Genomic DNA, 144,179 nt, shown 5'->3' with positions numbered 1-144,179 from the left:
ACCCCTCCAATTGAGGTTTTCAATATTCTCTGAGACAGAGGGACCAGGACAGTGTCTCAGGTTCCTGTCAGCCCACTGCCCTCCCTGTTCAGACCCCAGTCTGTCGGAGCCCCATGGAAGAAGGGCTGTGTGATTTCACCCTAGAACTGCAGAACAAAGGCATCTGGGAAACCATAGTGGAGGTAACCAACTTTGCACTCCAGCAATCTCCATCCTTCCCTTGAGAACACAGAACTACCTCAGGGATGAATCTTTCTTCTGATGCCTTTTTACCTAATCTTTCCATCCCAAAGGTCAACTACTGCCACTCACACCTGGTTTGTCAATATCCCCTCACTGAAAACATTTACAAGGTTTAAAGGAAAAGTCTCAAAAACAACCTGGGGAGAGGAAAATTGCTGTTTAAGATAAAGGTCAAGTCTACAGGAATCGGTTTTTCAGTGTCTGCAGCACTTAGAAGGGGGAGGGGGGTACAGCTAGAGCTAGCTTGGCAGGTATAGTGGGAGAAGTGTATCTGGGGTCTGAGAACTGGAGGGTTTCAAAGCCCAATTCATCCATTTACTGGGAGTAAGGCCTTCCCCGATCCTCTTCTGTGAAGGGGCTAGATTGGAAATCTCAAGTCCCTTCTAGTTCTAAATGTATGACAGGGTGAGTATCCAGCTAAGGTAGAAGAAACTGCTTGGCAATTCAACAAACATTTGACTGAATGAATGAAAAAATATTTATGGAGCATATTCCATATTCAAAGCACTATGCTCAGTCCCTGCACTCAAGGAATGGGAAGACTGGAAAGACTTCACATAGGAGGTTCACTTTAGTTTAAATGAAGGTCATAGAATCATCAACCTTGATGGGGAAGAAACCTCAGGGGCCACCTGTAGTTTAAACCTCTTCATTTTATAAATGAGGAAAATGGGTCCAGATTGGTTTATGGGCTCACAAGAGCACAGGTATGGGGTTAAAAGGAATCTTAGAGGTCATCTCATCCAATTACTTTATATTACAGATGAGCTCCAGAGAGGTTCAGTAATGTGCCCCAAGTCACACTGGTAATCTGTGTCGGAGGTGGGATTTGAACCCAGGTGCTTTGACTCCAGAGGCAGAATGTGGAAGGTGGAGTGATCTTTGAGCAGGGGTTCATGATATGGCCAAATCTATTCCTTCAGGGAGATTATCGCTATAATTACGCAGAGGAAAGGAGAGAGACTAGAAAGGAGACCAATTAAGAGACTGTTTCAGTGGTCCAGGTATGAGAGAATAAGAGCCTGAAATAAAGGAGTATGATCCTATGAGTTAAAAGACAGGGATGGTTGCAAGAGATTGTGAAATGAAGAAGATAGCTACTATCCACCTTTGTAGATTTATCTGACACTGTCCTCCTGGGGTGCTCTTGTATATGTGACTTCCATGATCTACTTTGTAAAATGGTGCCCAAATCTGTAACTCTAGTCTTGATCTGTCATTTAAGCTTAGGACTCATATCTCCCACTGCTTACAGGTCATCTCTACCTGGCTATCACACTAGCCCCTCAAACTTATCACGTCTTATCCTCTTCCTGAGTAAAGCTGCTCTTGATCCATTATCATCATTTCTGTGTGTGGCACTGACATCTACTCAGTCTCCCATGTTTTTAACCTTGGTGGTACTTTTGGCCCTTCCTTTCCCTCATTGCTTGTATCCAATCAGCTGCAAATCTCTGCTGTTTCCATCTCCATGACCTCTCCCAGCATACCTCTCCCTATCCATCCTCTCCTCCCTATTCCCACCATTACTGCCCTAATACAATTGCTCATTCGCACTGCATGGACTATTGAAAGAATTTTCTAATAGGTTTTCCTGTTATCCTATATCCTCCTATATCCCATATCCTCCCCTTTCAATTCTCTATGTGCCTATCAGAATCATTTTTTAAAAATCTAGTCATGACATTCTTCTGCTCAATAAAAGGAAAAAACCCTATATGTTCTAAAATATTTATAGCTGCCATCTTTGAGGTGGCAAAGAACTTGAAAATGTGGGGATGCCCATCAATTAGGGAATGCTTGAACAAGTTGTGGCATGTGATTGTGATGGAGTTCTATTGTGATGTAAGAAAGGATGAGCTCAATGATCTTAGAAAAACATGGACAGACCTGCATGAAATAATGAAGAGTGAAATGAGAAGAGCCAAGAGAACACTGCATACAGTAACAGCAATGTTGTTTTCAGAACAACTTTGAGTAACCAAGTCATTTTGACTATTATAAATACTACAATTAACTAGAATGGACACATGAAGAAAGATGCTATCCGCATCTAGAGAAAGAAATGATACATAGAAGTATATATAGAATGGTTTTACATAGATATTTTTAGAGACATAGACAGGTATATATGTCTAATGGTAGTTATCTCTAGGATAGGGGGAAGGAAGAAAAAAGGGAAAAAATTTACATGATAACTTATTATATATTTTAAAAGAACAGCAACTTGTAAATAATAGATTTGCAGTTTCAGGTGCAATCATCCTTTTTTCTATTCTATTATGTTATGGAAAGGCTTTTTTATTCCTTAAGTTCAGAATAAAATAAAGAAAATTAAAAAAAAAATCTTCAGTTACTCTCTATTGCGTGTGAGGATAGAGGAGAAGAAGTAGAACTCTGATATAATGAACTCTAGGGTGAAGAAACTCCCTGCACCAGTGTAGACCAGCACTATCTTCACAATTTAGAGTCTTAGAGTATTGTCTAGACACTTTCTCAGTCACACAAGTAAGATGTGTAGGAGGTAGGTCAGGTCTTCCAAGCTTTAAGGGCAACTCTCTCCCTTCCAAGGACCCCATGCTTCCTCCAACATAAAGCTCTTTTGTTTTACATTCAAGGCCCTATACAACCTGATGCTTTCCTCTCTTCCCTGTCTTCACTCTAACTAGATTAAGCTTCTGAACTCTGAAAGCACCATGCACTTTCTAACCTTTGTACTTTTGTTCAAACTGTATCCTATATCAAGAATGTCTCAGTAGCAAGACAGAATCTCAGTTGGAAATTACCTTGGAGAGCATTGAGTTCATTCTATACCTAAGTGGGAATTGTTCCCTCTGCCACATGCTTGGCAAATTGTCCAAGTCTTTGTTTGAAGAGGTCCGGTGAAGGAGAACCCCTTACCTTCTGTGCCCACCTTTTCCATTTTAGGACATTTCTAATTGTTAGGAATTTTCCCCTCATATCACACCTAAATTTCCCTTTACTCAACTTGTACCCATTGATCCTACCTCTGCCTTCTGGGGGCAAAAAAATAAGGAAAAAATCTAAGTCAAATCTGCCTTCCACATGGCAGCCTTTAAAATACTTAAATATAACTATATTCTCTCTAAATCTTCTATTTGTCAGATTAATCATTCTCAACTCATTCTCATTTAACATTATCTCAAATCCCCTCACCATTATGATTGTTTTGTACCCAACTCTATCAATTATCAACATCTTCCCTAAACTGGGATGCCTAGAAGTGAAAATAACACTCTAGAGATGATTAAGAATGAAGGACAAACACAACCTGTGAGTGAGTAGCAGCTCCTCTCCTCTCTTGTCCTCTCCTGTCTTCTCCTCTCCTCTCCTCTCCTCTCCTCTCCTCTCCTCTCTTCTTCTCTCCCCTCCTGTCCTCTTCTCTCCTCTCCTGATTAGAGCAAGACTGAGTATGGAGGAACTATCATCTCAGTCCTGGATACCATGCTATTCTTACTGCAGCTTGATATTTAATTAATTTCTTTGCTTGCCCTATCACACTATTGACTCGTTTTGGGCTTGGGGTCCACTGAACCACACATATCTTCTTCAAACAAACCATTGCCTAGCTATGTGCCCCATATTTGACATGTAAAGTTGACTTTTTGAGCCTGTGTGGGATTTTACATTTATCTCTTTTCAATTTCATCTGATTAAATTCAGCCCAGCCTTCTAGGGGATTGAGATATTTCTGAGTCCTGACTATCATCCAATATGTTAGCAATTCCTACTAACTTCGCTTAGTCTGATAACTTATAAAAATTCCATCTATACCTTTATCCATATTAATAATGAAAATGTTAAAAACTACAGGGTCAAGCACAGATATCTAGGAGACACCATTGGAGACCTCCATCAAAGCTGACTTTAAACCATTTAATTTCTCTGTGTTGAGTAAAACCATTCACCCAGTAACGTACTATCTTCTAACCTGTACCTCTCCATCTGGTCCACGAGACTAGCACGAGCAACTTGGTCAAATATTTGCTAAAATCCAAGTAAACTCTATCTACTGTCTGCGACTAATCTACCAGTCTACTAACTCTATCAAAAAAGAAAATGAGGTTAATTTGGCATAACATGTTCTTGATGAAGCCATGCTAAGTCTTTGGAATAACCACTTCCTTTTCTTGATGTTCTCTTACCACTTTTTAATAATGTGCTTTAGAATTTTGTCAGGAATTGAAATCAAACATATTGCCCTCTGGTTAACAGACTGTTCTTTTCCTTTTTTTTTTTTTGAAAATCAGAATCCTTTGCCTTCTTTGGTCTTCTAGTAGTTTCCTCTTCTCCCCACAGCCTCTCAAAGATAGCTAACAGAAGCTTGGCAATCACATGTGCCAGCTCTTGAAGTAACCAAGGATGCAGCTCACCTAGCTACCCTGAACTTGTCAAGAGAAGGGAGCTGCTCACTTACTGTATCCCTACTTATCTTGGGTATCATCTTCCTGTTAATCATCTTTTGCTCTTTACAGTCCCAAAGTAATTCTTCTTGGGAAAATAAACAGAAACCACAACAGTCAAATGGTTCAGTCTTGTTTCCATCATCTGGCATCATTGTCTCATCTATCCTCAGAAATGGTCATAACCTTTCACTGATCCTCTTCCTTAACAGAGTGAAAAAAAACTCAACCTTTTCAGTGGTCCTTAGTTTTCCTTGCAACCTCACCTAATTGAATTTTAGCAATTGTGTTATTTAAACAAAACAACACCAAAAACCCCACATATTGTATTGATACCCTTTCCCTCCTAATGTCATAGTTACTTCCTCAGTATACCACTCCTCACTCCTTTTATTGGAGACCTCCCATGTAGCTAAGAAAAACACAAATGACATGGTAACCACATCTAGAACCTTACACTATATTCCATACCTGTAGTGTACCTTCCCACAAAGAAGAAGAAAATGTGCTTCATCATCATCCTCCAGGACCAAGACTGATCCTGACCCTATTCTTATAAGACTATGCTTATATTTTGTATTAAACCTCTATTACCTTACTTTACCTCCATCTTTTTAATATTAAAGTTAGTCCCCATACTTCCACTTCCGGATCTCTGGAATCAAGAGCTTTCCATTTCTCCTGGGTTTAATTCCCCTCTAGAGTTTTAGATCATGGTAACCTGCCTATTCTTCTCTGAACCATCTCAAATTTATTCTCCTAAAACCTATGGTGCATGTCAGAGTATGCTCACATTTCCTCTCTCAGTCATAAATTCTAAAATGGAATGTCTATTTTTCTCCACCTTCCCCTGCCACCAAGATTTCATTAATTTTTATCCTAGCAATGAGTTCTACTCTGTTGATAAGAATCAGATCCAGAACAGAAGATATTCTCGCTGGTTCCTCCATTTTTCAAAGGATGAAATTATCGCGGCTCTCCTTGGAGGTAGAGAGAGTTCCAGCAGATGTCCTGGTGACTGGGATGCCAATTGATGACTCATCCTTTAAAGTCTAAGTCACACTCTCTGTCTTCTATGAAGCCTTCCCTGAATCCTCTAGGCTTTCCTCCTGGGGCAGTGCAGTGGTGCAGTGGATAGAGCACCAGTGCAGGAGTCAGGAGGACCTGAGTTCAAATCTCACCTCAGATGCTTGACACTCACTAGCTGTGTGACCTTGGGCAAGTCACTTAACCCCAACTGCCTCATCCTGGGTCATTTCCAGTCATCCTGATGAATATCTAGTCACTGGATTCAGATGGCTCTGGAAGAGAAGTGAGGCTGGTCACTTGTACAGCCCTCCCTCACTCAAAACAAAGTCAAGTGCAAGTCATGTCTCTGATGGCATGGTCTTCTTCAGCAATGAAGGACAAACACACAGGTTTTCCTCCTAGAACCTAGCTTAGCAATTTGCATATCACTAATGCATTCTCTAATCATGTAATGAGAGGCAATATTCATCTTCACTTGTATAATCTGTCTCCTTGACTAGACAGTAAACTCCCTGAGGGCAATGATCAGGCATAACCTTCAGTCCCCAGGCTCCATGTCTTTGATCTTGTGGTCCTACATAACCTGAGAAAGCTTCTCTCTTTATTTTAGTCTCTCAAAATTCTCCAAGGCTGAGTTTGGAGATCACTTTCTACAAGGAGTCTTCTGATTCTCTCAGTTGTTAAAAGAACTCCCTGCTCTCTACTATCACCAACAACTAACAATTCATAAATGACATGAAGTAGTGAATATGTTCCACAACTCAAACATGATCCCCTCACTGTCCCCCTCAAAGAAACAAGACCTGTGTTCTCCAATCTTCCCTCTTTTGCTTAGTTTCCTGTTTCTGGAATTATAACCTACTAGTATTCTACCCACCCCTTTCCGCCATCTTCTTGAGCTGGATATGATCTGAACCCTCAGATGATCTCAAAGCGCTTTCTATTGCTTTTAGGCAGACATCCATGGGAAATTATATTTTTCCTATGTGTATGTTTTTTATCATTTTAGTACTCATAATAAATTTTAAGTTCCTCATGGACCATTAATTGCCTCAAGAAGAGGCTAAATAAATGCTTGCTTAATTAATTAATCAATTAATATGCTCTCCCACGTGCGAGGCCAGAGTACCAAAGGTGGTCTATTAACCCCAGGTCTAAACAGAAATGGCAATGTTCTGAATGGGGTGGGGAATGGGTTCAGTAGCTGTGTTGGGACTTAGAGTTCAGTTTCAAAGGCAACAATGATGGCTGAGCTCCACAGGAGGAAAAAGGCTAGGCATTCCTTTAGAAAGCTTTGATGATCTGTAATCATGCATCATGGATGAGAGAGACAGACAGAGAGAGAGAGAAGGTGGGGGACAGAAAAGAAAGACAGAAAGAGAGAGGGAGAGAGAGAGAAAGAGAGAGACAGAGACAGAGGGACAGAAAAGAAAGACATAAAGGGAGAGGGAGAAAGAAAAAGAGAGAGAGAAAGAGAGAAAGAGAGAGAGAGAGAAGGGGGGACAGAAAAGAAAGAAAGAGAGAGGGAGAGAGAGAGAAAGAGAGAGAGAGACAGAAGGACAGAAAAGAAAGACATAAAGGGAGAGGGAGAAAGAGAAAGAGAGACAGAAAGAGAGAGAGAAGACACTATCACACTGTTTTGAACTCTGTTAATTTGTAAAACACATGTTTCTTATGCTTTTTAGAGAAAAAGAATCCGTGGGATAGTAGGCCACACTTTCCTTCCCATCGATTTCCTAAGCAGGGTATTACACTCACTTTTAAGAAACGATTTAACTTATAACAATGGAAAAAAATCCTTGAATGAAGAAGCCATCCATCAAAGGAAAAAAAAGAAAGACAGGGCTTGTCACAAGGGAAGAAGAGACAGGCACAATCACAATAGAATTCACTTAACCCTTCCTGATGAGGAAACTAAGCTTAGCAACAACAACCGCTAACCTTTCTGCAAAGGAAGGCATCATGTTTTGGTGCCCTGGCGGGGTGTCCGGACGCTTGGATTCCAGCCTTGCTTTCTAGGAACTTACTTTTTTTTAGACCTGGTCAAACCACTTCCCTTTTCTGGGTCTGAGCTTCCTCTTTTGTAAAGTCAATCAATCAGCAAGGATTTACTAAGGACTTTCTTTGTGCCAAGTACTGTGCTTGGTGCAAGGTGAAGAATGAAACAAAGCGAGAGAGTGGCCCAGCTGTATGTCTATATGATTCATGGGCCAGACCTTAGCTGGGAAAGCACACCCATTTTGCTAACTTTGCTGGAAAGTTATAATAGGACTTAGGCAGGCATGCGCAGATTGCCTAACTTACAAGTTCTCTCTGTCCCCTCCAAAGAAAGCCCAACGCACCCGGCATTAACCAGTCTTGCTGTGATCGTATCTAAACATGAAAACAGCCTGTCCTGGGAAAGTGATGAGGTACCAGAGAAGAGTTTAAGGGACACTGACAACATTTTCTTTTTTCTGACCATGGCATTTTGAAAGTTAAAAACTCAAGAAACATTTATTAAGTGCCTGTTATGTTCCAGATGTGGTACTGAGGGTTAGGGATAAAAATAGGAAAAAGCAAAGCTTCCAACCTAATGAAGGAAGACAAATGCACAAAAGGAAGCTGCAAAGTAGGGGGAGAGGGAAAGGTACCTGTCACATGTAAGGGGGAGGACAAGTTGAAGAAGTTCAGGAGGAGTGCAGCCAGATGGAACATGAGGAGATGTCTTTGTAAGGCTGACTGGTTATATGACTTAACCCTTAACATTTCATGACTTAAATTCCAGGACCTCACCATCCAGGCTCTACTTCTGGCCTTTTCCAGCTTCTTCTCTGTTTTTATCTTGTCAAGTTATAAATGAAATGAGAATCCCTTTTATGTAATCTAGAAAAAAAGTGGTCAGATAGCCACTATTTGAAGAACTCATGTACTGGGTGAATCTTCAACCAGCTGTTGACTTAAGTAGCCCATTCCCTTTTTCTAATAGTTTTCCCTTAATAAATCCCTGCCCAAGCACCACTTAATGGCTATTTGGGGGGCCCTCCGGCTCAGAGTGAATGTAAATACTGTTTGTCTTTGGGCCAGCAACCCTGAGGGTCTTCCCCTCCCAGTTTGATTTTTTTTTTTTTTTAATTAAAGGGGCCATCCTTTGACTCACTTCTTAAAGAGGCCTATTCACGGAATGGTCATTACCTCACTCAGAGTGAGAACCTGCACAGCCCTCCCTCAATTCAAATCAAAGTCAACTGTAAGTCATGTCATCATTACCTGATGTTATGGTCCTCTTTGGGATCGAAGGACAAACACCACAACAACTTCCACAGCACAGTGGGTGGGGGTAGCCTCCTTTGATTGGCTGTCTGGCCAGAAAGGCCACAGTTTTTAAAACTGGCTAGTCTAGGACAACCTCTCTCTTTTCCCCATGTTCCTTGCTGCACCTAGAGGGTGAAGAGCCCACTTTAGCCACAGCATGGGCATCATGAACTGATCTGTGGTAAGGGGAAGGACTTTCCCTGCTCCTTAGTTCTGAGAAACAGACATAGAGGAGAATCAGGCCCAGGATTGTTTGTTCTGTCATTTTTCCTTCTCTGTTCCAAGTGCCAGCAGTGATCCTCCCTAGACACAGGGTTGGAGTCATGGTGACCTTCGAGCCACAATTCCAGGTGACCTGGGCTGAGAGGAGAGAGACCCTGAAAATAGCCAAGAACCCTGTGACTTGAGCCCAAAGGGAGTTCTGAACTTGAAACGGGGACTCTGCTGTATAGGAACCAAGCTTAGTGGTGGACCTAATCTTTCTCACTCCAGTGGTAAAAGAGGGAAGAGGGATTATGCCACTCACATACTAGGAGACTATGTTTGTATATTTGTGACTCTACTTTTTGAAATAAATATTCCTTTATAAAAACTAATTCAGCAGTTGGTGATTAAATGGAACTGGAGGGCAGGAAATTCCCCACCTCATGCTTGGGAGAATACAATATTTGGGGGCTAGGGCCATTTGCAGACAGCCTAGACCCTCCCCCCACACCCTTAAAGGATACCTGAGAACCCTGGGAGAGGGGTGAAATTTAACCTACCTGGGCTTCCAGGCAGTGAGTGCCAGAAGAGTCAGTGTTACATTGAGATTAGCTCTTTCTCCTCAGCTTCTGTGGACTCTGTTTACACAGGTGCCCAGAAATGGGTAGGGAAATGAGAGGCAAGAAATGACTTTCCTTTGAGCTTGCCCAACGTGACCACCTGGAAATAACCAAGATCCAGTCAACCGTTGGTGTTCTCCAGCTCCTTCTCTCCCCTCTCAATCAATCAATCAAACTGAAAAGACTCTATTAAGCATAAGAACAGGCACTAGGTACAAAGAATCAATCTCTGCTCTCAAGAAGATTATATTCTAATGCCAGAGACAATCTACAAGCATGTACAGAATAAACTTAAAGAGAATAAATACACATGTTAAAAGCAATGGTACTTGGGAAGATGGCAGTAGCAGTTGGGGGACTGGGATGGGCTTCATGATGTTTGAGCTGTGTCTTAGAGAGTAATGTGGTAGAGGGAGGAAGGGATGCATTTTAGGCTTGGGAGGCAGCCAGTACAAAGACGTGGAGACAAGAGATGAGAGGCTGTGTAGGAGAAACTGAGAGAAGGACAGTTTGCTCTAGTACAGAAATTTGGAAGTGGGATAATAACACAAGGAGCCTAAAGATAGGTTGGAGATAGGATAGTGAAGCACCTTTCAAAACCTATCTTTTCAGTATTATTGTACTTCTGCCTCCCATGTTCTATGCTCTAATAGGGAACCATCAGAATTTTTTTGAGTAGGGGAGTGACATGATCTTTTGGGTGCTTAAAAAAAATTACTTTGGCAACCATTTGGGGGATGGACTGGAGTGGGGAGAAACTTGTGGCAGGAAGACCAATGAGGAGTCTGTTGCAATAAGCTAGGTGAGAGAGATGACTAGACGCTGGTGTGACTATGCAAGTGGAGAGGAGAAACTGGATGTGAGCGATAAGGGAGAGGTAAAATGGACAAGATGTGGTGAGTGGCTGATTGGGAGGGACAAGTCAAGGATGACAGTGAGGTTATGAACTTGGGAGACCGGACAAGCAGTGCTGCCTTTGACAGAAATCGGGACCTTTGAGAGAGGGATAAGTTTGGGGGGAAAAGATCATAAACTATGCATTAAGAAACTCTCTCTGGAGCTCAGGGATCAGGGCACTTATCACACGTGGTACAGCTGTTCTTTCTGTCCTGAAAATTATACACGCAGAGACACTACAAATGCCTATTGAGCTGGAAAGATGTTCATCCCACAGCAATGCTCCCAACGGAGGGATTTCTCGACGTTGCCACTGTCTGCTTCAATAATAAGAGCATGTGCCCTTGGAAGAGATAAGCTTCTCTGAGCTTAATTTTGCTGGACTGACTCATGAGCTGCAAGAGGGTTTGGAGGGAGAAGCCTCAGGCAGAGAAGGTAGCACATGCCAAAAGCTGGCCCCCAGTGACACTTTGAATGCACAAGAAACAAAAACAACAGGCTGAGCCACTGACAGAGTGCCCAGTGCCCCCGATGCCCACCTGATTTCAAGGTTGTAGGAACTTTAATTAAAGAGGCCACACTCAGAAACATTCAAAAGTTTGGAAATTGGAAAACTTTTTTTTCCAAAGTAGAATAGAAGTGGGTTGATTGAAGAGCTGTAATGAGCCTTTTCCCCCTGGGACAAACCACAGAATTTGCTTATGGTGAGCACCACACAATACATTTTCAACGTAGTTCAGAGGAGAGCCTGAGACTGACTACCATGGTGGTGAGGGGGATGGGAGAGGATGAAGACTAGGGGATAGCCAAGCTGGAGAGATACTCACTGGAGGGGTGTCTTTCAGAGGGAGCAAGCCACCATCTGGTGGGTTACTGTTTTAACTAATTATTCTTGCTAGAGAGATGCTAAACTTAATTGTTTCCATCTACTGAAGGACAGACCTGCTGTTTGGGTCCTCTAAATTTTAAATCCCCTGACCAAAGCTCAGCTCACTCCACCATATCCATCTCTCTGACTGGGTACATATTTGGGGGGCATAGGGTGAGAAGAGAAAAACAGAAGCAAAAGCTAGTCAGAAGAAACTGTTCCTAAAGCCTACTAATGCATGTAACCAAGAATCACCTCCCTGTGCTCCAGGGGGGAATGAATGATTTCTTTTAAAAAGGAAACCCAGTCAAGTGGTCTTGGTGGTATATGTGATGTTTAGACTCTTAGGAAGATCTCTGAAAGAAACTTTCATTTGTCTCTTACTGTATGTCTTGAGAGGAAGTGAGATATTGTGGACAAAACACTGCACTTGGAGTTTGCATATCGTTTCTGTCACATATTGGTTTATGTGACCTTGGTAAGTCACTCTTTGAGCCTCAGTTCATTTATTTATAAAATGGGAATATTTTGGACTATTGACTTTGGACCCCTAAGGTTAGGTCAGTGCTTTGTAAGCCTTAAAGTACTCTGCAAATTTGAGCTACTACTATATTTCCTTGCTTTGTCCAGGGTTTTTCTTTTTCAAAAAGTTTTTTTTAATCAATATCCTCATTTTACATTACCTACATTTCCTCGTATATCCATCTCCCCCACCCTTCCAGAGAGATGACCTATATAACAATTTAAAAAAAAAAACAATGGAAAGAGGAAGATAAATCAGTTTAACAAAAATATGCAATAAGTAGGGGGAAAAAAATCTGACATTATCGGCAATGTTCCACACCTGGAGAACCCCAACCCAACTTCTGCAGAGGAGTAGGGACAGGTATCTTCTCCGATGGCTCCTCAGGAACCACGTTTACTCTTTGTAATTTTGCAACATTCACTTTCAATTCTTTTATTGTTGTTCTTTCTATTTACAATGTTGCAGTCACTGTGCACATGGTTTACTTTGCTCACTTCACTTTGCATTAATTCCTGTTTTTCTATGTGTTTTTCCAGAATTTATTTTTAGTCAACAAGTATTTACTTGCAGTCTACTAGCAGCTGCTGAAATTTGAACTTGGCTCATCATGGAACATTAGCAAAGTATAAGGCATGATTTCCATCTTCAGCTTCATTTCTCTAAACCAACACTCATTGCCTTGATCTCTCATAAGGGACTTGCCTAATAATTATAATGATAATCAGAGTAACAGCTGGCATTTCTGTAGCACTTTAAGGTTTGCAAAGCTCTTCATAAACATCTCTTGATCTTCGTAACCCCACTGTGAGGTAGGTGGTGGAGGTACAGAAGCTATGTCATGATCTCATAGCTATTAAGTGTTAGTAGAATTTGAATCCACATCTTTCTAATGCATAGTCTAGAGCTCTATTTACTTTGCCATGAAGTACTTCCTTGTTTCACAGACAACTGTCCCTGTCTTATCTTCTTCAAGAAATGTTGAGTTCCTCAAGGATGTGGCCAGTCTTTTCTAGCCACAGCACTTGTTGTTCACAGTGGTGATCTTGGTTCTATGAAGACTTGAATCAAGCTGGTCACACAGACTCTTGGAATTCCCTAGTGGCTGATCTGAGGTTTGGGTCAATAACTACAAATTGTTTTAGGATAGGCTATGGTGGCCATTAGTCATTGCTGTTAACTAAACTAGACTGACTTGATTAACAGTGTCTTGTGTGGGTCTTTGAAGGAGTTCCAACACAAAGGAACTCATGGGTTGTGGGGTTCCTTGGTTCCTTTCATTTTGCATAAGATCTCTGTGACTCCCTTGTAGCACCTTCTTTTCTGCAGAAGACGCCCATTGAGTGTGCCCTACATCTATTTTCATGGAATCATCATGGAAGCAGCATTTTTCATAGCTGTCTGTAGCAACATAAGGAGTGGCAAATAGATTCAGGCAGAGTAGATGTGAAGGAGGAATTAGCCAATAACAGCTTAGATGGTACAGTGGATGGAGGGCTGGGCCTGGAGTCAGGAAGACCTGAGTTCAAATCCAGCTTCAGATACTTGCTAGCTGGGTGACCCTAGGCAAGTGACCTAACTGCCTCAGTTTCCTCACCTGTCAAATGAGCTGGAGAAGGAAATGGCAAAAACATTCCAGTATCTTTACTAAGAAAACCCCAAACAAGACTAGACTGAACAAGAAGAATGACCATATGTTGCATGTCTGAAGCTTGCTGATGAGAACTTTTCTCTCTTCCTAGGGGTGTTAGGGGTATTTCTTTGCTGTTGATCTCTAAAACAACTATAATGCCTTGACCCAAGGACATCCAGCTTCTTCTCAACTGGCCATTGCCACTGCTACGACTTTAGGTGTTCTTTCCTCTTACCTGGACTGAGGCTCACAACCTAAATGATAAAAAAGCATCCTGATTGGTCGTTCAACCTTTGTTGTCCCCTCCCTCCAAGCTAGTCTATCTTCAACAGATTAATAACTAGCATTTATATACAGCTTTAAGTTTTGCAAAGAACTTTACCGATATTATCTCATTTGAGCCTCACAACAATTCTCTGTATTAAGTGGTATTACTGTCCTCATTTTACAGATGAGGAAACTGAGGCAAATAGGGTTTGTGACTTGCCCAGGGTCACACAGCCAGGAAGTTTCTGAGGCTGGATTTAAACTCAGCAAGATGAGTCTTCCTGACTCCAGATTTGGCACTCTGTCCACTACACCACCTAGCTGCTCTATTTTACAGTTGAGGAAATCAGGCCAACAGAGATTAAGTGTTTTGGCTAGGGTCACACACTCATTTTCCTGACTTCAGGTGCTCAACTTTATCCACTGTACCACCTAGCTGACAAACAGCTATTACTGTTATTATCCATTTGGGTTAAAAAATCAGTTTCCTAAGTCAAATATGGAAGAAGCAAAGCTGCTGTTCATTTACAAAGTATCTGTGGGTTTTAGCGGATTGCATGCTCAATGAGTCAATAGCAGAGATGGGGAACCTGTGGCCTCTAGGTCCCCAAGTATTGCCCATTGACTGAATCCAAACTTCACAGAACAAATCCATGTGGCCCTCTAGGTCCTCAAGTGTGGCCCTTTGACCTAATCTAAACTTCACAGTACAGATCTATGTGTCCTCGAGGTCACAGGTTCCCCACCTCTGATCAAAGCTCTATTTTACTCTACCTCCATCAGGTCACACAGGAACCACTGGGATCTGTTCTGGATGCCTGACTTCAGGGAGAACATTGATGAGTAGGTCAACCTAGATAAAGGAGCAACCAGGCTGGTGAAGGACTTTGAGATCATGTAGTATGAGTGCTACATGAAGCATTTGGCAATATTTAGCCTGAGCGAGCTCTGAAACCCTGGTGGGGGTATGATAGCTACTCTGACTAATTTGAAAACTTGTCCTGTAGGGAGAGAATCAGGTTTATTCTGCTTAGTGAATTAAAGTAGCAAAGAAGAATATTTAGGCTTTATGTATAGAGAAAATGAACAAAGAGCTCTCTAACAGAGCTATCCCAAAGCCACATTGATTGCTTTGGGCCACAATATCAGATGTCTTCAGGCAAAGATCACTTTTTTTGTACTTGGAGAGAAGATTCTTGTTCAAATACTAGCTGGACTAAATGGCCTAGGAGGAGCCTTTTTACCCTGGGAGTTCATTATTGGACACACCTTTTATATTCCCCTGTAATGTTAATTAGAGTTAAAGATCTTCCCCACCCTCACCAGAAGCCCATTAAGGGAAGCTTGACTAGGGGAGCCTTGTTCTGTAGAAAGGCCCACACCTTCTGTTAATTAATGAGGTAGTAGGTCACAAGGGTTGTGAGGCCCTCAGGCTCTGAAAAGTGTGTGTGTGTGTGTGTGTGTGTGTGTGTGTGTGTGTGTGTGTGTGTGTGTGTGTGTGTGTGTGTGTGTGTATGTGTGTTGGAAGAAGGTTCATGTGCCAGATGAGACTCTGGGTAGCCTTTAAGGAGTCCCCCCCACCCCCAGATGTTGGTGCTCCTCTCTCTGGTAATTAGGCATGCATGTATGTAATGATCAGACAGTTGGACCTGTCTGTTGATATGTGATATATGTATTGCTTATGGTTAAACAGTTAGAAGCCCTGTCTGTTGGTCTTTATTTCTCTGCTTGTATTTTCTCTGTTGGTATTTGTGATTAAAGAAGATTGTTGACCCCTCAAAAGTTGCTTTCCTTTTAGAAAAGCAGATCTAAGAATCTGTGCCAATAGGCCATTCTGGATGTGCCAGGGTGCTTGCTGCTATACCGCCTCAGTAGAACATAAGCTCCCTGAGGATAAGAAGTGTTCCAGTTTTGTCTGGAAACTTTGCAAAACTGTCTCCATGTTTTATCTTTATACCCCTAGCACCTATCATAGTGCCTGGTACGTAGTATCTGTTTTAAAAAATTCTTGTTAAATTGAATTGTAGGATTGAATAACCCCAGAGTGCTTAACATAGTGATGGCAACCTAGATACTGAGTTAATTTATAAACTGACTGGTACAAAGAGCCAAATCAAGTTTTGCCAACTCTGCGTATGCTATGCAAGGTCAGAGACTTGGGAAATCCTTAAGGGCTGGGTATGATCATAGCTATCACTAAGCTCAGGAAAGATCCACTTAGTAGCCTCAGGACTCTCTTCTACACTTGATGGACAGAAATCACAGAAGACCTATATAAGAACTCTTACTAGAGACTCAAATCAGACCAGAGGTTCTGGCCCAAGCCAATGGAACCCAGTCAATAAATACATAAAGACCATTATGAACCCTTCACTCATTCTTCTGAAAGGGAAGCTTGAGATTCCTTGGAAGGTTGTCAAAGCAGACTTTCAGGCACTTGTATGCCAAAAGATCCCAGAAAGCCTGGGACAGAGGAACAGCATGAGGGTAAAGAAGCCAAAAATAATAAAAATTTTTAAAAAGGACTAAGGAATGTCAAAGGAGATTGGAAGAAATGCTGGGGGCAACCAAGGGGGCTCCAAGACCCAGGAATGGTGGTGAGAGAGCTCAATGGGAAGTTGTGGCATCAGGAAATACCAAGCCAAATCAAAAATAAGAAAAGTCAGTAGAGACCTCCCCTCCTCCCTCTCTCTCTCTCTCTCTCTCTCTCTCCCTCTCTCCCCTCCCTCTCTCTCTCCCTCTCTCTTCCTTCTCTCTCTCTCTCTCTCTCTCTCTCTCTCTCTCTCTCTCTCTCTCTCTCTCCTCTCTCCTCTCTCTCTCTCTCTCTCTCTCTCTCTCTCTCTCTCTCTCTCTCTCTCTCTCTCTCTCCCTCTCTCCCCTCTCTCTCTCTCTCCCTCTCTCCCCTCTCTCTCTCTCTCCCTCTCTCCCCTCTCTCTCTCTCTCCCTCTCTCTTCCTTCTCTCTCTCTTGGTTGCTGGGGGCAACCAAGGGGGCTCCAAGACCCAGGAATGGTGGTGAGAGAGCTCAATGGGCAGTTGTGGCATCAGGAAATACCAAGCCAAATCAAAAATAAGAAAAGTCAGTAGAGACCTCCCCTCCTCCCTCTCCCTCTCTCTCTCTCTCCCCTCTCTCTCTCTCTCCCTCTCTCCTCTCTCTCTCTCTCTCTCTCTCTCCTTTCTCTCTCTCTCTTTCCCTCCCTCTTCCCCTCCTTCTTTGAATCCTTTCTTGTCTCTGTGCCTTGTAGAAAACAGAAACATCGACTCTGCTGGAGACCATTAGTGTGGTTTATGCCCTTCCTATACTGCTCAGGGCACGTGCATGACATTTGTCCTGATTCCGGCTGGAATCCATCCTTTATGATGCAGTTTATTCCTTGATGTGATTGTCTGCTCAGGGATAGCCTGAATACCGAAAGTTTGCAAGCAATACTTTTCAATTACTGTACATACATTTTGACACACTATGTGGCCTTCACCAATTTGCCATACAATCTGTCTTGATAGTACCTACAAAGTCAGTTTTCTTGATAGAACGGACAAAGTCATTACTTCTCTTTTGTTGCCTGGAAATCTTTTTTTTCCTTAAAGACTCCATTGTGGAAACCATTTATGTAAATCTGCATGAGGAAGGGCTTAAAGTAACTCTTTCTAGGCTGATGTTTACATAATCCCTTAGCCAGTTCATAAAAGAGGGAAGATATGGCACTGGGAAATGGAACAAGACCAACACTAAGGGAAGTTTTCATGAGTTGGACCAAAACTGTGTGGGCCAGGCTGGAAGAATTCCAGAATTTTATAGCTGAAAAGAATCTCAGGGAGGAACTCATCAAAAGCTCTTGTTTTACAGATAAAGAAACTGACTTTCCCAAAGTCAAGCAATCCAGTATGTTTCAGTGGCAGGCCTGGAACACAAGTCTTGTGAGTCTAATATATTTAGCAAGTTGAATTGGACCAAATCAAACTGAATTCCCAATCTGATACTTTCTTACTCTTTTCCATAGGTAAAGTTATTCAACATAGATTTACAGTCATATAATCACAGAATGTAAGAGCTACAATGGCTATTTTAGGTCATCTACTCCAATTTTCTCATTTTACAGATAAACTGAGGCTCAGAGAGATTAAAGTATCTGCCTCAGACCACACAGATAATAGGTAGAAGAATCAAGATTTGAATTGAGATCCTCCAATTTCCAATCTTATGTGGCTCCAGGATAGGGCAGATACAAGCTCTCTGATGGTCCCTGTATCCAAATCAGGATCTTAGCCATTGGCTCCTATTCTATATAGCATAGTAGGTGGACCACCAGACTTGGAGTTAAGAAGACTTAGGTTTAGATCATACCACTGATACCAGTTGTATAACTTTTTCTGAATCTTAGCTTCTCCATCTATAAAATGGGGCTAATAGTACCTATAACCAGGTACTTCTTGGAGTTGTTATGAGGTTCAAATGGACAGCCAGTGGACATAAAACTTCAAAGCACTATATTAATAGCCGTTATTATGATACTGCTAAAGATCAGTGTTTTCTTCAATGGAGCTCTTTTTCCCTTTACCTGCACAGATGACAATATACTGTTCCCTCTCACCCTCACCCCAGTTTCTTCTCTCTCTTCTCCCAAATCTTCATAAATTTCCATGGCCAAAAAGTATTTTATCACTCAATGGCCCAAGTTCTGGTGATTCAACTAAGGCTGGTCCTTGGAAGTTAGCTATTGTTGGGTTTCACTTCAAGGCTTTTTCAGCCTTGTGGAATCTGCCAGGCCTTGATACTGAACTCTGTTCATACTGTTTTCAATAGCCATGGGTCAAGTCGATGCCACAAGGAAGCAACCACAAATTTCAGACCTGTTTACTTGAGCAAATCACTTCCCCTTTTTGCATTTCTATAGCTTTCTGGAAGGGGTGGGTGGGGAGGTGTTAAACTGTTTGCTTTTAAAAATCTCTAGAATTTTAGGTTGTAGAGTTGGAACATGCATTTGGGCTGGACCTGTAATTCCACTACCAAAGGAAAGCTGCTTTTACCAATGCAGGTCAGTATCTGCTCTACGACGTAAAAGTTTTAGAAAACTTTAAAAAATCAAATAATTTTATCTTTCTCTCCCCCAAAAGGCTAAATAAACACAAGATATGATGACGGTGGTAGTAATGATGATGATTTAATTTTTCTTTCTCCTTTTTTTTGAAAGGGTTCAGATAGAAATGATTCTGGGACAAATCACGTCCTGCTATTATTATTCCTAAAGATTCAATATTGTATTATCAATTTCATGGGTAAATAAGAAAACTGCTTATTGTAGTTGAATACAAGTTAGGATACAAGTTCATGCTTTGTAGGTTTGCTGAAAGCATCCTTGGTACAACTCTAGCATCAAACAAAATGATAGGGATGTTTGACAAAACTAGGTGGAACCATGCATAAAATGAATTGGAATTGGAACCAGGAAGACATGTGAGGACATGGATACTTTCTAGCTGTGTGACTCTGAGCAAGTCACTTAACCTTCTCTTGCCTCAGTTCCATCATTTGTAAACTGCAGATAATAAAAACACTTACCTCCCAGGGTTGTTGTGAAGATCAAATGTTTATTGTTATTCAGTCATGTCTGACTCTTCATGAGTCATTTGGAGTTTTCTTGGTAGAGATTCTGGAGTGGTTTGCCATTTCTTTCTCCAGCTCATTTTATGGGTGAGGAACCAAGGCAAACAGGGTGAAGTGACTTGTCCAGGGTCACACAGTTAGTAAGTGTCCGCAGCTGGATTTGATCTCCAGAGGATGTCTTCTTGATTTCAAGTCCTGTGCTCTATCCATTTTGTCACCTGGCTGCCCATGAAGATCAAATGAGATAGCATGTAATGTGGTTTGCAAACCTTAAATTTCTATGTAAATGCTAGATATTATTATCCTATTCCCACATGATCTTGATCTCATCTGCCAGATCTCTCCATCACACAAGTCTTTTGTTTAAGGTAAGTTGGAGATTAAGAGTATTGGGGATGGCAACATCTATTAAAAACATTGCTCTTAAGCTTTTCTGAATCACTTGTTTTGTCTGGGCAAGTGTGGGCAACAGTTCAGTCTGAGATAATAGTTCAGTTAAAGTTCAGCTGATCACCAATGTTCTCCAGGATATTTTGAGCTCTTTATTTGTACTATGGGCATTTGTCATCTCTTAGTCTATTAAAAGGGCAGCTAGGTGGTACTCTAGTGGATAGAATGCTCAACACAGATTCAGAAGACTCATCTCATTCAAATCTGGCTTCAGACACTTGCTAGCTGTGTGACCCTGGGTGTAACCCTGTGTGACTCTGTTTATCTTAGTTTCCTCATCTGTAAAATGAACTGGAGAAGGAAATGGCAAACCACTCCAGTATCTCTGCCAAGAAAATCCCATATGAGGTAATGAGTCAGAAATGATTGAAAAATGACCGAATGATAAAAGTCTATAAAAGACAGCAACCTTCTGATCTCTTGAGGTCATATCTTACTAGATATGGATTCACAGAGTGCTCAGTGTTTTGGGGCTTATAATTTACATTTATCAAAGAATTCATCCTCCTTAAGGATGACACTTTTTTGATTTCTGGTGGCAATGATCTATTCATGAATTGCCATCAAAAAGCCCTCCATTTCAGCAAACAGATTCACATTTATTTGACATTCTTTTGTTGACCTGTTGTTGCTTGAGTTTGTGGAGATGTCACCCACTGAGGACCTTTTGATTCCACTCTTAATCCTTGAATAAGCTCCATTCAGAGATCAAGCAATCTGGGTTATTTTTGCTGTATTGAAGATTTGTTGCTCTCACTCCCAAACCATCATATGCTTAAGTACTTTATACACACTTACACTTATTTATTTAGAATGTAAGCTTCTTGTGAGCTGCACTTGTGGTCCCAGTGTCTAGCAAATGTACCTAGCCTGTTGTTCAGTCATTTTTCAGTTGTGTTTGACTCTTCATGACCCCATTTAGGGTTTTCTTGACAGAGATACTAAAATGCTTTGCCATTTCTTTCTCCAGCTCATTTTACAGATGAGGAAACTGAGGCAAACAGGGTGAAATGGCTTGCCTAGGGCCACACAGAGAGTAAGTGTTTGAAGCCACATTTGAATTCAGGAAGATGAGTCTTCCTGATTCCAGGCCCAGCACTCGATCCACTAAGGCACTTGGCTGTACTAATACCTGTTAATTAACTGTCATTGTCATTTTCCAAAAAATTACCCTCCTTCCTCAACTGATATTTATCAGTATTTTTTATTTGTATAAATTTTTATTACATGCTGTACTCCATCTAAATGATTTTAATTCGAAATCAGACTTTGTTGAGATGAGGTAGCACAGCAGAAGCAGCAGTTTGGATTTAGCAACTTACCTTTATATTCCTCCTTTAACACTTAATAGATGTGTATATTGGAGCAGATTGTTTAATCTCCCTGAGCCTCAGTTTTTTCATCTGTAAAAACAGGTAACAATAGCACATACCACACAGGGTTATTATGCCAAATGAGATGGTGACTCTTCTGAAGCTCTCTGCAAAATCTAAACACCATCAAAATGTTTTTCCTCCTCCACAGAGGGAGAAGCCCACAGATCCAGATGACGATGCATGCAGCACATGATAAAGCCCAGGGGTCCACCATTTTACCAGAAAGGTTATGGTAACGTAGAAAAAGAGGACCTGCTCTGGAATAGAGAGACTTGATTTAGAATCTTGATTCTCATACTAACTAGCTGTGGACTCGGAGAAAATCACTTAACTGCTCTGAGGATAAGACTGATGAGAGGGTCAAATTGGATAATGTTTATATGGGGCTTTGAAAACCTTAAAGCACTCTAAAATGGAACTTGTTATAACTACTATCGTCATCCTCCTCCACATATCAGGAGTTCTGTCACAGTGTGAACACTGGATTTGAATTTGGATGTAGCTTTGAGTCCCAACTCTGTCACATTTACCATCTGTGTAATCCCAGAAATTTTGTTAAAAAGGCCATCTTCATGTCAAACACTTTCTGCTGAGAGTTCTGTGGATGGCTCTATGTGTGTATGAGATATCTAAAGAAGGATAGATAGAAAGACTGACAGATAGACAGATGGATGGATGAATAGATAGGTTGATGGATAGATAGGTGGATGGATGGATGGGTAGATAGATCAGACAGACAGACAGACAGACAGACAGATAGATAGATAGATAGATAGAGAGATAGAGAGATAGATAGACAGACAGACACATAGACAGATGGATGAATGAATAGATAAGTAGGTGCATAAATAGATTAATGGTTGGATACATAAAGCATTTATTCAGTACCTACTATGTGTGCCAGGCAGCGTGCCAAATGCTAGAGACAGAAATATAAGCAATTAAAATAGTCCCTATCCTCAAGGAGCTTACATTCTGATAGGGAAGGCAGCAATAAAAGGGCACTAGATAGGATCCAAGTGGTAGAATGGTCTGGGGATGTCTGCCTGGAACTGAGCAGGGTAATGTCAGGCGCAGAGGACAGAGGTCTTGCGGGATGGAGATGAAGATAATGACTCAAATGGAAACCGCACAGCACAGAGATGACTGGAAAGAAAGAAGAGAAAAGGCCTTTCCTAATGACAGGCTTTGGTTATTACAGTTGACTCTTACATGGCCCTCCCACCATGCCCATTTATTCAGTAGAGTGGTGTGCTCTGTATCTGATGAGGGATCAATAAATATGAGCTGAGCTGAATGCCTTTCATTTGATCTGAACAGTGAAGGGTTGTTTCTGGGAGGCCCCCTCTGGAGACTCTTGGCTCCGGATAGAATTTTAAAGCAAAGGGCTGACGAGATGAACAACCAGCTTCTATGTGAAGCCCTGGGAGACCAGGATATGTGAGGAAAGGGGAAAAATGACTTTGGCTGAGTTGACAAGATTTGTAGATGATGGGGCTGAAGGCCCATGATTTCCAAGGTTTTCAGTCTGTCTTCTAAATGCTCTCATGTCTGCCTTTGCCTGGTCTAGACTGGGGCTGTCAAATCCAAATGCACCAAAGAGCCCAGTGTCAGCTTATGAAAATACTGTTGGGCAGGACTAATGTTATTTCACAAAACACACAGCCATTGAATGAAAGCTGTTTGTAATAGAGATGAGGGTGGCTTAAGGGGGAAAACATGCTCTGAGGGCCAAATGATTATAACGTAGGCAGGATATGCCCCTGGGCTAGGAGTTTGATATGCCTGTAACAGACCATAGGCTCCATGCCACCGGCATAGAAGGGACAATCAACCCATACCAGGCTCCTCCATCTAAATGTGTTCCATTTCTTAGATGATAAAGAATAATTATAACTCACTTTCATAGATGGAAGAACAAACTTTACTCGAAACCATCTATGAAATAGGAGTGTCATAAAGAGATTGTTATCTATACTTACCTATTGATGTCTATCCACATTTGTGACTTTATTAAGGTTTAGAGAAACTCTCGGTGACAAAATTCCCTCCACAAATACTGCTCTGCCACTTAGAGCTTTAGTGAGTTGCCTGGGGATCCTGAGAGCGTAGGTGATTTGTCCAGCATCTCACACGTTTAAAAGATGCATCTTCCTAAATCTGACGTATCTCTATCCACTGCAGCATGCTATGTCTCCTACCCATTTTATAGATGAGTAAACTGAAGTTCAGAGGGTTGAAATTATGTGCCCAGGACCATCATGCTAATGACAGCTTTGGCTCTAGGATGAAGGGTCACCTAATGCTCTTGACTATGAGTCCACCTTTGTTTTCCTAGGTAGACACCTCAGACACCACTCACCAGTAATTTCTGCTTGTTTAAACTTGTCAGCATTCTCTTTACATGCATCCCCTTCTACACAGAGATGGAGTGTTAGATCAGGGCTCTGTGGATTTTCAGACCACATTTGTATACACCTTAGTAGATGAGGCTTAGACTTGTCTGAGACTCAGAGAAAATGAAGTAATTTGCCCAGGATCATACAGCAAGGGTCAGAGAGGGGATCTGAACTCAGTACTTCCTGATTCAAAGTCCAACATACTTCCAAGTCCAACAGACCTCCCAGGGGCCCAAATCCAGCCCATAACCTGTTTTTGTAGTCCCCTCAAGCTATTTTTTTTTTTTATTTTTAAATGCAATATACCACACTGCCTCAAAGGAATCCTAGGTATGGGAAAAAGAGATATGATTCAATTCTGTGGACCAACAGTAATGTTTTGGGAAATTGATGAAATGCATTGAGGACATAACTCTGTCACCAGAAAGGGCTATGTCACCCAATGGGAAGCCTTCATACCAGTTGTGTACAACTTGTGTATAACTTTCCAGAATATTTCTAAAACACAGAGGTTGATTCATCTCTAATGCAGTTAGCATAGATGCTGATTTTTGTGGGTTAAGACGCCACCTAGTGATTCTGGTTAAACACAGGAAGTAAATAATCCTTTAAATCAGAGAGGTCTTTGAAGGAATAAGCATTCGTTCTCTCGTTCACATGGAAGTGGAACAGATTCAGCCCCCTTAGCTCCATAAATCACTGAATTAAACAACAAGATAAAGACAGATTTATGCAACTAGCACAAAAAAAGCGTGAAAGGGAAACTGAGGTTGGGGCTCAAAGTGGCAGTTCCAGGTCCTTTAACACTCAAAGGAGGGTCAGAAGGATGTAACTGAAAAATATTGACATTAAAGGCATTAGTCTTGAGTTGCTAGGAATGAAGGAGAAACTGATTTTTAAAATGTTGATTTTGCATTGGAAATAGTTAATTATGCTCATATGCAAATAGAATTGCAACATTTCAAAGTTAAAAAGAGAAATGACTTTTAAAAGCAACCTTACAACCCCAAGATTCTCCAAGGATTATACACTTAATGTAATTCATAACAGCATAGTTTAGAGCTGGGAGGGACCTTGAATACAATTTAATCTTGCTCATTCATTTTACCGATAAGGAAATGAGATTCAGAGATATTAGGTCACTTGGCCAGCATCAAACAGGCAGCAAATGGCAGAGTCAGAATTGCGATCCAGATCCTTTCATTCCAAATCTTCCCAACGCACCAAGTTTGCTTCTGGTTTCTTCTGTCCTTGGCCAAATCATTGCCTTTCTTTGGGCTTTATTTTCTTCACCTGTAAAATGAGGTGAGCTGATTGGATCATCTCTAAGGTTCCTCCCAATTCCAACACCCTATGTCCTAAGGTTCTAACACCCTATGTCCTAAGGCTCCAACACCCTATGTCCTAAGGTTCTAACACCCTATATCCTAAGGTTCTAACACCCTATTTCCTAACATTCCATTCTAGCTCTAACTATTCTGTTCTAGAATTTTCTGGGTTTTCTCATCTGGTTTGGCCATTTACATTATGTGGCTATTTGCATGTAAGAAACAGGAGTGTTAGAGCCTGTCTAGTTTAGTCTCATTTAACAGGTAAATAAATAGATCTGGAGAAGCGTCCTGAGGTCATATTGCTGAGCTATAGGCAAAGCCAGAACTTGACCTTGGGTCTCCTGACACTAAATCCTGGATGATTTCCACTTCACTATGTTACTTCTTTATTTTGGAAGAAAATTAATCTTCTTCCACTAAAATCCAAAGACAGAGCCTAACTTGAGGCCTCCAGGTATGACTTTGGGCAAGTCACTTTACATCAATGGGTGCAGCATTGGACTAAACATACTTTAGTGGCCCTTTCAATCCCAAGTCTATGAATCCATTGTCTCTAAAGTTAAACCAAGTAGAAAAGCATTTTTAAGTGCCTTCTATGTGCCAGGTACTGTATGTTAGATTGTCTATTAGATTGTAAGTTCTTCTAATAGAGTAGAAGCTGCTTGAGAACAGGGCTGTATTCCCAGCACTTAGCAAAATGCCTAGCACAGAGTAGGTGTTTAACAACTGTTTATTGATGAATTCTAAATACTGGTCTAAAGTCCAATCTATCTCTAAATCTTATGAGCCAGTGATCCCAGAATGAGCACATTTGGTATATCCTTGAAATTCTGTGTTTTAGTGGGTGTGATCTTTATGTGAAACTAGGAGTCAAAGTATCTACAGCATTGCCCCTGTGAGATTTCAGGATTCTTTCACTTAAAACTTTACTGGAGTCAGAGTTGACTGACTTCCAGAGCACAGAACAAATCAATTCCCATGAGCTTAGGTCACTTGGCAATATCCTCCCTGGAAAACTATAGTGCAGAGACCCCTGGGAAATACTCATTTGTCCCCCAGGGCAGCTTGGTCCTTCCCTGACTCAATAGGTTAAATCTCATTTTGCTGAGTCTCATGAGAAAGAGGGATCAGGCTCACAGAGCTAGTTCCATGGCCCAGCTCAGCGACAGGGCTCTCTTGATCTGGTTTCAACAAATTATCTGGAGGAAAAAAAGCATCATCTAGATGCCTTCTTGTGACCCCTAAGTCAAAATATTTACAGCAAAGGGTGGCATCGTGGGAGATAAAGAGCGAGGTATAGAGCCAGGAAGGCCTGAGTCCACGGCCTGACTCTGGTACTTACTAAGTGACCCTGTGGGTCACTCCATCTCTGATCCTCAGTTTCCTTCTTTCTGAAAAGAGGATAAGAGTGACTAATTCTGGGGAGATTTGTGAGAATCAAATAAGATAATATATGCAAAGCACTCTGGAAACCTTAAAATGCTATCAAAATGTCAGTTATGATTATTTCCTGGGTGATGGGGAGGGGAGTGAGAAAACCACACTTTTTACAATTCTTCTCTTTTCCCACGAAGCAGTAATTTTCCCTGTAACTGACTCCCTTACCTTGCCCTTTAATGACCCAATCACTGCCTCCAGAAAAAGTCATCAAATTTCTAAGCCATCTACTCAAAACAAACACCATCCTTCCAAAGGGTGACCTGAGATGGTAGAAACCTATTTTTAGAGTTGGGAGAGATCTCAGGGGTCATTTAGTCCAAGCTACTCAATTTACAGATGATGAATTTTGAGGAGGACAGGCTGATAAAGGCATGTGTAGGTCACTGCTCAAGTACCAGATAAAATCCCACCTTCTCAAAGAAGTCTTTCGTGGTCCCCCTTCATGCTAGTGAGTGCCTTCCCTCTGAATCCAAACTTCACAGAACAAATCCTGTTAAAGGCTGCAGTTGAGGAACCAGAGGGTCACATGTGGCCTCGAGGCTGCAGGTTCCCCACTTCTGGTCTATGCTAACCCAATTCTCTAAGGAAAACCTATTAACAATGAAGAAAAACACCACATGATACTCTTAAATCTCCTCAAGGAGAATACTGTCAAGATCCTCCTTCCCAAAAAAGAGAACAAGGAGATGAGCCCAGAAAAAAGGGCCATTCCAGGGGTAGAGACCTCATCAAAAAACAGACCAAAGGCAGTATACCCAGTGACCTGGTAATGGCTTTTTAGAGAAAATTCTAAAGCTAGCACCATCTCCTGTGGATCAGTGGTGAAACTTGGGCTTAGAGACATTGACCTCAGGGTAGGTTACCACACACTAGTGCACAAGAGAGGGGTGGAGCTTGGAGGCTAAAAGCCTGGTATGAAATCAGCCTGATCGACTCCTGGCCTGCTAGTGTGTGCTAGTAAGTGTTTAATGACTGGCTCTCCTAACATATGTGAGTATGTGTGTATGTGTGCACATGCGTGTGCACGCACATATATCACTTTTAAGTTTAATTTTCTTTATTAACATTTTCGCCATCACTGTCTTAAGTCTAGACAATCCAACAAAACCATAAATAAAGCACTAATATGTAGCTTGCTGGTTTTTAAGTTATAAATGCTTACACTGAAAATTTAACAATTGGCTCAGAGTCAGTTTGAGCTAGTGCATCAGTAAGCATCCCAACTTACACAGGTGGGTCTGCTACTACAGGTTCTTTGATCTGCTTCTCTAAAAGGAAAGGCAGCCTTTGAGGGACTGACAATCATTTTAATCAAGCACATGTATCATTCAGTTAGTTCAAGGGAAAAACAACTTCAAGAAAATACAGAGAAATCAAATCAACAGATATGCTTTCAAAATGTCTGACCATTAACATACATACATCTTTACCAGAGAGGGAACATCTGGATTTTTCAAGGCTGAGAGGCTTCTTGTTGGCTTCTCAGAGTCCTCATCTGGCCAAACAAACACTTCTAGTCAGTGAGCTCCAAAGTAAAACCTCACCCTCAGAGTATTTATACTCTTTTCAGAGCGAGGCATAATCCTGTGACCAAGGGCCTCAATAGAAAAAACAAAAAATACTTGGGACTCTCCTACAAAACAACTTCCCTAATCAAGCTTCCCTCAAAGGGCAGGCCCATCAATGGGTGGGGAAGATCCTCCTTAATCACATTCAGACAGAGGTATTATACTTCTCATATAAATGAAAACAAAAACCCATGAAAGATCCTATTCTGATGGCCATCACAGCTGGCTCAGAAATACTCCTGGAAATGTCTGAAGCCATGAACTTTATGTAGCTGACTTTAAAATAAAGAGATAAGCAGGTGAAGACAGGAAGAAGGGAAATTAGGTTTAAGAGAAAGGCTGGAATTAAGGATGGGCAGTCACAAGCAAAACATGCTTCAACTATGAAGCATGGGTTATAAAGGAGGATTTAAAATAAGAGAAGGAAAACTGAAGACCTAGTCACTTAGGTCTGGTTCAAGTGATGATAGGAAGTAAAAACATCAGACACCACTTCTATTGTAGATAAGGAGCATTAATCCCACTTCCTTTTCTTTTTTCTAACACCCTTCTTTGTAAAAGAAATGGGATTGGATGATGGAGGGGTAAAGAAAAACAATATTATATAATGGAGTAAAAAAACACAACTAACAATGGTAACCATGAATTCATCCTTAAAACAGGAATGGGTAGCCCAATGGCTTGGAAAAAAGAATCTAACAATATATTGTCAAGAAAAAAACACATTTATAACATAAAGATTTACATAGAGTTAAGATAAAGGGATCCTACACAATTTATTATGCTTCAAGTGAACCCCCAAAATCAGGAGTAGTGATCACTATCTCAGTCAAGGCAACAGCGAATATAAATACAATTAAAACAGAGAAGTAGATAAAGTACATTATATTTTAAGTCACCTTGGCCAATAAAATATTATCATATATACAGACATACCATGGACAATAAAATATTATCATATATATTATCATACATACAGACATAAATATCATATATATAGACATATATATGGGGAAACTAGGAGGTGCAGTAGAAAGAGGGTCGGGTCTGGAGTCTGGAAGACTCACCTTCATGAGTTCAAATCTGGCCTCAGATACTTACTAGCTGTGTGACCTGGGACAAATCACTTAACTCTGTATGTCTTAGGTCCTCATCTGTAAAATGAGCTAGAGAATGAAATGACAAACCACTCCAATCAAGAAGGATCAGTCATGACTGAAATGACTCAACAACAACAGAAATGTATGTATATGTTTCAACAAATTGCATCCAAATATTTTAAAGAAAAGCTAGTTGAATGACAGGGAGAAATAGAAACAAAACAATAATTGCTAATGACCTTAATGTGTCCCTTTTAGACTTAGGCGAATCTAGCAAGAGATAAATAAGAAAAATTGCAGATCAGAAGAGAATTTAGAAAAATTAAAATATGAAAGGCACGCTACCTCCCCTGTGACTACTGAACGGGAATCACAAGGAGGATACAGACTTCTCAGTTTTGCATGCACTTTTAGAAAAATTGACTTTGTTAGAACAAAAGTGTCAATCTTGAGTTCTCTGGCCCTAACAGATCACCTTAAAACTTCGATGTAACCAGGACCAGTTTAAAATATAATTGAAAATGTTTAAGAAAATAAATAAAACTAAATACAACATAAAGAATGATAATTTGTGGTTTTTCTCAGTCAATAGATAGCCCATAGGGATCTGTTTCTATTTGAGTGTGACTCTACTGTACTAAGACCTTAAAAAAACTCATTAAACAAGTGCAGAAAGGCAGAGATACAAAATATATCACTTACTGACTATAGTCTAATAAATTATAATCAATAAGGATATTATGAAGAAAGAACTTCAAGGAAAATAATGAAAAAGAAGGCATGAAGGCAAACTTAGCAGTAACACTTCTCACAATATACCACCAAGCAATAATTATCAAAATAATTTGATGCTGGTTAAGAAACAGAAAAGCCAATCAGTGGAATAGATGAGGTAATGAGACTCAGAAACAAACATAGCAGTATAGTTTTCAATAAACCCCAAAGATACCAATTATTGAAATAATTACTCCCAATTTGACAAAAACTTATGGGAAAATCAAAAAGCACTCAGGAAAAAAATAGATTTAGATCAACACCTTATGATGTGTTCCCTAGTAAACTCCAAATGAACATATGAATATACTTTTTTAGAAGAGGATTAGGAATAAGGTAGCTGTTGAGAAGAAGAAATCCAGAGAATGAGTTAAGGTGTAGACTGCTGGAGCAGTCTCTAGAGGGGCATAGTTAAAAGTTCAGTGAAGGCATTTATATTGTAATAATCTGTAAACTCTCAAATCAGGGTTTGATTAACTATTTTGTTGATGGTCTAGAATTAAGAAAATTGTGGGGAAAATGTTAATAGTACAGATAATAAATTATAATAATTAAATTTATAAGTGTGTTTTCAGAAAGCCCGCTGTTAAATATTTACCAACACATTCCTGGGTGTAAGAGAGACATGAAGCCCAGCTGAGACCCTTCCTGAAGTAGTGATCCAAGGGAGTCACGGATCAAGAGAATGAAGCTTCTAGGGAGAGATCCTCCAATGTAGAAAGGAGAAAGTGAGAAAAGTCATTTGTAAAAATGTGTTCGACTAATCAAAGGAAAATTTCTTTAAAAATAAACAATATATATTTGCAAGTATTACTCACAGAGTAGTTTCATTTTTCTAGTGCATGATTTTCTACATAAAGATATCTTCATGAATATAAAACAACCCCTTAGAGTTCAGTATTCTAAAGGGTCCAAGGTCTCCCAGTTCACCCTGGGTCATCTCCAGTCATCCTGAGGAATATCAGGTCACTGGATTCAGATGGCTCTGGAGGAGAAGTGAGGCTGGTGACCTGCACAGCCCTCCCTCACTCAAAGTCAAGTGCAAGTCATGTCACCATTTCTCTGATGCCATGGTCTTCTTCAGTAACAAAGGACGAACACTATTCTGATAGCATCTTTGCCTTTTCCATTTGCAGTTTGCTGAAGAGTAAGAAGGGGGTGTAGTAAATTTTCTTCACCTCATAGGGATCTGAAAATTGTTTCCTAAAAGCAATCTAGAAATCTATGATGTTCACCCAGAGAATACAAAGTCTTGTGTCTGACTTGGTTCCAAATGAATTGGCCAGAAGAGTTATCAGCAAGAACAGCAACAAAGGACTGAAAATGCTGCTTTTGGAAAGTATGGAGAGCAGGGGGAATCTAATAGACAATGTCTGTTTTCCTGCCACATATAAGTAATTGCTATCTATGCTTAAAGTATTTAGGTGTATTAGTATTAGTGTAGAAGAAAAGATAAATGGACTTGAAGAATATCTCTCCACTCTTTACACGATCAGGAAAATGAAGTATTCTTTTAAAATGGATGCAAGACAGAGGTAAAAAAGAGGACATTCTGAAAGGGCAGAGGAAAATCCTAATCTGTGTCAGTTGGATGATGAAATAATGGACTGCAGAAGGGAAGGGAAAATAGGGAGATCATGGACGACTTGGAGCTAGCTGTGGGACACCTATATAAACCTCCACTTGATCTGTTCATCCCCACCATCATCCTATATCCACCTTTCCTTTTATGACCAAACTCCATGAGAAAGCCATCAATTCTTAGCATACTGCCTTGCACCTAGTAAGAACCTAATAAATGCTTGTTGATTGACAATGTGGATGAAGATAGAAAACCTTCTGAAAAGAAAGTAATTGCTTATTCTCAAAGGAATGATGACTCTTAGGTGACACAAGAAATCATCATTTAATGGTCAAAGAAAGAAGGCAAAAGACAGAGAAGGATAAAAGAGATAAGTAGCAACCTCATAAGGGGTTCTGAAGCAGCTAGTTTTTGACCTGATTAAAAAATAGAAGAATATATCCAGGGTATGAGAAAGAACTTCCCAAGACTGATCCAATCTGAGGACTACCACTCACTTCTGGTAAATCACTTGGCTACAGATGATGCTTCCAGGAAAATCCTAGAAAGGATTGCTAAAGGTTATGAATATCTTTGAGGGCAAAAGCAATGTTTTCATCACAGGTGCCAAGTGAAAGTTAGGACTTTAGGAGAAAAAGAAAGATTTGGGAAGCAAAGAGCTGGCTCAGAAGATGGTATCTGAGAATGAGATTTGAATTTCTGAACTACAGCCTATAGTAGTAGTGTCAAGCTCCTAGTCAGATATGGTGCACATTTAACAAGAGCTAGTGAGACTGTATCACACAAATATAATCAAAATGGTTTAAAAATGAGGGGGGGAAAGAAGGAAATATATACACATGTATAACCACCAAATTAGATATTACAGGTATAGTCTGAGGACCCTAGATTTGGGGATAACATTGTAAAAGTTTTAGAGAAAATTAAATAGGATCTGAGGGATAAAAATCCTATAGGGAAAGTCACCCCAAGAAGTATCAGAAATTCCTAAGAAAGAAATTCTGAAGCCATAAACGATTCCAGTAAGAAGGAAAATAAGAATTTGTCTAAAACAATGAGATGGATAAATAAGGAAATCATCAGCCAGCTTATATTTGAGAACATTATGTCCAGAAGATGAAAGCATGGAAAGCTAATAGTTGATGAATATGTAAATTTGCTCAGCTGAAGTATTATATTAGATTCTGAGAACCATATTTTAAGGTAAGTGGATAGACTACTGGTCCTGGAGTAAGGAAGACTCATCTTCTTGGGTTCAAGTCTGGCCTCAGACACTTCTTAGCTGTGTGACGCTGAGCAAGTAACTCATCCCTGTCTGCCTCAGTTTCTCTGAGCAGGAGAAGGGCATGTCAAACCCCTGCAGTATCTTTGCAAAGAAAATTCCAGATGGGGTCATGAAGAGTTGGACACAATTGAAATGACTGATGAACAATTGGTAGGTTGGGGAATGTCTTGAGAAGGGTGAAAGGTCTATTAGTCAAGGGCTCTGATGGGACTGGATTTGTCCCTTTTGTTCTGATTTGCCAAGGCCAGGATCTGGTTTCATGCTCCTAGTAACTGGAGCTTACATTGCCTTGTGAATCCATCTTTGAAGTGCTGGTTGGCTTTCAGCACAATTTTGGGAATTTATTCTGTATCTCAGATTTCCTTAGTTTTAGCCCATTTTTGTGATTCATCCTGGATTTTCTGGTGTGGTCGCTGTTTCACACTATTGAGTCCAGCCATGTCTGGGTACAGTTCAGTACTAGATAGATGAACTTACCTCTATTCCTTGTGGGTTTGTCTTTATGATGGTTCTATACAGGTTCTTATAAGGCAGGGATGATATAATGGATAGAGTGCTGACCTTGGAACCAGAAGAACTGGATTCAAATCATATCTCACATACTAACTACATGATCATTTGCACATCTTCTCACTTCTTCAGACCCTCAGTTTCCTCATTTATAACATGGGCATCATACTTTTATTACCTACCTCCTCTTGGGTTGTTGTAAGGATAAAATTAGATAATTTTTATAAAGTCCTTTGCTGACGTGGAAATGGAATATAAACACTAGCTATTATGATCATATTTATCAACAATATGTTTGTAATTCTTTATAAGAACAAGTCTTTTGGGACTAAGGTAATTCTGTATTTGCATTTAAGGAGCATCATTAAAATGGAAGTAGCATTGAACTGCGACTCTAAGGTTCAAATCCCAGTAGGGTTCACTTACTCTGCTTGGGGTTCTGGGCTATTCATTTCTTGGATTTCAGTGTTTTCATCTATAAAATGGAGACAATAATGCTTGTCCTGATTCTTCCCTTCCAGGACTGCTGTGAGAAAAAGGATTTTAAAACTATAACTATGTGTGTAAATATATATGTACGTATACATATAAATTATATATTAGACTATAAATATATAAATCATATATAAAATATATATAAACAGATATTTGAGCTAATATTTTATCTTTTGGGGAGTTATTTTGTCATTGGGTGAGAAACTGACATCATTTCACATATTCAATGAAAGAAACATTAAATCCATCAAGTCTATAGTTTTCAGTGCTTCAGTGAAGACATTCTTCATAAAAGATTAATCTGATTCTTTTCAATAAAAGTGATTTATCAAATATAAAAAATAATTTGACTCCATTTCTAATCACTTGTAAAAAAAAATTCGCTTAGGCCAAGATGGTGGAGAGAAACCAGGAAGTTTCTTGAGCCCTCTCCAGTTTCCCTTGGAAACAACATTAAATCAAGCCTCTGAAAGAATTCTGGAGTAACAGAATCCACAAAATGGAATGAAACAATTTTCTAGCCCAAGATAATTTAGGAGGACTTCAGGAAAAGTCCATCTCATTTGGGTAAAGGGGGAGCACAGCCTAGTGGAGATGGTGTCCAGATAATTAAGCAAGACGTTCTTACCTTAGCCACAGTATAGATCAGCAACTGACGCCATGCTGTTCTGGCTCAGCAGTTCAGTAGCACAGCAAGCCTGCTGTGAGGCCCTCAACCCCAGCACAGCAGGCAAACTGCCAGTCCTGGAACACAAGGCATAACAAATACAACTAAGCTAGGACACCCTATTGAAGTGGTTAAACTGTTAGCCTCAGAGGCCCAGTGTAGAAAGCCAAAGATCAGGCCCCTGGCCCCCAGTGCAAGAAGCTTGGGAAAGTGTCCACCATACCCCAGGAAGATAACTCAATTTTTAAAAAGGAGCAAAAACTGAAAAAGAGCACTGACCATAGAAAGCTATGGTGATAAAGAAGATCAAAACACAGACTCAGAAGAGGACAATCATGTCAAAATGCCTACATGTGCAGCCTCAAAGGGGAATGTAAATTGGTCTCAAGCCCAAAAAGTTCTTTTGGAAAAGCTCAAAAAGAGTTTTAAAAATCAAGAGAAGTTGGGAAAAGAAATGAGAATTATGCAAGAGAATTATGAAAAAAGAGTAAAACATCATGGAAAAGAAAGTACAAAAATTGACTGAAGAAAAAATTCCTTAAAAAATAACATTGGCCAAATTGGAAAATAAAATCTTCTGAAGGAAATAACTCCCTTAAGAGTAAAATTGGTCAAATGCAAAAGTAGGTACAAAACTTCACTCAAGAAAATTGTTCCTTAAAAATCAGAATTGGACAAATGGAAGCTAATGACTCCAGGAGACATCAAGAATCAGTCAAACAAAATCAAAAGAATGGAAAAAATAGAAGAAAATGTAATATGCCTCATTGGAAAAAAGAACTGATTTGGAAAATAGATCCAGTAGAGATAATTTAAGAATTGTTGAACAAACTGAAAGCCATAATCAAAAAAAGACCCTGGACAGCATCTTTTATGAAATTATCAAGAAAAACTGCCTTGATATCACAGAACCAGAGGGCAAAATATTCATTGAAAGAATTCATTGATCACCTCCTGAAAGAGATCCCCCAAGGGAAAACCCCAAGGAACACTGTATCATATACTAGTGGGATACTTCAGCTTCCCCATTCTCAGAATTAGATAAATCTAACTACAAAATAAGCAAGAAAGAAGTTAAGGAGGGGAATAGAATTTTAGAAAAGTTAGATATGATAGAACTCTGGAGAAAGTTGAATGGGAACAGAAAGGGACAGATGTTTTTTCTCAGAGATATATTGCACAAAAATTAACCATGTACTAGGACATCAGAACCTCACAAATGCAGAAAGACAGTAAATATATCATTTTCAGATCACAATTTGATAAAAATTACATGTAATAAAGGGCCATGGATAGATTAAAAATCAATTGGAAACTAATCTAATCTTAAAGAACCAGTGGGTCAAACAACAAACCATGGAAACAATCGATATTTTCATCAAAGAGAATGACAATAATGATACAACATACCAAAATTTATGGAATGCAGCCAAAGTAATGCTTAGGGGAAATTTGAAATTTGAAAATTTCTTTAACTACTTACATGAATAAAATAGAGAAAGAGCAGTTCAATGAATTTGGCACACAACTAAAAAAGCTAGAAAAAGAATAAATTAAAAATCCCCAATTGAATATCAAATTAGAAATTCTGAAAATCAAAGATGAGATTAATAAAAATGAAAGTAGAAAAACTAACTAATAAATATAAACAGGAGCTGGTTTTATGGGGAATAACAATAAAAACGGATAAACATTTGGTTAATTTGATTTTTAAAAAGAGAGAAGAAAACCAAATTACCAGTATCAAAAATGAAAAGGGTAAATTCACCACCAATGAAAATGAAATTAAAGCAATAATTAGGAGCTATTTTGCCCAATAGTATGCCAATAAATCTGACAATCTAAGTGAAATGGATGAATATTTACAAAAGTATAAATTGCCCAGATTAACAGAGGAAGAAATAAAATATTTAAATAATCCCATTTTAGAAAAAGAAATTAAACAAGTCATTGCCAAGCCTAGAGGCCTGTATTGGGCTACCCGAGTCTTTCCTGCCTGTCCCAGGTCTTCGGCTGGCCACGCCGGATGCACATATGAGAGAAAGGACGTTCCAGAGTCGAACAGGGGTTGAGCTTTATTCCAGGGAATCGGTTACAAGTGCAGGGGGGTCTTCCTTAGGAGGAAGAGGGGGAGATTTCCTAAGGAGGCTAAGCTTAAGGGATTGGAAGTAGAAGTACAAGCGGGGAGAGAGGGGGAGGGGAGAGAGGAAAGAAAAGAAGCGGAGCCCTACTTTTCTCTTTGGCTCCACACGTGCTAAGAGAGAGCTTTCTGGCTTCCTCAGTCCTACTTAATCTTCAGCCACACAGTTTGCATCTCAATACCGTGCTGTTAGGTAACTAGGTGTGCTCCAATCCGGGATGACCTCAAGGGCAGGGAGACTCCACCCATCAGGTATCTCCGGGGGAGAGGCGGAAATACCCGAGCTAGCCGAGCTAGCTCAGTCTGACCTTCTCGAACCCCCGCTGTTCATGGAGGGCCTCGTAAGACTCTAAGATTTAGAAGTCCCACTTTTACCTGCCTGAGACTGTCCACACGGAATTGAGCTTCCAGTCCCAACAAGTCATCAATGAACTCCCTAAGAAAAAATCTCCAGGGTCAGATGGATTTACAAGTGAATTCTACCAATCATTTAAATAACAATTAATTCCAATTCTACAAAAACTATTTGGAAAAATAGGCAAAGAAGGAGTTTTATCAAATTCTTTTTATGACACAAATATAGTGCTGATACCTAAACCAGGTGAAGAAAATTCTAGAAAAAGAAAATTCTAGTCCAATTTCCCTAATGAATATTGATGCAAACATTTTAGATAAAATACTAGCAAAGAGATTACAGCAACTTATCATGAGGATAATACACTATGACCAAATGGGATTTATACCAGGAATGCAGGGCTAGTTCAATATTAGGAAAACTATTAGCATAATTGACCATATCAATAATAAAACTAACAGAAATAATATGATTATCTCAATAGATGCAGGAAAAGCTTTTGACAAAAGATAGCATCCATTCCTATTAAAAACACTAGAGAGCATAGGATTAAATGAAGCTTTCCTTAAAATGATAAGTAGTATCTATCTAAAACCATCAGAAAGCATTATCTGTAATGGGGATAAACTAGAAGCCTTCCCAATAAGATCAGGGATAATCATCATCACTATTATTTCTAATTTACTCAACAGGTTAACTTTAGCAATGAGAAGAGAAACAAATTGAAGGAATTAGACTAGACAATGAGGAAAGAAAACCATCACTCTGCAGATCATCTAACTATGGTATAGTTAGATAACTCTAGGCCATCAACTAAAAACATATTTGAAATAATTAACAACTTTAGCAAAGTTGCAGGATATAAAATAAGTCCACATAAATCATCATCATTTCTATATGTAACCAGCAAAGTCCAACAGCAAGAGATAGAAAGAGAAATTCCATTTAAAATGACTACAGACAGTATAAAATGTTTGGGACTCTACTTGCTAAGACAAACCCAGGAACTATATGAAGACAATTACAAAACACTTTTCACACCAATAAAGTCAGATCTAAACAATTGGGAAAACATCAATTGCTCATGGGTAGGCTATGCTAATATAATAAAAATGATAATTCTATCTAAATTAATTTAATTATTCAGTGGCATATCATTCAAACTATCAAAAAAAATTTATAGAGCTAGGAAAAAATAACAACAAATTTCATCTGGAAGAACAAAAGATCAAGAATATCAAGGGAATTTATGGGAAAAAATGTAAAGGAAGTTGCCCTAGACATACCAGATCTAAAATTGTATTGTACAGCAATCATCAACACTATTGGGTACTGTCTAAGAAAGAGAGCGGTGGATCAGTGGAATAGATTAGGCACAGGAGACACAGTAGTCAATGACTACAGTAATTTACTGTTTGATAAACCCAAAGACTCCAGCTTCTGGGATAAGAACTTATTATTTGACCAAATCCGCTGGAAAAACTGGAAAATAGTATGGTAGGATCTAGGCATAAACCTCATACCATATGGCAAGATAAGGTCAAAGTGAGTAGTGATTAAGACATAAAAGGTAATACCATAAGCAAATTAGGAGAGCAAGGAATACTTTACCTGTCCTATCTATGGAGAAGGGAAAAGTTTGTGACTAAAGAAGAGATAGAGAACATTATGATATGCAACATGGATAATTTTGATCATTTTAAATTAAAACATTTTTTGTACAAACAAAACTAATGCAACTAAGATTAGAAAGAAAACAGAAATATGGGAAACAAATTTACTGCCAGTGTGTCTGAAAAAGGCCTCATTTCTCAAACATACAGAGAACTGAGTTAAATTTATAAGAATACAAGTTATTCCCCAACTGATAAATGGTCAAAGGATATGAATAGGCAGTTTTCAGAAGAAGAAATTAAAGCTATGTATACCCACATGAAAAGATGCTCTAAATCAATATTGATTAGAGAAATGCAAATCGCAACAACTCTTAAGTACTACATTACACCTATCAGATTGACTAACATAACAAAACAGGTAAATTATAAATGCTGGAGAAGATGTGGGAAAATTGGAAGACTAATGCATTGTTGGTGGAGTTGTGAACTGATCCAAACATTCTGGTGAGTAATTTGGAACTATATACAAAGGGCTATAAAACTGTTCATACTCTTTGACCCAGCAATAAGACTATGAGATCTGTATCCCAAAGAAATCATAAAAAAAGAAAAAGGACCTATGTGTACAAAAATACTTATAGCAACTTTTTCTGTGGTGGCAAAGAACTGGAAACTGAGGGAATGAATGCCCATCAATTGGGGAATGGCTGAACAAGTTGTGGTATATGAATTTAATGGAATACTATTGTGCTATAAGAAATGATGAGCAGGTGGATTTGAGAAAAACCTGGAAAGACTTACACTAACTGATGTTGAATGAAGTGAGCAGAACCAGGAGAATATTATACATAGTAACAGCAACATTGTGCAATGATCAAATTGACCTAGCTCTTCTCAGTAATACAATAAGATAATTCCAAAAAACTTATGATGGAAAATGCTATCCACCTCCAGAAAAAGAATTACGGAGTCCAAAAGCAGATGAAAGCATACTATTCTCACTTTTTTTGTGTGGTTTTTCCCACGAAAGTTTTTCTGTTTCTTCTTTCACAACATGACTAATGTGAAAATAAGCTTACATGATTATACATGCATAACCTATATGAGATTGCTGCCATCTTGGGGAGGGAGGATACGAGGGAGAAAAAAATTTGAAACTCACAATATTGTAAAAAATTAATGTTGAAAACTTACCTTTACTTTTAATTGGAAAAATAGAATACTACTTATTAAAAAAAATCTGTGATATTTGCTGTGAGTTAGAAAATAAACAAAAACATTTCATATAAATACAATCTGAAATCGGAGGGAAAAAATGCCTTTGTTAAATACTAAGTTATGTTTTTGTTTGTTCATTGGTTCAAACAAACAAGTCATTGTACCTAAAGGTGATCAACATTAGGTGATAAGAAATATGCTAACTGACCTAGAATAAGACAGGGAAAACAGTCTAGGGGCACTGGCCTAAGCAGGCTCTATTATAGATTATAGATAGATGTAGAGATTATAGAAGTAGCTAATTCTGAACCAGAAGGCCAATAAGAGGAAACTGGGACTCAGATCAAACCCAACTGCTTCAAGGTTAGTTATCTATATCACTCAAACTTATCCCCAAAATGGAAGCTTGACAGTTCCCAGCCAGGTTTCTAAACATCACTTTATTTTTTTATTATTATTAAATTTATTTATTTAACTTTTAACATTCATTTTCACAAAATTTGGGGTTACAAATTTTCTCCCCTTTTATCCCCCCGCCCCCAACACCAAGCATTCTGATTGCCCCTATGACCAATCTGCTCTCTCTTCTATCATCCCTCTCTGCCCTTGTCTCCGTCTTCTCTTTTGTCCTGTAGGGCCAGATAGCTTTCTATACCCCTTTACCTGTATTTCTTATTTCCTAGTGGCAAGAACATTACTCGACAGTTGATCCTAACACTTTGAGTTCCATCTTCTTTACCTCCCTCCCTCTCCACCTCTTCCGTTTGGAAGGCAAGCAATTCAATATAGGCCAAATATGTGTAGTTTTGCAAATGAATTCCATAATAGTTTAAACATCACTTTAAAAGAAATTGGAAGAAACTCCACAAATGATCTTTGAATGATGGTCCAATAAATATTAGCTAAATGAATAGACATTGTGGCTGTATGACTTGGAATGAAATACATCCCGAAGCCATCTGAGGGGAAGAATGCAAGCTTTCCTCTTTTATATAAAGACTAAAAGTGGCAGAATTTTCATTTAAGAAAGTAAGGATTCCCTCCCCATGAAGCCCCATATAAGAAGGGCTGGGATAGCCAATCACTGAACAAGATCCAGGTCTTCTCTGTCTAGCTTTAGTGGCTGACTGCCAAATTCATCCCACCCCACCCCCCCACTCCCACCCTAGCCTCCTGCCACATTATACCCTTAACAGATAAAAAAAGGAAAGGAAACAGAGCTGTTTTCAGCCCTGCCTGAAATAACGTGTCAAGCTAAATGACTTTGTGATTATAAGAAATGCCAAGCTAATTTGCTTTCCTCCCAAGGTTGTAGCAGTTTTCTCCAAGAATGTCTAATGCTAAAACACTATTTTGAGAAGTTTATATATTTTCTCTGCTTCTACTTAGGAAAGATGCCCTTGAATCCAATCTTACCCTCAAATGCCAATGAATCCACATCATTTAGTAAAGGCTAAACTACTGCAATTGTAAAATTGAAATGAGCCTATGAATTTGAATTATTTCATTCAGGATCTATTCAGGTCAGAAAACATTTATTAAGCACTTACTGTATGCAGAATGGTGCTGAGCCCTGGAAGATTTAAAGATGAATAAGACATTGTCACTCCTCATAAGGAATATGCAATATTTGTGTTTCTAAAGTCCTTAAGATGCTAGAAAACAGAGATCTTTTCCTTTGTCCTATTCAAGGTAAAGTTTGGATGTTAACAATATAAAAAAATGTAACATGAAAAAATGTTTCCTTAAAATCTTAATTATTGAAAACCATCTATAAACAATAAAAAAAGAAATAATTGATGATTACAAAATTTAAATGATACAAAATTTAAATTGTCTCATTAAGCTATCTTAAAGATCATCTCCATCAAGCCCATCATTTTTAGATGGAAAAACAAAAACAAAACAAACAAAAAGGTTTATATAATATCAGACACATAGGTAATATCAGATGCAGAATTAGAATAGAGATCTCTAAATTCCCATCGATATTCATTCCCAGTCTAATATGTGAGTGTACATGTGCATATATATGTATGTTGATAGGTATCTATGTGTGTATATATTTGTGTATATACATGTATATGTATTTTTATATATACATCTACATAAGTTTAAAATAAAAAAAATTACAAAAAAATCAGTATTCATTCCACTATACCAATTTGCTTCTCACGTAATGAGACTTACTTCACTGTGTCCATTCGTTATTCAGTTGTCTCTCATTCTGACTCCATTTGGGGTTTTCTTGGCACAGATACTGGAGTGGTTTGCCATTTCCTTCTCCAGTTCATTTTACAGATGAGGGAACTGAGGCAAACAAGGTTAATTGACTTGCCCAAGGTCACACAGTTAGCAAGTATCTAAGGCTGGATTTGAACTGAGGTCTTCCTGACTTCAGACTTGGAGCTCTCTCCACTGTATACCATTTGAAGTGGATTGTCAACCTTCTTCTACTAAAGTTCTATTGTTGACTTATCTCATGGTGGGGAGGTAACTCTGCATTCTTCAAGTATAGTCCACAAAGCATTAAATCTGTCAGGTTCTCTCACACTGAAGAAGCTTTGAGTTGGACCCCTGGATAGACAGCTTTACTACCACATGAAGATCAAATCCATTGCATTCAGAGAGGTTTACCATCAGAGAGTTAACCATCAGGTGATGAATTATTTGGCCACAACAAGTCGTGAAGACCATCAACTGATGCGTGGGTGGAATTGTCATCTGCATTAGTGTAAGGAATAACTACAGCATTGAAATTACAGGTCCCCCAAGTGTGCAGATTAACTTCCTCTCATAAAAATGTGCAAATGAAAACACGTATCCAAGAGCAACTTTATTCTTCACTCCATATACTTGCAGAAAAGCTAACTAAAATTGATGTCCTATCCTTCCATTGACTCTTGTTAAAATTTTTATTCAGAGCAGACCTCCTGTACTGAGATCCCCTAAATTTTCTATCATTGGCATAAGCCACACAAAGGAAGAGAGTGAAGATTTGACTGCTCATTCATGCTACCTAATTATTTTTTTAGAGATGTGCACAGACAAATCTTCTAAGTGTTATGACTAGAAGAAAAGGAGAAGGGAAGGGAAATAAAGGAAGGAAAGAGAAAGAAAGGGAAAAGAAGGAAAGAGTAGGAGAGTTGTGTTTCTCTATAATCTTCATGCTGCCATCTTAATTAGAGATATTTTGACCTAGGTTTTGAAAGATGGATAGGATATCAATAAGTAGAGATGAACAGGTAACAGTGGAGGTATGGGGGCCTTTTTAAACACAAGAAAGCTTTTCTTGGTACAGGAGTTGGTGAATAGGCCTGTTTGCAGGAGTGTGTGTGTGTGTGTGTGTGTGTGTGTGTGTGTGTGTGTGTGTGTGTGTGTGTGTTAAAGGAAGGGAAGGGAAGGGAAGGGAAGGGAAGGGAAGGGAAGGGAAGGGAAGGGAAGGGAAGGGAAGGGAAGGGAAGGGAAGAAAAAAGAGGAGGGGAAAAGAAAGAAGAGAAAAGAGAGGAAGTCAACAATGACTTGAAATGAAAGTGATATTTCATGGATTTTTGAGGGAGAAGGGATTGTATAAAGGTTGCTAATATATTTGACTGACCATGTCCTCCTTTAATTACTTCCCTGGAATGTCAAGAAACAAAGTGGAATGAACTGGAGTCCACCAAATTTTCTTCCCCTACAAGTTAGATCAAGGTGGAGATCAAGGACTGGGGGTGGGGGTGAGTGGGTAGGAGGTGGTTAATCTAAAAATAACAAAGACAAACCATAGATGTCATGTGACTACTTTAAGAAGATCCCTGCTTTGCAGGAACATAGCTGAAGATACCTAAGAGGAAATCAGGTGTACCTACCATGAAGTCAAACATGGTCATTTGAAACCTGTGGCTCCTTGACCTTACAGTCAAAATTTCCACAATGTTCCATGAGCTCAGGAAAGCTGGTTTCTATCTCATGACATTTCCTTGATTGCTGGAAGACACTTCTTTGTTTTGTGGTTTAGGCTAGCTTTCAAAAGCTAGCTAAGTCAGACCAGCAAGTATATGATGAAAAAAGGGAAAAAGAGACAACCCACCCCAAACCTGAGTTTTAAGCTGGCCAGTGGACATTATTGAGATTGAAGAGGGTTAACAGCAAGAGTCATTCTCCTGCTTAGCCCTTCCAGCCCCTCTGGGGGATTGATCCTTCATATCAGCTCTTGCAGATTGGCAAACCAGAACCAGCGTATGTCTTCATCTTTCTCCACAAGGAGTACCTCCTTGGCCAAGCCTATCTCCTCTTTTCTATGGGATATACTTCACCACCAAATGACAGATGGTTTACAGACATTTTATTAAACAAAAGAGGCAATTTTCCCAAACTTGAGGAAAAACACATTGTACTATTGAGCTTAATTTGAACTTTCTTTAAATGTCCAGATTTGGTTAGGAGAATTGTATTCATCTGAATTCAGGTTGTCTTCATTCATTTTTTTTTTAATGTGGCTTCTCTACTGTAATCATTTGTTTAGAAGCAGATGAACGAGGCCTTTCCCTGTGAAGGGGAAAAAAATACTAAACTCAGTAATAGTCACTATTAAATTAAAAAACAAATTCATCAGAATTGATGCATTAAGCTTGATAAGATTTGTAAAATTTATTGAGACAGCTCCTTCAAGGTCTGGTGTGAGTTATGAAATCTAATTTTGTTTTCATAGCTCTGTGATAAAATTTTATCAATGTTATAAAAGGGGTCTTTACCAAGACTGACCGGAAATCTGAACTATCTGGCCAAGCAATAAAAACACATTCCTCAACTGCAAAGTGTCAGACAAGCAAGGTTTAACGGAAAATTGATCGATAAGTCTTCCTTTTACACTTGAGTGCATTCACTTTTCCCTCATAGGATAATAGCTTTTTTTTAATGGGTTTTCCATTAATATTGGACTTTAGTGTTAGCAGGAAAAAGAAAGACATAAAAAGAGAGAGAGAGAGAGAGAGGGAGGGAAAGTTGTTATCTCCTAATTGTACAGTAGCTCTACTTGGGATTTCCATTAGAGTGTATATGTGCTGGTAGGTTTCTGACTTTTGTAAGAAAACCATCTTGTCATATTCTCCTTCTGGTAGAAGGAAGAGTCTGAAGATACACAGAAGCTGTTTTCATGTGCTTGGTCACGTGTGAGTTTATGGGTGTGTGTGTTTGTGTGTGTGTGTCTCAGTTTCCTCATCTGTGAAATTGGCAGGATTATATTGATGATCTCTAAGGGACTAGTGATATAATTCTGTGATTCTGTAAAAATAAGGAGGACTGACTTACATCCAAAGGGTCAGATGTGGTAACAATAACTGATTTCTACTAGTGGGCTTCTTACTACCCTACCAAGTTGGGAGTGCTAGCTATCACAACGAATGCCAGAGTTAGGTTCCCAAAGGAACTCAACAACCTAGAATAATCAACGGAATGGAATCAAAGGAATGATCAATGAAATCTAATGAGATGAATTTTAATGAGAATAAATTTAAAGTCCTATTTATGCTTTAATGCATTGTGATGCAGTGGAAAGACCACAGGATTTGGAGCCAGAGGACCTGGGTTCAAATTCCAACTCTTTCCATTTTTAGCCACATGACTTTGGGAAACTTGATTAATTTGAGTCTCAGTTTCCTCATCCATAAAATGAAAGGGTTAAACAAGATGGTGTCAGATTTATTCCTATTGTACAACTGTGATTACAGAAAGGCATTTTTAGCATATCTTAATTTTTATTGATGTTCTTGTCAAAACTGACAATTCCAACCCATTATTGGTGTATCATTTCTGAAACTCTTGTCCAGAACCTTCTGTAAATCATCCTTAGGGGGTCCACTCAATATGATGGGGGCATTCTTCTAGATCTCTTCACTTGGATACAAAGAAAATCAACCTGACAAGTACAGGATAGGAGAGGCACCAACAGTCTTGGGGGGTTTTGCTAGACAGAAAGCACAATATGAGTTATAAGTATGACATAGGCAGCCCCAGAAGCTACCAGAATCTTAGGTTATACTGAGAAGTAGGGAGTGGTGTATTGAATGATGAGGACAATAATCCTACTATGGAAGATCATGTTTAATGTTGGGAATTCCATGTTTGAAAGAGCATTAATGAGTTTGAGTATCTTCAAAGACAAGAATGGTGAAGGAATTAGAAGTTGTGGCATGTAAGGTTGGATCACTTCAAAAACCTGGTGATGAAAAAAAACATGGTGGTGGTGGAGATAGTGGGGGAGGGAATGACTTGTTGTTCAGGCTTTTTTCGGTCATGTCTGACTGTGACCCCATTTGGGGTTTTCTTGGCAAAGATCCTGGAGTGGTTTGCCATTTCCTTCTCCAACTCATTTTATAGTTGAAGAAACTGAGGCAAACAAGGTTAAATGACTTGTCTAGGGTCACACAGTTACTATTTGAGACCAGATTTCAACTCAGGTCCTCTTGACTTCAGTTTCAGTTCTCTATCCACTGCACTATCTACCTGCTTGATATAAGTACATGGGAGGCCATGTGCTTACAGTCAAATAATTCATCTTTCTGAGTCTTAGATACACATGTATATACATACACATATATGCACACACATATACATATACAGTTACCAAGAATGATATACAGTTCATTCCTGTCCAAATTACATCTGCTGATTTCCATAGTCCTTCAGTGAAGTCTAGGATTCAGGGAGATGTACATGTCACTACAAGGCTCTTCTCTAGATTCCCAAAGTTTAACTTGTCAAAGGGGTGAGACTTCCAGCCCTCTATCTGTGCTATGTTAGGCTATGTCTACCTAATATAGTGTGCTGATACTAAAATTGCCTGTGTGGTTATAGGAATCTTCCAGAATCTCCCCCCATAGGGGATGTGAAGGTTTGTTGCCTTTAAAGGAATTAAAACTGTCCTCAACACTAATTGTTTCAGAGGATGAAGGTTCAGTCTGTTGGTATGACTTCTTGATAACCAGAACACAAAAATTCATGAGATTATTGGTCTTTTTTAACCTCCATATGAATTTCATTTTTTTTATTTCTATAAAGCAATCTTGTGGTAGTTTGATTTTGGTATGGCATTGAATCAGTAAATTAATTTAGGCAGTGTTGTCACTTTGATTATACTGACTCATCCCATCCACAAACAATTAATATTTTCCCAACTATTTGGGCTTATCTTTATTTATGCAAACAAAGGTATGGAGTTGTATTCATATGATTCTTGTGTGCCTCTTGGTAGGTAGATTCACTAGAGTCATACATTCTATAATTATTTTAAATGGAATTCCTCTCTCATTCCCTTCCTGATGGATTTTATTGGTATTGGATTTTATTTTTTTTTATAGAAAAATGACAAATATTGGAAAGCTATGAGAAATCACTAACATTGATGGGCTGTTCTAAGACTTGTAAACAGCCATTCTGGCAAGCAATTTGGAATTATGTAGAAAAAGTTACTCAACAAAGCATGCCCTTTGATCCAGCTATGCTACTGATAAACCCAAACCCAAAAAGATCAAGAAAAGAAGAAAAGATCCTCTATTACAAAAATATCTAAGCCATTCTTTTTTGTGGTGGTAACTCCCTAAGGTGTTACCCGCCAACTGGGGAATGGCTGAACAAGTTGTTGTATATGAATGTGAGGGAATACTACTGTGCTTTAAGAGATAAGGAGATAGATGATTTCAAAAGATATGAAAGATCTGTATGAACCGATGCAATGTGAAGTGAGAAGAGCCAAAAGAACAAATCATATTTAAAATTCAAATTATAAAATCAGTTTTGAAGACTCATAAACTGATAAAGGCTGAAATGAACAAAACAAGGAGAACAATTTATACATTAACAAAATATCATAATGGCAAACAACTTTGAAAGGTATAAGAACTTTGATCAATACAATGTGACCATTTATGATTCCAAAGAGTTTATGATGATGTTACTCTCCATCTCTGAGAAGTGATGGACTAAAGAATTAGATTTTTTTTTAACATAGACAATGTTTCGAGTAACTATGCATATTTGTTACAAGGAATTTTTTTTCTTTTTCCAGTGGGATAGAGGGTTCAAGGGAGCTAAAACAGATTTTTGTTGATCAAATAAATAATACTTTAATAATACTTAAAAATTTCATGAGGAGATTGAGCTGGACCCTGAGGTTTGTCTGGCAGACCTCTGTGGATAACATAGAGGCAGGGAGGCTATAGTCAATGAAATTAACCTTGTGTCCTAAACTGATCATCCTTTGCCTGCTCTGAATGACCTCCTCTGCTATTGCTAAGTAAACCTGCTATGTTAGAGAGATTATTGAGTGTTTCATTTCATGCCAGGCTCAAACCTAAGTACCAAGCTGGCCTGATGAGCCCTGGTCTAATATTACACACTACCTTGGTCAACCTTAGAAGTGTCACAACCATATCCCAAGGTCCTGCATGCTTCTGCAATGGAGCATATACAATGACTCCTATTTGGAAATCACCTACATTGGCTGAACTCCAGTCACATGCACTTTTTGGCAGCGATGCTACACCATAGAATCCTGATGCCAAAAAGTGATGACTGTTTTGGAAAAATGTTTGAATATTTTCAGATTATGTATGACACCACATGCCAGAGTCACAGAGAATATAGCCTGTGAGGGAGTGGATTTTACTTTGTGATTTATGGAATGAAGAAACTGGGGATGCTGTGGGATTACTTTAACATGAAAAATTCAGATGGCCCCATATGAGGCAATTTCTCTTTCCCTAATTTGACAGTACCAGGGGGCATGCAGTTCATGGAGGGGGACCCTCTCTTCTCAGACATATATCCTCTCACTTCTGAAGAGGGGTGACAATTGTCTTCCTTCCAAGTCAGGCTGTATATATGTGGGTCAAGTGGAGGCCAAGGCAGAGGCACAGTTATACATTGTCTTTAACATGAAAAGCATTTACTTTATCCTGAAATGAGAAATGTTCAAGAAACTCTACAGTTATAGTCTCTTTGGTTTTAGTGTTGGGTTTTGTAGAGGGGGAGGGAAGATCTGAGATTTCATAGGTATTGCCAACTCCTTAATGGAAACTCCCTCCACTGATACGCAGATCCAAAACTCATCCTAGAGAGTGGGTACTACTAATTTTTTTTTTGTCTTTATATCACCAGTGCCTAGCACATAGTAGGTCCTCTAATAAATGGCTGCTGAGTGATTAATAGAATTACCTTGAAACTTAGGAGGCTGTCTCTTGCCAATAGTTATAGTCAATAGATGAGAGATAGACCTTGACTGCAGGTCTTTCCGATTCCAAGGCAAGACATCTCTCCATTATACCAGGCTCTCTCTTGTTACTGTATGTCTAGAAATATTGCTACACTAAAATGAGCCCAGTTCACTAACCAAGGAGTTCTTAGCATTTTTTTTACATCATGAACTCTTTTGGTGATCTGGTGAAGTCTATGAATCTCTTCTCAGGATAATGTTTGTAAGTGTATAAAATAAAATATACAGCATTACAAAGGAAATCAATTATATTGAAATACAGTTATTCAAAATATTTTTTAAAATTAGCTTACAGACTCAAGATTAAAAACTCCTTCATTGGACTGACACTAATAAATAAAAGATACATTAGTAGAAGGCATAATAGCATTCCATCAATATATAAATAGCAACAAGAATAGAACAAGAATATTCCATTTCTAAAATGGAAGAGAGATTTTGGTACACAGAACATAGACTGTCAATGCTAGAAAGAAACTTAGAGATCATTGGGTGCAGCCCCATAATTTTAAAGATGAGGAAACTGAGGCCCAGAGAGGGGAATTAACAGGTTCAAGGTGACAGGCATCTATTTCAATATCCAGATGAGCTTATTTCAAATGAGAATGAACAGTTTCTACCTGTAGGCACATCACAGATTTCCCAAACTAGACTAACTCATTTTATAAGGCAAAGTGGAGGTGGGAGGGGAAATAACCTGAAAACTCATTTTTTCCAAGAGCCGCTGTGATTTAAAGACTTCACGTCTTTCAGTCATTTGTGATAGCAAAAGCCAGTATTCATGTGAAAAGTAATCTGCACACATAGAAGATCACCTCGATAAGGCATGCCTCCTCAGCACACCAGGCTTATATATTAACTATGTGGGGAGCATATACAGTGAGGACAAACAAGACAGTTTCATAAGCTAAGAAGAAATTAACTCCCCAAGTGGAGGAAGAGTCACTATCATTGACTTTGGGTAGAAAAAACACACAAATCAAGCTGGTTGTTTTCCTCACCCTCCAAATTATTATCCTTCTTAATGGAAATTAATTCTGCAGGTAGCACTGTGCTGGCATTATATAGTTTTTATGACCTTTAAAAGGAAAGACTATATCACCATCAGAAGGAAGTTTCATTATCATAGGAAGCTTTATCACTTCTAACCCAGAAGCCTTTATCTTCTACTGCTCAGGACCCTGAGGCAAACTTTGGCTGGTTATCCCTAAACCCAAACATTATTTTCGTTGCTCATTTTGGTAACTGTGTTATGACCCTAGCTCTTGGCATCAGTTTTGCTCCCTATCCAACAAAGAACCTTGTGATGAGAGAGTAGTCTCCAAAAGATCACAGGATCAGAGATTTAAGGTAGAAGGAACTTTGAAGGCCACTGAGTCCAACCACCTCTTTGAAGCCAAGAGAGCTGAAGTGATTTGTCCAGATAGCTAATAGATGTCTAAGGAAGGGTTTAGACTCAGGTCTTCCTGACCTTAACTCTGTCCTTCTCAAGTACTATCCAGAGCACTACTTCACATGACCTTGGAACACAAGTCCATCCCAGACCTACTCACTAGGGATCTGGTTTAAGAGATCTCAGGTTAGCTTGACTCCATGTGTTCAAGCACGTAAAGGTGAAGATCCTTGGGGAAATACACAGTATATGCCTTCCTGGTCACCTTTCCAGAAAAAGAGATGTGCCAACAGGGCTCATTAGTATACATGTAGGAAGACACGCACCTTGACTGCCCAACAGCACTGCCTCCCTAAAGTCAAGCTCTCATTTGACCCTTTTCCTCTTTCCTTACATATGATTGCTTTGTGTTAGCAGAACTGAGAGAGTTAAGTTTTAAAACACCAGTGATGGTTGTTTTGCTTGCTCCTGCTTAAATATATTGACTATATCCAGTCTACTGTGATTGGAATCACTAATGAATTTCTCTGGGGAAAAAAGATGGCTACACCCAACTCCAGATCCTTTCCTGCCTCCTGACCCCCACCTACTCACTTTGGCAGTACTGCCTTACTGGCTGGGCTAACACATTGGATTATGGTCACTCTTTAGTGAGTCTCTTAAAGAGATTGTACCTAAATTTTTTTTCCCCAAAAAACAACCCTATTGCCTTGAATATGTTTAAAAGATCTCCTTTTAGGGAGAAAAGGTAGCAAATGGCCTGAGCTTTCCCTCAAACTTCTCTGAACACTTTTTAAAAATGCCATAAAATGATTCCTGTAGCAGCAGAACCCACAAAAAGATGAAGTGAAATGATTTTCCAGCCAAAGACAACTTAGAAAGTCAGCAGGAAAGGTCTGTCACATCTGGTGAGAGTGGAGCATAGTCCAATGTAGCCTGAGCCAGCACAGCCCCAGTCCCAGCAAATCAGGACTAAACCTTGGGAGCCACTGAATCAGCAGTGGAAGTAGCTGCTTCTGGTGCTTTCAGCCCATAAATTGTATGTGTGTTCGTCCTTCATTGCCAAAGAAGAGCATGCCATCAGAGAAATAATGACATGACTTGCACTTGATTTTGTTTTGAGTGAGGGAGGGCTGTGCAGGTGACCAGCCTCACTTCTCCTCCAGACCATCTGAATCCAGTGACCAGATATTCATCAGGATAACTAGAGATGACCCCAGATGAGGCAACTGGGATTAAGTGACTTGCCCAAGGTGACGCAGCTAGTGAGTATCAAATGTCTGAGGTGAGATTTGAACTCAGGTCCTCCTGACTCCTGCACTGGTGGTCTACCCACTGCACCACCTAGCTGCCCCCCACAAATTGTAAAGGGTTGAATAAATGGTCAGAAGGAGATTTCAGAGGTCTCTTTGTTAGCACCAAGGGAAGAATGTTGCTTTGCCCATACTCAGATCTGGGTTGCAGTCTTGGGTGGCAGTCCCAGGGCAATGAAGAACACTAGCACAGCAGAGTGTGTAGCTACAGTGGAGGGGGGGACACTCCCCACAGTTCCAGGGCAGAAAAGAGTGTCTGTGCTCACTCACACACCAGAACACAGACCAGAAGAATAGTAAACAGACCTCTCTTTAGATCATGCCACCTTAGAAGAATTGAAAACTTACAGGTTCCTAGAAGTATCTCTGAAATCAGCTGCACAAAACCCCCTGAAGCCTGGGACAGTGTGCCCTCCACCCTGGAAGCAGAGAATTACTTCAACAGAGTTAAAAGTCAATAAACAGGCTAGAAAAATGAGCAAACAGCAGAAAAAATTCTGATCATAGAAAGTTACTGTGGTGACAATGAAGATCAAAACACACACTGAGAAGATAACAAAGTCAAAGTTCTTGCATCCAAAGCCTCCAGGAAAAATATGAATTGGTCTCAGTCCATGGAAGAGCTCAAAAAAGATTTTGAAAATCAAGTAAGAGAATTAAAGGAAAAATTGAGAAGAGAAATGAGAGTGATGCAAGAAAATCATGAAAAACAAGTCAACAACTTGGTACAGGAGACACAAAAATACACTGAAAAAAAGTCATCTTAAAAATAGACTAACCCAAGTGGAAAAAGAGGTCCAAAAAGCCTTGCCTTAAAAAGCATAATTGATCAAATGGGAAAAGAGGCACAAAATGTCACTGAATTTAAAAAAAAATCAAGTTCCCTATAAAGTAGAATTAGACAAATGGAAAAGAAGGTACAAAAACTCACTGAAGAAAGTAATTTTTTTAAAAATTAGGATTGAGCAAATGGAAACTAATTATTTTATGAGAAATCAAGAAACAATAAAACAAAAACAAAAGAATGAAAAAAATAGAAGACACTGGAAAAGCAAATGATCTGGAAAATAGATGCAGCAGAGAAAATTTAAAAATGAATGGACTACCTGAAAGTCATAAGAAAAAAAATCCTTCACCTCATCTTTCAAGAAATTATAAAGAAAAACTTTCCTGATATTCTAGAACCAGAGGTAAAATAGAAAATTAAAGAATCCATTGATCACCTTCTCAAAAAAAAAACCCAAAATGAAAACTCCCAGAAATACCATAATCAAATTCCAGAGCTCCCAGGTCAAGGAGAAAATATGGCTGGCAGACAGAAAGAAGTAATTCAAGTATGGGGGAGCCATAGCCAGGATAACACAAGATTTAGCAACTTCTACATTAAAAGATTGAAGAGTTTGGAATATGATATTCTAGAGGGCAAAGGAGATAAGATTACAACAAAGAATCACCTACCCAGCAAATCTCAGTATAATCCTTCAGGAGAAAAATGGACATTCAATGAAATAGAGGATTTTCAAGCAGTTTTGATAAAAAGAACAGAACTGAATAGAAAATTTGACTTTCAAATACAAGACTCAAGAGAAGCATAAAAAGATAAACAGGAAAGGAAAATTATAAGGGACTTAATAAAGCTAAACTGTTTACATTCACACACGGGAAGATGATATTTGTAACTCATAAGACCTTTCTCATTATTAGGGTAGTTAGGAGGAGTATATATAAATAGAGGGCACAGATGTGAGTTGAATATGAAAGAATATCTAAAAACATCAAATTAAGGGGTAAGAGGAGAATGTACTGGGAGAAAGGGAAAGAAGTAGAATGGGGTAAATTATCTCATGTAAAAGAGGAAAGAAAAAGCTTTTTACAGTGGAGGGGAAGAGTGGGGAAATGAGGGGGAGTGAGTGAACCTTACTCTCATCAGAATTGGCTCAAAGAGGGATAACATGCAGATTTAATTGGGTATAAAAATCTTTATTATCTTACAGGAAAGTGGGGGAGGGGTGAGATGACAAAGCGAGGAGGAGTGATACAAGAGAGGGCAGATTGAGGGAGGGTAGTCAGAAGCAAAACACTTTTGAGGAAGGACAGAGTGAAAGGAGAGAGACAATAGAATAAATGGGCAGGGTATAGGATGGAGAGAAATACAGTTAGCAGTATAAAAATATTTGAAGCAAGTTTCTCTGATAAAGGCCTCATTTCTTAAGCATATAGAGAGCTGGGTCAATAAAAATAAGAACCATTTCCCAATTGATAAATGATGAAATGATATGAACAGTTTTCAGATGAAGTAATCAAATTTATCTATAGCCACATGAAAATATGCAAATTAAAACAATTCTGAGGTACTACCTCATACCTATTAGATTGGCTAATAGGAAAGAAAAGAAAAATGACAAACGTTGGAGGGGATATGGGAAAAATGAGATATTAATGCACTGTTGATGGAGTTGTGAACTGATTCAACCATTCTGTAGAGCAATTTGGAACTGTGCGCAAAGGGCTATAAAACCATGCATACATAGCCTTAGATCTAGAAATACCACTACTAGGTCTATATCCCAAACAAAAAGGAAAAAAACAAAAAGGAAAAGGACTTTTATACACAAAAATATGTATAGTAACTCTTTTCTGGTGGCAAAGAATTGGAAATTGAGGGGATGCCTATGAATTGGGGAATGGCAGAACAAAATGTGGTATGTGATTATAACGGAACAGTTCTGTGCTATTGGGGCAGCTCAGTGGCACAGAGGATAGAGCACCAGTGCAGGAGTGAGGAGGACATGAGTTCAATTCTCACCTCAGACACTTGATACTCACTAGCTGTGTGACCTTGGGCAAGTCACTTAACCCCAACTGCCTCATCCTGGGTCATCTCCAGTCATTCCGATGAATATCTGGTCACTGCACCCAGATGGCTCAGGAGGAGAAGTGAGGCTGGTGACCTGCACAGCCCTCCCTCTCTCAAAACAAAGTCAAGTGCAAGTCATGTCATCATTTCTCTGATGTCATGGTCTTCAGCAATGAAGGACGAACACACACTGTGCTATAAGAAATGATGAGCAGGATGCTCTCAGAAAAATCTGGTAAGACTTACATGAGCTGATGCAAAGTTAAATGTACGGTGTATAAAGTAACAGCAATATTGCAAGATGGTCAGTGGTAAATGACTTAACTCTTCTCAGACATACAATGAACTAAGACAACTCTGAAGGACTTATGATGAAAAATGCTATTGATCTCCAGAGAAAGAACTGATGGAGAATGAATACAGATTGAAGCAGACTTTTTAAAAATTTTCTTTATTTTTCTTAAGGGTTTTTTTTGGTCTATGTTTTCTTTCATGGCATAACTAATACAGAAATATTTTGCATAATTACACATGTACAACCTATAACAAATTGCTTGCCTTTGTCAATCAAGATGGTGGAATGAAGGAAGGGAAAGCATTTGGAACTCAAAAGTTTTAAAAACGAATAGTAAAAATTGTTTCTATATGTAACTCAGGAAAAATAAAATACTAAATAAATTTTTAAAAATTTGAAAAGAGTTCCTTTTATAGAACCAATTTTCCCACTTTCTGGAAATTAAGACTTAGTAAAACTTATTGGCTTTTTGGTTTGTGGGCCATACTAGCATGGAGCTCATTTTCTGGACTAGGTAATAAGTTAGAGGAATCCAAGGGTAAATCTAAAATTACTCAAGTGGCCTAATTGTTTATAAAGAATGCTGAAAGGTATTTAGAGTGGAATGGCAAGGAGGAAAACAAACAAAGGAAAGTAGAATTTAAGGTCTGCAAAGTGTTTTTTTTTTAACAAATATTATCCCATTTTTTCTTACAATAGCCTTAAAAGGTAGGTGCTATGATTATTCCTGTTTTACAGATGAGGAAACTGAGGCAGATAGAGGTTAAGTCACACAGCTAGCAAGTGCCTGAGGCTAGATTTGAACTCATATCTTCCTGACTCCAGGCCTGGTGCTCTATCCACTTCACCCCTAGCTTTCTAGCTTCAAGGAGAGGTCAGTTGGCATATGCAAGAATTACCTGAACCATTAAAACCATGGATCCTTAAGCATAAAAATATGTGTGCTGCACCACCATGATGCCCCTGACATCTTCACTGGTTATATAGCTAGCTTGTTTTCCTCCTTCCTACTCAGCAAGATGCATCATGGATATGTATGGGCATATTTCTCTCTGTGGCTTTGTATTCCCATGAACGGTGTAGACAGATAGCTCATAGATAGTGATTTCATATTCGAGGTTCCTAAGACTAGAAAATGTCATAGCTAGCAGGAAATGCTCATCAGAAAACACCTGTCAACATGGCCTCACCCAAAAGAGCCTCCCACCAAGTGGTCTTGCTTGATGTTACCTTTTGGCCCCCTAACGGAAAGCATCCTGCTGTAAATGATTCCCTTTTATGTCAAATTTTAGTTTATAGAAAAGAGAGCTCTTTCTACTCACCAGCCTTCAAAATAAGGAGTTGTGTACAGAGACAAGACTGAGTCTGTCCTATTTGTCTGAAATTTTCAAAAAGAAAAATTGACAGTCACCATTGCAATGTGCCCAAACTCCCCATTAATAAGTAACTTTGCATCTGATTTCTTTCATAATTTAGAACAATGTGAACTCATTTCTCTTATTGATCAGTCCTGTCCAAATTATACTAAAGAAATTTGCTGTCTCAGGGAAATCCGATTTCTCTCAATGAGCAGTTGCAAGCAGATCATTATTACTGGTCAACTCAGAAAGGCTAGGCTGGCTGTCAGCATTGATTTCTAAGTGAATTTTGTTTTCTCTGCAGAAGAAGAGACCCGAATCTGTTATTTAAAAAGCCACAGAAAGTATTTATGGGCCTTTTGAACCCACACAAAAAATGGTGTGTTGAATTTTTATCTCAGTACCAACCTTGACGGTACCCCTTGAAGACACAAATTTTCCTTTGCACTTTTGGATAACATTGTCCATTCATCAACTTCCAAAATTGAAACAGGTGTAGAGATGAAATATCTCTCATTTACATACCTTGTCAGACAGTCTAAAAATGCTGGCTCCAGCTAGGCTGTTGGGATTTGACTGTAGGCATGCCAAGAGGTTCCGCTTTGAGAATGACCACATTCTTGTGGCAACTCTGTGTCCCCGCATGGGATCAGGCAACAGGGGCTCAAGGTAGGTAATAAAATAGAGTTCCTCTAGGGACAGCATTGGACAGATGCTTCTAGGCTGATTTGCATCTGGAATACCTTACTAGTGTTTGTAAATGGCAGGCTATAAATTTCTCTGAAAAGGCCCTGGGATAGAAGCAGTCTATTTTAATAAATAAAATGGCTTCCAGTGGATACAAAAATATTGAAATCTGAAGTGGGCACATATCTGGAACTGATTCAAATGTGATAAATATATCCCCAAAGGAAATTACCAGATTTATTAAAATCTAGGATGGCTGAACAGGGCTAAAATCATCTTCCATTCTGGCATTGACTGAAAATCTAGTTACTGCTACTGGGTGACCCAGAAAGTCAACCAAAGAGGAACACCAATAAATAAAAATGGAGCAGGAACTGATTTACTTTTTTTTTTTTTGCTAACTTACAAGTGGCTCTGAACTAGGGTGCTACACCGACAAGCTTTGAGTCTGTGAACTGAGTAACTCTACCTCCCCAACAAAATGTGATGTGTTGATGACTGTTATATCGCATCTGAAATCCCATTTACTAGTAATAGAAAAGTTCAGTTAAGACTTTTGCCTTATGTCTCTGGGTGCCTTATATCACTGTGTGTGACATTACCAATTTTCGCTTCAGGAGGATTCACATGTAAGAGCTCAGATTTTCACAGAAATTTGCACATTTGATCCAGGGTGAAATTAGACCATTTTCATAGCCAATCAGCTTTTCCTTGGTGGCAGCATGATAAGGTTGTTTTTTTTTTCACAAATAAAAATTTCAAAAAATGTTTTCATGAAAATGTGGAAACTTCAGTGAAATAACCCTACAGGATGAACGACTAACATAGTGAAGTGACCCTATAGGACAAGCCCATTCTCAGAAGAAGCTACTTAGCCCCTCTGGCTTCAACCTCATCCCTAAAAATGGAGATAATGCTAAAATCAATCTCCCATTGGAGTCACAAAATTTCTTTAATAAACATCAAGGAAGCTTTGAAATCTCAACTTAAAGAGGTCCATGGAAGGGCAAAGCACCGTTAATGGAGATGTTTTGTGTATTTTTACCTAAATGTGATTTTCTTTCTGGAGCAGGTCCTGGCAGTTGGAATTTATTCATATAGCCCTGCTGATTTGCAGAACTGGGAGTAAATACCATGCCATTTGCAGTGATTACCATGAGTCCCCTTCAGGAGAAATGATCTACAGCTTCCCGCAGCACATTACGGTAGCGGATTGAGGTATGGGGCTGGCTGAGCTATTCTGTACACACTTAGCTAGGCTGCAATTTATTTTCAGGCAAGGCCATGAGGTGCTTCCAAAGGAGAAGAAGAAAGAAGAGCATTGCTAGGAAATTCTCCTCTGTGAACAGAAGCCAAAAACATTCACCGGCGTTTCACCTTAGGGCACTATTGCTTTTTTTAAAAAGGGGGGAATGGTGGGAGCTACCCTTACATTGGAGAAAAAAAATAATGAAGTTTTTTGCTTCATGTTTGTAATTGGGATGGAAAAGCTGGCAATGACCCTCCCTGCTCCTCCTTTGTAAAAATGCCCTTTGAAAGTTTTTCCTTGAAATACTTCATTTTGTTCATTTTCCATATTTGAGGTCAGGTGTGCTTCTCAATCTGACCTCTCTGGTTCATCTATTAGTCCTTTTACACCGCTCTTAGGAAGGATGCTGAAACATCTTCCTTAGGTGATACTAGGGTTTCTGCTATAAGTAGCAGACTATAGGAAAATGTTTAACAGTGGGCTCTCCAAGGACAGGGCACATTTTAAAGTTTAATCTGAATTAACATTTTCTCCATCAGACTATCAGTCTTAAATACTTAGATGCCTGTGATGTACCACGCATTGTGCTAAGCACTAGGGATACAAAAAGAGTCATAAAAGGGCAAAATTCCCTTAAGGGAGGTCACAATCTAACTGGAGACACAACATACAAACTAACTGTATATGGAGTTAATAGGAAATAATCAGGAGAGGGAAGACATTGTAATTAAGAGGGGCTGGGGGATGTATATCCTTAAGTCTAGCCAATCAACAAAACAAACAGCCTGGATCTGTAGCATTCACACAGTGACAATTTAACAACCGCCTCCCTGCCTCCCCCTCACACCCCCAGCCTTATGATCTGGTTCCATCACATACCTGAGCAGACTGTAAGTCAGGTGGGGTAGGAAGAACAGAAATGAAAAGAGCAATGGGTTTCTGTGGCATTCACTGGTCAGAAACACCTTCATTTCTGCGTGGCTAAATCTGCATCCTCAAGAAAATTAAGCATTGAAGTCCTGGAGAAGTAGTTGGCTATCTATGGCCTAACCAGGTTGGAAAGGGTTTTAGAATGCACTTAGTCCAACCCCTCTTCTTCTTTATAGATAAACGTGTTAAAGTGCACCGCTCCAAGTGACCCAGGTAGTAAGAAGCGTAGGGAGGATTCAAACTCAGATCCTGTTTCTAAAGCCAAAAATGGCTATGGGGTAGAAAAATAGACTTTGACAGCAGAATCAGTTGTTGACATGCTAGTTACATATTCCACACTGACTTCAAGTCATGAGTTTTGTGAACTCACTAAGCTTTCCTAAAATATAGTCTTTTTCCACCAAACAGGAAGAATTAACTTTTGGTATTAACTAGTGGCTGCCATTTTTTTTTCCTGGAAAAAAATAGCCTTAATATAGTAATTTTACTGGCATTACTTAGTCTAGTTTTATTGATTTTCCAGGAGAAGATTTGAGGCATCCAATGTCACTCCATGTAAAATGTGTAAGGTAATAGCTTCTAAGATAGGCTGTGCGAAATGATGGTCAATTTGGAATTGTTATGTCATCGCAGATATGTCGATGTGGACACATCAAGCACTATCACGAAACCAAGCCCAGAATACGGCAATTCAGAGCGGAAGTGATGGAATAGAAACCTACCTTGGATGCTGGCCTCTCTGTGGCAGATGCAATGATGTCTGTGGCTTGAGGCCCCATCAGTTTTCTCACACGGGCATAGTTTGCTCGCATAGCCACCCGTTGCTTTACATCTGCAAAGAGCATTTTAGCAAATAGATCATCACATTTACAGACAGTCGCTTTTTGGACTCTGGCATGATGAGAAACTCAGAGGTTGGGCTGCTCAGGCCCTGGCTGGATCATCGCATACGCTTTCCTTTCTTTTTTTAACTTCTCAGGTATGTGTTACTGTTAAATCCAGAAACACTGCAGTAAAGGGGGAAGGAGAACTCGGGGCAGACTGCCAGGTGACTCTAGGCTAGGCAGAAATGGATCTCAAAAAACTAGCTGATGTTTAGGAAAGATCCCAGACAGAAAAAAGAGACCGATTCTAACAGCTGGTGGGGAGAATTCTCATCTAGATCACAGCACAGACAAATAGCATTCATTCCTTCACTGTCGTTTACAACTTGCTTTGATATTGATCTGTCTAAGAATCTGAGGGTGAAAGTTATTCAAACACTCGATGACTGTTTTTGCAAAATCAGATCCATTTTCAGGCAATCGGACTTTTCCATTATTCATTTCTACATCCCTCAACTTCCCCACACTATACTATGATGCCTAAAAAAAGAAAGGTTATGTTGGAGTGCAGAAATTTCCCCACTGCAGTCTAGCCAGTATGTCATAGGAAAGTCATGTGTGGAATGAAAGCCTTCTCTGGCAGTTAAATGCCCCCCCCAATGCCCATAAATGTAGAGCACATTGGAGCCAAAACCAGGCATAGCACACTCTCAGTGCCTCAGTCTGTCTCCTTAGGAGAGCCATGAAATGTACCTTTTGAAACATACCAATTATTTTTTAAAGAAATGAAATAAATAGAAAAAAACCCAACTCATCCACCATAACCTTCTGAAGTAAAATCAAATGAGTATCTTTGACATCAAAGAGATTCCCTCAGTACATCTGTCACTCTCAGGGAGGAAATCTATTCATTCCTCCAGGCCACAAAGTCACCATGTCAAGACCCACACCATACCATATCCCACCAGGAATTTATTCTGCGCCCTCTGGAGAATTAACAAATGTTGAGAGTAAAGACTGCCATGAAGCAACTTCCAAAGGGAGGGAAGCCTCATTTTCAGTAATGGTAATTCACAGTGATATCACTGTGGATCCAAAATGGATCATGCCAACGTCATCTTTGCCTGGGCCTGTGTCTCTATGAAGTGGATAAATGTTTATGAAGATGATATTTGCATTCCTTATTTTATGTAATTCCCTGCATGTCTACTGCTAAGAATGCAAACTGTATCTCTCTCTGACCCGCATACCCTCTTATTTTGGTTGGTATCCTACATCAGTTGGAAAATAAGGATAGAAATGTCATATGGGCAAGGCTTGCAACCTTGAAGTGTGGAGTTCAAGAGTCAGGCTACTCTGGGAAATCCCATGTCTCTGTTCTCTAATCACCTCCTGGGTTTTTGGGTCTCTTCACCTAAACTGTGTACTGAATGACGGTACTCTATGAATACTTATGGATTAAGACGTGAGTAGAGAATGATTGCAGCCATATGGTGAACAGCAAAGAGGAGCCAGTTAATGATAAAGCAGCAGAGGATGAGGTGGCGTCTTGGGATCAGAGGTCCCTCAGAGTTCCTGACCTCACTTTCCTCACTCTGTATCACAAACTCTTCAGCTCCGTTATCCACCTAAAGCCTTCAATACCTTTTGTATTCCTGCGGCTTATCAACATCATCACCGTCATCACGTACTATAGTTTTGGAAACTTCCCCTATGTATGTGCTAAATACACATTAATGGTTAGTGTTTTAAAGGAAAATGTCTAGAGTTCTTACTGTTACAGGGGTGCTACCACTATATCCAGACACTAAATTTTCCTTGTAATGATATAAATCAGCCCAAATTCCTAACACAGTAGAAAAGAACACTGGTCCTGGAGTCAGAGAACCTGGGTTCAAATTCTACCTCCAACCATTACTCCCTGCGTGACCTAGGGACAAGGCACTTCACTTGGTGAGGTGCAGCTTTCTCATCTGTAGAATAAGGGGGTTTGAAAAGGTGGTCCCTGAAGTCCTTTCCTTATCTAGACTTTGTTTTTTCCAATTGCATTTTTTTCTTTCTTAAAGTGATGCCAGTTTGCCTGAAAATTCCCTGGAAACCATGTTGTTGGATTGGATTTTCTCTTTGTGTTGTTTTTTTTTTTTGTTACTGTATCATAAATTGCAAGAAGCAGTTTTAAATTCATCAGGGGAATGAATAACTGGCATATCTATAATGACTAAACTAACACTTTATAAAGCACTTCCTTTACAATTTCATGAAGTCCATGGTAGGAATAGTAATATTTCTACTTTACAGATGAGAAAAAAAGGCTCAGAGAAATTAAATAGCTTGACCATCAGTTAAATAGCTAGTCAGCATCAAAGCTCAGGACTCAAACAAAGGCTTTCTGGCTTGAAATCTAATGTTCTTTTCATAAAGTTACATACCACCTCACACTAGAAGTCTACAAGATCGGTCAGCAAGAGAGAGAAAAAAAGTACTTTCAGGTTATATTGCCATGAAAGAAATAAGATAAGAGATGAAAAGTCATTGCTAAAAGCAGTGACAGCCTGGCATTATGGGGAAAAATGTTGGCTCCGGAGTCAGAGGGCCTGGTTCTAAACCTAGCTCAGCTATTTGCTGCCTCTGTGATCTTGGGATAGCTGTCTAAAATCTTTGGGCCTGCTTTTTAGTGGACTAAACTACATGATTGGTAAGGTACCTTCCTACTCTAAAACAGTGGTCCTAAGCTAGAAATTAATAGAAAGAAAGAAAGAAAGAAAGAAAGAAAGAAAGAAAGAAAGAAAGAAAGAAAGAAAGAAAGAAAGAAAGAAAGAAAGAAAGAAAGAAAGAAAGAAAGGAAGGAAGGAAGGAAGGAAGGAAGGAAGGAAGGAAGGAAGGAAGGAAGGAAGGAAGGAAGGAAGGAAGGAAGGAAGGAAGGAAGAAAGAAAGAAAGGAAGGAAGGAAGGAAGGAAGGAAGGAAGGAAGGAAGGAAGGAAGGAAGGAAGGAAGGAAGGAAGGGAGGAAAGTCTAAAAGTTGTTCTATTTCTGCTTAATAAAATATTCAGTATTAAATCGTCAGAGGTATACATACAGCAGGGCCTCACTAAAATATACTATCTTTGGGATTTAGGTTATGGGCTTAGTTTTTCAAATAGAACTGTTGATAGTTCTTTAATTAAATCTTGTTTGGCTGAGGTCCCCAAGTAATCTGCCTTATCCAGAATCCTTCACTATAGCAAAGCGTATGGAAGGTAAGACTCAAGCTTATAGTGAAATTTAATTGACTAGAATGTGTGGTTCTATGAGAGGGGAAGCAAAACATTTGAAATGTTCACTATCGAGGAATTTTAAAAGTCAGGAAGCTTTTTGTATTCTGTAGGTTAAGAAAAAACAAACGAGTATTTACCAAGAGGTAACTGAAACCTGATCAATTTAAGATCATGGAGTACCTTTATGGCTTATGAAATGGTTTCCAGCTGAAACACAAATGACCATGTCCCTCTCGATGTCATTCCAAGAGGTCAAAGGCTTTCCATCCAGGGTGTACATGGTCTTGGCTGGGCACGTCATCCTGAGGCGCAGGGAACACGCATCCAGAAGCTGAAATGAAATGGGACAGCCAGACTTAGGAGAAATTATAATTGTTAGAAGGAAAATAACTGAGATGGTGATGAAACATTAAGGTTTACAGAACAAACACACCCTCCCAAAACAAAAGAACCCCAAACAAACCAGAGATATTCTCGTTTGAACCATCCAGAGATGGCAGTGTGGGACTATTTGCTTGTCATGTTCCATGTTAGAATGTGAGTTCCCTGAGGGTAAGGATCATGCTTTTGTCTACCTTTGTACCCCCAGTACTTGGCACACTGACACAGAGGAAGTGCTTGTTAAATGAATGACTGACTGAGATATAAGCAAAGTTTCAACATTTCCCATCATCTCAAAGGGATCAGTCAGTGTAGAAGCACGCAGTCTCTCAGAAGACTCCAGGGTAAGTATTACATCATATATTGGTCTGGCACACAATAGGCGCTTAATAAATGTTTCATAATTATTGACTGAGTGAGCATGACTTGGGGCCATGGTTCGCAAACACATTAGTTTAAGGATTCCTTTACATTCTTAACATTTGCTGAGGATCCCCTCCACCCCCAAGAGCTTTTGTTATCTGGGTTATGTCTCTTGATATTGACTCTATTACAAATTAAAATATCATATTATTTTTATGAAAAGAGCTTTGACCTTAATATATTCTCGAAATGATCTCAGGGACCCCTGGAGATCCCCAGACCACAGTGGTTTCAGAACCATTGGAGGAGGGCCATAAACAGGTGGTCTAGAAATCAGAAAGATCTGGATTTAAGCTCTGCCTTTGACTCATATGGGGCAGTGTGACTCTGGGCAAATGACTGGACCCCTCGGCACCACGAGCAAGTGTCTATAAGACTCCAGGGTTCAACATGGGAGCCAATCTTCCCTTGGAGAAGGAGCTTCCTTCCCTGCACATGTCAAAGGGAGTTATCTTAAGATATTTAAATTAATTTGTAAGATTGTTCTTTAAAATAAAAAGGCACATATTAAGGCCTTTTGGGGTTTTTTTTGTGGTATAGGCATTTCCAGATCATCAGTCCCAAGAACAGCTGCCACAAATGAGCCTTCTCCCCTAGTATCCAGGAAAAAGAGTGCAGTGAGGATAAGGCTTTTTTTTTTAAGAGGGCAGCACCATACAGTGGATGGAACACTGAGATGCACATTAGAAAGCCTAGTACTCGTCCTTGCTCTGCCACTAATGAGCTACGTGACCTTGGGCAGGTCATTTTCCCTTGATTTCCTTACCTATGAAATAACAAATCTAGACTAAGTGATATTTAAGATACCTTCCAGCTCTAACATCCTATAACTAGAAATGCTTTTATAAATCTATTTTTAAAGCATGTAATTATAAATCGAACATATCATCATTTCATTGCATTATTGTTTTTAATTCTAAGTGGAAATTCTGCTGAATGCATTCCATTTCCCCTTGAATTATTAGATGAAGTCCAACCAGTTATAAGAGTATTACAGAGATGATCATTTTAAAGCCATTTTCAGAAATAATCTTTATTCCAAAAGATGCAAGCCATATACAGTTGATGTATTAAATATATCATTAGCTCTCGCTTTTAGAGATGTGCCCCCACTTTAGGCAAAAAGTGAGTAGTAATTGGAGGTTTCAGCTGTCTGTAGAATGGTGAGCTTTCTTTCTGTTAAAAGTAGAGCAGCTGATAAATTCTTGATTTCCCTCAATTACTCTTCAAAAGTAGAAGAAGCCAAGAGGTGAACTGCTATGTTTGACCTGATTATAGCCACCAAATCAAAGAATCTCAGTGTTGGAAGGGAACTCAGAAACCATCTGGTCTCATATTTAATTGCACAAGAAAAAGGAGACCCTGGGTATCAGAGGAAAAATGGCAGGTACCTTAAGAGGTTATGATTTGGGACAGATAATCAAGGATGAACTAGCCATGCAACCTTGGCATGTAGCCTTGATGACGATAAAGACAACAGGAGAGAGGATAGGAAGGAAGCAAGCATTTGTGAAGTTCCTACTAAGCGCCAGGCACTATGCTAATCGCTAAGCAAACAGAAAGAAAATCTCTGTCCATAAGGAGTTTGTAGTCTAATAGGTGAAGATAACACATATAGAATGTGGAATTATGGAAGATGGGAGTGGAAGGAACGCCCAGTGTGGAGGCATGATTCGACAGCTCAGAAAAGTCAGAGACAGGCTTAGAAAGAGGATGCAGGCAGACTGGCCTGGGTCCTTCCGCAAAATAGAGGATCCAGGAGGAACTCACGGCTGAGAGAAGGGGGCAGGCCTCACAGTGAAATATTTCTGGGGGAAACAGGCCACAGGGGTGGTAGATTTTTTCAGGGTGCTGAGAGAATTACCAGGATAAGCCAGTCATAAAACCGGTAGGAAAGGGGCCAGGAAAGGGGCCAGGAGGATAACAAAGGGGAGACTTGGACCGGCCAATGATTTTCTCTGTATAGAAAGCTTCCTAGAGAGGGAAATACCCTTTGCCAATGCAAGTTTGCACCTTTCCTGATCCTTAGTCTAAGAGAGCTGTCCAGTTTTTACCAAAAGTCACACAACTAATGTACATGAGAGGTGAACTTGAAAGTAGGCCTTCCTGACTTTAAAGTTGGTCAGCTTTCTCTCTACCAGTCTTTGCTACCTTAACTAACAAGAATAATGAATAATAATAAATCCTGATATTTCCATTCAATTACAAAAAGCAGCTATTTTCTCCATCCATGAAAAGGTCTGCAGAACGTTGAACACTGCGGAATAATAAATAGCATGAGAGAGGCTTGTCCTGGGACTGTTTCTGTCTGAATTCCATCAAAGTGGGAGAAAAATAACAGTAATAATAGTGAGCACATAGAAGGTGCTTTAGGGTTTGCAAAGTGTTTGGCATATGTCATCTCATCTGATCCTCAAAACAATTCTGTGAGGGAAGGGGGCGTTACTAGGATTCCCATCTTGCAGATGAGGAAACTGGGCCTGAAACCTAAGAAGTGTCTGAGACAGGATTTGAGTCCAGTCGTCCAATGCTCTTTCCACTTTGCCCTAGGGGGAGCACATTTCAGAGTTCAGAGACAGGATAGGTAGGTTCTCATTAATTAAGTATTAATCATAATTAATTTAATTTATTATATAATATATACTTTATTAATTAATTTAATTAATAATAAAAAATTTAATCCCACTAGAGAAGATACCTCAAAAGCCAAGAAAAATTCAAGACGAAATTCTTGAAATTAGAAGATCTAAGAAGATCTTAGAAAATTAGAAGGAAAGGGTTAGCTGTATAAAAAGACTGATGTGAATACAAAGTGGAACTCAGTGACCAATTTAGACTTTTAAAAACCAGAAAAATGAAGGCTAAAGTGGGTAAATTGAGGATGACTAGAAAGGAGCAGACATTATGATAACAGTGTCAGAAAATGCTGAAGCCTGGAATGAATTGAGGCTAGCAATGAATGAAAAGAAAAAAGAGACGTAAAAAAATTTAAGGCTACATTGGATGCAAGAGAATTAGGGAGAAGGGGAGACCTGACGATGAGATGGGTTGTTCAAATAGCAGGATGACTGATGGGCAGCCTGTGCCCTCCACTGTTACACACGTGACAAATGCTTTGCCCTCTCCCCTCCTCCCACTCCTTCCCATGGAAGACTGCTGGAGGTCATTGACAGAAGGTGGAGAAGGTACAGAGAGGTTGTTATCTGCACCCTTGAAGGGAGTACCCACATCGACAAGATCACAGATCCATTGAAGTCTCATCAAAGTGGGTAGAGAGAGATGCTACAGATGTAGGAGGAGATCAGTCCTTTAGGACCAGACAAAGCTTGGCCAGACGGCAGAGTACACTGGTTCTGGAATCCTAGGACCTGGCTTCAAATCACAGCTGTGACTTAACTACACTCGTGACCTTAGGCACGTTGCCTAACTTGTCTGTACTTCAGACGCAGCAACTATAAAATGAGGGAGACAGAGGGTGGGGAGGTAGACGGTATGACCTCTATGATCTCCTCCAACTCTAAAGTCTATGATGCTAAGTCAGAGAAAAGCTTTGGGCTTGAAGATATAGCTACTAAACCCAGAAGAGAATACTGTACTGGTGTACTGGGAAGAGATGGGACTAACTGGAGAGAAGAGTCATTTTGCCAAAGGTAAAGGCAGGTAGGTAGAAAAAGGTGGGTAGAAAATTGCTGGATCAGCTGGACTTTTCACATTTATGAGAGAAACAAAGAGCAGACTGGAGTGACACCAAATTTTGGATAACCCTGGCTTGATTTGCTAGATGAAATACACAGAGAAAAACAATGAAATATGAGTTCTACTGTATTTCTCATTCATCCAGTGAAAGGACCATTCATTCATTCAACAAATATTTATTAAGATTTACTATGGACAATGAACTGTTCTAGGAAGATACAAAAGAGAAACAAGAATCTATCTCTGCCCTTGAAGTTTTCATCACCTAACAGGCAGAAATAAGATGTGCATATGGATAAATATTCAACTCACTGGAATATTCTTTGGTGTTGTTTTTTAATCTGGACCTGTGTTTGCATTTGTAGAGGGAATCCCAGGATTATAGAAACACAATGTTTGAGGGATGAAAGGTAACTCAGCTGTCATTTAGTCCAATAGCTCCACAAAAGGAATCTCCATCATAACAGATCCAAGAGGTGATCCAACCTCTACTTGAAGACTTCCAAAGATAGGGAACTTACCACCACTCAAAGGAGCCCAATGTATTTTGAGTCAGCCCTAATTGTTGGGATCTTTATCCTGACATCAAGTCTGTATAGGACTTCCATGAATTCTTAATTGTTCTACCCTCTGGGACCAAAAAGAACAAATCTGATCTCTTCTCCATATGATGGCTCTTTAAATACTTGAAGATGGCTATAACATATCCTGGTCTTCTCTTCTATATGGTCAACATACCTATTTCCTTTTACTGATTTTCATATGACATAAACTCAAGGTCCTTTGCCATTCTGTTTGCCTTCCTTGAGATACTCGACAGCTTATTAATGTCTTTCTTAAACCATGATGCCCAGGATTGAGTCCCATTCTCCAGATGAGGTCTAAGGGGGGATGGGCAGAGTGCAGTGGGATTATCATCTGATTCCTGGAAGCTGGGCTTCTGTTAATGTAGCCCAAGATCACTTTTTTTTTAAATCCTGCTAACTCATTTTGAGCTTTCAGTGTACTACAAATCCCAAATCTTTTTTCAGAGGAAAAACATCTGCCAACTACTCATGCCTCTCCCATCTTGTGTTTGTGAAACTTTTTTTTTGCACCCAAGTGTAAGACTCTATTCCTATTGAATCTCACAATGTTAATTATTTTGTCGGGAGTTTTCCTGTGAGAAAGCTCCCTTCACCAAGGCAATGTTTAGGCTCAGGGAGCTTTTTGGGGCACTGAGAGGTTAAGTGAGTTTTTTAGAGTCACACAGTTTGTATGTGTCAAAGGCAGGATGTGAACTGTAACTTCTTGACTCTGAGGCTGGCTCTCTGTCCACTACATGATTGTGTTTCTCCTAAGTGTCTAAGAGGATTACAAAATGTTGTGATTTCAGATGAGCTAGAAATCACTTCCTTCTGTGGATGGGTGGGATCAAGGAAAACGTCATTGAAGAGATCTGAGCTAAGACCTAAAGGAAGGGTAGGAATTTCAAGAGTCAGAGGTGGACAGAGGGAGGGCATTCTAAGCAAATACTGTGGATGAGGCACAGAAATGGGAAAGCCATAGTGGAATAAACATGAGTTTAGGGAAAACATAAGTACTGTGAGCCAAAGCTGGAAATACTGGTTGAAGTCAGGATGCAGAAGGCATAGAATGTCAATCTAAGGAAGTTTATCTTTCTTCAGCAGGTAAAGAGAAAACCAATGAAGGGATATTGGTGGCGGTGATGGTGGTGGTGGTGATGGTGGTGGTAGTGGTGGAGGTGATGGTAGTAGTGGTGGAGGTAATGGTCGTGGTAGTGATGGTGGTGGTGGTGGTGGTGGTGGTGATGGTGGTGGTGGTGGTGGTGGTGGTGGTGGTGGTGGTGGTGGTGGTGATGGTGGTGGTGATGGTGGTAGTAGTGGTGGTGGTGGTGGTGGTGGTGGTGGTGGTGGTGGTGGTGGTGGTGATGGTTTGTTCTGAGCAAGGACTGATATATATTGCTGAACATATATATATTCCTTCAGTGAAATTGCATCTCTTCATTTTTCCAACTCCCTACTCATTCTACACAGAGGACTTTTTCCATGTAAATTCTCTACCTTTATAAAAAAACATCTGAATTACTCATTAAGCCAGCCTGACTGAAATGGAGAGGTGCTCCATGAGGAGACAGAAGGTAGCACAAGGAAGACTAACCACCGCTTCCCCTCAAGCACTAAGGTTCCCAGGAAGCCCATGAATAACAGCTGCCCCTATGCCACTGGCCCCAGGTCCAAGCTGACTCAAATTCCATCAATCAGGGGACAACCTCCAGAGGATGTGGTCCTTGCAGCTGTACCTGCTTCCCCCACAGTCTATGCTTCTTCAGCGTTCATGGCTAATTGGGTAACTTATGTGTAATATAAATGTAATGTATTATATCATTATAATGTTATCATATACACACATATACACATATATACCCACACATACACATGTATATTATGTGTATTGTCAACCTGGAAAAGAAAGTTCTTACCACCAGAGTTCTCACCACCACATGGATATAGTTTTACCAATCGTAATGATAGTAAAGATGCATTTGTACATCAGTCTTATCTTCCTCTACACTCCAGCTTAATTGGGTTACTTGCTATCTAGACTACAGGGCCTTACCATCTGTCCTGCCACTGAATGTGCTCTTATGTGTTAACCTTCACTGCACCTCATCTACATACAGGGTTGATCATACTGTTGATCTCACTTTACCCATAACTGTTCTATCTCCAACATATTGAATTGTGATTTGTTTTTCTTTCCAGCCACAGCCTCCTATCTTTCCATCTCTCCCTTTGCCTTACCCTTACCAACCCTATTTTTATCCTCTCCATGGTTACCAGGCACTCCACATTTTCCTGTTCTGCTAGTGCATCATGCCTGTTATAAGCTCATTTTGTTTCTTTCAAAATTCTGATCCTATAGTTAAGCAGGATCAACCTTATACTTCGTGCCACTCTACATTGCCCCTTTACTCTATTAATACCCTTTGACAAACTCTCAACCCAGTGATTTATTCTGCCATATGACTTCTTCATTCCTACCAAGAAGTTTCTGAATACACTGGTAGAGTTCATATGATTAGGCCAACTAGGTTCACTACAAATGATTATGATCTAATTTCTTCTGGCCCTCACTGCTATGTGACAATCCTTCTGTCTTCCCAAGATTAATTTGATTTCACTCCCCTCAATAGCTATTCCAAACTTTCTCTTCCCTCCTCAAGCCTCTCACACTCTACCCTTCACTCTCTCTTAACAGAGGAACTTACTTTCTATTTTAACAAGAAGACAGAGACCTGTTGTGAGCCCCATCTTCTCCCCCATGCTACATCACGAAACCCTTCGACATCATCTCTCAATCTGTCTTCGAAGTCTGTTGATTTAGACTTTGACAAAAAGATGGTCCCTCTTCTTGCAATCTATGATACTATCCCTTCTATCCCCCTTAAGAATATGTCCCATTGATCAGCTTCCTTTAGTCCTTGCCATGTTCAAACTCTCCCTCTCCACTGACTCCTCTCATGTGGTATCTTTTTGTAAGGGGGCGTAAGGTCCCATCTCAATTAATGCAGTCACAAAAAGTGCAGACACCTTTAATAAATCAACAGAGTAAACTAGGTGTAAAAGGTATTTTTCCTACAGCCTAAGAGTCCTTAATCTAAAGAGATTTGTAGCTCTGTGATTTTCGGATGAAGGCAGATGATACCACACAGGAAGCATCTTGTGACAGCCTGAAAGAATTAGACATACCTCTCTACCTATGTATAAACAGCATAGTCAGTCTGTCAGTCCAGTAGTAAATCAGCTCAGTCATGAAGGACTCCAAGTTCAGAAATTAAGGATTCAGCATCAAAATTGGAGCCAAGTCCCTAAAACAGATTTACTAGAGGGAGGAGGAAGAAAATTTTTAAAAAGTTTATTTTTCTTCCTCTCCCCACTGACCATGTCATCTGAAATACTGGAGCAGGAACAGACAGTAAATGCATCAAGCTAAAATAACCTGCATCCTTCCTCAGGTGCCTGTCAGCATCTGTTTGTCCTTGGCTGTCATTTTGTTCCCACCCAAAAGGACCCAGAAGTTGAGAACAGAATGTGACACACGAAGGACAAATGGATGGGCAAAGACCCAAGGAAGGAGGCACCTTCAAAGAACATGTCTCCTTGTCCTAGGGAAGACTGAAACTCAAGAAAGAACTTCAATTACCCCTCTGCCACACATATATTCCACACATGTCCCTCTTCTCTTAGTCACTCTTCCCAAGGACCTGTATATATTTGTCGGTGAGTATGCTCCAGGATTTTGGTAGAAATACTTTATACTAAATGCTATTATACTATCATTGTAAATGTCTTTGCTTAAAGCTAATTCAATCTATTATATGATTATTAATGGTAGACACATAGGTGGGGGCTCATGAATGATAAAACTAGAAACCCAGTCTGGGGGAGTAGTATTATTCTTTAGTAGAACATATGCTTCTTGAAGGTAGGTATTGTTCTTTTCTTGTCTTTGTACCATAAAGGTCTAGACAGAGGTAACAATAATGTATAGATGGTAGACTTGCAGTCAAGAAGACCTAGATTCAAGCCCTGCCTCTGATGTGCACTATCTATGTGACCATAGGCAAATTCCTTAATCCCTCAGTTCTCCCCAGCAATTTTCCAGAACCATAAATTGGAAATTGATCATTCTACATTGGGAGGAGGGAATTTCTACAATGTTTTCCCAACACTGATGAAATCACAAATCTGGAAAATGTTTTTGAAACGTTTCCAAGGCCTACCACCATGACCTTCTTGAAATAGGTACTTAAAAATTCTTATTTAGTGGACTAATGAATGAAGTATGACTGATGAAAAAGAATTTCATTCAGTTCCTTAAAAGGGCCCTAAAGTAGATATCTCAGAGACAAAACTGAAGAGATTAGAGATGATGTTTTAAAAACAATTTCAATGGATTAAATGAAACCTGGATAACTTTTTACATTAGTAATTATCTGGATTACACGTGCTGGTCATTTTTATCTTCGTAAGTAACACTTTATATTATATCTTCCCACTGTTCAAATACCATCAGTGATTACCTCAAGCCCTCTCCAATATGGCCTCAGCTATTTTTCTAGATTCTTCTGTCTGGTTCTTTGAATGCACATTCCACCATAGCCATACTGTTCTTTTCTCTAAAGTATAAACATTCCTTATGAAGACATGTCATTGTAACCCATGCTGTTTCCCTGGTCATGGATGGTCTGCCTACATGAATCCTATCTATCCCGCAAGGGCCACCTCAAGTCTCACCACTGCTTTGTTTGCCCCCATTACCGCAACTACAAATGATCTCTTCCTTGTAAGGAATTCTACGTTGAGCGTTGGCTAGACCAGTTGGTCACTCATTTGGCTTTTACTAATAATTATTTTTGTTGTTCAGTTGTTTCAGTTGTGTCTGATTCTTTGTGACCCAATTTGGGGTTTTCTTGGCAGAGACAGTGGAGTGGTTTTCCATTTCCTTCTCCAGATTATTTTGCAGTTGAGGAAACTGAGGGAAACAAGGTTAAATGGCTTGCCCTGCATTTCATAATGTAAGTAAGGTTCTCAGACCAGATTTGAATTCAGCTTTTCTTGACTCCAGGCCCAGTCCTCTATCCACTGAGCCACATAGATGCCCTGTAGTAATTATACCTGAGGTTAATTTATTACTTTTCACACACAGCTGGTTAGTGTCTGAGGCAAGATTTGAACTTAGGTCTTCCTGACTCTATGTCCAATACTCTAATCCACTACATTACCTATCTTTTTATATATATTTCTCTTATTTCCCTAACTATAATGTGTTCTTTGAGGCTAAGGCCTAGAATTTTTTTATATGCCCCCTGGAGGATCTTGACCAAAGTAATGACAATAATAGTTGTGGCTGATGGTTAGAATGATTTCAGAATTGAAAGGTACTTCAAAGGTCATCTAGTTCAACCCATTCCTGACTCCCTATCCTCTCTATAAGATACCTGACAAGTGGCCATCCAGCCTTTCCTTGAAAAACTACCACTTCTCAAAGCAACCCATTTTCCTTTGGGACAATTCTGATTATTTGAATCTTGTTACATCAGAAAATGAATTGTCTGTAACTTGTGCTCACTGTCCCTAGTTCTGCCTTTCACAAAATATGTTTAAGTATTTGAAGGCAACTACCATATTTCTGCAGTGTTTTTCTTACCTCTGCCAGACATTCCAAGTCACTTCACATAATCCTTTTGCAGTATGGTATAGAGACCTTACAGATGACACAGTCTGATGCCCTGTAATGCCAATGCAACACCCACAGCAGCAGCTATAGATATGCAAGCATATTTCCAGGGTAAATTCACAAAATATGAACTCTCTTCCTCAAGATGAAACCAAAATATTTATTCAGCCACCAGAAACCCAATTCCACCATGGTAAAAAGGAAGTTTGTACCCGTTACCAACAGAGGGAGCTCAGCCATCCCCAAGCCTTCCCTCCATTAGGCCTCCCTACAAACAAGTTCCTTTAGGCAAAATCACTCCCTCTCTCACTCACGCTAGCTGCTTTCCTCTTCTCTCCTCTCCTCTCCATCTTGGGTGCTCTACACAGAGGAAGGTACACTATCATGGCCAAAAGCTGCCTTTTTTTCTTTGCATTTACTGGCCAGATTTCTTGCTCAAAGACCAATTCACTCTGGAGCTCATAGACTGGACAATAGGTCCCTGCCCACCTAGCACAGAGCGAATGTAAATATTAAATAGCAACTATTGCTCTTTTACCCTGAGGGTCTTCCCCCCACCCAGTTTGATTTTTCTTTTAAATGGTACATCCCTTGATTATCTACTTAAAGAGGCCTATTCATTGAATAAGTGATTCTCACTCAAAGAGAGAATGTAATAAGACCTTAGCCTAAAATGGCCAGGGTAGTACATTATATCCTGGGCCATCTCTGGTAGTCTTGATGAATATCTGGCCACAGGACCCAGGTGGCTCTGGAAGAGAAAGTGAGGCTGATGACCTTGCACAGTCCTCCCTCGCTCAAATCAAAGTCAACTGCAAGTCATGTCATCATCTTGATGTCATGGTCCTTTTCAAGAACAATGGACAAACACAAACCTCCCTCTCTCCCAGCTCTGCCTCACTCTCAGCTCCACTCTTTTTTGTTCCACTCATTCGGCAAGCTTCTCCCACCAAGCTCAAGCTATGCCCAGGGCCAGAGCTCAAACCTGATCACATAGGCCTATTAAAGGGCAGAGGTCACATGAGTAGCACATAATGAGTAGGCAGGAATTTAGTCTGACTCCAAATCTCCTCCAATGCGCTCTGCCACATGGGCCGGAGTCTCTCCAATTCATACGGAAGACCTCTAGTTTAGCAATATGGTGCCCAGATCTGAACATGGTCCTTTTGCTGTGATCTCATCAGAATAGAGCAAGATCATCACTTTCCTCATCCTGGGGACATTATCTTTCTCAAAGGCTGACTGCTAGCTTTCATGATCACCATATTCCACTGCTGACTCATTTGGAGTTTGCAATCCACTAAAAGCCTGATTTTTATTTTTAATATATATTTTTATCTCACTATGCCTCCCTTATCTGGTGAAGAGTATTTTTTGGACCCAAGAACAAAATATTATATACCATGTTACAGTTTACAAAGAATATTAGCAGTAAATCAACTAACATCTACCAAGCATCTACTATGGACCCGACACCACGCAAAGCACTGCGGATACAAAAGTGAAATGGCATCTGCCCTCATGGACTTTACATTAAGTAAAACCCACGTTTCTAAGTGTATACACACACACACACACACACACACACACACAGGCAGCGAGATGACTCAGTGGATAAAGTATCAGGCCTGGAGTCACGTAGATTTGAGTTCAAATTAGCCTCAGACACTTCCTAGCTGTGTGACCCTGGGCAAGTCACTTCACTCTGTTTGCCTCAGTTGCCTCATCTGTAAAATGAGCTGGAGAAGGAAATGGCAAACCTCTCCACCATCTCTGCCAAGAAAACCCCAAACTGGGCCACGAAGAACTGAAAGAAACTAAACAACACCAAATATTTGTATATATACACGTATATATGCTACATAACACATTATTATATAAACAATACAGAGCATTATCATTCTATATATTATTCCATATTACATATGTAATCTGCTGTGTAGTAAATGGTATACATTATATAGTATGTTACTATACGTAGCATATTTGTTATATTACATATATACTATATGATAAACTACGGCATGTACTATATAGTACAATACTACATGGAATGTGTAGATGGGCACGAGCATCCTCATTCTTTCTTGGTACCCACCTAACTTGTGTATTATCAGGACAAAGGCAATATGCGACTGTGTTCCCTGAGATCCACAACTCTACCGGGCACTAAACATCCTCTAAGCCGATGGCCTCTCCCACAATTTTACCTCTGCAATTGATCTGCCCCAGGCATAAACACCGTCTTCATGTTCATGACCACTGAGGTAAGCGAAGACTCTTTTTGTGTTGGGCTGAATATACAGGCTGGTTTGTTTCATCGGCACTGAATTGCGTTTGGTTTGCTGGCTTTGGACTTCAGAAAGGTGTGCCTAGGAAGAAAAAAGCATCAGGATCCATGGCATGAATGACCTTAGCTTGGGGAAGACTGAGGATTCTGTGAAGAACTGGGAAGGAAGGTGAGGATGTTAGGAAACAAATAAAGAGAAGAACTGACATGTGTTGACTTTATCATCACCAATATATGGACCAAATCTAATCAGATAAAATAATCTGAGTCAAAAAAGAACTTCCCGAGTAACAGTATTAATTATAATCATAGCGAGCATTTTATAAGCCCTTTATAAATATCATCTTCTTTGATCCCCACAACTACCATAGGAAGTAGGGACTATTATCACTCCCAATTTACAGATAAAAACCTGAGACAGAGGTTAAGTGACTCATCTAGGATCACACAACTAATATGTGTCTGAGGTAGTATTTGAACGTAACTCTTCCCAACTCTAGACTCAGCACATTATTCAGTATATGGAGCTGTATAAATAAATATATGTGTATGTGTGTATATATGCATATATGAGAGAGAGAGAGAGAAAAAGAGAAGGAGAGGGAGGGAAGAAGAAAGGAGACAGAGGGAGAGAAAGGAAAGGGAGATGGAGAGGGAGAGAGACAATTGTATATGTCTCCCAGTTCTAGGCCATCGCATTATTAATTCTGACAGAAGTGCCCATTCATTATGTTAAGAGGAATCACAGGAGACATGAACCATGAGACATGTGCTCAACCCTCTGAATAGATTTCTTTTTTATTAATTAGTTAATTTTTAGTTTTCAACATTCACTTCCATAAAATTTCGAGTTCTAAATTGTTTTCCCCTCCCTCCCCAAGATGGCATGCAATCCGATATGGGCTCTACATATACATCCATATTAAACATATGAATAGATGATTTCTATGTGGTTTCTGCATACATTTATGTGCAGTTTTATGTGGAAATATATGTGTGAGTTCATGTGTGTTTTAAACAGAATCACAGACTTATTTCTGTTATCTGAAAAGTCTCTCAAGGAGTTTCGTGAGTCAGGGTCTGGGTCCTCACTTCCTTCATTTCAGACACCCAGCTACACATACACGCACCTTTCTGGACTGATCATGGGCTAATTCAACAATGGGCACTCATCTCCTGGCCAGTACTTCAGCCTGTTTGGTCTTGTGAGAAAGCCTATTTCTGATATGTCCTTTTCCCCAAGAACCTTAACTTGTACTTCTCTGTACATTTCTTAATTTTGAGAAACCTTCCCACACAGGACAGTACATTCACATGGAAACTTTTCCAAAGCATGGAGGAAGATGGAGAAATGTGGTATTTTTTCCCATGTCCCCATCACCAATTATCTCACTAGAGCTGACCTTTCTCTTTCATTCTCTTTTATGAACAGCAATCCTGACTGATTAACCATATGGATTGAAACCATTTTCTGAATTTCACACTCCTGAATGTCTCCATTGCAATTAGTTTTTCACTCTTTGATCTTTTCACATATTGAGACAGACCCTTAGGAGTGATGAGCAGTGAAGCCCTAAGACTCATCTTTCAGATACTCAGTGTAATTGCCTACGTACATATCCACTGGGCCTTTTTCTCATCTTTGCTAAGGTCATAATTCATGGTCCCCATTCAAACAAAACACACTTCAGTTGCAGTTGTCCATCCATTTAGACACCTTCCAAATGCCAACTTTATAACCACTCTTAACTGGCCAAACATGGAAGATAGAGCAAAGATGCATTTTTCTCAATTCAACGTTGTTTTAGGTGTCGGTAGAGAAGCAGGAGCCATGGCTGAGCTCTGACATACCTTAGCATTTACTATGTGCTTCAATAACTTCCTCTCCTCCTGAGTGGGCTCCATCCAGTTACCTTGGACTACTGTGTGCCTAGCAGGGCTCCTAGTGTAAAGCAAATTTCCAGGTTTACCCTCCAAGACTCGTCGCCCTAGAAGGAGAATTCAGAAATTCTAAGTTTTCGAGTAAGTACACGCTTTTCAATTTTACATGAATCAGACTTTTTATTTGTGCTTTGCTTATACAAACCCCCTCCCTCTAAATAATAACCTCTAACACTTCTAGAAGACTTGAAGGTTTGGAAAGTGTGTTACAAACATGACTTCTTCTGATCCTCATGACAACCCTGGGAGGAAGGGCTATTATCGGCATATTTATGATCACATGTACTATAAGTCCTATATGGTATATTACTACATATACTATTTATAGATATATATACACTTTAGTTATAATTCTATAAGGGGAAACTGAGATTGAGGGACAAAGAAGTGACTTGCCCAGGTTTGACACAGGTCAAAGGTGTCAAACTCAGGTCTTCCTGACTCCAAGGTCACCATTGTATCCACTATGGCACCTGGCCATAGTAAAGATGATAATACATCAAGAATCCAGGATTTGTGTCAGTATGGGAAGTCCAAGATAGACTGGAGCCCATCTATAACATATACATAGTCGAAGCATTGCCAAAGGCTCAAATAAGTGAAGTTCATAGTCACTCTGTTAGTAAGAGCTAGAGGAAGTATGTGAAGCTAAAAAGTATTTCCTGCCTCCAAATCCAACACTTTCATCAGTATGCAGAGCTGCCTTTCCAAGATGGAAAAAGGAACTGGATCATTTGGGGATGGCACAAGGGACCGCTGGCTTCTACAGTTTACTCACTGACTCATTCATCATGGGTGTACAAAAGCTGAAATCAACAAAGGCTGTGCTCCTTGGAAGCAGTGGCTTTTGGTTGAGGCTAGAATTGAACTGGGTAGAATTGTCTTCCCTACCTGGATGTGAGTTTCTCCGGAGCAGGAACTGTATTAGATCAGACAGAGCATTTAATGAGCACTTACTGCATGTTCCTTTTCTATTTCTATCTCCAGTACTGACAACAGTGCTTTGCGTATAGTGAGTGATTTTTGATTAATGAGTGATTTTTTCATTCATTCATTGGTTCATTCACTCAGACAAAGATGAGGTTGGAATAGGAGAGAGGTATTTCTGACACACTGGGCTCCTTTCCCATCAACAAGTTAGTTATTATTGCTTTCTTATAGAACAAACCATAACAGGATTTATAGTGGAGGGGCCCTAGAAAGCCAAAGGGGTGGAGGCAGGAAAAGTGAAGTATTTGTTCAAGCCATGGCAGCTGACCCAGTTTAGGGGGAGCATACATCCCAAGAGGGAGAGATAAAGCTGGAAAGTTTGTGGAAAGTTTTGAAGATGAGGATGTAGCTCAGGTCTTTCAGATAGGCATAAATAGACTTCTTCAGCTCACTAGCCAGAGCCTTTCTCGAGCCTAATGCCCATGGCCCAGTTCCACTGTAATATACTCAGAGAGAATTCACTGGTGACCTATATTGTCACCATCACCTCCATTAGATCAGGGACATATGTTTTGTTCTTCTAAGATAATAAGTCTTTCCTCACAATTAGCTTCAAAGCCTGAGGATTAAGCATTTCTAAAATAATATTAACTCAAAAGATACTCAAACTCAAACTCTTTGCTTCCATCTAATCACACCCCAGAAGCATGATTAGCTCCTGACGCCCTTTGTCCTCGAAGAAGCTGGGACGATAGAACGCCCTGCGATATTGGGATGCTAAGAAATAGTTCATCCAGGATTTAAGACATGGAAATTTCTGCATTTTTTTAAAAAAGGGCCACATACAACAAAGGAGTGCTAAGAAGAGATAAATAAAATATTACATGTGCATATTAAAATGTCTTCTTTCTCCATTTTACAAACATGTACAAGAGTTCGCTTTGTTCCTTTAAAAAGGTATCCAGTCGAAGAAATGAGGTTTCTGAGTTTTGTGTAAGTCATAAGGCAAAGTTCATTCTCAGCTGTCTAGGGTTACTGTTGTTAATGAAACAGAGCTGATGTGTAAAGTTCCTTAGAGATGGAGAATAATGATAATAGTAACTTTCATTAATGTCGTGTTTGCGAGGCACTTTATGCTTACTATCTCAAGTGAGGCAGCTATGAGGATAGAGCTTTGGACTTGGAGTCAGGGAGGCTTGAGTTTAAATATAGCCTCAGACTCTTACTAGCCCTGTGACCTTGGGCAAGTCATTTAGATTCTCTGTACTTCAGTTTCTTTCCCTGTAAAATCAGAATAATGGACCTACTTGTCCGAATTGTTGGGGGGATAAAATGAGGTAGTATTTGTAAGGCACTCTGCAAACCTTAGCAAACCGTATCCAAGTTAGTTATTAGACGATGATGACAATGCCTGACAACAACCTGCAAGTCAGGTAATACGAGGATTATTGACCTCTTTTTAAGAAACTGAGACGAGGAGAGGCTAAATGATGTATTCATGGTCACAAAGCTGGTGTCAAAGATTGTCTTTTAACCCAAGTCTTCCTGACTCCAAATCTAGCCCTTTATCCACTATCCCAGGGGTTGGTAACCTTATTTTAGCATGAAACCCTTTGGCCTATGGCACCTTTCTCAGAATAATGTTTGTTGACAACTTTCAAAAATAAAGGAAATTAACTTCAGTTAGAGGTTAGTGAGGTTAGTGAAAAGAAAAAGGAAATTTTCCTCCTGTTCAAGTTCATGGACTCCCCTGAAATGTATCCATGAAGCCCCAGGTTAAGAATCTTTGAATTAGGATATAATTGTTTGTTTGTTTAGGTCCAACACTTAACCCAAGACACTGTCTTGAATAATGGGACTTTTTCCATATTTTAATATTTTGTGGACACATTCTATGTTATGGCACATTAATGGCAAAGAAAACACAGATGTCTTGAGTCGGAATTTCAGTTGAAACTTTGTCAACTCTGTTATCTTATTGTATTTATAACCTATTCAATTAAGAAAATTCCTTTCTCATGGAATGATTAAACACATGTAGAGACCTCTTCTTTGGCAATGAAGGACGAACACAAAGGCCCAACCCAGTGATTTCAGTAGTGTAGACAAGTCCTAACATAGCAATTTCCTCCATCACAGCAGATGAACAATTCCTCTAACACATGGTCCTGGAGAGTTTCCAGGGGCACTAACAGGTCACATGACTTACTCAGAGTCGCACAAAAAAGATGCTTCAGAAGCAGGATTTGAACCCAGGTCATCCTGATTCCATAGCTGGCTTTTCATGATTCTCAAAAAGTGAGAATTTTCCTAACAATATTTTGGAGTAGAAGGTGGTGAGCAGAGTGGTTAGGAGGAGTTTCCTGTGTTCCCACTGGGGTGAGATTAGCCTGCTAACTTAAAATAAAGAGGGACTATGGCAGCTATAAAGGAGTTAATCCAATAAATTTTGGCAGTCTACTCTGGGTGGGAGCTGTCCTGATTTGTGAATGAAGGAAGAAATGCATGTTGACCTAACCTATTCTCTTTAGATGGCCCCAGAGTATGCATCACCATCCATCCATTCATCCATCCATCCAAGCATCCATCCATGCCAGTTTCTACCACAGAATGGTTACACACACACACATGCACACACACACACACACACAATTCTTTCTCAGCAAAAAGTAATAAAAACAGCACTCCCATTGATTCTGGAGAGGATATAAAATCACCCGAGGACATCTCCACTGTATCATCCCCATAACTGCTTCACAAAAATTCTTTCCTTTGACCACTACTCCTCTACATGTTAAGTCTTTCTCTATGATAATGTGATCTATGTGAGAGTAAGAATGGCCTACTTTTGGTATTTACATTACCAACTGCTGCCTGGCATGTTGTAGGCACTTAATACTATTTTCCCCCTTTGTTCATTTCTCCCTCTTGTCAAGGACATTTCTTTGATTTCCTAAGCGTCTGGCCACTGCAATACACAAGGATTCTTACATACTGCATGAAGCATTTAAAGTCATACATTATAGTATAGCTCAAGTAATTAGAACCCATCAGGAATCCAAGTGATATCAACTGAGAGAGAGAGAGAGCAGTGTAAGATGATTGGAAAGAGCAAAGGCCTGGTTCCTGAGGGCACTCTACTCAATGGCATCCCTTCTGGCTCATAAATCCATAACACTTAGGACCTATGGTGACTTTTTAGGAAAATAAGATCTCCATATATACAGCAAACATATATATGTATGTGTGTGTATATATATATAATTGCTAGACCTAGGAAGAAAAATATAATTGATTCACTCAGCCAATGAGCTATGGAAGCAATGCTCTTGGTAATACATACATATATATATACACACACATACGTATACACACATATATTTAATGCTAAACATGTTCTTTTACCCAACTAATCATAAATGAGCCTTTGTTAATTTATAGCAGGCAAATTGTGACTAGCATCTTGTCAACATAATGCCATTTTATTTACGATGCACTTTAGTCACTTATACAGCACATCACTCTAAAGATATATAGTTAATGACAACACGAGTGGGTTATTTAAGTGGTTGAAGGCCCCATACAGAATACATATTCAGGAACCTGAAAGCATTATTTGTTTTAGAAGACTGTCACACTAGAGTTCACACTCTGCTATCAGAATATTATGGGTGGAAGATAGAAGTGAGGTTCACCCCTGCCATAGAATTTCACAAAGAGGCTCCATTTTGGGGACCAGCTTTCCCAGAGATCTAGAAGTTTTAACCATCACATTAGCAATAGGGAAGGCTATAAAAATGGCTCAAATTGTTATGGGATACATTAATTCTATCTTTCTTACAGAGCCATCTCTCATACTCATATACGTGTGTTTTGTTGCCTTGATTCAATCTAATTTAAGTCCCTACTTTGTTGAAGGTTCTATGTTATGTGCTGGGAGACAGACAAAATGAAAAACATTTGCTGCTCTCAATTCATCAATAAGCATTTATTAAACTCCTACTATGTGCCAGGCACTGTACTAAGCCCTTAAGTAGCTTATATTTTACACAGAGGAGACAACAATTATATGAGTAAATCAATACAAGATAATTTGGAGAAGGAAAAAAGTGCTAGTGATTTGGGAATCAATAAAGACTTCCTAGAAATTGTTATACAATATATAAAAATTTTAAAAAGAAATTAATGTGTACAAAAGAATTCATCACTCCATGGTCAACTAGGTGATGAATGTCTCCAAGCTTAGTTTGGTCCTCACGTTCTTCGCAGTCTAACCTGGTGCGTATGACCTGCTCAACCTTGAAGAAAGCTAAAAACAAACAAAACCTTCCCAAAACCAAGAATCTGTTTGAGACCACCCCAAAAAATGTGTGTTGATTGATTAGAAAGAAAATGCCCACATCAATGGGTTCACACATTCCTCTGAGCAACTGAATAATGCCAATTCTACTTTCTGCACAAGGGGTAAAAAAAAAAAACTCTAATAAGAACCATTTCTCTTAATGATAAAAAAAGAAAACTAGAATTTCTAAGGCATGATGATGAGAAAGGTACAAGATAACCTTTGCAAATGCGTGGAGGCAGGAAATGTAATCCTGAGTTCAGGAAAATCTCAGAAGGAGGTACCAAAGAGTTGGACATAACTGAAAAACAACTGAATGACAACTATATACGTGTGTGTGTGTGTATACATTATATATATACACATACATACAAACATAAAACAACTATCTATGAGTGGATTTGGGAGCAAGTATGATGGGTTTTATTGGGATTTAGGAAGGTATAAAGTGTGAACATGGTTAATTATTTTGCAGTACGGTGGTTTATAGATTCATCAAAATAAATCAATGTGGGTACACTTCAGAGTATACTAGGGTGGAATCTGGAGAATGTTTAAAGTTTAGGGTATAGTCTAGTAGAAAGTTCACCAGAGTCATAAAAAGGAGGACAATAAACAGAAAATCTAGTTCCAAAACCTCTGCGATCTCGGGCAAATCTCTTACTTATCCTGTCTGTACCAAACTGTGGCAATGAGAGAGATCTTTCTATGGTTCCTTCTGGTTCTAAATTCTCTGACAATATCACTTAGAGGGATAACACTTCCTTCACTTTCAGGAAGTCTCCATAGGGATATCTAAAGACAGCCACCAACTCTAGCACCAGAGTCTAAGAAAATGAAATTTAAACTCAGGTTTTAATTTTAGTGTCTTAAACTGCACTCCATCCCCCAAATGGCATATAAGGTATAAAGGAGAAGTTCCATGGTCCCATTTCAATGAATATAATGTAATCAGTATAATGATGTAATAACGTTTATTAAGGTGTGTTGGGATTGGAAGTTCAAATCCGTGTGGACGGTCTCGGGCGGGTAAAAGTGGGACTTCTAAATCTTAGAGTCTTACGAGGCCCTCCATGAACAGCGGGGATTCGAGAAGGTCAGACTGAGCTAGCTCGGCTAGCTCGGGTATTTCCGCCTCTCCCCGGGAGATACGTGATGGGTGGAGTCTCCCTGCCCTCAAGGTCGTCCCGGATCTGGGCACACTATTGTTATCTAACAGCACGGTATTCAGATGCAAACTGTGTGGCTGAAGGTTAAGTAGGATTGAGGAAGCCTGAAAGCTCTCTTAGCACGTGAGGAGCCAAGAGGACAGTAGGCTCCGCTTTCTTCTTTCCTCTCTCCCCTCCCCCTCTCTCCCCGCTTGTACTTCTACTTCCAATCCCTTAAGATCTTAGCCTCCTTAGGAAATCTCCCCCTCTTCCTCCTAAGGAAGACCCCCCTGCACTTGTAACTAGACCCTGAAATAAAGCTCAACCCTTGTTCGACTCTGGAACGTCCTTTCTCTCATATGAGCATCCGGTTTTGGCCAACCGAAGACCTTGGAGGTGAGGTAAGAAGACTCGGGTAGCCCACACAGGCCTCTAGGCTTGGCAAAGGTGGGGCATGGAATACCACTGTCGCCCCCACTCAAAGTAAATAATAAAGCATTAGACCTATGATTTTACCACAGGGGAATTCCAGATGAGAAAATTCTCTCTACCACTGTCTCTGCAATTTGTAGAGAGGTACACAGAATGCTAAGAGATTGTGGCTTGTCTAAGGTCACACAGTCAGTATGGATCAGTCAAGACTTGAATTCAGGTATTCCTAGCTTCAAAGCTAGCTCTCTATCCATTATGCCATGCTGCTTCTCAAATAAAATAATAGCTAGATTAAAGTCAGTGAATATGTATGATGGCCCCATGGGCAGAGGGTTGGCCTCCCAGTTAGAAAGACCATGGTTCAAGTCTGACCTCTGACACATAATGACTGTGTAACCCTGTACAAATCACTTCATCTTCCAAGCTCCCTGGCAAGTCTGAGACTATCAAGGTATGAAGCAAATGATGCCCTGATAGAAGGATGTCACTCCAAAGGAGTTCCTTACTTTGATGAAGGTACAGGCCCCAACCCCTAACTGTGGAAACTCCTACATGAGGACCCAGAGACATAACCATGAAAAAATGTCATCTATCTTATCTTCAATGAGCAGAGGGGTGAGTCATGCAGAGAAATAACTTTTAGTTAGAATATCATAAATACAAAGGAAAAGTCAAAGAGCTAAATGAGTTTCAAATGAGAAGGGACCCCTTTTTGGGGATTCAGTGTGGTCAGTGGAGAGAACTCTAGCTATGGAGTCAGAATGTGAACAAAATGGTCAGTAATGATTCTCAGGTTTGAAAGCTCATTGACTATGGAAGAGATGATTATAGAACTTGAGTGAGAAGGAAGTTCTGAGGTCATTTAATCCATTCACCTCATTTTACAGATTAGTAAATAGAACAAGAGAGTCCAAGTGATCTGCCCAAGGTCTTACAGATAGTAGCAGGCAATATTTGGAGCCAGGTTCTTTGGCTCTGGAACCAAGGTCTTCACCCACAATTTGCTAGCTCTTTGGTGTAGCCACTGACAGATCTAGGAAAGTCAGGAAGACAGGCAGATTTCAGGGGATAGGGGGAAAAATTAGTAAGGAGAAGAGGAAAATGCTGAGTTTAGTATGGGACAGGTTGAGCTTGTAAGATGGGCAGATAGTCTGATATGTGACTACTAAAATAAAATTAATATTCAAGAAATGTGGCATTAGCTGTGAGATTTGTACTGCTTTCATAGCTGTGTTTTGTCTACAGTTCATTAGCCAAATACTTATCTAGGGTAAAACATCAATCCATAAATTGAGCTCATATTCTGAATTAAACAGAGCATACTCTTTTTTTTTTTATACCAACCTTTTAACTGTCTCATTTTGTGTTTCATGATTTCCAGATCAGCCAAAATTCTGTCCTTCTTTAGCCAATTCTTTCTCTCAAGTTTTTCTGATCTTTGCAAAGCTGTAATCACAGAAACCCAGGGTCTTTATCTTGAATTCTCTTATCAACAGCAATTTATCCCAGAAGCCGATAATTTGTAATGCCCCTGGAAGTCCATGAGATAGATCCAATTAGAGACAAGTAATTAAAAGGTGAGGGTCATCCAGAGAAACACCTTTGAAAGAGACAGAGCTTAAGGCATGTCCATGTGGAATCAAAGAGGAGAAAAAATAGAGCCATGGCTTTATTAGAAGGACTTGGCATATGCAAGGGCCATCCTTCATCAGTGGTGATGGAAGCCTGGTTTGGATTCATTTGTTTTTTAAACACCCACCCACTGCCTAAAGGGGGTAATTCTTAAAAACGAAGCTGTGCAGACAGGTCTTCCTTGTGGTGAATTAAACTCATTTGTTATTTTGGAATGTAGACCATTATTCGCAGCCTTGTACATCGAGAATCTCTTTATCACCTAAATTAGACATTTTCCCAGACAAAACATTCTATTCCTGTAAGAAAAAAAGGCACATCTGGGATATGAAGCCATCCATCCTCTAGCACATATGAATTGATAGACCCAACTACTCATCCTTTGCATAAATGTGGCACTGGGTTGACATGGATGCACATTTAATTCATTTTCCATAAAGTGAACTGGGAATTGATTCCCTTTCCCCCCTCTCTCTTACCATCCATTGGTATAAATGGTTCCCCACATGAAACCCAGACTTCTATAGGATTTTTGAGAATGAGGGTGAGTAAAGAAGCGTTGAAAGAACACAAATAGGCTGACATGATGCTTTGTGGAGATGACTTGATTTCCCCTTGACTTGCTTTTTTATCTGAGGAAGATAAAAAGTTAATTTCAATTAAAAATTAGAGAAATTTTCATAATCTTAATCTTAAGAAATTTTCTTAAACACCATGATTGGAGTTAAGCTTCTTCACAGGAAGTTTATACCAAGAAAAAATATTAAAATTTCACATTATACAACATGGTACATAAAAGAATCTCATTGTAAATATTATTTACATAAATACTTTGAAAACCTGCCAGGCAGTAAGCATATAAGACCTATCCCCCAGTAAGGACCTGCTATTTTCATTCAGGAATTTCATGCCAACAGGTCAAGATCTCTTGAGGTGGTTTTCTATGACCCATCCAGAGCCTTAATAGCCAATGTCGTTTCAGATATGATTGATTTTATTTGACGACTGAATGGAAAAGTCTATATTTATTGTTTCATTCATGATCCATTTTCATCAATAATGCCTACATTCTAGGACATTTATTTTGGTCCAATAGATATGTATCATCTACCTATCCATTCATGTCTTCATTCATTCATTCATTCATTCATTCATCTGCTTGCTCATTTATTCATTCAATTACTCATCCATTAATCCATCCATTCACTCATTCATTTAGAAGAAAATATGCAGCCACAGAAGATTTTTGAGCCAAGGCATAACATGATCAGATCTAGGCATAACAAATATAAATCTGGTAGCAATATGAAAGATGAACTGAAAAGAATAGACAAAGAGTCAAGGACTATAGAGACTATTAAAATAATCCATGGGAGTGGTAATGCGATTCTATGATAGAGCGGTGACAGTGAGAATAGAGAGGTTGGTGGAGAAGAGATTTGAGAAATATTTCAGAGCAAATAAATGAAATAACCCATTTGGTTTGTGTGTGATTTACCATAAAAGGGGCTGCTAAGCCAATGGACAGGCATTTAAAAAGCACCTACTATACACCAGGCAGCTTGGACAGACTTTAAGAGATAGTGGAGGATAGAAGGGAATGGCATGCTATGGTCCATGGAGTCATAAAGAGTCAGACATGACTGAATGAATGAACGACAATGACAACAGATTTGCCAGGCATTACGCTAAGCTCAGGAGATACAAAGAAATGACAGTCCTAGTTCTTAAGCAGCTCATAATTTAATGGCAGAGACAACATGCAAAGTGTGTCTACAGATATGATCAATTAGAGGCACTCAACAGAGGGAAGGTAGAAAAATCTTGTTGAAATGAACTTACTTGCTGCATGACTTGCAGCCAGTCACTGTCCCTCTGGGGAATCTCAGCTCCCTCCATCTTTTAACTAAGGAGTTGGAAGAGATGATTTTTAAGATCCCTTCCAGCTCTAAAATCCAATGACAATTGCTACCAAACCTAGAATTAAAGGATATTAAAGAGGAAAGAGACTTCTGGTCATCAAGTCCAACTCTATCATTTTTGAGTTGAGGAATTCTGAGGCCCAGAGGGGCTAATGAAGGCATCCTGTCCAGATTCAAACAGCTAATAATAAGTGACAGAGCCCAGGGCTAGAATGCAAATCTTCAGGCTCATGTTCCAAGGCTAATTGAACTCCACCGTGTTGATTTACCTTCCATTCTTTGAATCGCCGTTTCTTTGTTCTCCTCTAGAGACATAGACTTTTTTTCTTCGGAGATTTTGTGTTTCAAGTATTCATTTACAGCCCACAAAATTAAATCATTTAGGTCAAGAATGGTAGTACCATCACATGTGTAGAGTCTAGAAGCTGCTCTGGTCAGACCAAGCTGTGTTGTGCATCCTGAAAGAAGCTGGAAAATATACACTGTAAGAATCTCATCAGTGGGGTAAGGGCTTGGGGAGGGTGACTAAACTGTGAAGGTCACTCTTCAGTTTGATACACATTGAACGCTCAGGAACCCTACTCCAAATTATAATCTAATACTTAGTACCATATGTGTATATATGGATATGGATATGTGTGTATGAATACATCTCTATATGGGCATGTCTGTATATATCTATGTATATATGTGTATATATGACAAACATGTAAACTATATGAACATACATGTGTATATATGAGCACATTGCACATATATACAAATATACCTATAGACATGTTATATATGTGTGTGTATGTTAATTTATAGTCATATACACAATATCCATATGTACATATGTGTGTGTACCTACATATAGTCTGTAGGGTCCAATGACATTTTTCTAATCCTCCTGTGACAGTTCTCCCATCAATTTCAGTACTAAGTCCCTCCATACACATGAGACATTTGAGCACTTTTCCTAATCAAGATATTTCCTTGAAGTGAGTTCTAGAAAAGAACATTCAATACTGTTATTCTCATATGGCTTAGCATTCGTGTAGTACTTCCTATGTACAAACTGCTTTGAAATGAATGATTAGTTAACCTTCATGACCAAGCTGTTGGGAAAATGGATGATAAATGTCATTACCTCCATTTTACAATGGAGAATGTGGCAGGAGGGTTAAATTGTTTGCCTGAGGCCACAAAACCAGGCAGTGATGGAGCCTAGATGAGGTCCTGTGAGCCTCTGGCTCCTCAGCTCTTGTTAGTTCACTGAGCACCAATGTCTTCCCAATAAACATTATTTATGTTCAACTACAAAGGGAATTCCTTCACTGTCACCTCTATTTTTTTTTTAAGCAAGGAAGAGCTTAAGTCAATTCTTGCCTTGTTTTCTTGTGCTTAGCGCTGGTGCTGTCCTCTGTATTTAAATATGAGACTACAGATCATGCCTCCTCTATCTCATTGAGAGAGCCTAGTGAGGTCATATATTTAAAATACATTAACCCTAAAGCCCCCCGATTCACCTTCCCTGGGATGTATGTGCTGGGCAATTTCAGGGTTCTTTATCATCTCCATCTTTTGGTCACAAAATTCCTGTGAATTCTGAAATAGCTGCCATTGATGTGTGGAGAATACATTATTCTATGGAAAAGCTAACTGGCCTCTGGTGTGATCCAAATTAGAGCACACTTGGAAAAGTGTTAAGTGCTCCAGGGGATTCATTATTACTGAGCCCAGAGATGGCAAGTCTTAGTTTAAGACCCATGGGAGAGAACAAAGCATCAGCCATTATCTTCCAACAAAAATGTCTATAAAACCAATCTAGTAATATGCTAATCACAGGTGAACTCTTATTTTTTCATTACTAATGTCGTTGAAAACATCAGCTCCAGTTTTACTGACATGTCTTCACACACGTGGATGGACAATTAAAGAAATATTGGGTTCCAATTTTGATTAGATTATTTAGTTCAGAGGAGTTAGTTCTCTTTTCTAGAAAAGCTTCCTGATGGGTACAGATGTATAGATGTGCCTTGCAGTAAGGTGAAGGGACATGTAGAAATGAAGACTAAAACCTCACCTGAACATTATGCTTTATACTTTGTGTAGTGCTTCAAAAAGAAGAGGTTTTACTAGGAAAGTACCATGATTGTTAGTCTGTTGGACTATTTTTATTTGAAACAATCTCCATGTGAAAATACACAAAGTGAGTTATAAATATCACCAAAGAGATGTGTAACAGGAAAAGGAATGGGTAAGTCATGTAGTGAAAACGAGGGCCAACAAATTTTATTTATTTATATCTAAATAGTAGGTGCCCATTGGCACCGACATAATGTCAGAAGACCTAGAGGAAATCCTTTCCTCCTAACAACACTGGGTGATTTCCTTGTACTGGATATAAAGGGAGACATGGATGAGAGTAACTCAGGATGATCGGTAGACATGGCCAAGTTGTGACTGGCATTGATGGAGGAAGTAACTACATCAGTTAGGTCTCAGAGTGATCCAAGTGCCTTAACCTAGTTTCTTCCCCTAGTGGATGGAATTTAACTGCAAGTCCCTTTAAATGCACAAAACCAAATAGAAAATAAATGACCAGATTCTTCTACAAAGCATGCCTAGAATGCCCAACCTAATATTCCTCATGGATTAAGACTCCACCTATACTTTAAAGCCTAATTCAGATAGCATTTCCTTTCCTGGATGTCCCCATTTCAGTAACAAACTCCCACTCCCCATTCAAACCTTAAAAGGAATTGTTTTAAACATCTCTAATTAATTTATTATTTTGTGTTGTAGAATATATTATAGTATATTATTGTTTTGTATTGGAGAGTCCTGTAACTATATCTTATGCCCCTAGACTATAAACTCTTTGAAGACCAGTAACCACATCTTCTTTAAATTGTACATTTTCCCTTTGTGCCCAGAAGAGTAGGCACTTAATGTTGAACCAATTGATTAGAGATTCACATCTATTATCTGTTAGGTCTAGCATAAGAATACCCAGAAGTCAATCAGATCATAGGATGAGAGACTTAGAACTTGAAGGAGCTGTTGAGATCATGTAATCAAATTCTCAAGTTTTGGATTGTAGGAAATGAGGTAAGTGACTTGCTCAGGTAGTAATTGACATATCTGGGATTTGAATCCACATTCTCGACTACAAATTCAGCATCCTTTATATTGTACAAAGCTACCTTTACTAAGCCATTTTTATTTAATCTTTTAAAGATCTATTATATGTACATATATGTATATACACTGTATTTCTAAGGATGCATATGTATGTATGTATATATATATGTAAAACAAGTATCTCTCCAATATCTCTGTTGAGCTTTATAACAACCATATAAAATTTGATACTTTAAGATTATCCCTATTTTACACATAAGAAAACTGAGGCTTAGGGAAGTTAAGTAATTTGTCCAAGGTCACAGAGTTGACAAATTTCAGAGGCACTATTTGAAGCCATGTCTTCCAGGCTCTAAGTCCCATAATATATCCCCTATAAGAATAGTGTCAAATTCAAAAAGAAATGGGGCTGTTAATTAACACATAAGGATTCTTGTGGGCTGTATATTAGCTTAGTTTTAAAATGTCATGTTATTTCTATTTTATTGTATTTTTGTTCATATTGTTAAATATTTTTCCAGTTTTGACGCCTCTGCCCAGGACATTGCCCCCATCCCCTATGCTTTTAATCCCCACAAAACAAAACAAAACAAAGGTTACCTCTGTTTTCTCATTTTCTTGTAACTCTTTAGTCAAGGAAATATTTTACACATAGGTAGGAAAGAAAATAGCAATTATACTATTCGCAAATTCTAGAGTTGTTCAGAGCTTTTATCATCCAGGGCCACTACAGCTCAAGAAAAAAATGACATCAGAAAGTCTGAGGAGAAACCTAACATCTGAACAATAAAGTCACTTACCATAGGGAAAGATTGAGCGACAACTAATTTGCCGTTGGGGGATATCGTTCCATTTTTATGTGCAATTACTTTCACCGGTGTCTGGCGCAGGGTTGCTAAAATATTATGTGATACAGTTTGTACAGAGCTTCGTCGATGAAAAGGCAGAAGTTCTTCATGATGCCTTAGACTATTTTCATCTTCACAAGAGGATAAATCACTCTGTAAAATACCAGAGACCATACTGATGACATTTTTATTGTCATAAATTTCCTGAGACGAAATATTTGTTTTGGCATTGTGACCAAATTCTGTCTCCACATGGTGCGTGTGTGTGTGTGTGTGTGTGTGTGTGTGTGTGTATCTGACATCTATATTTTGTGTTGGTTAGTTCATACTCTTGTGAGAGCTCTGCATGAAAATCAAGTAATTAAACTTTTGACTAACCTAAAAGGCTGTGTGGCTACTCCTGGCATTCCAACATTGTCACAAATTCTAGTCGGTGCTCAGGGCACGTTGGACAGCTCTGCATCATTTTGATCAGTTTCAAAGGCAAATTCACCAACTACAAAATACCACTGTCACAGTCTCTTGAAACTGGAAGAGTCCTCAGACATGAATCAACTAGATCTCTCATTTTACAGACAAAGAAGCTCATTTTCAGTGAGATAATAAACATAAATGTCTGAGTTCAAAATTCTTGAGCTTGTTTTAGCCTTCCAAATTCCAAATTGTGATGGTCCTGGATTTCAAGGACCATAGGACATAATCTACTACAAGCACAAGCTCTATGAGGATTGAGGTTATGTCTTATCTCTCCCATGTCTTTGCATGGTGCTCTGTACATGATAGATGCTTGCTAAACGTTTATTGAATAGAATGACTTCTAAAAGGCAACACACCAGAATGTTGCCAGGATTTTCTCTTTCTTTTAAAATATATTTAAGAGTATCACCTAGTGAAAAACAATCATCTAATAATGTTTGGGAAAATTTGTATTGAGACCATCTCAAAAAAATCTTAATGAGAGTAATGAAAAGAGAGAGAGAGGTCTTTTCCTGTCCCAATATGTTTTTGAATAGAAAAACTTCATAATGATGTTTAAAAATGTTTACTTTGTTGTTCAGTCATTTTCACACATGTCCAACTCTTTACCCTTTGGGGTTTTCTTTTCAGAGATACTGGAGAGGTTTGCTATTTTCTTCTCCAGCTCATTTTACAGATGAGGGAACTGAGGTAAATGGAGTTATGTAACTTGTCCAGGGTCACACAGCTACAATGTCTGAGACCAGACTTGAACTCAGGTCTTCCTGACTCTAGGCTGAGAGCTCTATTCCCTGCACCAGCTCGTTGCCCCCAAAGTGTAGTGTATGGAGAACAGAGATGTTGGTATAGCTATAAGAATGCAGGCTAAATGTCCCAAGTCTCATCCCTACTCCTCCAGTCTTGAAGTGAAACTCCAAGAAAACTGCTGTGGACAATGTCAACTAGAGGAGCACGATGGGAGTTGAAATTTTTCACTCCAAACCGAAGAGCAGGCAAGCCTGGGGGAATGGCTGCTGAGGCAGACTCAAATATTTCAAAAAGGCAGTCTTATAACTAAAGGCTTCTTCTGGCTCCCTGATTCACAAAAGAGCTAAAATTTCTCTTAACTATGGACCTATTCCCTCAATTCAAGCCACTGGAGTTGGCTGGTTTACTTGAGTTTGAGGAAGTTCACTTGGGCACCTATGTGGAATTGGAGTAAGGAAAGGTAGGGAAACCATTTACAGAAGAGAGCAGATAAGGACCTGAACTGTAGGGACTGTGAGTAAAGAGAAGCTGTGCAAGAGACACTGTAAGGTGGGAAGGACTATATCTAGCAGGGGACTATATGTGGGAGGTGAATGAGAGAAACAAAGACAGGAACGCATCAAGGCTTGTGAACTTGTGTGCTTGACCAAGTGTGGAAGAGACATGGGTTTGGGGAGAAATACATTGAGTTCTGTTCTGGACATGTTGAGTTAGAGCTATCTATGGGACACACACTACAAAATGTTCATGACGACCTTGGGCATGCAGGATTGTGGATCAGAAGACAGACCAGGGCACCTCTGAGGAAATTAGTTATCTAATGTGTGTTCCTGACTCATGGTCCTGCTGCTTTTATTAAATAGAAAATTAGGAGAGAGAGTGCCCCTATCTATCTATGTGGGGAAAAAAGAGTTTTCCCTTTTTATTTTAAAAGTCGGAAATTTCCCTTTTATTTTGTTATAACAAGACCTTGTTTATACATTTTCATTAAACACCATTTGCTTTGAATTAGTGCATCCTCTGGTCTGGTTTAATAAGAGGGAAAAAAAAAAACTCAACATTACTAGGGGACTTGTGAGCTGTCACTTTGATTAGATGTTAATCCAAAGCATGCCTGGAATCTCAGTTTAGCTTTCAGGGGCCCACGTTTGAGGGAAGCACAGGCTACATTCACACAATACTTTTATTATAACAGTTTGTCAGCCTGAAAACAAAATGATCGTTACATTAGAATTGCAAAGACATATGCTTTTAGAGAAGGCTGTTTTTTGGAGGATTTTTTTCCCTCATTTATAAAATGAGGAAACTACACTTCAGAAAAGAAAGGCAAATGACTTGTCCAAGGTCATAAGTGAAGGCAGAACCAGAGGAACTTATATCTCCTGATTGTCACCCCATGGTGCATGAGTAATATTTTGTTTCCACTGACCTCCAATGGCCTGGCCACTTAGAGTAATACCTATTGGACTTGTAATCCCCTACCTCTCTCTCTCTCTCTGACTCTGGTTTGTTCTTGTCCTTTTTGTCTCTCTTGCCTTCCACTGCTACTAAAGGTGAAGAGGGGCCACCAGAGACAAAGACCAGGGAAGAGTAAAGGTTAAGAGCAGAGTAATTGCGTGAGAACTTGAGAACAATAAAGGTTTTCTTAACCTCTAAAGACCAATTTGCACATGCTTTCTCTTCTTCACCTCCTGGTTTCCTGGCCTTTCTTCTACATTTGGCTCAAATTCCACCTTCTCCAAGAAGTCTTTCCCAGTCTTCTTCCTCTTCCCACCCTCCTCCTCTGCCCCATGACTACTGGTGCTTTCCCTATGGGGTAACCTTCCATTTATCCTACACATACCTTGGATGTACATAATTGTTGAATCACTCTTCAGAATGAGAGCTTTTCCAAGGCAATATCACTGGGTTTTGCCCTTCTTTATATCTCCAATCTTAGTACAATGCAAGGTACATAGTAAGAATTTGATAAATATTTTTTGACAGATAGACAAGTAAATTGTAGGATTTATCTAATATGTGTTCCTGACTCATGTTCCTGCTGCTTTTACTAGATAGAAAATTAGGAGAGAGAATGCCCCTATCTATGTGGGAAAAAAAGAGATTTCCAGAGCTTTATGAAGGTACTAAGAAAACTTAACAATTCTTCATTGATGCAAATACAAAATATTTTTTGTAGGCGCTGTTCAATAACGTTCACTGCATTTTGTTCCAGGAATTTGCCCCTTAGCAACAGTGGGAAAACAATACTTTATTTTTCCACAATTACCTGTTAAAACAATTTTTTGACATTTTTCTTTTAAAGTTTTTAGCTCCAAATTTTATCCCTCTCCTCCCACCTTCCTGAGACAGTAAGCAATCAGATATAGGTTATATGTGTACAATCATCTAAAACAATCCTTTACAAAATTAAAAGTTAATTGGGATGGTGAAATCATCCTAGTTTAAACTGAGGCCCCATGTTGGTCTATCTGGTGGTGATTTGCTCTCCAGTCATTATACATAAATTGAGATATGGATAACTGTAGCAGCAAGCACAATAGGTTCTTAGATATGATTTTCTAAAAGGAAAGCAACTTTTGAGGGGTCAGCAATCTTTTTTAACCACATATACCAACAGGGAACATTCAAGTAAAGAAATAAAGACCAACAGACAGGGCTTCTGTCTGACCATAAGCAATCTCTCTCTCTCTCTCTCTCTCTCTCTCTCTCTCTCTCTCTCTCTCTCTCTCGAGATATATATATATATATATATATACATATATACATATACATATATCAGAGATCAGCAAACAGATCCAACTGTCTGAACATTACATTCATACATAGTTACCAGAGAAGCACCATCTGGACTCTTTAACAGCTACCCAGAGTCTCATCTGACACATGAACCATCTTCCTCAGAGTATGTATATATGTGTGTGTATATGTGTGTGTGCGCGCGTATGTGTATGTGTGTATGTATGTATATGTGCATGTATGTATTGTGTATGTATATATACATATATGTATATATTTTTATATACATACATACACACACACATGCTTTGCAGAGCCAGAGTGCATCACAAACCTGGTGACCCAGTGCCTCATTAAAAATTAACAAAACAAACCTACCCTAATCAAGCTTCCCTTAAAGGCTCCACCAGAGGCCTATTAATAGGTGGGGAAGATCTTTAACTCCCATTAACACTACAGTAACTGAACTAAGGTCTATTAGCAATGGCAAAGCAAATCTCCCTGAGTGTATTTGCATCAATGAAGAATTGTTAGGTTTTCTTAGTACCTACATAAAGTGCCAGAAGGGCTTGTTACTATTTTAATTCTTCAAACTATTAGTTTACTTTATGTGCTCCAGGTTTCAGTCAAACTGACCAACTGATTGGATCCTCAGTCTCATTCCATCTCCCACCGTCCACTAGCCCTGGAATATATTTGCTCCTCATTCCTGCCCCTCAGAAATGTCATGTTATTCAAGGATCAGTCATGTGGTATATCTTTCTCAAAATGTTCCCTGGTACCTCTCAGTTGCTAGCCCTCCCTCTCTTCAAATTTTTTTTTAAATATGTAAACATGTTGTATCTCCTCAGCAGAAGATAAGCTTTATTTCTGTCCCTCTACCCCCCTGCACCTAGCAAAACCTTACACACAGTAGGTACTTTATAAAAGTTTGTTCAATTAAGTTTGCAGTTTCATGTGCAATCCTCTTTTTTTTTATTCTACTATATTATGGAAATGCTTGCTTTATTCCATAAATTAAAAACAACATTTAAAAAAGAACTTAAATGAAGTTGAACAGAGAGCAGAACAGTAGATGAGGGGCAGAGACAGCAGAAATGTCAGAGACATCAAGGTAAAAATTCAGACTATTATTAGAAAATGTATTTTATCTAACTTGGAAAATGATGAATCAATTTAGAGAAAGTGGTTAGAGAAAGGGATCATTCCAATAGGGGATAAACTGAAAGAGTAGAGAAGAAAGGGATGGAAGTTCTGGGAGGGCAGGGTCTTGTACAGGGTACCCCAAAACTCCTACTTACTACAGATTTCAGCTCTAATGGGTGCTAGTTCAAGGCTACTCTAAGACTTTGGGGACACCCTGTATTCCCTCCACCCCCAGCACATAGTCAGCATTTAATAAACATTGTAATAGAATAGAATGAATTTTGTCACAGAGACTGAAAAAGTAAGAACATTTAAAGAAAACCATGGATTTCCCAGCTTTATGCCAATGGCCACATGACTGTACTATGTTAGCAGACCTTGGTGTGCTACATACCTGGTTTGCAAGGGTGGCCTTAGTGTTTCTTAAGCAGAGTTGTTTGTATTCCTTGGAACCAAAGGAGCAGAGGAACTTGTGGCCTGGAAGCACTTTTTTCAAATCTTTCCGAGTGACCATGGACTGAGCGCAAGCCAAGCAGATCATGATCTTCCTCTTGCTTCCAGGGAGACAAAAGTAGTAGCCCTAGGAAGGAGAGCAGGGTCTGATTCTCCTGATGTGGCATCAGCCAAGAGCTTTCTGTAAGGGTTTGGAGCACAACCCAGCCCCTCAGAAATGACCCCATCCTTTTTTTGGTCAGTGTGATCTTTAAGTCTGCTGTGGATTTCCTTTTTTACATAGATAGTCTAGATCGGTTTCTCCATATCACTGATTTCTCCAGGGGTGGTGCAAAACACTCAGTGTTAATCCATATATAAAGGAGGACATGGTGACATTAGCAGCTTGGTGGCACTGTGGATAGAACACTGACCTTGGAGCCAGAAAGACCTAAATTCAAATCTAGTCTCAAACACTCCCTAGTTGTGTGATCCTAGGGAAGTCACTTAACTTTTCTTATCCTCAGTTTTGGCAAAATGAAAATAATAATAGCACCCACCTCCCAGGGTCATTGTGAGGATCAAATTTGTAAACCATAAAGTGCTATGAAATGCTCCCTATTTTCATCTCATCAAGGGGCTGAACTTAGGGCCAAGACTACCAGGGTTCAGAGGGGCACAGTGAATACAGTATTGGGCCTGAAGTGAGGAAAATCTGAGTTCAAATTGTGCCTTAGTCATCTACTAGTGACCCTGGACAAGTCACTTAACCCTTATTTTCCTCAATATACTCATCTGTAAAATGGGGATAATAATATTCCCTGACTATCATGAAGATCAAGTGAAATAAAGCACTTAGAAACCACTCATTTCCTTGCCTTTCCTTTCCTCCTTCCTTTGTTCCTTCCTTCCTTCCTTCCATGCATACTATTGTATAGCCAGGAGCATTTCCCATAGCTTCTCCGTGGCACCAGGTACCTTTCTAGGACAGGGGTTGATAACCTGAATTCACTGAATTATAAATATATATATATGTATATATACATATATATATTTATAATATCTGTATTTTACTATAGTTTGTTCCCTTTTTAATCATATTATTTTGTGGTGAAAAACACTATTATGAGAAGGGGCTCATAGTATTCACTAGACTTCCAAAGGGGTCCATGACCTTTCCCTCTTCCCCCTAAGGTTAAGTACTCCTGATCTGGACCTCCATGAGCTACAAAAGAGATAAAGAAGTACACTGGTGGAGGGAATTTTAATTTCAGGAGTTTCCTGCAGGGATGAATCACAGACAAAAACAAAACAAAACACAGAAAAAACACAGGGTTTATTTCTTGATAAACATCAACCACATTCCCTATGAAAAGGCATGGCTACTACTGTTTCTGCTAATAGCCATAAAAATAATAGTTCCCATTTATACAGTTTTGCAAAATGTTTTTCTCACAGCAAGCCTGTAAGGGACATGGCACAAATATTATCTCTGTTTTACAGATGAGGACACAGAGGAGTCATCTCTCTGACTAAAAATGTACGGTACCTTTTGATCACCTACTGCCCAAATTCTAAACTCTTTGGCCTGGCTTTCAACAACTCCCTTACTCTGCTCCCACTTTGCCTCAGGGTCCCAGGACCCAGAAACCTCAGCATGGGAATAGCCAGAGTCCCACTCTCCAGGCTCTAATATACCCTAAATCAAAGATTCTTAACCTGGGATCCAGAGTCCCCATTAGAGTCTGTTAATGAGGATGGGGGAAAAAAACCACATTGCATCTTTATTTTCACTATGAGTGGTATCCTTGGTAATCCTATATGCTTTATTTTAGTCATTTAATCATATCTGAGGAAGGGTTTACATATAGAGGCTTCACAGGCCTAAAGGAATTCGTGAAAGTAGAAGGTTTAAGGATCCTTCTCCTAAACAAAAGCCAAAGGCACCAAAGATACTGTCAAGAATGCAGTTTTCACTGATCCAGTGATATAGATTTATTTCAACCAAGAGGCTTTTGAGTTTCCAGTGTTCAGGACCTTGTACAGCCCAGCAGTATGTACAGACCTGGCACACAAGTCCCTACCCCCACCTCCAATGAATACTCATAGCACAGAGGAAACCCATAGATGGGGACTAGAGCCTAGGGACCTACTGATCCCTTCAGTAATACTCTTCTGCTGGGGTGAGATCCCATCTGTCCACTATCCTTCCTCCAAAGACTGTCTGTCATGTTCTGCACAGACTATGTGATTAGGGTCAATCTTACAAATGCCAGCACTGAAAATCCTCTGTCTCCCTGCTTTTAGCTATTGGCTCTGGATAGCATGGCTGAGCCATTAAATTCCTTGCAGATACTGGCCACGGTAGAGGCTCTTTTGCCCCATAGATCCACTGTGCTCTGCTGTGCTAACACACACACACACACACACCTGTGTACATATATGGCACCTACCACACAGGGTTGTTTGAGGATCAAATGAGTTAAATTTGTAAAGTGCTTTAAAAACTTGGATGTGCTTTATAAATGCTGTTATCAGATAGATATCTATATGTATAAATATAGTCATTATCTATCTAAAATAGCATTATATATGAATGCAAATCATGGCACACATTGATGCTAACGATACCATTATAGTGTATATACTATAGATATAGCTCTATCTCTACATAGACACACATAAACATAACTATATCTATATATGTATAAGTATAAATGCACATCTATAACCCATATGTATATATTCACATACACGTATATGTATATATTACACTATGTAGATGGATATTTATACACATAGCTGTATCTGTCAGACATCTAGGTGGCATAGTAAGTAGAGCACTGGACCTGGAAGCGGAAAGACTCATCTTGCTGAGTTCAAATCTGGCCTCAGACACTTTCTAGCTGCGTGACCCTGGACAAGTCACTTAATCCTGTTGGCCTCAGTTTCCTCATCTGTAAAATGAGCTGGAGGAGAAAATGGCAAACCACTCCAATATCTTTGCCAAGAAAACCCTAAATGGGGCCAGGAAGAATCAGACATATAGAGGATCTTGAAGTAGTTTGACATTTCCCTCTTCAGCTCATTTTACAGATGAGAAAATTGAGGCAAACCAGGTGAAGTGACACAGATAGTAAGTATCTGAGGACAGACCTGAACCACCAAGGTGAGACTTTGTGATGCCAGGTCCAGCACTCTATCTACCAAGTCAACAAGCAGTTCTTTTAATCTATACATATAAATATAATTGTGTCAATAAACCTGCACAGTATAAACATAGATATGACTACATCTATATGTATAGAAATAACTATGTCAATTTATCTACATGATATACATGTATATCTATAACTATATGGATAACTATATAATTCTATAATATACACAACACATGTATATATGTCTGTGTGCATGCATATACATGTATGCATTAATGTATACATATACATACACCAATATCCTTGGCAGTGTCGATTGCTTCAACTTTAGAAATAGTTCCATTTTTTCTACTGAAATGACTTTCAAGATAGGTCACCCCTACTTTGCCTCTGCTGTTCCCCGAGGACCAGGAAGTCCTTCTATCAGACTTGTAGCTCACCTTACTGGAATGAATGCTCCTTGAGAGCAGGAATTGCTTGGCCATCATATCTGTATTCCTAGATTTGAGTCAAGAGCTTTGTATCAGGAAGACTTCATAAATACCTTTTCTTTCACTTAGGTTTCTCAGCCTCACCAAATCACTCCCCAGACAACATCCCACTCTGGTCATTGGATCATTTTCCAGGAGAAAAAAAAGAAGCAGCTTGGCCAGGTGACTGTCTGCCCATTTTAGAAAGACACCCACTTACTATTTGGTTGATTTCCTTTTCCTTGGCCACAGTTGATGTGCAAACACCAGCATGGTTTGCACTTGTGATTTCTATGTCCAACTTTGTGCTATAAAAGGCCTTTAGAGTATTGCTGTTTTTCAAATAAAGCCACTTTTGATTGGAAGCCCCATTATAGTACGGTTTATATCTCTGTCAAAACAAAGAACAAAAAAAATGGAGTCAAGTAGGAATGTTGGTAAGTGCCCCTTAGGTGCCAGGCATACAGTCTGGTACTTGGGCAGTGCTAAGTGCTGGGGATACAAAGAAGGGCAAAAAGAAATCTCTGCCCTCAAGGAGCTTAAAGTCTAATGTGGGAGATAATATGAAAACAACACTATACAAGGGAGTTGTAGACAGAAGCAATTAGAGAGAATCAACAGAAGGAGGGTATGGAAATTAAGGGAGATTGTGAGTCCCTGAAGTATCTCTGGTGCCTTCAAAAGATTAAGAAAGAAGGTAGGCAACAGGGTGTAGTAGAAAGACTGACTGCTCTGGGCCTGAGAAGATTGGGATTCTGTCCCCTACCACTAACTAGCTGAGTGATCTTGGGCAAGTCACGTCCCCCTTTGAAGCCCTGGTTTTGTCATTGGTAAAATGATGGGGTTGGAGGAGATGGCTTCTGACTTACTGCTCTATATTTTGCAAACTTTTCTGACCACAGTCAGAACTATAACTCCTGTCAGATGCCACATTTCTTTCTTTTTACTAAAATAAAAAAAATCTAAATATCTGCATAATATACACACATGTATATAGGTTTGTGCATATGTCTATATGTGGGTTATAGATGTGTAAAAGGGGCAGCTAGGTGGTACAGTGGATAGAGCACCAAACCTGGAGTCAAGAAGTCCTGAGTTCAAATAAGGCCTCAGAAACTTATTAGTTGTATGACCCTGGGCAAGTCACTTCACCCTGTTTGCCTAAGTTTCCTTATTCGTAAAATGAACTGAAGATGAAAATGGCAAACCACTCCAAACCCCAAATGGGGCCAGGAAGGGTCTGAGATGACTCAACAACTATGCGTATACATATACATACACCAAAGTCTTTGGCACTGTCAATTGGTTCAACCTTAGAAATATTTTCATTTTTTCAACTGAAATGACCTTTACCAGAAAAGCTCCAAGTCTGGAGTATAATTAGTATAATGATGCTCATATATCATTGCAGTCTTCTCTTTGGACCACCTCTTTTTCCTCTGTGAGCACCTATATGGACTATTTGTGCCTGACTTGTGGAAGTTTCTGAGTTTGTGTTGGTCTGATCAGCCACAGTCCACAGGCAACACACAGTGATGTCATTTTGGACCTCTTTGAGAACGAAGGACAATCTTGTGGGCACTAAATAAGAACCAAGTCCTTATGGTTGATCTTATAGACAATTTATTTAAAATCAAGCCAAGAAAGAGAATAGTCTTCAACCAATGGTGCTAATGAATACCATGGCCAATCAAAGATCTTCACAAATATATGGAAAAAAAAACAATAAATAGCATCTATTGTGCCAAGGTAAGAGCTGGCAATAAAGAGGACATGGAACTTTCTCATTGGCTTTAAAGGAAAGGCCAGGGTGCCATCTCTAGAACCCCCAGAAAATGTAAGGACTGTATATTAGTAGAAGACAGAGGGGTTGCCTGGCATTAGCTCAACATCCATCACATCAATTATTTTACAAACACTTGAATATGCTTTCACAAGCTGATTACCTAAAGAGGTAAACACTAAAACCCAGTAAAGAAAAAAAGCCACAAAGATAATTTAAATTCCTTTGGGATCAAATTCATTTCTAATAAAACTAGGACTTTCAGGGAAAAATCTGTACAGATATAATTTGATGAAATAGAGTGGAAGGTTTAGTGTGTGAGCTAGGTTTTCTTTCACTACTCCATGCTAGAAAGGCATCTGATAAAAGGGAATGTAACATTATATACACAGTGTCACCCAGAATAAATTTGTAGCCCATATTTATCATCTGGACACAAGAGTTGGTTAACCTTTACTCTCTATCCAGACGACTACATCCTAATTTTAGAGTCAGGGCATTGTAAGTCAAGTTGCATCATTGATATAAAAAACATACAGAATAAATTAGATGTCAGGGAGAGACATAATATGTTTATTGAACATGACTTATGGTAATTTTTGTTCTTGTATACAAAGCAAGAGGAGAGCTAAGGTCTTCTGAAATGTTCTCTCTCTCTCTCCTCTCTCTCTCTCTCTCTCTCTCTCTCTCTCTCTCTCTCTCTCTCATCCATATCCAACAAGCATATTCATGTAGTGGGTTTTTTATGGGGGTGGGGGTGGGGTGGGATGGAGTTGGTACTTAAAAGTGAGAGATAAATAATAATAATAAGTAATATATATGAACTTTAAAGTTTGCCCAGTCATCTAAATATATTGTTTGATCTTCATAATCACTGGGTGAGGAATGCACTTACCTCTAGACCCATTTTAAAGATAAGAAACCTGAAGTTTAGGCACTTTAAGTGAGTTAGCTATGATCACATAGCTGGCTCACTCTATCCACTACACCAGAGGTGTCAAACTCCAATCCTTCTTCCTGAATTTCCCAGGGCAATGTGAACCAGATGAAAATGTAATTGGGAAATTCTTGGCAAAATTAATTAAAATACAACATTTGTTGTTCAGTTGTGTCTGACTCTCTGTGACCCCTTTTGAGGTTTTCTTGGCAAAGATACTGCAGTAGTGTGCTCCTCCCTTCTCCAGCTCATTTGATAGATAAGGAAACAGAGGGAAACAGGGTGAAATGACTTGCCCAGAGTCACACAGCTACTAACTGGTTAAGGCTGGATTTGGACTCAGGTCTTCCTGACTCCTGGCCCAGTGCTCTGTCCACTGCACCATCCAGTTGCCCACAATACAACATAGATAATGTTAATATGTGGTTTTCTAAGTCAATATACAGAAGCAGGGATCCAGTTCTCCTTCAGTTGGACACCTCAGCACTATACCCCATTGCCTCTTAGTAAAAATTCCATAAACAATTCCAAAATAGGAAAGGAACACAGACTTCTCTAGAATACAGAAAATGTTCTTGTAACTTTTCTGTTTTGACCCTTTTGTGTTTTACTGGAAATCTGGTATATAAATACTATTGATAGGCTTCTACAACCTTCACAAGCCATGTTCAAAATCACAGCAGAACATATTTTCTTTAGGTCTTTATTTCAAGCCAATCCCATCAGTGTTTGAATTTGGCAAGCATTTTCGTCCACCATTTCACAAAAATGCACTGACAGGAAGCACAATATAGTGCAGAGAGGGACCATCTTGCAGGCAAGTGGACCTGGATTCTAGTGCCGCCTTTGACATCCCGGATCTGTGACCAGAAGTAAGTCATGAAGACTTGTGGTATTCCAGACCAGTCTCTAAGATAATAAAATACAGATAGCTGCGGCCATGCAAATTAGGCTATTTTGTCCTTAAAAGATATTGATATCATACGTTGGTTGGTTCAGGAGATGTAAGACTCAGGCTGTGGACATCACTTCCTGGTCACCTGTGTATAAAACAGCTATCTACAAAGATACTCTAGACACTCTGATCCTGAAAGACAATGTCCAGCCCAAACAGAGGAACTTTGACCAGCAGAACCAACTTGATGTGTTCTCAATATCCAGACTTCTTGAATATTCTTATAAAAGTTAAGGAAATTTTTTGTGAACTGCTGAATCATCTGCAAATATGGGCTCTGAGTCCAGCTCAGTCCAGAACTGTATCCATAGAAAGGGTTTCCATATTGCACTGGTGACATCACAGGTCTGGAACAAAAGCTTCATCACAGAAACACTACTTTTGGTTTGATACGGGGTGTCTCAGCCATCTTAGTGCAGATGCTTCATGCTCTAATAGCTTAAAACTTAATGTTGAGAAGGAAAGTCCCCTTTCTAACTCTTGAGCCCACATAAAGCTTACCTGAACAATAACAGGGTAATTTGTGGTCTCGGCAACATCCTCTGTTGAGCCCGTGGGCAGAGCTACTGCAAGGACCAGGCTTGGATTTTTCATTAGGTGAAATGTCCTAGGGAAGAAGAAGTTCTTTCAGCTACAAAGTGCTAAGGGCAGATGGGACGTTGCTCTTCAATCATCACAGGTTTTGGGGGGAAGGTTTGAATATCAATTCTCCCTCCCTCTTCTCAACTCCAGATCTCTATAATATATGTAGCATATATAAAATATGTTGGTAGTTTGAGGCAAATGGCAAAGCCCATTGATTTCAAAATATAATAAATTCTTAGTAAAGTCTTCATTTTTTTCTTTGAGAAATCCCTTTTAAAAAACCTAACAAAAGAAAACATTAACTGTTATTTGTCTCTAGCTGGAGTCCAAATTATAGATTTCCATCAACTGTTTTTGTAGTTACCAAAAGGTAAAGAACGGAGTTTGCTCCACCTTTGATATTTGGATACCTATCAGCCAGATTTCTAACACAGCCAGCAATTTTTCCCATGTTTTCATCCGTTGTGGTAATGAGGGCCTTTGTTGCATTATGTTTATGTGTATATATTTTTATTTTCTTCTTTATATTTTTAAATAAAGGTATCATCCCCAAGGAATCTTCAAGTCAGTCACGTGTAAGGCACGAGAATGTGGCTGCCCCACTGAGTCTGTCTAAACTTTTTTTTTTTGTCATATTCATTTCAGGATGCTGAGGCAAAAATGAAATGAGGCCTTTGGAAGAAATAAACACCAACTTCAGAGAACTGATTCTGGGCAATGGGGCCAAAGAGGACGATGTATCAGTAAGCACTCCAACATCCACAGGGGGCCTGCTATCAGAAGTTCTTAGAACTGCATCATAAATGGAAAGGCAACTTTTGAGGGGTTAATAATCACTTTAATCAAGCCCATGTATCATTCCTTTAACCAAGCACATATATCATTCACCTAATTCAGAGGGGTCAGAGCTCTGAACTTCAAAGAAAATACAGAGAAGTCAAAGATCAACAGACATGGCTTCCTCTGCCTGAATGCAATAGTCAGTCCAACAGTCTGACCATAGTTACCAGAGAGGGAAACCCTGACATCTGAGTTTTCAAAGCCAGGGGCTCCTTAAAGCAGCTTCCCAGAATCCATGTCTGGCACTCAAACCTTCTTACAAAAACTAAGCCCCAAAATAAAACCTCAGAGTATTTATACACTTTTTAGAGACAGAGGATATAACCCTCTGACCCAGTGCCTCAATAGAAAAATCAAAAGGTACTTGGGACCCTTGGGACCCAAAACAACTTCCCTAATCAAGCTTCCCACAATGGGCAGGCCCATCAGTGGGTGGGAAAGATCTTTAACCACATTATTCAATCACATCCATTTTTAGTAAAACAAAAACAGCAAAAGATTCTAATTTGATTGCCATCAAAGAAGAAAATAATAGTAGAACTAAAATTCATTTGTCTTTCTGTCCTGGATGGACAGTGTTACCATTGGCTAGCATCATTATTATTGGGATAAAATTCCTATGACTGGAAATCTGAGCAGCTGGTGGATCTCCTGAGACTGGGATTTATGATCTTCAGTGGGGTTAAAGCTGATGAGGTACCCACAGTAAGTCTCTTACCAATGTGGTGAACTTCCCAGGAGCAGAGACACCTTCTTGGCCCAGGTCAGAAATAGGACATAAGGACTGCTATACTTTCAGCCTGGGCAAGATAGGGAGACTCATTCTTGATGACAGTAATTGTCGGTATTATAAAGCACTTTACATATGTAATCTCATTTGATGCTGACGTTACAAGGGCCAGTAGAATTCTGAAATAGGTGAATTCATGTTGATGATTTTCCCACCTCCCTTTCCATGTCCCATTCCACCTTCAGCACTTCTCTGGGAGTCATCTTTGCTTCATCCTTTCTAAGATCTCCTGGATATCTGTATATGGAAATGGTATTTGAGGTCTAAAAAAAAATCTTATAGAAGGGTCAGCTGAAAGAATGTGATCCATTTAACCTTGAATAGAGAAGACTCTCAGAGAATGGAATCATGGTCTTCAAACCATAATTTAAAGATCTGTCTTCATCATGGGGATCTCCACTAATGCCTTACTTAGATGCTTTATCATGGTCTAGAAGAAACATTGGGTTCTTGAAAGCCAATGGAGGGCAAGCTCTGGGAAGTCCTGTTCAGCTGAAAAGACTGAATATGGACCCAGTAAAGACTATATGACTTTTGTCCAAAAACTTATTTAGTAGGTGGGTTTGGAGAAGCTAATTACCAGAATTAACACTTCCAGGTGATCATAGTTTCCAGTCAAAGCAACTCATGAAGATTCATTAACTAAGGTGTGGAGAGAATGCGACCTGAATTGTTCAACTAAGTACCTATACAGATGAAATCAGGCATTTTTTAAAAGATCATGTAGATAGTGGGATAGGGCATATTTTAGGAGCCTCCACAGAGAAAAAAAATCTTCTAAAAAAGTAAGTCACAGAGTGACTGGTATTATTTTAACCTAAAGAAAAACTTCCTCAAAATTCAAATTGTCCAAGAATGGAATGGGCCACCTCCTGACAGAAGGCTTGCTTCTTTGTCACTGGAGATACTTAAGCAAAGGCAGGATGATCAGCTATTGGGGATATTTAATGGCATTATGGCTTCAGAAAAAGGTTAGACTAGGAGACCTCTGTGGTCATTAAAAATAATAATAATACTTATATAGCACTGAAAGCTGGAGTCAGGAAGACTCGCTATTTATAATATGTGGTGGCTTCCCTTAATACTTCTCTATTTGGTGAGGAGTTTCAGGAATGGGGAGACTGTGAATCATAAAGCTATGATCTCCTAGGTGTTTGTTGCCTCCTGCAGAGTAAAATGGGTGCACAGTGGATAGAGTGTCAGGCCTGGAAGCTGAGTTCAAATTTGGCCTCTGATATTTACTACCTGTGTGACCTTGGGCAAGTCACTTAACCCTGTTTGCCTTAGTTTCCTTATCGTCAAATGAGCTAGAAAAGGACCTGGCAAACCACTGCAGTATCTCTGCCATGAAAATCTCTGATAGGGTCACAAAGAGTCAGAAACAACTGAAAAAAATGCCAACCATGGAAGAGAGTAGAATATCAAGATGGGTCCAGAGCTAATGATCCCCTGACCTAAATACAAAGGTGGGTCAATGCTGATGATCCATAGCAAACTTTCTGTGGAAAGGAAAAGGAAAGGGAACAATCATTGCTTAGGTGCCTACTGTGTGCAGGGCATCGTGCACCTTACCAATATTATCTCATTTGAGAAAATCTGGAGGTGGAGTGGAGAGAAGCTAGCACATGTGTATTATTGGAAGCTATTTCTCATTAACATTGATGCTGCTTTCCCTGGCTTTTCTTCAGCAAACTTAGCAATGTTTCCTTTCTGGAATTAAAAGAGGACTAAGAAGGGGGCCTTTTCCCCCCACCCCACTTCCAAGAGAGAATTCAGAGCTAGAAGGAACCTTAGAAATCATTCACTTTGACTACCCCCACACACTCCATTTTGCAGATGAGGAAACAGAGACTTGGGTGAAGCAACTTGTTCCAGATGACACAGACAATAAGTGGACCCAAACCCAGGCCCTCAGACACTACATCCCAAAGCCTTTAGGCTGGGGAAGAGGGAGAACCCAACCCCCCAAATTAGAAATGGACACCAAGGTGCCTATACAGCTTATCCTTCTTCTTCCTCAGTCAGTGGATGATCTATGGGTTTGCAAATTCTGTGGAATAATCTGAGTAAAACATGGCAAAAATGAAAAAAGACATGTTTTTAGAATCTTGGGTTGATCTGTAAAAGGCATATTTTAAAATGAGAGTCCAATCTCTTCTTGGACTATGTGGCCAAATACTAATAAAACTAATGCACCCACTAGGTCAGAATGCACATATCTTATCTGAATCTGAGTCCAGATAGGTTGCTAGGTATGTACTGAACATTTATTTATGTTTTTCCTCCACCTCCTGGGCACACATCCCTCTCTCCATACAAGAAAACCAAACCAAATGAATAAGATAAAATAAAATCCCAAGCCCTTGGAGCTCTGCCAATGAAACCTCTGATTCATCCTTGAATATTTTCACCAAAAATAAGATGATTCCTACCTGGTCTCTTCCTTGTGGAGCCACTTCTGATACTTATCATAAGAATTCTTCCTCACCAGAACAACCCCAGAGCCTGAACGCAAGTTAAGACGCTGGACCCCCAAGACAAGGTTCGGAATGGAAGAGTTGGAAATATGTCCATCTTTGAATTCAAACTGCTGATGGCAGGCCTTCCGCAGCACCCGAAGCTTCAGGCTACTGCTGAGATAGAGAAAAGTCCATTAGCAGCAGAAAAATACCCCATGAACCTGATGTCCCGGTGATTGCAAGCTCTTTAGGAGAGAGAGACCTGCTGTGAGTCGCAGTAACAGGGCCTGGTCCAAAATCAGCATAATGAAAGCCACAAGTCTGCTGGTCAGTAAGTGTCCAGGCCAGCACAAATGACAATTCTGAGTATCACTTGTAACAGATGGAAATCTATTCTGCAGGCCTCTGATTTTAAGACAACAGAGATGAGAAAATGAAATATAAGAAGCCTTTTGGTAAACATGGGAAAGGTGACCTAAGGAAGGGAGTTAAGACATGGCAAGGAGGAAACAGGGGAAAAGAAGAGGCGGGCATATGTGTTCTGCAAAAACAAGGCTGTCTTCCTTTCCACACTACGTCCACTTTGCCAGGCCCACAACCATGGGCTCTCTCACTCCCCCAATTCACGTACTCCACTATAGAATCAAATAAAGATAATTCAATGATATCTCAGATTTACAGATTTACACTTGGGAACCTCAGAGTACTAAACAAACTTATTAAACCTTGAAATGTTTTAGCAGATAAATGCCAAGCCTCTGTCTTCCAAATGCAAAACTGCCACAATATCAAATGATTTATTTGGGATAAGAAGATGGCATGCAATAATTTATGTTCTTAGCCTGGCGTCTAATAATAGCAAAAAATAAGAGAGAGGAGGAAAGAGAATGGATTCCTTAAAGAGTTTGGGCCCTAAAACATGTGTCAATACAATCAAATAAGTTCACAATTTCAGTTTTTGTGTACAAAGACCTTTTTCTAAAGGGTAGAGGGAGAGATCACTGGATTTGTAGTAAAAAATCAGGGTTCAAATTTGATATCCATTACTTCTCATAGATTTTAAAGTTATGTGACCTTAAAGATCTGCCTCATTTTACAGATAAGAAAACTGAGGCTGAGAGGGATTAGTTTGAGTGGGGAGCCTGTGGTCTCAAGGCCACATGTGGACTTCTACGTCCTTGGATGCAGTCTTTTGGCTGTGTCCAAGTTTTACAGAAAAAAATCCTTTTATAAAGGGGCTTAGTTCTATGAAGTTTGGACTCAAAGGGCTGTACTTGAGGACCTAGAGTGCCATAGGTGGCCTTGAGGCTGCAGGTTCCCCAACACTGGATTAGGTCCAAGGTTCCACAGGTTGGAAGTAGTAGATTCAGGATTGAAACTCAATTCATCTACCTCTAAATTCACCTCTCTTTCTACCCTAGAACCCTAACTTCCAGTACTTAATCACCCATGTAACTTTAGGTAAATCATGGTGACCTGTGACCCATGATCTTTATCTCTCTGGGCTGACTACAATTTCCTCTTCTACAAAATTAGAGGGGATTGTTCTGGATAACTTCTCAGGTCCTTGCTACCTCCAAATGCTACCACCCTGTATTTATTTCTTCTCTAGCTCTTAATACAGAGCTCTCAGTATAGTAGGGACATAAAAATAAGATCATTGCATTGAATCACTGATCCTCTGAAATATATTTGCCCACAGGACAGTCATGAAGCACCTCCTCTATCATGGGTTTCCTTGCCAGACCTGTACCTTAATTTCTTGTATGATTCAACATTTTTGAAGAACCTTTTTTCTTCCTGTGCATCCTCAGAATTGGAGGGAGTCAGCTGCCAGGCGACCCTGCAGTGTTTTTGACGTGGAACAAGGTCTCTTTCATGTGAATTTCTAATAAAAGTTAAAACATGAAAAGGAATGTCAGAAGTTAGACAGATGTTCATGGAGATTTCTCTGCGGTGTAATTTCATGACTTATTATGCTCCTTTATGGAACTGAAAAGTCTAGGAATCAAAAGAAGACACAAACATTAGTCCAAAAAAAGACTTGTCTTCTTTTTGACACAGAATTCATATTTGGGGAGAAGAAGAAATGAAGCCACTTGCAATTGGTTTCCATCTTGGAATCAAAGAGGATAAAGAGGATCACTCAATCACATAATAATCTTTGGAATATCAGATGCTTTTAGTAAGATTAAGCCATATCCCATCTCTCAGAGGCTATACACAATACAAATGTTATGTAGCTCCTGAAAGTCTCAGCCTGCTAGGTCTTCATGTCATCACCTTTTCTCCATGGACCACAAGCAAACTGAGCATGATTGCATGTGACAGCATAGGATGCAGAGATGTAAGAGACTTTAGGGATCAGCTACTCCAGGGTTTCTTAATTTTTTTTTTTTTTTTGTTATGGATCCCTTGGGCAGTCTAGTAAATTTAATGGACCTCTGCTCAGAATCATGTTTTTAAATAATGGAAAGAAATGTTTGATTGCAGTTAGAGGTTAATATAATTTTTCCTAACCCAAGGTTATAGGACACCCCCCCCCCCCACTGCCAATCTACCAATAGACCCCAGGTTAAGATGTCCTAATATAGTTTAACTTCCTCACTTTACCAAGATGGAAACCGAGACTCACAGAACTTTAATAACTTGCTTAGGGAGTAAATAAGTTTGTGAGTTCTAACTTCAAATTCAGTACCCTTTCAATTAGACCATGTACCTTGTTGAGATTTGAAATCTGTTAGCTCCTTATAATCATCCTCATATTCCTGAAGAACACTCTACTTGGTCAAGAGAAAGAAAATGAGGAATTTTCTTTTGTTTGATTTTTCCCCCCTGACATTTAAGCTCATACATCAAGTCATCTCAGCATACAACATCTAAGGCCTTGGAGAGGGAGAAGTTTTCTGTTTGAAATGTCAAGGGAGAAGAAAACCAGTAACCTGGCTTCTGGTTGATTTGAAGAAAACAAAGCTAGCCCAAGAGTGGAGGCAAGAAATAGCAGATCAACTTGTGTCCTGCTTGTGAGAGAAAGCCATCAAGGCTAAGACTCAGCTTTCAAGGGGATTATCATCTAGAATCAGAGATGTGGGTAATGAAGGCAAGATAGAGGGTAGGGTCAGTCAGCAAGCCTCAGACACTTACTGGCTGTGTGACCCTAGGCAAGTCATTTCATCCTGCTTGCCTCAGTCCCTCATCTATAAAATGGACTGGAGAAGGAAACGGCAAACCATCTGCCAAGAAAAAGGGTCATGGAGAGTCAGACACGACTGAAACAATTTAACCATCACAACCAAAAAGACCAAAACAGCCTTTTCTCTCAAAGATCTCACAGCCTGATGAGGGAGACGAGATGCAAACCATTCATTTATAAAGTAGTTCTAGTGTAATGGAAGGTAATCTGACAGGGAAGGTAATAATTGTGGTGGGGGAAAGGGGACTGAAAAGTGACAAATATACCTAAATAACCCAAAGCTACATATGCCCATAGACAAGTTTGCTGGGAGAAGTTATGAACACTTATAGAGCCACGTAAAAGAGAACCAGATTTAGAATCAGAGAAGTTGGATTTGAATTAAGTAAAATGGGTAGCTTTGGGCCGCCATCTAAGCAAGCATTTATTAAGCACCTACTGCATCCCAAACATAGTCCTAAGAGGTGAGGGATGCAATCAGTGAAAGGTAAAAGATAGTCCCTACTCTCTAGGAACCCATGGTCCAACAAGGGAGACAAATAGCAGTGCGAATTCCCTCCCTCACTGGAGGTCCTTGAGTGGAGGACGGATGGTTACTTGTTGGGTACAATTGTAGAGGGGATCCTCTGGGGAGTGGGGCATGGATCCACTTAGAGGCTCCATTGCTGAAATGCTTCCATTCTTTGAAATCCCAGCTCTGATACCTACAACCTGAATGACCCTGGACAAATCACTGGACTTCTTTGGGAATCTACAAGATGAGAAAGAGATGACCTCTATGCTTCCTCTTTGCCCTGGATCCTATGAATGCCTAAAAGTGTCTTTGATCATTGTTTCAGGACCAAGTGATACCAGATGACCCATTTAGGTCTACACTGGTGGTCTGCGTGTAAGACATAGAACATGGGACAATTACTTTACTGACGGATGGCTATTGTAAGCGTTGATCAGGAAACGGTCCCTTCTGCCTTAAAGAAAGCAACAGTGCCACCTAATGGAGTCTGAAGAAAGTGTAGCCTTGCTTCCCCACCCCAGGCCTGGTACATTTATTTCTATGACTATGGAGGGAATACACTGTATTTTCCTAACTGGGAAAATAGAAACCAAGTATTTTTATTCTAAATTCGGTTTGTTAAGCAAGAACCCGACAAGCTTCTCCTAGAGAGACTGGAGGTTTAATTTATGATTAATAAGGCAGTGTACTGGGCTGGTGCCTGATGGGCAGTAAAAAGAGTCTGGAGAAATCAGTTCTGGACTGTCCTTTGAAAAACCATCTTGACTCTGATCAAGGTCACGAACGAAATGATAGCGTTCACTCTTCAAGTCTCAGTTCTGATGAAATAAGGACAGAGAGTGTTTGCTTAGCATGATACCTAAGTGCTTAATAAATAATATTTTTATAATGGCATAATAATTTATAATTATAAATAGTAGGTGACTACTAAATGTTTACTGTTTGACTAAGAATGCTGGTCCCACAGTGAATCCCACTCTTCTTGTCTCCATGTCATGCCTATTTCCATTGGTCACAGAGCCCCAGGGCTCCAAGGTGGCTGAGAAATGCATTCTAGTCTTCATTTCTTCCCTCACCAACAATCACATTCCAATCACTCCATTTTTCTGTGGTATTGAAAAGTCTCTAGGCAAGAATCTATAATTCCTGAGGAAGTCTTACATTAGCTTCCTGTTCAACAAATTCAGTTTTGAGAAACATTTAAGTGCTAACTATGTGCAGACCATTGGAGCAGGTATTGGTAGAGCTACAAAGAAAGCTAAGTTTTCTCTAGGAGATTAAAATCTAGTAGGGAGAAATGTTATACACATAAATAGCTGTAAACCAAATGAAAATCAAAACAACAACAAAAATCATGAAAAGTACTGAGATTGGTGCCATATATAAATAGGATGTGATGAGACACAAAAGACTGATGGAGACAAAAGCAGAGAACACTTAAATGATGAGTAAGAATTCATTTTGAGGGGGGTGGAGTCAAGATGGTGGAGGAGAAAGACGCATATACTCTACCTCTTCCCCCACAACCCATAAAATACCTGTAAAGAAAGACTCTCAACAAATTCTAGAGCAGCAAAAGCCATGGAGGAGATTTCCAGTCCAGAGTGACCTGGAAGGCCGATTGGGAAAGGTCTGTCACACCAGACATGGAGCAGACTGCAGTCCTGCCTTGGCTGCACTGCACTGGGAGGAGCAAGACCTGAGCAGGCCTTAGAGGGGGAATCCCTGGCAGCAGCAGCAGAGGTTCCCAGACCCCCCCCCAATCCACAAATGCCAGAGGTAGTTTCAAAGATCAGTGAGAGGGCTTTTTCAACTCTGTGACAAGGGAGCAGGGTCCTCTCCTTGCCCTGGCCTGGGCAGGTGGCAGAGCAGCAGCAGCAGGTCACAGCAACTGAGGTGGCATGTTGGAGCCTCAGCATAAAGTCCCTGGGGGAATCGAGCAGCTGATCTGAATCTCAGCCTTGAGCCAGGCCAGGGAGTAAACTCCTCTCATTGGATTGTGCCACCTTGGAGGAACTGAGAATTTACAGGTCCCTAGGGCAAACCCTTCTCTTGCAAAGGACCCAAAAGTCAAGTAACTGGTTGGGAAAATGCCCCAAAAAGGGAAAAAATAAGACTGTAGAAAGTTACTTTCTTGGTGAACAGATATTTTTTCCCATCCTTTTGGATGAAGAAGAACAATGTTTACTATCAGGGGAAGACATAAAAGTCAAGGCTTCTGCATCCAAAACCTCCAAAATAAATATGAAATGGTCCCTGACCATGGAATAGCTCAAAAAGGACTTTGAAAATCAAGTAAGAGAGGTGAAGGAAAAATTGGGAAGAGAAATGAGAGTAATTCAAGAAAATCATGAATAGAGTCAACACCTTGCTAAAGGAGATGCAAAAAAAATGCTAAAGAAAATAACATCTTTAAAAAATAGACTAACTCAATTGGCAAAAGAGGCCCAGAAAGTCAATGAGGAGAAGAATGCTTTAAAAAGCAGAATTAGCCAAATTGAAAAGGAGGTTCAAAAGCTCACTGAAGAAAATAGTTCTTTAAAAATTAGAATGGAACAGATGGAAGCTAATGACTTTATGAGAAACCAAAAAATTACAAAACAAAACCAAAAGAAAGAAAAAATGGAAGATAATGTGAAATATCTCATTGGAAAAACAACTGACCTGGAAAATAGATCCAGGAGAGACAATTTAAAAATTATGGGACTACCTGAAAGCCATGATCAAAAAAAGAGCCTAGACATTACCTTTCATGAAATTATCAAGGGAAACTGCCCTGATATTCTAGAACTAGAGGGCAAAATAAATATTGAAAGAATCCACCAATCACCTCTTAAAAGTGATCCAAAAAGACAAACTCCTAGGAATATTGTACCCAAATTCCAGAGTTCCCAGGTGAAGGAGAAAATATTGCAAGCAACTAGAAAGAAACAACTGAAGTATTGTGGAAATACTATCAAGTTAACACAAGATCTAGCATCTTCTACATTAAGGGATTGAAGGGCTTGGGATATAATATTCCAGAAATCAAAGGAACGAGGACTAAAACCCAGAATCACCTACCCAGCAAAACTAAGTATAATACTTCAGGGGAAAAAATGGTCATTCAATGAAATAGAGGACTTTCAAGCATTCTTGATGAAAAGAACAGAGCTGAAAAGAAAATCTGACTTTCAAACACAAGAATCAAGAGAAGAATTAAAAGGTAAACAGGAAAGAGAAATCACAAAGGTCTTACTAAAGTTGAATTGTTTACATTCCTATATGGAAAGATAATATTTGTAACTCTTGAAACTTTTCTCAATATCTGGGAAGTTGGAGGGATTACACACACACACACACACACACACACACACACACGCATGCATGCACACACACAGACAGAGATAGAGAGACAAAGAGAGACAGAGAGCACAGGGTGAGTTGACTAGGAAGGGATCATATCTAAAAAATAAAATTAAAGGATGAGGGAGGAATATGTTGGAAGGAGAAAGGGAGAAATGGAATGGGGAAAATTATCTGTCAGAGAAGAGGCAAGAAAAAGCTTTTCCAATGGAGGGGGAAAAGGGGCAGGTGAGAGGGGAAAAAGTGAAGCTTACTCTTATCACATTTGGCTCAAGAAAGAAATAACATGCACACTCAATTTGGTATGAAAATCTATCTTACACTACAGAAAAGTAGGGGAGAACAAGATAAGCACAGTGAGGGGATGATGGAAGGGAGGGCAAATGGGAGGAGGGAGCAATTAGGAGTAAACACTCTTGGGGAGGGATAAGGTTAAAAGTGAGAACAGAAGAAATGAGGGGGCAGGATAAAATGGAGGGAAATATAGTTCATCTTGCACAACATGACTATTTATGGAAGTTATTTGCAAAACTACACATATATAGCCTATATTGAATTGCTTGTCTTCTCAGTGGGGATGGGTGGGAAGGGAGGAAGGAAGAGAAGTTGGAACTCAAAGTTTTAGGAACAAATGTTGAGAATTGTTTTTGCATACAACTAGGAAATAAGAAATACAGGTAATGGAGTATAGAAATTTATCTTGCCCTACAGGACAAGAGAGAAGATAGGGATAAGGGAAAGGAGCGGTGTTAGAAGGGAGGGCCCATTGGTGGAAGGGGCAATCGAATGCAAGGCATTTTGGGGTGTGGGGAGGGGAGAGATGGGGAGAAAATTTGGAACTCAAAATTTTGTGGAAATGAATGTTGAAAACTTAAATTAAATTTTAAAAAAGAGAAAAAAAGAGAAAAAGAACTCATTTTTAGTGGTCCAGTGTGTAGGAACAGTAAGCAAAATATGTGTCAGAAACTGTAGGGTTTGTGAGTTAACATTTATAAAGAACTTTGCAAACCTTAAGGCTCTATACAAAATGGTAGTAATAGTTCTTGCTGTAACTATTGTTATTATGTTAAATGACAAGTATTAATTAAGTGCTTACTATGTGACAGACGCTGGCCTCAGCATTAGGAGGACAAAGAAAAGCAAAAATGTCTCTGCCCTCGAGGAACTCCTATCCTGATGACAATGTGCAAAGAACTACATACATATAAGATAGATAAGTATTCACATGTGTGTGTATATATGTATATATACACATACATATATATACATATATACATTCTATGTGTGCATTTATTTGTGTGTATAGGATAAATGGGAAATGTGTGTCTTCGTCCTTCGTTGCCGAAGAAGACCATGCCATCAGAGAAACAATGACATGACTTGCACTTGACTTTGTTTTGAGTGAGGGAGAGCTGTACAAAGTCACCAGTCTCACTTCTCCTACACAGCCATCTGAATCCACTGACCAGATATTCATCAGGATGACTGGAGATGACCCAGGATGAGGCAATTGGGGTTAAGTGACTGGCCCAAGTTCACACAGCTAGTGAGTGTCAAGTGTCTGAGGTGAGATTTGAACTCAGGTCCTCCTGACTCCTGTACTGGTATTCTATATACTGCATCACCTAGCTGCTCATAAATGGGAAATAATCTCAGAAAGAAAGCACTAATGGAGGGTATGGATGGCAGCTAAGTGGTGCTATAGTGGATGGAGTGCTAAACCCAGAGTCTGGAAGAGTTCTAATCTAATCTATTGTGTATAATCTAATATAAACTTACTGAGTTCAAATCTGCTCCCAGACACTTACTAGTTGTGGAACCCTGAGCGAGTCATTTAACCTTATTTGCCTCAGTTTCCTCATCTGTAAAATGAGCTAGAGAAGGAAATGGCAAATCATTCCAGTATCTCTACCAAGAAAACCCTAAATGGAGTCACAAAGAGTTACACATAATTGAAAAATGACTGACAGTAATGGAGTAGATGAAGGAGAGGAAGAAGCAAGAAAGGCTTCCTGCAGAAGATGATATTTGATCTGATTCTGGAAGGAAGCCAGAAAAACTAGAGATGGAAATGAGGAGGGAGAACAATCTAGGCATGGAGGATAGTCAGTAAAAAAGGAATGGAGGTGGAAAATTGAGCAAACTCTGTGAGGAATAGCTAAAAGGCCATTGTTCATAGATTTGAGAGGAATTAGAATAAAGTATGAAAAAACGAGAATAAAATATGAGAAGAATGGAAAAGCAGGAAAGGGCCAGACTGTGAAGGCTCCAAAAACTCAGAGAGGATTTTATATTTGATTGTGAAATTAACAGGAAGTCACTTGAGTTTACTGTGTTGGAATGGTGGGGTGAGATTGTGAAATTCACATTTTAAAAAGATCACTTTAGCAAGGTAGGGGTGGATGGAATGAGGAAAGCCTTGAGGTAGGGATACAAGTCATCAGTAACTAGTAGTCCAGGAGAAATGGCTTGCACCATGGTGGTATCTGAATTGCTCAAGAGAAGGGAACATATATACAAGATGTTATGAAATTGGAAATGATAAGACTCAGGAACAGTTGGAATTTTGCGGTGAGTGTGAATGAGAAGTCATAGATGATACTGAGGTTGTGAATCCGAGAGTCTGGGAGGATAAAGGTACTCTGTACAGTAAAAGAGAGGTTGAGAAGAAGGGAGGATTTAGGGTTAGTCCAGTTTGAGATGATCATAGAGTCTGGGAAACAGAAGCACATTAAATAAAACTGAAAAGTTTCATCAAACTGGGGAAGATCTTGAATTCCAGGCTGAACTGAAATTTATTTAGGAAGACTGTATCCGTGCATAAGGATGAGAAATCTGACAGTGGTGTGAAGGCCAGCTTGGAGGAAAGAGAGAGAGTGGAGGCTGAAATGCTATTAGCAGGTTATTAAATGAATCCAGATAGGTGGCAGAAGTGGAAATGTAGGGAAAACAGTTGCAAGAGATATTTTAGAGATGCAATCAACAGGACTTAGTAACCAAATATCAAAAGCTGTAAGAGGAAGACAAAACAGTGAGGATTTATATTTTTGAGAAAGATGATTGATGGGACCAGTGAACAAAACTGCAAAATCATAAGGGAGGAAAGGCTCTGTTAGGAAAGAATATGCAGGGTTTGGGACATGGCAAATTTGAAGGGCCAATCACATGTCCAAAGAAAACTATCCTATGGATAATTATAGATGTGCATCTAGAGCTGGACAGTGGTAAAAACTGGCCCCTTTGAGTTTGGGACCAATGGAACTTTCATGTTACAAAAATGATAAATGGCCTGTTATATTAGCTTTGTGAGATTTGTTTGTCCAAGAACTACAAAAACATGACTGCTTTGGAGCTACATTAGGACCAAAAGAAAACACATGCACATACATGCACACATGCACATGTGCACATACACACATAACCAACCAAAACCCAAAACCCCAATTATCAAAGCAGTTGTCGTAAGTGAACACTAGAGGAAAAGACAAAGAACTGAACTGTGATATAGCACAAAACACATGGGGCTTAAGGATCAGAGACCTCCGTCTAAAGGTCTAGAGCTTCCATTTGATAAAAGTACCTTTAATCTAGTCACTTCACCTCAATGAAACTCACTCTTCTCGTCTTTAAACAAAGGAGCTGGACTTCTTAATTTCTCAAGTTCTTTCTAGATCTGGGACTCTATGAATTCCTGAGCAGAGTACTTTTACATAGATAAATTCTATTGGACTCTTTAAAAAGCCAATATCCAGCTTCATTATCCAAACTAGTCAGATTTTGAACAATTCCCTAATTTTTTCTGACATTAAATTTCTTACACACTTAGAATATTTTAAAGACCACTTCCTGGAAAACTAATTAAATGTAATGAGCAAAATTACCTCCCTCCCCCCAAGCCAAAACTAAAGTGGGTGAGGTCCTTTGACCATACTGGGGACTTACAGAGTTTCCGGAGGAGCGTCTTCAGCATTTTCTTTCTCCTGCTTCTCCTTTGGCTCCAGAAGCCATTCGTCTTCTACCCAAATATTAGGTTTACTCACAACCACCTTTGCTCCAGGCATAATGGCACCATGGGATCCTAAAATCAGAGCTGAGTGGAAAGAAGAGTGAAGGGATTTGGTGGCTAATGGGGGCAATGTGTTAGTCATGACTCTGGAAAAAGAACTGAGGAATGTGTGATAAAAAAGGGTCCTCATTTGTTTGGGGGATGTTTTCTTTAAAGCAACAACAAACTCATTAGGTTTGTTAAAAAGATTTTACTTGAGGTGGCTATCTTGCTTTTAAACAAACCTAAGAGGATACTGTAATAGCTACACCTGCTTTTATTCTCCAAATAGATATGTAATTAACTATTTCCAATGGATCTCCTTGTATTAGATATGGAAACTTTCTGATGTCACTGTCCGTTACCCCATACTCATAACAGAAGAACCATAATCCTCCCAACCCAGACACATGGGCATAAAGAATAAATCAAAAGTCCTTATAAATTGCCAAGACTATAAAATGTTCTGAAAAACACATGGAGTTGAAATCAGGATGTTGGTGGGTACTCTACTCCACTAAGTACCTGAGCAGAAAATAAAATTACAAACCCATTTACTATAAATAAGGCCCAAAAAAGCAGGTGGAGGCCAACTTCCCCTGAGTTGTGATTGTCTTTTGTGCAGTGAATGAATTGACTTCTCTGCTTACTCTCTGTCTTGTACATGGCTCAAAAGGTCTGGAAATATCTGAGGATAAATGATTGAGGAAGAGTTGCTGTTTTTCTGTTCAGCGATGGTCACCTTAGGGTTGATTCAATATTATTCATAGGACATATATACCTGTAAAAGAAACAAGTTGGCCTCTATTAGAAGGCACAGTAGAGTAATGGAAATGCATGACATTATAGCAATAAAGGGTTTTAAAATTGGAAGACACATTAGAGATCATCTCGTCAAACCTCCCCATTTTATAGAGAAGAGAACTAAAGAGTTGACAGGTTAAATCAAAGGTCCTCAAAATGTGCTCCATGGACTCTTGGGAGATGAATGGGAGAGTGGAAAGGGTATCAAGTCAGGATCAGGAGAATGGAATTTCTTGGACAAATCTCTAAACTCTGTGTCTCATAGCCTACCTCTGAGAAATTTTGTTGTTGTTCAGTTGTACCCAACTCTTCATGACCCCATCTGGGGTTTTTCTGATATTAAACATGGTTTGCCATTTCTTTCTCCAGTTCATTTTACAGACAGGAAACTGAAACAAACAGGATTAAGTGAGCTGACCAGGGTCATGCAGCTAGTAAGTGTCTGGGATCAGATTTCAACTCAGGAAGAGGAGTTTTTCTGACTTCAGGACCAACACTCTATCCACTGAGTCACTGAGCTGTCCCTCTGAGGAATGGTTCTAAGTTAAAGATGGGCCAGAATTCAGGAAAACCTGAGTTCAATTCCAGCCTCAAAAACTTATAAGTTGTGTGATCCTGAGCAAGTCACTTAACTCTATTCACCTCCATTTCCTCATCTGTAAAATGAGCTGGAGAAGGAAATGACAAACCACTCCAGTATCTTTACCAAGAAAACATTAAATGGGGTCATGAAGAGTCAGACACAACTGAAATAAATGAACGAATGAATAACAACAACCTAGGGAAATCATATTACAGCATTCCCCTGATCTACCAGACTGGTAACAAAAGAGGAAGTAAGTTTAGTCTGGCATGACTTGAATTCAACAAGGGCTAGTAGGTCATCATCATCATCATCGCCACCATCATCATTGCTATCACCATCATCATCCTCCTCAAGGTCTTCTCTTATTTTGAGAAAAAGATCCCATCTTTGCTCTCTCTGCTTCAGTGCAAAGTTCATTCACCTTGGCAGAGAAAAACCAGCAAAATAAAAGTTAAGCAGATTTGTCTTTTTTCTACCATCAGTTATCGTCATCCCGTCCAACCTGAATACCAGTCCTAGCCTTTCTTTCAGCCTTCTCTTTTCCCAAATAGAATTACAGTTTAACTGTTCCATCCCACTTGATTCTTCTGGGTTATTATATGGACTATGTTCATGTTCAAAGAAGAAAATGATTATTAGCAGTGCCTGGTACGTAATAGACACTTAATAAATCCTTACTGGAGTGGATTAAAAGAGTAAAAGTCTGGTTTCTAGTAGATGGAGTTTTTGTTATAATAATTTAGTCTTCTCTAAATAAGAATATAGAAAAATATTTCAATATCTTCTATATTAGGAGAAACTTTTAGTATAAAATTGTATTAAAATTTATGTGTTTTCATATCATCATGAAATTCAAAAATAAATCCCTTCTCATATACTTTGATAGCACTACACTCAATAAGTCTGAGTAAAAAGTCAAAAGAACCACAGTGCTGGTTCTATTTAACAAAGACAAGGTTTCTGGCATCATACTCAGAGGATTTAGAGTTGGAAGGATCTTAGTTTCCATCTGGCCCAATCCCCTCAATTTGACCTAGAGAGGTCAAATGACTTGGTCATATAATTTTAGAATCAGTCTTCGAACTCAGGTTCCCTGACTCCAAATACAGTACTCTCTTCACTAGGCTAAAGTGCCTCAAAGTCCTTGGAAATAGGACTGCACTAGTTTAGTCAGAATGTACTTGATATAGGACCAATTCCAGCAGAGAGTATTTTAAGTTCATCTGAACATTTAAGTTCAACTGAGACAAAAGAATTGGCTAAAAGCTGTACATTTCATTCACTGAGTTATGGGCACCAAACCAGGGATAAGTGAAAGATCATTTGTTTTTACTATAAGGAGAAGGGAAATGAAAAAAAAAACCTAACCCAAACTGGTCAAAACTGTTCATGGGAACTAGGGTTAGACTTAGCAGTCACAGTCTCCTCAAATTATCTTATATTTACTTATGCGAGTTGGATCTCTTCTGTACAATGAAGATTCCTTGAAGGCAGGGTTAATTTTTCCTTTCGTCTTTGTTTGTCCAGGACCAGTGACAGGGCTTTCCATACAGCAGACACAACAAATGCTGAACTGAACTGAACTGAGTTGAAGTGGAAGTAGATGGAGATCCAGCCTCCTCTTTCTGTACCTTTTTTCTCCTTCAGGGATTCAGCAACCCAATGTTATATAAAACCCTATAAAAACTTTCTAGAAAAACTCATGATGTTAGAGGTGAAAAGAAGCTTAGCATGCAGAAATTGGACCTGGGAGGGGCCTTAAAAACAACACAGAATATCAGAGCTGGGAGGGGCCTTAGAACAATAGGGAATATAGAATGCTGGATCTGGGCGTGCCCTCAGAACATTGAACCAACCCTCTCGGAGAGGTGAAAGGGACCTTAGTAGCCACTGAGTCTAAAACCTTCATTCTAGAATTGTGGAAATCAAAGCCCAGAAGGGAAGGGGTTTACCTGAGGTCAAACAGGTAATTAGTGACAAAACTGGGACCAGAATGTGGGTAGACTAATTTCCACTTTGCTTTCATTTCATTCATATAAAGTCAATTTAATTAAATTCTTAGTACTGGAAAAGCACTGGGCTAAGTAAAAAATGACAGCTCTTGTTTTTCAAGGATCTTCTAATCTATGCTGAGCATCCAACATGAACTCAAAAAAATATTAAGTTGGGATTTAGTCCTCATTAACCCTCTCTCTTTCATTCGAGGAACTGAAGAAAAATCAATAACATTCTTCCATGAAGGGATATTTAGCAAAGGATATGGCTGATAACTGAAGACTATGAAGGAGATGGGATGGAAAAGATCCAGAGAGCAGCAATGGTAAGCAGGGAGAGGAATAATTCTCTGAAGGAGGCCCCAAATATTAAGAGATATCTGGAAATGGGGAGATGATTAAGTAGGTAGATCTGCTATGGGGATAGACATCACAGTGAGACATTGGAAAGAGAATAAAAATGTTACCCTTCCTCTCCACAGCACTAGATAGTTCATCTAAAGAATATGGGTGGGGAGAGAGGCAGGAAATCCTCATAGAGAGGAGGACTCTAAGCAATTCTGGGAGTCTACTTCTGAACGTGAAAATTGATATGTATGAAGTATTGATTTAGAATTATAGTACTTATGGATTAGAACTAGATTTAATTTTGTAGGCTTTAGTATTAGAATTTATTAGAGTTTAACTTCCCCATTTTCATGGCTGGACCTTACCTTGGAAAGCAGGAGGGAAGATGAGTTGATGTGGTCATAAGATGTTCTGACTGGTCATGAGCCTAACAGTGGACCACTCTGGTTTAAGGGTTGCCAACACAGGGCTTTCCAAGAGATGTTGTTCGACATGGTGTTTTCCATTGCCATGGGTCCCCTCGTGTGAGTCAGACCAAATGTAAACCCACCCTGACCTCTGATATAGATCAAGCACAGTCTTAGTTTAGTCTTCATCACTGGGTCTTTTGTAAACAACTATATACAAAACTGCTCTAACTGCCCGATGTGTCTCTAGCTAAAGAGGGGCCATTGACCTCTTTTACCGGCAATTGCTAGCCTTGCCAATAAACTGATCATGGTTGGAACTCTGTGGCTCAGTTCTTCTTCATTGCAGATTTTTATCAAAAAATCCTTTCTGGTTGTTCAACCAACAGTCTCTTTTGGTCTCATTCTTTTAAAACAAATTTCTCCAAGATAGAAAGAATATTAGACTGGGTCAATCAATCAGTAAGTCAATCAACTAGCATTTATTCGATGCCTATTATGTGCCAGGCAATGTGTTAAGTTCTGGGGAGACAAAGAAAGTCAAGAATAGCCCCTATCCTCAAGGGGTTCGCAGTCCCAAAACATGCAAAGAATTATATCTGAACAAGATATATAAAGGATATATTGGGGATAATCTCAAAAGGAATCCACTAAGACTATGGGGGACTAGAAAATGATTCTTGTAGAAGGTGGAATTTTATCTGAGACTTGAAAGAAGGAGGAAGGAGAGATTTCTGGTCAGGAAGGCTGTCTCACTGACCCTAAAGTTGTCTGGAATACTGGACAAAGGTCTTCAGTTTCACCTCACTCTTCTACTATTGTCAGAGTGAGACTATAAAACAGGAGTTATTAACCTGGGGTCTAAGGACAGGGGTCAGTGGATAGATTTCAGGTGGTGTTTTTAGGTGAACTTGGATGGGAAAAACTGCATCTTTATTTCAATATAATTGGTTTTCTTTGTATTCCTGTATATTTTATTTTATGCATTTAAAAATGTTATTCTGAAAAGGCTTCCCTAGGTTTCTCTAGGCTGCCAAAGAAGGCCATTACACATCCACAAAAGATTAAGAACTCATGCTCTTAAGCGATCTGCATGTCTAGGGGAGGTTGCCAAAGGTATGATGAAAACTGAAAGGAGTTGTCTCAACTCTCCTCAAATAACTAGGAAGCTTAAAGTAGTCATTAAGAAAAATACAAAAAATACAGGAAAAAAACTGAAAAGGAAAACTTGCCCATTTAAGGGTTGTTTTCTGTTGGCTGGATGAAGCTACCTCACAAGTGGTGAAACAGATTTGGGTTGTGGGCTTTCTCACAAGATATCTGGCTATTCCTATGTGGGAAGATGAGAACAGCTGCAATTAAGGGAAGAAATGGAACATGGCAGCACAGTGGGAAATGATGGAGATGGTGCCAGAAGCTTTGTGGGTGCAGCAAGATATGTATTTCCCATAAGTGTCCTGTGGCCATGTGCATTCACTAAAAGTTTTCCTTCTTAAACAAGAAATGGGAGAGTTTGTTACTGTGTACACTGGGGAAGGGGGAATTCCTTCTTATTTACTTTGCTGTTCTATCTTAACTTAATGACTTTTGCTTGGAACAATATGCTTTCTTATTAGATCTTTAAAAAAACAAACAAGAAACATCAGCTAGAGTTCATAAGGATGGATGCTAACTCAATGTGTACCTTGAATCGAGGTGTAGCCTTGGGGACCTATATTTGAGGGGGGCTCAGACAATAAGAAGTCCCTTCTGTCTGTGAAATCCTGTGATGCTGTGGTTCCATAAGTCTAACATAGGGTGGAATGATAGAGAAGTAAAGGAGAGATCCAGGTAAGTGCACTCAGAAAATCTGAGACTTACTTCCAGTCAATAGATGATCTGAAGGAGATGCCACCTGATTGGGCTTTGAAGATGAGAGGGCTGTTAGCAAATAGACATGAGGGGAGAATATATTCCAAGAATGGGAAAGGGCAGTGTAATGGCCCCTAAAAATGCAGAGGGAGGTAGAGTACATGACAAAAGTGATGAACAGTTAGTGCCTGGTTTGACTATAACACAGAATTGTAGTGGAGCACAATGAAAGAAGGCTTAGAGTCAACAGTAGGTTGGACTCAAACTACAGAGCATTTTAAACACCAAGCAAAGGAGATTATAGTCTACTTTTAAGGAACAAGGAGGCAGGGGAGATTATTTTTTGTAGAAGAAGTAAGATCGGTGTATTAAAGATATTATTTTGATAACTGTGTGATAGGGGCACTGGAAAGGGTAGAGACAGGATGCTGAGAGACCAGCTAATCAGTTATCGTAAAAGTCAAAGCAAGAAAGGAGTGTTGAGGTCCTGGACTGCCATAGTGGCTCTTCTGCATGGGATATTTGCCATTTTTACTTAAGTGGGAATTTAAGTAAATTATTTTCACCCTTCCCAGGACCACTTGCATTTAAAGTTTCATCTCTAACTGTCTAATTAAAGGCTCTATATGTATACTGAAGGAATTTCAGGGCTCATTTAAGCAGACAGGGGAGAGGCTCTTCCAGGTACTCAAGATACCATATCATTAACTTGAAAGTGTTGGCTTTCCCTGATAGAAACTGTACTAATGGTGTACTTATCACTGCATGGAAAACAAAACACTTCATTGAAAGCCAAGTGAGATGATCCTTTCTTTTGTAAGAGGTTGGTGGATCCCTGCTAGTTGGGGATTTTGCCCTTCAATCACAGAAACCTTGTGGTGGGATTATATTACAATCCTGGTTTAACACACAAAGCAATAGGGCAAAGATGTCTTAATTTTAAGGCATTCAAGTTTCTGAATGTTTTCTTTTCCAAATTCTTTTCTTTACCAGTCATCTCTCTCTAGGTCTTTCAAGTGGAAGATTTCCATCCCTCTTCCAGTGAACAGCCTCAGCGCTGCAGAAGGTAAGAGCAGGGCTTCAGTACACCTGTTAAAAGAGATGCAGGGAATAAGGTGTTTTGATAGAGTGGAATAAACACTGGATTGGGAACCAAAGAACCCAGGTTCGAATCCAATACTGTGCAATTTTTTAAATTAAATTATTTTATTTGTTTTCAGTGTTCTACAATCACTTCCATATATATTAGATTTTTTTCTCCCTCCTCCCCTTTCTTCCCCCTCCCTCCCCTCTCCTTCCCTGAGATGGCATACAATTTTATATAGGTTCTACATATACATTCTTATTAAATACATTTTCCCCTCAGTCATGTTGCATAGAAGAATTAAAATGAATGGGAGAAACCATAAAACAAAATGTAATACAAAAGAAATTAGTCTGCTTCATTCTGCAATCAAATTCCATAGTTCTTTCTCTGGATGTGGAAGACATTTTTTCCCAAAAGACCATTGGGAATTTTTTAAGTCCTTGCATTGCAATGAAGTTCTAAGTCTACCAGAAAAATTCTTCACACACTGTGGTTGTTGCTGTGTACACAGTTCTCCTGGTTCTGCTCCTTTCACTCAGCATCAGTTCATATAAGTCTTTCTGGACCAGTCTAAAGTCTTCCTGTTCATCATTTCTCATAGTACAATAGCATTCCATTACATTCATATACCACAATTTATTCAGTCATTCCGCAATTGATGGGCATTCCCTTGATTTCTAGTTTTTGGCCTTCACAAAGAGAGCTGCTATAAATATTTTTGTACATGTGGGACCCTTTCCCATTTTTATGATCTCTTGGAGATACAGTCCTAGAAGTGATATTGCTGGGTCAAAGGGCATGCACATTTTTGTAGCCCTTTAGGCATAGTTCCAAATTGCTCTCCAGAATGGTTGGATCAGCTCACAGCTCCACCAATAATGAATTAACATTTCAACTCTCCCACAACTTCTCCAGCATTTATCATCCTCCTGTGTTGTCATGTTAGCCAGTCTGGTAGGTGTGATGTGGTACCTCAAAGTTGTTTTATTTGCATCTCTCTAATCAACAGTGATTTAGAGCATTTTTTCATATGACTATAGATAGATTTAATTTCTTCCTCTGAAAACTCCCTGTTCATATCCTTTGACCATTTATCAGTTGGGGAATGACTTGTATTCTTGTATATTACCTTTCTGTAGTTTTGTTTTTGACTGAGTTTTGGAATGTTTCATTTAAGTCTAGTAGACAACTAGGTTGGTGTAGTGGGGCAAAATTGCTGCTGAACCTGTACTCAGGAAGACCTGTGTTCAAATTGTGCCCTAGAAACTTACTAGCTGTGTGACCCTAGACAAGTGACTCACCTCCTTCTGTCACAGTTTCCTCATCTGTAAAATGGGGGTGGAAATAATAGCACCAACATCACAGGTGGTTGTAAGGATCCAGCGAGACGTTATATTTGCAGTGCTCTGCAAACATTAATGTGTTATGTAAATGGTAGCTGTTATTAGCAATGTCATAGAACTGTTAGAAAAATTGAATTGTGAGTTTGTGAGATGCACTAAGGTCTATTCCTAGGCTTGCAACTTCTGACAAGATTTTTCTCCCTGGAGAAAATGACAATGAGCTCCTTGAGAACAGTGAGTGTTTTTTCCCTTTTTGTTTTAATCCCAACCGATTAACATGTTGCCTGGCACATAGTAGGCACTTAAATTTTTAATGACCAACAAACTCATCTAATTGTGTGACATGAGGCACAAAATATGTTAATAACATGAAATGTTGCAATGGGGACATATTCAATGGGAAAAAATAAACCTTTCGTTTATCTTAACAGATGCTGGCAAAACATTAAATACACACACAAGCAATTGTTTTAGATTGGGAAAAGACAATTGTATCTAGTGTCATAAACGTTTATACATTTGCCTCTTCACAAAGTGCTGAAATTCACTGGATTTCTTTCTATTTCATAGTTCTCACTGCCAAGATCTTCCACATTGTGCTTCCTTTCAGGGTCAACATTTCTGAAACAAGTGAACCAAAATCTGACTAATGGATCTATTTAGAATGTCAACTTTTTTCTGCTTGTTTAAATATCTGAAATTTGTAAAGTCTTCACATACCAAGACTTGCCCTCAAATATTCTGCTTCTTTTTAAAAACTAGCTTCTTAGACCTTCTCTTTGTGAAGGATAAAATCATAACTGTACTGATGTTGAATTTGCAAAATGACACTATGAGGCATCCATAATTTAAAAAATGGCATTATGTGGTATTCTGTTCTGAAAGATGCTGAACCTCAGTCAATGTGACATTGTCAGCCATGGCCACAGATAAAATGTCATGGTCACAGCTATCTCAACTGTGGCTTTCTTTGGTACCTTGCCTGACTCATAAAAGTACACACACACACACACACACACACACACACACACACACACACACACACACACACACACACACATGCACGGAGAAAATTCTCAAATAAAGAGATGAGTAGAACGATGAACATAAAGAGTCCTGGCTCAAGAGTCTGAAAAGCTGGGCTGTTGAGTCTCACAGAAGACCTGGGAGCTGTCCTCAAGAATGAAGAAGCACCAAGTGGAAAAGGGATTGAGTTCAATCTGTTTGGTGCCGTAGGGCAGAAAGTGGGAACAAGAGGCAAATGAAGGCTTGAGGTAAGGAAAAATTCCTAGCAATGAGAACTGTGTCAAAGTGGAAGGAGCTGATTCTGGAGGTGATGCATGGTCTTCTTAGTGGAGGCCTTCACATATGCTGGCTGACCACTTGCTGGGGCCACTTTTCAAGGCATGGGTGGAATTGGGCTGTAGGGGCTCCTTCCCATCTCTGTGAGTCTGTGATAGCATTGGGACTCCCATGGGTTTTACCCCAAAGGATTAAAATCAAGAGGGTGCTGACACCATTTGACTTGTTTCAGCAGCCACAAGTAATTGAGCTAAGCATCTTCCTACTAGGAATTATTAATTAATACTGGAAAATGCTTGATAGCAACTGTCTCCTTACAGACAGTGGACACACCCAGGGTGGCATCCTCCTTATACTGGCCCCACTTGCTCAAGGGGGCCTTTCCAGCTTCCTGTGTATCAGTTTGTCCTGAGGACTAAAGTCTCCATCACTAACCTGCTCCCCTCAATCTATTGTTTTCCCTTAGGTGTTTTGTGGTACTCTTGCCTCAGCCACCAGATTTAGAAAGATAATTATTTATAAAGGTAATTATTGTTTATTCATTTTTCAGTCATGTACAACTCTTCATGACTCCTTTGGGGGTTTTCTTGGCAAAGATACTGGAATGGTTTGCCATTTCCTTCTCCAGCTCATTTTACAGATGAAGAAATAAAGGTAGACAGGGTTAAGTGACTTGTCCAAGGTCACACAGCTAGTAAGTGTCTGAGGTTGGATTTGAACTCATAAAGAGATGAGTCTGGCCATTTCCATGACTGGTGCTCTGTGCACCACAGTGCCACCTAGCTCCCCTTATAGCAATAATAGCACCTATACAGTGCTTTAAAGTTTTCAAAGCTCTTCACAGATATCATCTCGTTTTATCCTCACAGCAACCCTGGGAAGGAGATGGTACTATTATCCCTATTTTATACATGAGGACACTAAGGCAGATAGAGATCAAGTGAGTTGTTCAGGATCACATAGCCAGTCTGAGTCTGGATTCAAACTCAGGTCTTCCTGACTCCATGCTCTATCCTCTATAATCAAATGGTAATTGCTGTTAAAGGCATATTGTATTCGAAAGCACTGAACAATGGAAATCTAAACACAATGTAGATGGTAAATTCTATTAACCTGAATATTTAGTTATCTAGAATAGCCCCTCCCCTGGCCAAGCTACTGTTTCATGATCTAGGCTGGAACAGTTGCCCGAACTAGCAAACTTATAAAATGCAATGCTGATGACCTGCCTACATATATGCACGTTAACCCTTTTCTAAAACTGTGAAATAAATCCAAAAACAGAATTTTAGTGAGGAGTATAAAAAGAGAGAACCTAGGGGCTGTTTGTTAACTTTCTACTTTAAAAAAAAAGATATGGATTACTTTAAGAGCACTCTGTCTGCATTTTTTTATCTAGCAGAATGAACTAATTATGAAATGTATGCGTCAAAGATTTCAATTTCAGGCTTGACTTTACTTTGAAGATTAATTTTTTGATTTTATCATCTTTACAGGCAGCTCAGTGGACAGCCTGGCTGAATGTTACTCATTGTTCACTGATGTATGAAGTGTATTTAATCAATGTGAAGAAAGCGATATTAAACCATTATCAGCTGCCTCAAATGTTCTAAAAATCACCAAAGAAAGGTCAAGAGGTAACATCTCTGCTAATAATATGAGAAACAATGTATTTAACTTATTCTTTACATCACAGATTTCCAATGATCTAGGAATCGTTTTGTCAAAGTAATGAAAATATTGAAGGTGATTTCTCCCAATCTTATTTTTGATGTGTGTGTGTTTCCCCCCTGCTTCCTGAAGGTTCTGTTTTAAACACATAAGAAAAGTTATATATTTGCCAATTTATGTTCCATGGATTCCAGTGTTTCATGGCATGCAATTTCTCTATAGAGAAATGTTGATCACAGAAATACTTTCCCCCTAAAATATCTGGCATGAAATCATGTACTTATTTCAATACCTCAAAAGATGTAAGATTTCATTAGTACCTAGGCATGACTTCCAGCAAAACTGATCATGATCCCTCTACATTTTAATGAGCTGCTGTGCAAATAATAATAACAATACTTCATTGATTAATTAAAATGCTATCAGCCTGGGTTATCGTTCTGGTAATGAGCCTCTCTGAACTTGGGCTCATTCTCAAACAAGAGATACACATTATCCATCGCTAGGTCCATGATCACAGCTTTCCACACTAGAAGGAGCAGACTGCTAGAAGAGCCTTGAAGGATGTAAGGTTGCATTAAAGCAACTCTGTGGTTCTGTCCCACACCCAGCAGACTGGAAACGTTGTCAAAAAGGAAAGTAAATGTTAGAGAAGATTGGTACGCCAATGCACTATTGGTGAAGCTGTGGGTTAATTCAACCACCCTAGAAAGAAGTTTGGAGCTAGGTCCCTGAACTTCTTAAACAATGCATGCCTTTGGACAACCAAGGGATTCTTCTACTGGGCTTGTGCCTAGAAAAAGATCAAAGAAAGAGGAAAATGATTGATATGTACAAGAACAGTAGCTCTGTTGTGATAAAAAATTGGAATAAAAAATTGTCTGTCCACTGAGGAATGTTGGAACAAATGATAATATATGAATGTAATGAAATACTGTTGTGCACTAAGAAATGAAGGGGATGGTTTCAGAGCAACCTGGGAAGACTTAGATGGGCTGATGTAGGATTAAGTGATCGAACCAGGAAAACAATAAATACCATGACATCAACATTGTAAAAATGAACAATTGTGAAAGTCTTTGGAACTCTTATCAATCATCGTTACGCAGGTCCAGGGATGAAGAAAGTCACCCACCTCTTGTCTAATATGCAGGATGAAACACACTTATTTTGAGTGTGACCAATATGGAAATTTGTTTTATTATGCTCTTTTGTTACAAGGGTTTTTTCTTTCTTTTTCTTTCTTTTTCCTCTTTTTTTTTTTTTGAAAGGAGGGGATAGAAGGGAGAAAAAAATTCCCTAACTGAAAAAAAATTAAATAATATAGTTATCTCAACTTTATGATAAAACAGTCAAGTAAGACTTTAGTGGGGGATACAATTATATATTTATATGTCAAGAATTTTTAACCTTCGCAATATGAACTTGGAGTTGGTGGTGACCTGAATTCAAATTCCACCTGAGATATTTACTAGCTGTGTGACCTTGGGTATATTATATAACCTCTTTCAGCCTCAGTTTCTTTGTTTTAAAATGGGCCTAGCAATAGAACTTAGGTCACTGGGTTTTTGTGAAAATCAAATGAGATAGCATATGTAAAGTGCTTTGCACATCTTAAAATTCCATGTAAATTCTAGCTGTCATTATTAACCTATGTATTTTGTTTTATGCACTGATGAAATTTGTTCCGAGAAGGGGACCCATAAGCTTCACCAGATTTCCAAAGTGGTCCACGACATAAAGATGGTTAAGAATCTCTGCTATGTCTGGTCATATTTTAGTAACAAAATAATTTTAATGGTCTTTGTTGTTGGTTGGTCGTTTTTCAGTTGTGTCTGACTCTGTGACTCCATTTGGGTATTCTAGGCAGAGAAACTAGAGTAGTTTGCTATTTTCTTCTCCAGCTCATTTCACAGATGAGGAAACTGAGGCAAACAGAATTTAAAGTGACTTGGGCAAGGTCACTTAGCTGGTAAGGGTTTGAGGTCAAATTTGAATAAGATGAGTCTTTCTGGCTCCAGGTCCAGTGCTCTATGCACTATGGCACCACCTACCTGCACCAAAATAACTCCATCTATCTGATTATCCTGGAGACATGCCCTTCCCCAGGCCACCCCAGCAATCAGTGAGAAACAGCATGGATGGAATGCTGATCTTGGAGTCAGAAAGACCTGGGTTTGAATCTGACCTCTGATATTTATTCTCTTTGTGACAAGTTGCATAGACAAACCAAACCTCAGTTTCTTCATCTGCAAAATGAGAAGTATATTATTTGTAATGCCTGTCTGAGGGTTGTTGTGGTGCACTTCTCAGTCACAGAATTTCAGACAGGATGCTATCTCTTCAGGCTTCGAGACTAACCCCTAGCTGAATGAATCCCCATTACAACACTCCTTTCTAACAAATGTTTATTCAGCTTTTCCTTGAAGACTTCTGATGGGGCAGCATTTACCACTATGTCTGGAAGCAGCCCATCTGCACTTTGGGATAGCTCTAATTATTAGGATTTTTTTCCATATAACAAGCAGACTCCACTAATGTCTCCTAAGAAAGAATTCAACAAAGTTCACTGGCTCTGCCTTCTGGGCAGAACAAGTCTGATTCCTTTTCTATGTGACAGGCTTTCAAATACTTGACTCCATAACTATTTTTCCATTGCTAAAGCTTCCCTTCTCCCAGCTAAATACCTCCACTTTAGTGAACTGATCTTGAAATGGCATGAATTTGAGATCTATATATTTTAAATTTATTTGAATAATTGGAAGGGGCTGGTATGATGAGGTAGTGCTAGCATTATAACAGTGGGAGAAGAAACAAGTGTCCATTCAGAATCTTAATGTCCTCAAATGGGATTGAGGGAGTTACATAAGAAAAACAGAGGACATGAGAGTTGATATATTCTGTTCTGATTTTTGGAGAGGGGGCAATAAAAGAAATACATTGGTGTAGAAAGGAGGAAGAAGGGAGAAGAACTCGGTATATCTAACTGGGATAAATGAAAAGAAAAGTATAAAGACATTAAAGAAGAGATGGAAAGAATGGGATCAGATGTGTCCTCACTCTTATCTGAGACAGGCCTGGGAGGACTGAACATACACACACACACACACACACACACACACGTGCATGTGTGAACATTCTTAATAATTTAATATATTAAATTTAATAGAGGAAAAATTCAGGAGTAGGGAATGGGTATATAAGGAAGTTAATACCAGGGAAGGAATAGTTGCAAATAAAAGAAATTTCCTAGTCCTGAAAGGATGATTAAAAGGATAAAAGAACAGAAAATTAGACTTGAAGAGGGTGCCCATCAATTGAAGAATGCCTGAACAATTTGTGATACATAAATGTAATGGAATATTACTGTGCTATGAAAAATATTGAAAAGAGAGGGTTTCAGAGACTTTTGGACAGTATAAAACTTACACAAAGATACGTAAGCAGAATTAAAAGAACAATTACCAAGACAATCACGTTGTAAATAAAAATAGCTTTGAAATACATAAGGACCCTGAACAGCGCCATAACCGACCATGTCTTCAGGGGGCCTATGATGCAGTAAATTACCCAGGAAGGACTGAAGGTGCAAAAAGAGATATATGTGTTTGGACCAAGCTACTGTGAGAATTCGTTCTGCTTAACTATGCTTATTTGTTACATATTTGGTGGTTTTTTTCAGTTTTTTTTAATTGGAGAACGATGATAAGAGGGGTTAGTAAAATCTATGCCATTTTTTTTTCTTTTAAAGAAGGCCACTGGGTAACAGAATGATCCATAGAGAAGCATGACAGTTAAAAAGTACAGAATGTATTATATTCTTTTACTTCAAAGAAAAGCAAATAGTAAGAAATGGAAATTCACAGTTTCATTTGCATTCTTCTGCCGCTATATGGAAATGCCTTTTTGGTGTTTAAAATCACAATAAAAATGAAATAAAATAATCAAACTTGATGGGTGGCAAAATGTTACTGTTAATTTTGTAGGAACCAAGTTTTACACCGAAGGTGCCTACTTGATAGACCAAAAGTCAGCCTATACACATCCACTTTAGAGCAATTAGAATGTGAAGACTTTTAGGGGAGGGGGATGTCTTCAAGTATTTGAAAGGATGTCACTTTAAGAAGGACGAGATTTGTTCTACCTGCCTCCCATCCCTAACCCCAGATGGGCCAGCTAAGGAAAGTGCAGAGAAGCAGATTTTGGGTTAATGTGAGGACAACCTTCTTAACAAAGCTGGTCAAAAATAGAATGGCATGCTTTGAGTCATGCCTTTGCGCCTTACCTGAGATCAAGAGAAGGCTAGGCAGCTAGGAATTGGTGATGGTAGAAAAGGGATTCTCAGTCTGACTGGACTAAATGACCTCTGAGTGCTCTTTGAACTCTGAGACTCAGTGATGCAAAGATGATATGATCTTTACAACGATTTGTTATGCTGTGTAACTGTTTTGATATGCAATGTAATAAATAAAAAGCTAAGTATTAGCAAGGGAAGTTAGGGGATACTGTGGATAGAGCAGTGAGCTTAGAATCATGAAGACTTATCTTCCTGAGTTCAAATCCAACCTCAGACACTTAGTAGTTGTGTGACCCCGGGCAAGTCACTTAACATTGCCTTAGTTTCCTCATGTATAAATGAGCTGGAGAAGGAAATGGCAAACCACATTAGTATCTTTGCCAAGAAAACCCCAAAATAGGGTCACAAAGAGGCAGACACAACTGGAAGACCAAAACATTAGAAATGGAGAAAGTCCACACCAGTTGGCTACCTTCCAACTGCTCAAATTTAAGATTAGCTTAAATAAAGGAAGATGTTGGGTCATATTCTTGTCTTAATTTTGTATCACCACCACTTAGCACACAAACATGCTTAATTGATATTTGTTGAATGACTGACAGGTCCATGCCACAAACGTCATTATGGCATTAAAATTAACCCTTTATATAAATTGATCTGTTTTCCACCAAGATATCCAGGCTTAACTTTTATTTTGTATATTGGTTGATTACTTTTTGAGGATCCTGGAAATCACTTCTATACCTCTGAAAGGGACATGCTCACGCTCTCCAATTTCTAGCCTAACTCTAGCCAAGCAGAAACTGGTTTCAGAAAATCCCTGCCTAGATACCATGCACTCTTCTTTCCTATCACCTGAGTTGAATTCAAATACTAAGGCAAATTCTGATGTTTCTCAAGGATTTATAAAACTTCAAAGACATGTAAAGATAATAGGATTTGTGAACCAGCAGCTGAGGTCTTAAAAATCAGTTAATCCAACCTCATAGAGGAAGAAATAAATGCAGAAAAATTAGATGGCTTGTCCAAAGTCATACGGAGAACAAGTAACAAATTTAGAATTCAAACCCAAATTCTCTGATTTTTAATTTATGGTAATTTCATACAAGGAGGTAATTTATTATTTTAATTATGAAAGGAAAATATTTCCTCTCAGTACATTAAGAAAAGTAATAAGAGAGTTTTGGCCATCATGCACCTACAGTAAATTGCTGTTCTACTTTAACATATATAATTAATTTTTCCTATAAATCTAATTTATTTTGCTTATAGGTGGCAAATAATGTATATCACAGTAGAAAAAAATTACATTAAATTTAAATATCTTCCATTAAATTATTATTGTAAATTTAATAATGTTTGCAAAGCACTTAATATGGTGCCTAGCACATAGTAGGTGCTTCATGAATGCCTCTTCCCTTCCCCACCATTTAATTCCTCTAGAGAGTTGGAGTATATAGTGAAAAGAGCACTGGAACTTACAGTTGACTCCCAACTCTCCTTCTTACGTGACCCATGACTTTGGGGATGCCATTTTTCCTTTCTAAACAACCTCAGTTTCCTCACTTGTAAAATGGGGGTTGGTGGTGCAACATCCCTATGAGATGTGTAACATGGGCAAATAAAGTACTTGTCCATTATCTACTACAGAAATGTGTGACATGAACTTGTGATGAATGAAATCACCTCACTGAGCTCTCTGTTGGTTAAGGACTGGTCACATATATGTAAGTTTATTCCATAAGGGATATTCAATTCTGGAATGCTCCCACTGGTTTGGTTTGTTGGTCCCTCCACGATTTATGGCCCACCTTAGATGACAAAATACAGACTATTAATCTCATCATCAAGGATGAAATAACTGAAACAGACCTTTGATTATGTAATTGGTAAAAGCATTAATATTTTAACATTTTATTGAAATCTCTTGTTTCATATCATTTTATTTTTTAAAATGTTTATAAAGCAAGGTATCTTTTATATTAAAGAATAAAAATATGGAGGTGGTTAAGCTATTCAGCGAAATTAATACATCATAAATTTCTATAAAAATTACAGTTTTCCATTTGATTTTAAAATGGGAATAGTCATATGGTGGAGGAGCTAGAAGAAGGTTAGTCCCTTAATACACCTTGGATTGGTTCTAGCTAACCCGGAAAATTATTTGGAATTTTGTGATAAAAATTATTCATTTCCTTTGACCTAATAATTCTATGGCTTGGCATATGCTCCCAAGAAGATGCAGTTTTAATCTCCTAAATCTGAAAAGTAAGGAATGAAGGAACATTAATCTTAAAAAAAGTATTATTGATATCTTTAATCATTGCCCAACAAATTCTCCCATAATTGAACCTTCTCCTGTAACAGATCAATAGTTAGACAAAAGTAAGCAACAAAACTAACTAGCAAATGCCACTTACAGGGAATACCATAGTCTGTATCATAATCCTCTCTCCACTGAATATCAAGTCAACAGTCTTCATTAAGCATCTACTGTCTGCCAGACACCGGGCTAAAGGCTGGGAATATAAAGAAAGGAAAAAGACAATCCTTGACCTCAAGGAGCTTATAGTCCAATGGGGAAAAGTGTGTTTCATCATTATTCTTCTGAATCTTGATTAATCGTTACAATTAGTCAGTTTGGCCACATTTTTGTGCTGTCTTTGCTTACATGATTGTAATTATTTGGACTATATTATTCTATTTACTTTGCCCTCTTGACTGTCTCAGTTGATACAAATCTTCTTAGATTTTTCTGAATTTTTCATATATATAGCTTCTTGTAGCACAACAGCATTCTATAATAATCACTGATGATAATTTGTTCTGCCATTCCCCAATCAATGAATACCCACTCCATTTTCAGGTTTTTCCTACCTAAAAAAGTATTCCTATGAATATTTTGGCATACACAGAACCTTTCTGTATTTGGTCTTCTTGGGAGCATATGCCAAGCCATAGAATTATTGGGTCAAAGGAAATGAATAATTTTGATCACAAAATTCCAAATAATTTTCCAGGTTAGCTAGAACCAATCCAAGGTGTATTAAGGTACTAACCTTCTTCTAGCTCCTCTACCGTATTCCCATTTTAAAATCATTTTTGCCACTTTGATGGAAAAAAAGTAAAATATATAGTTGCTTCAATTTGTATTTTATCATTAGAAATAATAATTAGTAGTAGCAATTATAACTAGTAACTATTAGTAAAATTTTCATTATACAAAATTAAAAAGACTTTGCAAAAATAAAATGCAGCTAAAATGAAAACAGAAACTGAGTGAGGATAAAAGGAAATCTGTCTAATAAATGTGAAAAAATTGATATTCAAAATTTATAGGGTCTTGACACAAATATATGAACCCAAGAGTCATTCTGTAATGTCCAAAAGTTATATGTATAGTTTTCTGTTGGGGGTGGAAGCTCAATTCCATGTGGACAGTCTCGGGTGGGTAAAGGTGAGAACTTCTAAATCTTAGAGTTCTCATGAGGCCCCCCAGAAAACAGCAGGGAATCGAGGAGTGAGACCGAGCTATCTCGTGTATTTCCGCCTCTTCCCGTGAGAAACGTGATGGGAGGAGCATCCCTGCCCTCGAGACTGACCCGGATCTGGGCACACCTATCGTTATCTAACAGGCACGGTATTCAGGTGCAAACTACGCGGCCAGAGAGCTTAATTAGGGTCAGGAAAGCCTGAAGACGCTCTTAGCACGGGAGCGGCCCTTACAGGACAGAAGGTGCCTCTTCTCTTTTCCTCTCTTTGCTCTCCCTTCCCCCTCTCTCCCCACTTCCACTTCTGCTTTCATTCCCTCACTGTAAGATCTTTGCCTCCTTGGGAAATCTCTCTCCCTCCTAAGGAAGAGTTCCCCCTGCACATGTAACCAGGACCCTGAATAAAGCCTAACCCTTGTTCGACTCCGGAAAGTCTCTTCTCTCATACGTTTATCCGGTTTGGCCAACCGAAGACCTGGGACAGGTAAGGTAAGACTCGGGTAGCCCTCAGGCCTCTAGGCCTGGCAGTTTTCAAATAATGAATTGTAAGCAATCAAAAACGTATGAAAGACACATCCAGATAAAAATGAATTCAAAGCTATAGTCACCTTAGGAAAGGTATTTTCAAGGATTATGACCCTTCACAGAAAAAAGAGTCAAAAAAAGTTGATACTTCAGGAAGGTACCAACCCCTTAGAGCACAGCACAGAACCACACCTAAGGGGAACTTAATTTAGGACATTACAAATTGGGAGGACATTACAATAATAGAGAAAGAAATCTTTACACTGCAGGAACTGTGAGTTATCTCTGATGCCATATATAATTTCTACATGTGTGCCCTTACCACCGTACTCCCAAGTTTGGTTAATTCTTCCTAAACTATTTGCATTTGTGGCAGAATACACTCCAGATCTGAGGAGGAGAGTCTTACATAAACTTTTCTTACCATATCTCAGTAAATACTTTTTCCCCCCAAAGGCAAATTGTCTGGCTAGTTAATTATTAATGGAGAGCATACTCGTGGGGGCTCAGGAACAACAATGCTAGAAGTCTGGCCTCTCTGGGAATCCCAAGCAACAAATGTGAATTCAGGTGCGGGTTGTAGCTCAGAAGGAATACCACATGAGTATACCCTTAATAGTAGAGAAAAGGCTAACAAATGGCAGCATGTGTATGGGGAGTGTCAGGACTAACCTGTTGGAATAGAGTTACATCAAAATAGTTGAAATAAAATTAAATAAAGAGACAAAAATATTGATTTAAAAGAGGAAGGAGTTTTAAAAAATGGAAAACATCAATATTAGAGATATAAATGGAAAAAGATATAAATCGAATTCATAACTAAATTCGAGTGAACTAAAATTCGCTAAAATAAAAGTTAGTGGAAGAATGAATATGAAAAGAAAGCACCACAACTGGTTGTTTACAAGAGTCTTGTAAAAAGCAAAAACAATAAAATGAGAGCCTAGAACAAGATTTTCCATACATCAAGTGAATCCAAAAAAAGCAAGAGTTGCAATCACGCTATTAGATAATGAGAAAATAAAAATTCGGAATGTCAACAGAAATAAACAAGGAAACACCTCTGTCCTTAAAGGATCCATAATATAATCATCAAAAATTAACTAATATCAATAGCAAATATATAAGGCAAGAAATGTTATAGCATACAAATCTATAATGAAAAATTTAACTGAATTGCAACAATACATTGAAAAACAACATCATATGAGGAACCTTTAATGGTCTTTTTTCAAAGCTAGAAAAATCTAAAAGAGATAAAAAAGAGAAAATATAGAATTAAACAAACTTGGACAATTTAGATCTAAAAGGATTATAGTACCTTCTGAATGGAACCACTAAAGAATTTGTGGATGTGTATTTTGTGCATGTGTGTGTATGAATGTATATGTATATTCATGTGTTCATGTATGTATATGTATTTATGATGTATATGTACATGCTTGTATACATAAACACAGACACATTCAGCTCTCTGTGGCATATTTTATAAAAATGGAACACATAGGAAGGCACATAAAAATTGCAAATAAATGCAAAAAGCAGAAATATGAGACATATCCTTTACAGAGAATAATACAATAAAAATAAAAATCAATTCAGGAAACACAAGAAAAAGACACAGACCTATAACAAATAAAGACTTAATAATGAAATACAAGAAAAAACAAACAAGTCAAAGAACAAACCATAGAAACAATAACTACGTGAAAGACTGATGAGACAATAATATGTCACAATTTCTGAGATGCAACTAATCCTCAGAGGAAAAATTATATTCCTAAAATCATAAAGCAACAAAACACAAAAAAGATTAATGAATTGAATATAGAATTTAAAAATTAGAAAACCAACAAATAAAATAAATGAAAATAGGAAAAATTAAAAGTTGAAGTACATGTGTTCAAAACCAAAAAGACTATAGAACTAATAAACAAAACTTAAAGCTAGTTGAAAAGATGAACCAAACTGACAAATCTTTAGCTAACCTAATGAGAAAGAAGAGTGGAAAAGTAATAAAATAAAATTATAATAAGCCCAGAGGACATAAAAATAATTATCATAAGCTGTCAATTACATACCAAAAAATCCAGAGTTCAAAATACATTATTCACAAAAAATAGATACTCCAATTTACAGATTGCCAATAAAGATCTTAAATGTTCCAAACTCAAAAAAAATGAAACTAACCTAATTGTAAAGAAATTATCAAGGGGTAAAGGATAAGGAGCAATGCTGGTCAAGATGAACTGACAGGACAATTCTATCAAGCTTTGAAAGAAAAGTTAATGCTTGTGCTGCACAAATTACTCTCAAAATTGAGAAAAACACATTCTACTAAAGACCTTCTCTAAGACAAATAGTCATAACAGCTAATACAGGAAAGATAAAGCAAAGAGGAATATAGACCAATATCATTCATAATTATTGATTGAGATTTTAAAAATGGAATGTTGGCCAAAAAAGATAATAATTATTTATCTACAACATCATTCACTATAATCAAGTTGGATTTGTGCCTGGGATGCAAGGACAGGTCAACATCTGAAGTCAATTAAAATAATTAACCATGTTAAAGTCAGAAACATCCCAGACCCTGATTCTCTCAATAATTGCAAAATACAACACTTAAAAAAGCCAACTCTACAAAGTACAGACATAGAGCAAGGATTCTTAAAGTTCTTTTTTTTTTAATGTTATAAACAACCTTTGGCAGTGTGGTAAAGCTTCTCAAAGACATGAACCATTGCTCAAAGTGATATTTTAAATATATATACATATACATAATAAAATACATAAAAATATAAAGGAAACCAATTTTATATAAATAGTTATCCAAATGTATTTTTAAAAATTTATAGATCCCCTAATAAAAATCATGACATAGGGGGGTTATCTTTTAAATATGATATTATCTATAAAAATTTATCATTATTTGCAATGGGGAAACATAAAAATCTTTAATCTTCTATTTACAGGAAAAGGACATCCTTTTCCCTACTTTTATTTCACAAGTTCTAGCAACGCTAGCAATGCAGTAGGACAAGAGAAAAGACGTGAAAGGAACAAGTTTCAACAAAGAGCAGACAAAACTATCCCTTTTTGCTGATGACATAATGGTATATTTAGAAAATCCTAGGGAATCCGTGAGGAAACTAACTAAACAAATTGAGT

The 144,179-nt window shown here is 39.1% G+C and overlaps 1 protein-coding gene and 1 long non-coding RNA gene across 5 annotated transcripts; one reads left to right on the top strand and one right to left on the bottom strand.

Annotated features, from left to right (window-relative positions):
• Positions 1-44,221: 44,221 nt before the first annotated feature.
• Positions 44,222-124,485, bottom strand: LOC140510513 (doublecortin domain-containing protein 1-like). Of its 2 annotated transcripts, none has more exons than XM_072619244.1 (18): positions 124,136-124,485; positions 121,950-122,080; positions 121,197-121,344; positions 111,956-112,090; positions 110,176-110,376; positions 106,030-106,135; positions 102,074-102,244; positions 98,185-98,370; positions 92,634-92,834; positions 88,974-89,172; positions 87,262-87,414; positions 86,495-86,596; positions 78,209-78,345; positions 76,278-76,439; positions 63,505-63,655; positions 59,969-60,078; positions 56,345-56,400; positions 44,222-44,441 (listed from the first exon to the last, which is right to left on the bottom strand). In XM_072619244.1, the coding sequence occupies exons 2-18, from the start codon at positions 121,963-121,965 to the stop codon at positions 44,384-44,386; spliced, it is 2,292 nt and encodes a 763-aa protein (XP_072475345.1). In that variant the 5' UTR covers positions 121,966-122,080; positions 124,136-124,485; the 3' UTR covers positions 44,222-44,383. The 2 variants fall into 2 exon arrangements, with proteins under 2 accessions (XP_072475345.1, XP_072475347.1); XM_072619246.1 differs by having other exon boundaries at positions 110,176-110,373.
• Positions 124,486-124,546: 61 nt separating this feature from the next.
• Positions 124,547-133,871, top strand: LOC140510520 (uncharacterized). 3 transcript variants are annotated; one of them, XR_011969266.1, is made up of 6 exons: positions 124,547-124,655; positions 124,895-125,009; positions 128,297-128,355; positions 130,330-130,993; positions 131,488-131,545; positions 132,518-133,871. It is a non-coding gene; the product is annotated as an uncharacterized lncRNA (long non-coding RNA). The 3 variants fall into 3 exon arrangements; XR_011969267.1 differs by lacking the exon at positions 128,297-128,355; XR_011969265.1 differs by having other exon boundaries at positions 124,895-128,355.
• Positions 133,872-144,179: the final 10,308 nt, after the last annotated feature.

The sequence above is a fragment of the Notamacropus eugenii genome, chromosome 6 (genome assembly GCF_028372415.1).
Source record: "Notamacropus eugenii isolate mMacEug1 chromosome 6, mMacEug1.pri_v2, whole genome shotgun sequence".
NCBI lineage: Eukaryota > Metazoa > Chordata > Mammalia > Diprotodontia > Macropodidae > Notamacropus > Notamacropus eugenii.
This window is presented reverse-complemented; position numbering and strand designations above follow the sequence as displayed.

Bases quoted from the DNA above. Each gene is read 5' to 3' on its own strand.
- LOC140510513 (XM_072619244.1), bottom strand. The intron at 56,401-59,968 runs GTAGGTTTCTAT...TGAAAATTTCAG, and splicing joins CAGAGAGGCCAGCATCCAAG to ACAAATAGGACAGACTCAGT. The intron at 44,442-56,344 runs GTGAGTAGAAAG...TCCCCTTCACAG, and splicing joins ACTCCTTATTTTGAAGGCTG to GGAAAGGCCTCGTTCATCTG.